This window comes from Aspergillus fijiensis, assembly GCF_003184825.1.
Source record: "Aspergillus fijiensis CBS 313.89 unplaced genomic scaffold BO72scaffold_50, whole genome shotgun sequence".
Classification (NCBI taxonomy): Eukaryota; Fungi; Ascomycota; class Eurotiomycetes; order Eurotiales; family Aspergillaceae; genus Aspergillus; species Aspergillus fijiensis.
The window spans coordinates 5671-134222 of NW_024469026.1; the positions used below are offsets into that span (position 1 = coordinate 5671).

Here is a 128552-nt window from a genome sequence, read left to right on the forward strand (position 1 = left end):
AGGTAAGTACAGCATGATGGCTGCAGAATTGATCCACAAGCCGGGAAATCATCTGGCCCTCTCCGCCAGTCACTGATTCAGGAACAGGGATCCCCCGGGTAAGATAGGTTCGGGGCTAACGAACGCCTGCAGATTGTGGCCAGGCCACACCACTAGGATTCTTTCCAAACCCACGCGAGCTCAATCCATTCTCCCAACCATTTCAAGGTTCCAAAGAACAGACGAGGAAATTGGGGGGAGGGAAAATAACGTCGGCGACTGACGCCCACCAATGACATCCTCGGTTTCATTCCCCACTCTCTATCCTGAAACGCCCACGGTTGAAATTATAGCTAGAGCCATGAGGAGAATCACAAAGCGTTGAGTGGGAAGGGCAGAACCCGATGACTCGTGAAGAATTGAAGATGAAGCTAGAAAGTGGCGGGTGTGGAGGCCAAACACGAGTCGTGCGCGCGCGAGCGCACACACGCACACACGCACACAGACACCTGGGAGAGGATGAACTTGTCCGCTCGGCTGCTGTAACACATTCCAGATTGACTTGCAGCACCCACAAACACAAAACATAAAACATCAAACAAAAAGTTTAGGAGGGAAGCATGGATAAACCCAATCGGGCTATTTCCCCCAATCAAGCCCGGCGATCTGCCAGTCTACTTCTGGGATCGTTACAAGGCATGTGTAGCCTCAGCTGTCATCGTGATCAAGCGCACTGCACACCTAAATTGGTTCCCAATTGGATTCCGACCAAAAAAAGTATGCTTTCGCCTAGATGACTGGTCAAAACTATGCATGCTGTCCCAGACTCTCGGTCGCGCGACGATTCCCAAAAGGGATATTCTGTAGAGGGGAAGCGAACGAGCGGCGGCGGAGGCCCAGAAAACAGAAACTGAGCGAAGAATGATTCCAGTTCTAGTGTAATCATTCTGCACCTGCTCCTTTCTGGTAGGACGGTCGACGCCAGCCACCGGGACGGGGAGAGGCCGAGGACCCCAGTCAGTATGGATTAATTCGATAGATAGAGTCTTTTGTGATAGAGAATCGAGTCTAGTCGCAGCGACTATGTCGGCGGTTCCATGGTTCAGAGGGTCTTTCCGGCTTTTACCCGCAACCTTGATGAGTTGTACAACCCCAGGCTTAACTTAGTTCGGCAACTCGGTGGATTGGCGAGGCGATTGCACATTTTCGCTTCTCCTTTTGGGATATGTTGACGCCTCCCATCAGGTTGGCTTGGTGATTCAGTGAGTTGATGCTAATGCGTAAGAGAAAAAAAAAGGAAGATCCGCGCGGATATGAAAGTGAAACCTCAACTGCATGCAAGAAGCTATGTATGAGTAAGTATACCATGGTTTACGGATTGGCACCTTGCCAATCTCATAGCCAGACGGGCTAGTTGGTAGATGCACTTGCTACCCCACAGGCTGGTCAATGCAGGATCGCCCGGACGAATCTGAATCCCTCCCAGCAGTAGTCCGTCCTTATGCTTCCATCCACCCCGGTCCTTGACTTCTCATTCGTGAGCAGCTAAGAAAGATCGGAGAATTGATTATCTAATGCTGACTTCTGACAGCGGTTGAACGGCCACAACCGTTTTATTCTTGATATAGATATTGTGTACAGCAGTGCTGTTGCACAGCATACGCGCTACCTCCTCCTCCTTGATATACCTAAATGACCTTAAGATGACATCGCAGCAGCCGAGAGATATCGAATATCATTATTCTCTCATCTAGCATCTCTCTCCCTTTCTCCCCCTACTACCTGCATAGAAGTTCTGCAGAGGCTCGGCCCGGTCGGGAGATAGCCCCCCCCCCTCCCCCTCGACTTTCGGCCGATCTATGAGAGGTATCTCAAAGAAGTGACATAGTTGGTGTCCTTTTCCTACATGTAAGAAGAGACCCAAAAGCCTGGAAGCGATGTCGCTTGCAGAAACATCAATGACGTCGCCAGGGCCGAACCGATCGGCATGGAGGTCAGAACGAGAACTTGCCTTACTTCTCTGCCTTCTTTCCGCATCTGCCTCGTTTGCCCTCGTGTGCTCAGGGGTTTTCTTGTGAATTGCCAAAATCCTGTTTTCTAGAAAGGCAAAATCCATCGCAGGTTTTCGGATGAAACGTCTCAAAGATGTCCGCTTGGGACTCGAGTAATGAAAACAAAAGGACTACACGACGCGCGCGTGACGACAGATAAGAAGATCCTTTCATCTCCAGCACATGACGGGCGGGAAGGGAGACAGAATTTGAAAGAGATTCGATTTCGAGAACGTAGACGACTCATCCTGCACCCAAAGTACTGTACAGTAGGTAGGTTTGTGTGATGGTCCGCGGCAAGAATAGTATAGTTAGACCTCGCAAAGCAAGAACTCGGTGTAGTGAATGGCGCACTGTTACCTACGCGGGCGGACGACGTCATCTGGGACGTTTGTTTCCCCGGAGCCCTCAATTTGGATATTTGGATTTTGTACACAGCGGAAAGATAATCAACGGTGGCTGCTGATGAGCATGAGATGCAGACCGACTCGATTGTCTAGACTACTTGGTCCAGATGGTCCAGAAGCCCAGGGATCTCACTCCAGGTAGTCTAGAGATGCAACGGTACAAATGTCGTTCCTGAACAAGATCTTTCCCTTCCGGGAACGGTTAACGCAGGGAAAGGGGGGGGAAGAACGGAACATAGAGAGGAGCGGGAAAAAGAAAGCGCAGAGTTGATGTTGATCGGTATCGAATGAAGTCTTCAGGGTAGCGGGCTGATATGGCTTCGTTGGTGGTTGTAGAGGTCTAGGATGGAAGCTGAGTGGCCTCGTACTTTTGTTGTCGAGATGGGTCGCTTAGGCATGCACAAAAGTGTTATATATATATAAACACGAACCCTCCTCGATCCCGGGAAAGCAGATCGGTTCTCGGCAAGCCACGAACGATCGAACACGATTCTCCAATGATCGAGCACGATCTCCTGAGCATACTGCATCTCGGGGTGGGGGGGGGTCTGGGCTTTTAGTGCTGCAGGTGAGGGAGAGAGGGGGAAGGTCTGGACTTCGTTTGGGCTGACACACTGACACACTGACACATTCCTAGACTAAACGACGATGCCTGTCATTTGGCTGACGGGATGATTAATTCGGTGCTAGTTATGATTAAGAGCGACTATCCAGGGAGCTCTGACCGGCGATCTATCATACTACTGGCATACCATCTGCTTGGTAAGTTGATTGCTTCCTGATGACAAGCGTTGGGACTGTCGGAAGCCTCTCCCCGGGCCGCTCTGCCCCCCCACCTCAAATCTATGGCCACTGAATGGTCGGTGCCACTGGAGCGAGCATTGAAGGACGGTCCTTTTGACAACCCTGAGAGCCTGTCTCCCTTCCCCCTTTCGGCCCGTTCCCGGACCCCGTGACCTTCCTTCCCCTAATTCGAATACTAATCCTACGTATACCAAATCTCCATGAGAACAAGATATCAGGGCGGGCGGAAGGGCGGTAGGCTCGGTGCGTGCTTAAAGAGATCGATTATGATATCCAGTCTCATAGTCTTTATCATCGAAGGACTGGATTGGTAGCTACTACCACTTCGATCATTCGGAAAGAGGGCCACAGTACTCCGTACTAAAGTATTGTACTTAGGTCTGACGCCCCGGGCGGGAATTAGCTTGACCCAAAACTCCAACTGATCGATGTTCGTCACGGTATCCTAAGTGGGGAGGATTTTTTTTTCTTCTAACGGAAATGTTCTTTGGGCTTCTCAGTGCTAGACTAGAGGAGTTGGTACTTCCTAGCAGCTGGACTGGTTGCCAGCTGGTCGGTTTTCGCTTGCCTGTAATTCTTGAAGAAGCATGACGTAGTAAGACTCCAATCAGCCTAGGAGCCCAGTGGACTTTCCAAGTATCGGCCACACATTGCAGATGGGTGCTGTCATAGGAGCACAAAGTACTGTACCATACTACCACAGCCCTGCACGGTGCACGCCTCTTCTGTATGATCAAAAGGGTATTGTTACCATTGTTACCATTATTACCATCCATGTCACGCGTGGCCCACAGATTAGTTCTCCGGAAGGGCCCTAAATTATGCTGGGAAGCGAGGGGGTACTTGATTCTACTTGACTTTTGTTATGTCTGAGCTAAACGACTTTGTGAATGGTTGTACTGTACCTACCCAGAACATTTGAGATATGCACTCGTTATCGCCTTCTACTCGGGTACGAAAGTTATTAGGATGATCTTCAACACCACATTCAGCCGACTGACGTTCTAGGACCTCACACTCAACGCTTCGGGGAAAGTTCTAGTCTCAAGGGTCAGTGAGACCCGAGACATCCCCGTAGCCTTCTCAAATGTCAGTCACTTGACTCCGCCGCCGCCGACCAAAGAGATCCAACATTTTGGTGAACATATTGACCAGGATGATTGAGTACTAAGGAGAGCTGCCGTCGTAGTCTAAGGACCTAAGCACATAGTGTGTTTCCAAACAACGAGGAGTTCAGGGTTCTTAGTGGTGGTGAAGACTGCGCTAAGGAAAATCCGAAGTCTGACAGGCGGGCTGTGCTCCAATCGCCGGGCCTCAATCGCGACTTTAATCTCCCATCCATGGCACCGGTCCGACAAGCGTCTTCGTTCCCCCTCCCACTCTTCTTCTTCTTACCCGGACCCCGGTTCACCCCCCAGTTCACAACCCCCCCCCCATCCCCCCTAACTTACGTGATACTCCTGGGCCCTACCCTGCTCTTCCCTCTCTGGGTAGTGAACTAGTCCGTTAGCTCACCAGTTAGCTGATTGCACATCTAGTTTGTCATAACCGACCTTCGTCAACTGACTACTAGACTAGGTACCTACCTAACTAAACAACACTCAAGATTAAGAAGTGGCGGATCGACCTTCATCAATTGAAAGTGTGCAGCTACTTAGCTACCTTAGAAGCCTTCCACTTGCTAGTCAATGCAGTCAGCTAGAAGGAGAACTGCCTTCTGAGACAGGAGAGCGCTAGCTAACTAGTTGCGATCGGTCAGTCGAAGTCTTGGGCAGCTGCTCGCTCGTGTCAAAAGTCTATGCTTCTATATATTTTGGCGTTTCTGACACATGACGCTAGTGGATGATAGTTAGACATGGTGCGCGCGACAAGACCACAGTAAGTACAGGATGTAGGAGTCGAGAACCGCGTTTTGTCAGGGTAGCTAGCATACACTCATTGAGGCTTCAAACAATCAGAAACCGACTAGACACCGCCATGTCTTGCTGAAATATCGCTTCTTCATCCAACATCGGGCAGCAAAGCTAACCAACTTCTCGATCACAGCATGACGAAGGAGGGAAGGAGGGAAGGCAGACCGAAGAGAGTAGTGGTGGAAAATAAGGTAGGTACGGAGTACCTAGTTATGGATGCCTTCATAGCGAACCATCATTGGGTACTCCGTAGTTAGCAGTTGGTCTTATTCTACAGTAACAGCATGAATTTCACTCAAAGAAACCTATGCACCTCGACATATTTCATGCACGGCCATGCCGCCCTCCACCGCCTTGGTTTGACATCGTGGCGGTGAGGTTATTTTGTGTCCCGCCTGCAAACTGTACTCCGTCCGTACAATAATAATAGACAGGCATCAGACGTTGTTTGATGCAGGTGTTGTTGTGCCCTCCCACGAGCTCGTGGGCCTCGATTACTTCGTTTTTGTTTTCTTTCCCCCTATCCTCCCCACTGCTGCTGCTGCTGCTGCTGCTGCCACGTTGCGGGACATACATGCTTTGTTTTTCTGTTTGTTTCTTATCACGCTTCATGCAATGTCGGTTCCTCGTTGCCAGAACGTGCGTTAAAACCCTGGTGCTGTCGTGGAGATAATAGGATGGAAGGTATACGGTGTGCTGGAAGAAGGCTGGGAACGGGTAGAAAAGTCCTGACGGTCTAGACTCGGATATGTCGGCCGGAGGTAAGATGAAAAGGGGTGGTGGTGGTCATCTGCGCATCTTCCCCCCCCCCCCCCCCCTCGATCTTCTCTTTCCCTTGGCGGTCACTTCCTGGGAGCACAGACCAGCAGGGATTGACAAACACCGCACATCTCTAGATGGGCAATGGTTGGATATTGGTGGAACGAGGGGGTTGTGTAGGAGATGAATGGATAGGCGGTCTGAATACTTTGTCTTGAATTAGATTAACCAAGCTTGATCAACTACAGTATCGATGATGTTGTCGTGGTTGTCGCTGCTGCCTTAAGAGACGGAATTGTGTCTGGTGCTTTTTTGCTGTTCTACAGAAAAGCAAGGAGCATAAAGTTATGTAATGGTGAATTGACAGCCGTAGCGTTCGGTTGACAGCGGACCAGTCGAGTATCTGGTGGCTCTGACGAAAATCATTCCTCATCATGACAGCGGGCGATGTGTTTTGGAGAATGATCGTCTCTTAGTCATGGCTCGGTTGGTACTAACTACCTTACTTGCCTACTCTGTAGGAGTAGCTGATTACTTTTACCAATGAACCATACAGAAAAAAGTAAATTAAATCAAATCAAATCAAATAAAGATAAGATATGGTTTCGCAGTCTCGTTTGTGTGCCTGGCATGTTTGCATGCCTTCGCCTAAGTTGACTTACCGCCGGAACTACTGGCGCCAAGTACTTGGTCGGATTGGGCTGGTTGGTGGTTACGCAGTACTACTTCCAGTGGCACTCTAGTCGAGTACTATTGTTCAACAGGGGACAAACAAGCATTCTTTTTGCAGTGATTTACTGGCCGGCTGGAAGTCCCTCTAAGATAGTGGAATTCATGGTCGGACAGCAACTGATTGCCAATGGCTTTTTGATGGCTATTGTGAACACAGGCTGAAGTGGCACGGTGCCGACGACCCCTCGAGGCTTTTCTGGTCCCGGCAAAAGTACAGACAGCATGGGCGAGGCTCCTTATCCCCTTCCCCCCCTCTTCTCACTTCCCCCACCCGCGGGCTCATTTTGAATTTGAGGCTGGAGTATATTGCGCCTTGGTCCCGTACTAAGAGGTTCCTTGGGACCCAGATCGGAGCCGTAGCCACCACGCTGGGACTTCTTATCTGGTCCGTTTCACACGGCTCAGGCACTTCAGAGTTCAGCTACGGGTTGGTCGATGCTCGAACCATGTTAGAGCATCGCCGTTTGCTTTTCTGGCTTTGCTTCATGAAGTTTTGAATATGCTTTTTTCTCCGAAGAAAGCCGTCCACTGCCGAGGTAGTCGGCGTCCATGACTCGGATTGATTGCTTTTCTTTGTCTCGGGGTTCATGGTAGCTTCAACTAGACAGCTAGGTCGATGGTCAAGATCAAAGAAACTCCAAATCGGGGGACTCCGACTAAAGACACTAACTAGTCACGATAGAGGGAGACTCAGAGTGATGGGGACTGGGGAACTGAACTTTTGGGTTTTAGGGATAATTTCAATTGCTACTTCGTTCTCTCGTCTCCATTGGCGAGAAAGCAAGCAGGCAGTGCTCTGGCTTGCAACAAAGAGTTCAAAGACATTTGCCGCACTGACACACGAGCGATTGAAACTAGTTGTTGTGGTTAGATTACTCCTTTGTCGCTGAGGGAGGGATTTGATTTCTCGACTGACAGCTATAGGTACATTGCTGAGGGTATCCATTTCGCGAAGTGAGCTCCTATGCCCTGTCAATCCCGATGAGCAGGAAAGGTACTGTTGTTCGCATCCTTTTGGTCGAAAGCGGGAGTACGGAGTACAGTCCACGGTCCTACTCTCAGCAATGTCATCATCCCGGCCTACACGTACTGGCGACCTAACCACTCTGGGTAGATGCACTACTCAACCTGAGTACTGGAATTCTGTCATTCCTCCTATGGTTGGCAGATCAATCCTTAGCTCTTCCCCTCCTTTCTCCCTCCCCCTCCACCCTCACCCTCTCGATTGGCACACTAGCGCCCCGGGGCAATTCTTCTTAGATCCGCGCTCGATCGGGGGACCAAGATCCCTCCTCCAGACCTCAGTCGTCAGTCGTCACTGTTTCTTCTTCGTCTATCGCAAACTCTTCTCGAAGTTTTGGTATTATGTGTTTGTGAATTCTGATTTCCCCTTTTGAGACGACCCCACCTCTTTTTTAGATCACTGCCATTGCATGCAGTTCGACAACGATTATCTTCAGTACTTTGTTTCATGAACCCTAGATGACATATTCCGCTTGTTACGAGTGTACTGTAACTACGTGATTCGAGACCCGGCTTACTCATGCATCGAGAGAGCGATGCAGGTGGCATGGCCTTTCTACATAGCGTCATACTGCGGTTCGCTGCCAGAGATGCTTGGTCGATATACCTCGAGAGAAATCACCCCAAGCCTAATCCCCCTGCCCCCCCTTCTCTTTTTATCCCGCTGCCCCTGCTTGAGTTCCTGCATTTGAACGATCACGGGAAATGGTCTCCGATTACCTTTTATCAGGCCATCTCGTTTCCGTGCATTGTTCGTTCGTCGACTGGAGGTTACAAACTGTGTACTGTACTGTACCCGACATAAGTCAATGGGGGAAGGTTCTTAGTAGCGTATATCGTATAAAGTTGGGTGACTGAGTCACCTGGGAATTATGTATGAGCTTCTTGATTCCACCTCGCTCTATCGGACGGCCAACGACATGGATGGCCGATGATAGGAGTCTTGATTCGTACGGGATAAGAGACATGTTACTAATGCTGTTCTTGAACAAAAAAAGCTCCATCTGCGTCGTGGGTCTGAAGAACGAACACGGTTGATCTGAAGAACCTCACAGAATCTCGATGTATCAGTATCGATTGTTCCCCCTGAGGTGGAAGTGGAATATGATGTCCACTCGATTGCGGAGTACAAAATTCCACAGCTTACCTACGAATTGGAGGGGAGGGGAGGGGAGGGGGAGGGGACAACCTCACTAGACTGTCCACGGAGCAATGACCACACAAACGAAAGCAAGACGAAAGTACGGTCGGTGGTGGTACTTCGTGCACTAGTCCTCCAGGCTGTGTGTGGCTACTCCCATTCTGGTAGAATTGGCCATTTCGGCCTAGGTCTAAGCGTGTGTGTGTGTCTGTGTAGATGTTTTTTTGTGTAGTGGTGATGGTGGTGGGACAGACATTTTGGGTTTTCTGACGATATGCGATGCGGGCGGCCTGTGCGTAACTCGGGGGAAACTCGAGGGCTGGCCGGCCGGCCGCCGCCGCTGATGGGTTTGGTTTGGTGGCCGCGCGCCGTTCCTTGGTTTGGTTTGATTTATTTTTTGTTCTGGTTTTTTTTTTCTCATGAGTTTTTCGTAGATATCTTGCCCCTTCGGTCTTGTTTATCGGGGTTGTACAAGCTACAAGCCATCTGTGAGGTTAATTAGGGGAGATTTATTCTTGTGTGTGCGGTTTTTTTGGACGGAGACTGGGCAGTCTGTATGTATGTATGTATGTACTGGCGCTGGGCGTTTGTGTTGTTGCTCTTGAGATGAAGCATTTGATACCTGGTCTCGAAGCTATGGAGCGCATCTCTGGAAGATGTTAGTAGATGGTTTAGAGAATGGTCTCTATTACATTGACTCGGAATACCCGACCATGCGACACAAGGTCTACACTCAGTGAGGGACTGACTGTACAGTACTGTACATACATCCGTATAGTACTGGTAGTTCTGACTTCCCTCTGTGGATAACTGAAGGGCGGGGTTTACGCGAGGGAGGGGGATGTCCACCACCACCACTACCATCATCAGTTTGTATCTATCTATCCATCTATCCATTCCATCTCATCTATCTATTCATCTATCTATCCAGAGAGCTACCCTAAAATAGTAGGCAGTTTTACCGGTGACGTTGAAGGATAATCTAGGTTTGCATGGGACAGTCCCTCTCTCCGACTCCGTTCCGTTACCCACGGAGTGATACCGGTAGGTGTACTCCGTAGCTCACTGGGGAGTTACTTGCTGTCAGGTAAACAGGATTTTCCTCCAACGGACTGGGAAGCTGGGGAGCTGAGGAGCTGAGGAGCTGTCGCCGAAACGTCAAGAAGGCGTGGCTGTACTCCTTACGTAGTAGGGGTTCTGGGGTTCAGCCTAAGAGACCTGCCGGTGGCTTGATAGTTTGCTTTACCGAGAAGAGTGGAAAGGAAGTTGCTGGGTGCAGTCATCTGTGTGTGTGTGTGTGTGTGTGTGTGTGTGTGTGTGTGTGTGCGTGGGTGAGAAAGAGGAAAAGACACAAACCGGTTCCATGTTGGCGGGCGAGAGCGCGATCTGCAGTAGCCAATGACGAAGGCGGGTTTGGTCTTGTCGTGCTGGGGAGATTTTAAGAAGCGAAATCAATTGAAATTAAAATAAAATCGAAAATAAAATGAAGCACCGAAAGAAAATAAAAAAAAAAAAAAAAAAAAAGTCCCGGCTGCGCAGGAAGCCGCGTCCCGGAAAGACCATCCCTGCTCAAACCGCTAGATAAGTGGCGGTTAGACTCGATTTTAGAAATACTACGGCGATGTCAGTATGTCAGTATGTCAGTATGTCAGTATGTCAGAAGTATGTCAAATAACTTAGCTACTACTAAACTTATGTCAATATCGCCTAGTGTTACTCTCCCCGCCCAAACAAACTAAATTATCCCTATCTCTTTTCCCTCTTCCCACTCACAGACAGTGCTTTTGTCCTGCGTAGGCTAGACTGACGGGGACCGCCGGATCAGACTGGAGAACCTGAGGTTCGGACCATAAGGGCTATCTGAATATTCCACCTGCTAAGGAGATCGAAAGTATCCATCATTCTTGGAGATCTTCTATTGCCTTTTTGCATCAATGGTCTGTATGTCTGCGGGATCGAGAACCAGTCCTCAGTATGAAACGCACATTCGCCTTTCGGCTGTCATCACCGTAACTAATCTCTCCCCATGCTATGCTCTCGGGATGGCGGAGTCCAGGCAATTATCGATGCGCCACCGGTCGGGTTCTTATGACAGTGGAAAGTGTATGAGGCCTGGGGAAGGAAAAAGGGAGGGGCTCCAACTGCTGCCATAGCCACTTAGCTGGACGATCTACAAATAGTAGTCTTACTTTAGTGCCTTAGCATCGAGATATATGTCCATCAGAATAATCTTAAATTAAAATCAAATGAGAAAAGAAAAATAAGAGTCAGATAAAAAGAATAAAACAAAATGACCCTTGCCAAAAGAAAATCATCTGGAAAATAAAATAAAGTAAAATAAAACAAAAGAAGTTAAACTAAACTAAAAATGAAAAGATCATGATTTAAAATAATTTCCCCAACGAGACCGTCTACCGCATGGCTTACCGAAAACATGCAGCCGCATTTTGTACCAATGCCTTTGCGTCGTCTGGGTGTTTCGGCTCTGATACACTCAAGGATCATCCATGCTCCATGCTGCTGGAACCACCTCCCCCAGGTCCATGCCAAATCGGGGTGGATTTCGAACTGACAGAAGAAAAAAAAAAGAGGAGAGCAATCAATCCATCATGGCCGGCATGGGTGGGTTCCTTGGGGTTCTTTTGTCCACAGACCACAGATGCACATCGAGATCCTTTCACTTCTATCTCGCAGACAGTCCAAAAGGTCCAGCTCCAGTCCCTTTCTTTGGCTCGCTTCTCTTCCCTTGATCTTTATAAGAACCTCATTGCACTCCTCACCGTGGCTTCCTTTCTGTTTATCTTTTCTTCACTCCTCTGCTCCATATCAGATTGGACTGATACTGCCATCATACGCTACTATATACAGTATTCTATAACTTGATCTTCTCTATCAACTTTACTCATTCCTCCTCATCTTCCTCTTCAGGCAAGACCCAATCCTCAATCCGTACTACATCGAGTCCCGTTTGTGTCACCAAGCTTCTTCGACCTCATTCTAGCGCAACGCAAGCAGCCTATACTTCACCGAATCATCTTCGACAGTTTGTGCTAGGATTGGTTGCCAACAGTTATCTTGCCACTATATCCCAGACTGCACTGAGGAACAGTGTTCTCTCTCGGGTGAGTAGCTGATTTCTGCTCTGTCCCTGTCCGGTCTTTCGGTTTGTTTGAGACAGGGGGTATGGGTTCATACTTCCGCGTGACTGCGATCCGGGGACGAGGCACTGTACATAGTGCCCATGCTATGTCACTACCAGGGATCAAGCACTGTTGCAGTGGCGATCTCACTCGAATGAGGAAGCTGACCTTCGTCTGCCGTTCGTGCGCCACAGCATATACACCAAGAACATTGCAGAGTGCGCAATATCTCTTCGTTTGAGCCGGACGACTCGACAAACCTCGGATTTGCACCTACAGATTCAGCAACCTTCCATCAGCGATAGCGATCAAGTTTCGCCAAACTTATGCACCAAATTTTCGTGAACATCAAGTGTTCGTTCTGACACCCGGTTTGACTTCTGTGAGATAAGGTTGTTCGACGCGATACAATCTCATACCAATCTACGACCGTTCCTAAGCCTTTCGCCTGATACACATTCACCATGGTTTACACACCTGCAACTCCGTCGGGGTCAGGACCTACTAAGAGGCCCGCCTCTAGCCTTCAAGATGGTGTTCTTGGATGGGAAACTGCTCCAGTGGGTGTTCATGACGTAGCTCCTGTCGTGTCTGCATTAACATGTTCGCCATAGGTCATGAACGCCTCTTTGCAAACAACCGTCAACATGCCCTTCAACCACTACTCTCTCATCTATTTGGACCACATGGGTCGGCTGCAGGTTCAAGAGTCGCCTTCGATCAGCGGCCAGAACATGACTATCTTCAGCCACGAGGTGCGAGAGAAATTCCTAGAGATCCTAGGCTCACAGATCGGCTATAGACAGCCTTTGATTCGCAGTATGTGTCTGCAAGCTCGGGTCCGGCGAGTGAAAACACCAGCTAACGTAGTCCAGGAACCTCCGGCGTCAGTCCCACTGCTCTGAACGGTGATCGCATGAATGAGAGATATCGGCGCCAGGGCAAGAAGCGCAGAACTCAGCCTAGCGCTTCCTCTTCCACTCTGCGATACTCGAACCCCTACACCAATACCGTGCAAGATTTGCCTCCCGTGGCTGCCGTTACCAGGGTTGCCATCCAAATTGGTGACGCGGACAAGTTAGCCCAGTATTATCGGGTTGCCCTGATCAACATTCAGCAGCAAAACTGCCGTGTCATCTCCAAAGCATTCATCAAGTACATCGAGCCGCGGAAGCAAGTGCGGCACCCATACAACGGTGGCCGACCCAGGCCGGGTGCGCCACCAGGAACCAAAGGAGATCCGGAGTTGACGAAGCCCGCATGGTGGCCGGCTGATGTGATCCACAGAGAGCCTGATCATCTCAGGAAGACCGGTATGCTTGTTGGCTATGACTTCGGCGCGAACACTGGGGCTGACTCTCTTGCGCATTAGAACGGATCAAGCTTCTTCTCCACATTATCCGAAATCTCGGCCAGCACGGCATCACTCCAGAAGACTTGCAGGAGGTTGCGCATGACTGCAGAAGACACATCCCCGTCGAAAAGATGGCTATCCTGGATGAAATGTTCAGGGTCCGCAAGATGGAGGTGCGGTATCAGATGGGCGAAGTTGGTAAGATCCAATCTCGTGGGCACTGTGAGTCAGAAGAATCTCGACTAACGAAGACTTCTCAGATGCGTCCACCATTGTGTACGTCGAGGCAAGAGATGATAAGGAGGAGAAGGAGGAGATCAATGAGAAGGAAATCGACGCTGTGGCTGAGCCGGAACAGAAGTTCGAGCCGGAAGAGACCGAGTGCAACGAGGTGATCACTTCAACAGCATCCTCGATTGAAGACTTGTCTGCTCCATTCACAACCATGGATCATCCAGTCGGTATGCCCTCCCACCGTGCCATCTCGATGGGAGCGGATCAGGGCCAGCTATTTCCTCTGCCAGAGTCGCTGAGCTACGGTGAATCGGATCGACTACAGGGGCAGTCTTTTTACTCGGCCTCCGAGGACTTCAAGGACGATTACACATCGCCCACGGTTATCAACACCCCGACCAGCAGCGAGTTGCCCAGTCCGCTCGAGCAGGCCTCGTCATTTGACTGTCTGACCCCTGCTCCTCTCACTACTGCCGCCGGCTCAGAACACCATCGCCCTACGACCATGTCCATGCAGCACTCTGTCGGGCCATACGATAGTTGGGCCGCGCCCGCCTACCGACAACAGCCCCTGTACAGCTCCTTTGATTACAACACGGTAGCAACTAGCCAACCGATGTCACAGCCAGCTATGCACTACCAGATGCCGATGCCAGAGATGCACGGCCTGCCTGAGCTGGCAAGCCCTTCCAGGATGTCCTTCCGGACTGGCTCCTTGAGTCACCCAAACCTCCACCAGTCTGCTGAGCAGCTGTGAATATAGACCGCACACGAAATGACCACGCCACGAACATATACGAACTTCCTTTTCTCCGTCTCCTTTTTGTGTTTCTTTTCGCACTGGGGTACTCTTTCTTACTGGGGTTTCTGTTGTCACTATGTTTTCTTCTTGTGTACTTGGATTAGAATTGTTGGGTGGTGAGGATTGCCTTTTGTGACTTTGTTGACGCCCTTGGGGTGGCTGGAATTGACATGAATAGATTTTGGGAAAGCAAAGGGCGCTCGTGTTTAAAACTCCTTTGCTCCTGTCATTTGCTTGAGACATGGAAGCAGGTGGTATCTCGTGTTTTATTGACTTCTGTTTATTCTCTGGTTTTCATTTCCTTGACTTTGGTGAGGGCTGGGTTGGTACTTGACAGCAGCGTTTTAGCGTCCTTTCTTTTTGTACCTAGTGGTACCCTTCAAAAAGAATTGCATGAGTTATACACGTTTCTCGATGGGTTCCGCGTCTGCACTTGCTGGATGGGCAGTAACTCAACACTTGACTGGTGCATGCATTATTTGGGTCAGGAGGCATCGATGAAGGGTCCGTCTGCGCGAGTGCGGACTTAGCAGCAGAGTACTGTGCTAAACTCCCCAGCAGCCACAGCAAGCAGCAAGAAGGGGAAGACCAGCAGAAAGGCAAGGCGAAAAGAACAAACTTCACAGCGGTAGAAATTTGCTGGTGGTTGCCCACCCACCTACTAGCCCAATTTCCAGGCACGGCGTAAAAAGCAGCATGTGCCGCGCTAACTAACTACTAGCTACGGTCTACTATCTGCAGCAGGACGGAGGGTTATTCAGTCATCTTTACCTTACAAATAATGCCACCTCGTGGATTAAGTGCCCGTCCATAGGTAGTATAGAAGATCCCTATCCTATAGATGAAGCTCTATGCTAAGGGTGGGGGCAGAGGGGTTATGCTATAGCAAAAGCACCACCACGCTTTTCGGCTGATCATGAAAAAGTATCCAAGTCCCATAAGTGGATTCATTCATAGTGTAGCAGTCAGAAGACACAGTCAATCGCATCTTTCCATCGTGAGCTGTAGGACTACGAGAGAATAGGCCTTCCGAACACTTTATCTCACGGGATGTGCTTCCCTGCTTTGGTGCTGTTCTTGAGCCCTCTCTCATGGTGCCCGCTCTACTGAAATTGATCTTAGCTCTGGACTGCAATCAGTGGTAGAGAGGTGACTAAGTTCTTTGGAAGTTAACTGGTAAATCCAGATGCGCAAGAACAAGAAGTATATACGCCTCTCCTCCTTCTCGCCCTCCTCCTCCTCCTTCAGCAGAAATGATAATAGCCTGCGATGACAACATAGAAAGCAGAAAGCCTAGTAAGTTAGTCGTCCGTACTGTTTTTCCGGGCGCAGTGGGCGTGAGATATAACATTACTGGCCAACAGGTCAACTAATGAGACTCTAGACGGGTTACTGCCCCATGAAGCGGAGACTCATACTCATGAAGAGAAGAATAAGTCACATAACTGTGGGAGAGTACAGAAAAAGAGGGGAGCTCTGCGGACTCAAGTCCAAGGAGGGAGATGGCAAAGACTACTGGTATCTTTACCATTGAAGAAAAGAAAGGGGAGAAGGAAAGAACCTCCGGGATTTATATGACTACCTAGCCCCCCTGTGGTTGTTCCGTTCTTTGTTCACTGATGTGTTAAGCGATTATTGGTTTAGGGAAGACAAAAGGAGGAGTGCGAGGCAGTAGACACAAAGATGCGAATCTGGTTTTTGAGGTTTTCCATATACTTGGTTCGGCCTCATGAAAGAACGAACGAAGCTAGCTGTGGCGCGGTGTGGTGCACTGCTGTTCTTGAAGGGATAGTAAATACCATGGCTGCTTACTGGCGATTAATTCAGAATATGACTTTGTGGGCTCGAGGCGTAATTGACCCGATCCCATCGTGGTGACCTTTTAATGTTCTAATGAAGGTGCTTTCGCAGAATGAAAACAAGCTCTAGACTCCTACAAAGGTCCCGTCTTTTCGCATTATCATGACGGTTTCTGGATGGCATCGACCGAGGCGCCGGGAGCGGTAGCGGAGGTGCCTGAGGTAGCTGTAGTGTTAGTCGAATAAGGTAGACTGGTCCATCATGATCGATTACTCATGGGGCCCGGTTGTTCTCTGCCTTAGCAAATTACACTCACTCAAATCTGTCTGTAACTCACTCACGAGACTAGGGAACATGGCTCTTGCCTGCTAGGGTGGCAGTGCGGATATGCTTGAAGTACGGCATGGTATGTCTTTCAAAGTCTCGTACCCAAGCTCGCGACTCCTGACTCTGATTCAGAGGGAGGCATGTTTTGCATCACTGATCGTGGCTGGGTAAGATGGTAAGCTTCGGAGTAGGCTCACACTTGCCGTGTGTGCCTGTACTTAAGAAGGCAAGTCCCCCTTTCCAAGAATCATTCCATCATCATCGTCACCATCCTACTTTCTTCCTGCTCACAGGCCTCATCCAGTCTCTAATACCCACCTCGTCCACGGGCAGTCTTTGTTCCAGACCATCATACTCATTTCAACCGGGCCAACCCTCCTCCCAAGGTCGAAGCCACTCAACTCTACCACAATACTCGACAAGAAAAGCGGCACCTACCAATTTGGCGCTCAAGGTAATCTTTGGAAAGGATCACTCGATATGTATGCTCGTGCTTCGCCAGGAAAAAGGCCAAAACGACTCCCGCCGCCGCCGCTATCACGACCTCCACTTCTATGACTTCTTCCTCCGCTTCCTCAACCACAATCTCCGGAGCCACCTCCCAACAGACTGGCAGGAAGTAAAACTTTCGAATGAAGGGTAGGCACTCATTCCTCAGCGGAAGATTGACTGACTGGCTGACTCGAATCATCTCACAAGGGAACTAGCATGGGCGAAGGAATGCTAGTTTATGACAAGTGCACCAACTCACGTCGCATACAAGTATCTGAAGCCCTATCCAGGCATATGGAGAACAGCCTCAATGCAACCACTACATTGCCATCAGACTAAGGCCGCCCGGCTCTGTTCGGAGCGCTCCAGACACACCCTTACCCGACTTCCTGTCGATGAATCGTAAGAAACGACTTGACCACTTGTCTTCCGCTCCAAACCAAGTGTCTTATGATTCTACCTATACCTTCCGACCTCGCTTCTTCTTACTCAATTCGGTCGTGATACTGAGACATTACCTGTACGTTCAGATGTCATTGCTCTCGCCAAGTTGAAGTGATGTACAAATGATTGGCCTGCCGATCATCCAGTGATGGACAAAAGAAAATACTAGGGAGGGAGCTTCTTTTTTGTCTTGATGTTTTCTTTTTTCCTTTCTGGAACAGGCTCTGCTCCTTCAAGTTACTAGTACCTACTACTGGGTCAGAACATCTGGGCAGGTGTTGATTTTGGCCAATCGCGTTCACAACTATTTCACCAATAACTGACTGGCCTTGTTGAGCTCTGAAGCCGCCAGCCTTGACAACTAAAATCATGCTTGTAAGTAAGTAGAAATGGTTCTAGCCAGGCTGGAATTCATGTTAGACATCCCTGCAGTCTGTGCCATGACAGAACTGACAAGCGAAGCTCAACGCCCATCCAATACGAGGATGAGCACCGTCCCCTCTTTCTTCTCCAGCAGAGAGCCTAATGACCTGTTAGTGTTTGAGGGTTTCCGGCGTCTAATAGAGACCAAAAAGCAGAGGCCATGGGGAAATGAGCGACCCGTCTAGATTGAGCATAGCATTCAAACGCCCTGTGTTTGACGCATTTATCGCGCGCGCAGTGAACTTGTGTTTCACAGAGTGCGAAGGGTAGACAGAGTTGGGGGTGGGAAGAGGAAGAGGCAAGCAAAGCCCCCTAGCCCAGGGGTGTCTTCCCAGAGAAGCAATTCAGCCTTGTTGACATTTACAAGTCTGTATGATTACGGAGTAGTTCGCTACCATATCATGACGGATGGAATGAGGAGGTGTCCGGCTAGCCGCGCGTCAGCAGCGCTTGCGTCTGATCGAGCTTGGCGCGCATTGACGCAGTCCCACCCGCCGCCGTCTGGAGCTCCCCTCGAGATGATTGCAAGTCCCCCCATCTCCTCTTTCTATCTCTCCTATAATCAAACCAACGATCAATCCTTTGGAAGGGCAGCAGCTCTTAGCCCGTCTATCAGCGCCTCACGCCGTCCTCGTCGCCTGCCGAGTCTCAAGAGCCTGCCGCTGCATCCGCCCCCTCGGTTCGTCTCAAGAATCTCAGCGCCCATCCTGTCCGAAGTTGCGGGAACACCACCACCTCATTTCCGCGCCACTTGCATTCGCTTGCAGCAACTCATCGTCGCAAAACCTGTGGACCTTTCCTCTTCACACTTTCCAGCTACTACCAATCGCTCCCTGGATCCCAATCTCGAAAGGTACCGCGCCTATCGTTCGTTCCGCTTGTATCTCACAGCTGCCCCGTTCACGAACATTCACTCGTCGTCCAATTGCTATTTCTCTCCTCCTTCTCCATCTTCGTCGCCTTGCAATCGCAGTGTTATATCGTACCTTCTCCCATTATGCTTGAGCCACAGCTGACTCTGCCGTCACACCCGTCTCCGCGGTTTTCCTCCAACATTCAGCACTTCTACAGTTCTCGCTCGTATTCCTTCCCGTTCAGTACCCGACCACGCTACTCATAACACAAGGAACGCGCCCGGAATCGCAACCAGAGCTTTAAACGACAGCATCGGGAAGTCTCTGCTCATCGTGCCCAGAGCGACACCAACCGAAATACCCCGTCCACGATCCCGCTGGCTTGCGGCAGAATGGCCGGCCCAGCGAATCCTTTCTCGAGCATCGGCCAGAGAGATGGTTCGGCTGGCTCCGCTGGTCGTGGACGTGGTGGACCATCTGGACGCTCGACTCCGTATCAACCCAATGCCAACACCGCGACACGCGACCCCAGGCTTCGTGGTCGGGGGCGCGGCGCTTCGGCGGTAAGAGGCACACGTGGTCAGGGGAGGGGAGCCGGGGCGGGGAATAACGTCTGGAGAAAACAGGCCGAACAACCGGCCGAGCCTGCCACTGGCGCCTCGTCGCCTTTCGGACAGCCGAAGAAGCTGGCTTCTTCCTCCGCCACCCCTCCTGCGCAGCCGTCTCCGAGCCCTTCCCCATTCGCGGGATTTGGAAAAGCATCACCCGTGTCGTTTGGGACTCCCTCGAGCTTCTCTGGGGCTCAAAATGGCGGCAATGTCGCTTCACCACGGCAACCATTCGCGCAGCCTACCAGTGGAGCGACCAGTGCGGCCGTCCCCGTGGAGGACGCCGCGCTTCTAAGTAGCTATACGGATCGCTACGAACAGGTTAGTTGGAATTGTACTTCGGGATTTGGACACTGGTGGTTATTTTGATTGATACTCACTTTCGAACAGCTCAAGCTTTATAGGACGAAGCAAAGAGAGAAGGCTATACGGGAAGGTCAGATGGCAGATCCGAACCAGCCAACGTCACTGCAGCAAGCCATTACGCCTGTGGGTACTTGTACAAGCATGTGTCCAGAATTCGAACGCGTGGAGCGCATTGTTCAGAAGATGGTCGACAAGAGCGAAAAGGTGATAGCATTTGTCCGAGTTCTGCGCGTCCGAAAGCTTATTCTTTGATCAGTACCTGCATCCTGCCACGAACACCTTACAAAATATGGAATTGAAGATGCTCAAGCGGTTTCGACGATCGGCCGCCGGTTACGACGCGCAACTTCCGTCTGATATCAGAACACCTCAAGCGCTCCTTCAGACGATGAATTATCTTATTCGGCATGTTCTCGACGGCCCTGAACCGCTTGGATTGATTCACAAATTCGTTTGGGACCGGACTCGTTCAATCCGCAATGATTTTTCCGTGCAACAGCTCACTCAAGAAGACGATGTCAAGATTGCCGTGACTTGTCTCGAGCGAATCGCTCGATTCCACATTGTATCCCTGCATCTTCTTTCTAGCCCGGCCAACGAGGAACCTTTCGACCGACACCAGGAACGGGAACAATTGAACAACACAATGCTTTCGCTAATGTACTACTACGACGACAACAGAGGCCGCATCCCGTTTCCCAACGAGGATGAGTTTCGAGCTTATTATATTCTTTTCTCGATCCATGATCAACGACCTGATTTGGAATCCCGCGTTCAGAAATGGCCGGTTGAGCTGAGGAGCTCCCCTCGCGTTCAGATGGCACTGGAGCTTTTCGCCGCAGCCAGCAATACCTGGGAATACCAGGGTACCCTCGATGCCAAACGCCCCAACGCTATCGCTCAGGGCTTCTATATGCGGTTCTTCAACCTGATAGACTCTCCGGGGGTCTCTTACCTAATGGCATGCGTCGCCGAAATCTACTTCAATCATATGCGTCAGACCGCCATCCGCTCGATATGGAAGGCCTACTGCCGCTATCCAGCTTCTCAACAACACAAAAACGAGGAATGGACAGTGGATGAGCTGACTACGGTTCTTCGCTTTGATGAATATGATCAGACAATCAAGTTCTGCGAAGAGCAGGACCTCCAGTTCGCCGAAAATGCAAACGGGGATCTTTATCTCAACTGGGGCACCCGTCCTGTGGATTCAGTCGGTACGTGTGCACTCTCGGCAGTTGTTTCGCCGTATATCTCCGTCCGTCGGGCTCAGTTCGCATCCTAAGGAGCTTGGATCTTAAGGCTACCAGCTCTGGTACTCAATTGATTTGACTCAACGACTAACTCGATTTGCGCTACAGCCTTTCAGCCATCCTCGGACCATGCATTTTCGGACACATACGTCGAATCGAAGCGCGCAGGTAGAACGCTTCCAGCAATCATCCTTGGGCTCAACATCAAGGAGGCAGCAAATCTGCAGATGATTGACAGTTCTCTCCTGCCGGAACGTCTCCCTGCTCTTCCCGCCCCTCAACCACATACTTGGACAAATGATGATTCACTTTTTGTGAGCGACGACGAGAACCCCTCTGCGTTCCGCTTCGCCTCTTCGCACGAAGGAAGCTCTCGAAATTCCCCGACGTCGACATCTAGCCTTCAGAACGCTTTTGTGAATGTCCCACCAGCAGCTACCAGCACTGAACCGAGTCGCCCCCCGACTTTCTCATTCGCGTCACCTTCACCTCAACCACAAGCGCCTGAAAAACAGGCGGCTCCTTTCTCGTCCCTTTTTCCTAATCCTTCCTCTAACACCTTTGGCGCGCCTTCGCCGTTACCGCCAACTCCTTTCACCACTAGCACCCCAACTTTACCCCAGTCAAGCCAGTCACCATTGAGTCTGTCAGCAACATCGAGCGGTCAGCCGTCGTCTTCGAGTCCAGTTTCGAATGGCGCTTCGACATTCTCGTTTTCTAAGCCCCCACAGCAGGATCAAAGTACGATCTCTTTCCCGTCGGCATCGGGCAATCAACAGGCTTCTTCGGGCGCGTTCGCTGTGACCACCTCTCCTTTCTCGTTCCCCAAACCTTCCCAGCAGGATGAAAGCAGTAAGCACGTGTCTAGTACGTCAAACGCACAAAAGGCCTCTTCGAATTCGTTCGCATCAACTGCTTCGCCTTTCAATTTCGGACAACCAGCTCAGCCAGCTCAGCCAACCACAGCGTTACCGACAGGAATCAGCCAACAGCCTATCTTCGCCAATGTTCAAAGCCCGAGTCAAGACAAGCAGCAACAGCCGCCACTCTCCTCGCTTTCATCTTCTACGCCATTCAAATTTCCAACATCTTCCACTCAGCCATCTTCAACTTCACCTTTCAGTACTTCCGTTCCTGCATCTGCGTCAAATCCCGTCTTTTCCACTACCGGGCAGTCCGCTCCTAGCATATTCAGCACTGGTGGTTCAAAGCCTACCTTCGACGGCTTCTCAGGCTCGGGCTTCAGTGCTTCTGTACCAAGCCTGACCTCTGATAATGCAGCTGCTAAACAGCCTCCGTCCTTGTTTCCCAAGCCTTCGGAAGAGACAGCCAAGCCGGCATCCCCTTTCCCCTTGTTTTCTCCTCCGAAACAGACCAGTATGTCAAACTCAGTCATCTGAAAGACCTCACATGCTAACTTATCCGAAGAACAACCTACTACATCCTTTGCTCAACCACCAAGTTCAAAGTCAGAGATTTCACCTGAAGAGAAGCAGAGCCTTTCTGGCGGCGTACAAACCAGTATCTCAGACAAGCAACTTGACACTTCGACGCAAGCTGAAGTGCCAGCTGTGTCCGTTTCAGAAAAGGAACCAGAACTACAACTTGATGACCTGGGTTCTCCGCAAAAGCCACTGCTCGCAGCCACCGAACCGAGCAAGAATCAAATTCCGGTGGTTCCTGCTCAGCCTCTACCCGAAGATGCTACGACTAACGACGAGGTGCCTGTGCAGCGTACTTCCTGGTTGTCGGCTCTCAGGGAAGCCGCTGACCGGCGTCGGGAGAGCAAACCAACCGCCAGTCGCAAACGAGTTCACGAGGGACCTGAAGAACCCTCGCCACCCCAAAGCGATAGCGGCACCAAGGTGGTCAAGGCGCAAAAGCAAGAAGCGCCTCGCGTGCCCAGCCGGAAGTCAATGGCACTTTCATCTCTGAAGCCTTTGCCCAAGCTTCCAATCCTGGAACAAATCGAGTCGATGACCACCCGGAAGTCAGCCGCGCCCTCAAAACCCCAGGAGCCAAGGTCTGTTCAAGTCGATGAGGACGAGCTCCTTCTCTCTGCTGCCCGCATTGCAGCCGAGTCCTTGAGAAGCGGTCCCCGGATCCTGGACGGGTGGTCTGCCGCTTCTTACGATGGGCGGGCGTCTTCCTTTAGCGGTAGAAGTAGCGCGTCGCCGTCTTGTGCCTTTTCGCGAAGCCAGTCACCCCAGTCGGGCCAAGTGAACGGGTACGAGGTTTCCCTGGCCCCCGATACCAACCTAGGGCTAGGCCGTACCATGTCTCGAACGGAGCAACGGATCCGCATGACCGGGGCTCACGGGCTCGCCTACAAACCTTTGGACTTTCCCCGTACCGATCGCAAACGGAAAACGCGTTGAGAATGGTGATGTCTGATACGATGGAGTCATGCTTGGCCCCGCTTCTCCTCTCATCATTCATTTATGCTCTCTTCTGCCCTGTAGGGTTTTCCACGAAAAGAAAACCCCCCTCAGTTATCATGCATGGCAGGAGGAAAGGACTATACTATACCATTGGTTGCATTCTTCATTTCTTTTTTTCTCGCCACGGCGTTGGTTGGGCGATATCACACACATGCCTTTTGTTGTCCCCTCATGTGCATGAAGCCTGAGTTATGTTTGGGGTTTTTCTTCACAGTGCATGGCGCTGGAATCGTTTATCTTTGGGCATACAGATTTATATGCATTGTACATAGCGCTTGCTGTATTGAATTGCAATCCTATGCATCTTACAGATATTTTCTTCAACCTATTGGTTTCCAGCATCTTGGTTTCCAGCATCTCAAGACATAGCTAATCAGCATCGTATGTAGCGCAATGTGCTGATCTGCGATAACAGCAATCCTGCTCCGGTGGGCATGTATGCCTTGCCAACCATCATCACTAGATACGGATAGAGGTGCCACTCCTCCCTGGGACGGGGGGGGGGCTTTCTTCTTGAGGTTTGTCAAGCATCCGCCTCCAGAAGTAATTATGTACTGTATTTGATAACTTAAGCTTTTGTGATACCCGGCTTAGGGTATGTGTCCGTGTTATGGAATCATCAGCTCGTTTGGTGGATGACTTATCTATGGTACGTTGTCAGGGTCCCGGGGGTTACCGTCGGCTGAAGACGTGGGTTGCGACCCCCAGGTCTCTCTTTCGATTAGGGAGCAAGCACTGCTATCAAAACCCCGTATTGTAGGAAGACTTGGGTGGAAAGGCGTCTGTCTCTGTCTGTCTCGTGGGCGGAGCGGCTCTTGTTTAGGAAGGGGGGGGCATAGGGATCGGACTCGGGGCTCACTCGGGATCGGAGGGAACTCGGTAGCGTCGCTGGAGCAGAGCAGAGCAGATGATGGATGGTCACTGGTATCTAGTGGCCGAATCTCGTCGGCCAGGTGTACGATTGAATCCTGTTCCGAGCTATATGATGCATCTCAACGTATGTATGTATGTATACTTGCTAGGTTTTCTCTGGATGGGGCTAAATCAGGTGTACTTGTACCTTACATATCCACTATCAAGACGGGTAGCGTAGAGTCAGTCCTAGGAGCCTTACCTTACGCCTAAGCTTTATCCTGTCCAAGCTAGTCGTCCTTGATGCTGTTGAACTCTTTTCTAGTATTCTCTATTCCGATAGCGATACGGAGTAGAGGCCACCAAGTCTCCGGGGGTTTTATCTCCCCGCCGCCGAGGCCTCTGTAAACCTTCCATCCTTCCTCGACGGTCTGATATGCAGGTATTACCACGAATCACCTCATAGCAAAAGTGTAACCCGTCTCGCTGACGCGCGCAAGCAACCCCCCCCCCCCCCCCCCGGTGTCGCGGTAGGATCCGACTGGGGATGTTCTCATGTATAAGTGGGTTAGTCTGAACTATTCTTAGACGTAAATTTATACACTACTTCTAGATTGGAAGTTGGATCAGAAGTGGCTACCTCAAGTAATTAGAGTATATGGGTTTATCCTCTAAAGAGGGCTAGGTCTAAACGTCTATACCAGTAGAAGATTGCCACTGTAATAGGAATCTATGAGGCATAGCCGATTACTAGCTATCTGATGGCCATGACCTCTTACCCGACCACAGCAAGGCCTATGTCCTATCCTGATATCATTGTTGGGTCTTATCTAGCTATATCTAACAAAGTAGAACGAAAGGGAAAGAAAGTGATGCACGCTTAAGACAATTCAGCTAAGCCGAATGCACGCCCTCATCCAAGTCCTTTTCCCACCCCTCCCCGAGTTTCCAGTCCTTATATACCTCGAGCTCATCTTTTGTAATGGGATTATGTGTCCCCCACTCATCTTCCTCTTCATCTTCCTCTTCTACGGCTACTTCATCTGAGCTGGTTCGATCTCTCATCGGCGGAAGCACCGGATCCGACAAGGTAGGCGACGCCTCAAGATGGCAGGTCCTATCCGGCACCGTGGAAGTCAATGATAGTTGGTCCTCCTTATCTGAGTCCGTGCCACTGTGGCTCGATCCCTCCCCGCTATAGCATTTGGTTGACTCGTTCGCCTCAAGCTCCTTCGTATAGCTAGACAGCTCCACGATGGGGTCACCGGGTGCCCGAGGTACCCAACCCCTGCATGCCCGGCTGTACAGGTCTTGGAATGAGGGCCCGTGACTGCGATTGCTGAACCATTCATGCTCCAGAGCCTCCTTAGCAGTCATGCGCTTGTCCTCCGCCATCTCAAGCAGATGGCAGATGAAATTTTGAGCGCGGACTCTGATCTTATGTGAATAAAAGAAACTCAGTAGGTGGAACACACCAGTTTCTCGAGCAAGAAAGTCCGCCCACGATTCAAACGAACTGTCGGGTAAAAGTTCTCCGGTGAGTAGGATGGTTGCCACACATCCCAGAGACCACATGTCGATAGCTCTGGTGTAACGTCTCTCGAGCATCTCACTACTGCAGTTAGCAAGCTGATTCCGCCCTGTCACATAGTGCCTGAAGAAGACCAAACATGACTTACGGAGCACGATACGCGATGGTACCCTTCGTTGCCGCCATTTTTTCCATGGGATGATTCAACCGCGTAGCGCAGCCAAAGTCAGTGAGAACAACCCTACCCCCCTCTTCCAAGGTTGTCATGAGGATGTTATCGAGTTTCAGATCGCAGTGGACAATATCTTGGTCATGAAGATACTCCAGTGCAAGGAGGATCTGCCGCACTACCGATGCGGCCTCCATGTTAGCAAGCTTTCCTCCTTTGTATTGCATATAAGAGAAGAGATCCCCTCCGGTGACGAGTTCCTGGAAGATGTAGCTGTTCACAACCGCGAACTTAGCTTTTATCTCAATGTTCCCGGGCTCACCGCGACTCACTAGGTATCAGGAGAGCAGACCACCTTCTCGAGGCTCACGATATTAGGCTGTGCACAGGAGTGGTCAGCAAGGCTTTGCACAAGTTACAACGTTTTATCCCACAAAACACCCACACACGGCCACCTGCCTTCTCCTCTTGAAAAGCACCATCAAACTCCTTCTTTCTCTTCTCCAAGGGGCCAGACTCACATGACTCAGATCCTTCAAGATCATAACCTCCTGCCGCAGAAGCTCGCGCTTCTCCGTCCACCTCTTCCACACCAGGTCATCGAACTGCGCCATGACCCCGGGGTCCCCAGCTTCCTCCGAAGGCTGTGACCCAGGGTTCTCAAAGAGGTTAGCTAGGTCTGCTCTCACGGATCTGATGGCCTGATCCCGAAGGGGCCGCAAATCCAGGACCTTGCACGCCAGTTGCCGTCCCTTGTCTCGCCGGTAAGCCATGTACACGGTTGCGAAGCCTCCCAGGCCGAGCTTGCGGTGCGTGAGGACGAACTCGTGGTTCAGGAGCTGCAGCTCCTCTTGCTGCAACTCATACGGCGTTGGTTTGTCGTACACCTGGTCCGCGCAATTGAACATGAGGAACTTCTCGCCCTTCAGGCAGAGGATGTCGCCGTGGGTCAGGAGGAAGCCGCCGGCCGAGCGGCCCATGGGGTGGCCGTTCCAGGTGGTGACGTTCATGGAAAGGTCCTGGGCGTAGACGAGCGGAGCGATCTCGCTGGGGTTGTCGCGGTCGAATACCACGGTGTGGATGCGGAGGTGCCTGCGCGAGATGTGTTTGCCCTTGATGACGTAGTCGCATTTCGTGGACCGGCCGATGGTGATCACCTTGTCGCTGTAGATGGCGAGAGGATTGGTGGACTCTCCGGTGTGGATATCGTGGGTTGAAATGGTGCCGACGAAGAGGCTTTGAGAGGGCTGGGTAGGATGCGTGGACATGCTGGTTGCTGACATCGATGGAATAATGCTGATAAATGAAGTGAAAGTGAGGTGTATACTCTAAGTGTAAGACAGCTGTAATGATATAGTTGAGAGTAAGTGAGAGCAAAGTGAGAGCAAAGTGAGAGAAAGAAGAGGTTTCGGTTTCTGTTTACAACCGGCTTCTGTATATTGCTGGCTGCCTCAGGATAGGAGTGGGACGGATTAGGACGGAGCGCATCACCGTGACCGCGCACCGGGACTCCTTCCCAATCGTTCTCGTTGACACAGGCAACATGGAAGACAGTTTGAGAGGGAAAGGTCGAGGGCAAGCTTGTATCTGGCGAATGTGTACCGGTCCCTTGTACATGCTTCGCAATAGTATATGTCACCATACGCACCGGTTATACTCATATCCTGTGTGCACAGCATGCACCTCTACCCTTCCGCCGTACTCCCTGGATAATGGAACTACCCTGGAATGCCTCACATCTAACGCAGCCATGATATCTTTAATACACAAGAGGGCAAAGCCCCTGAATTCGCAACATGTCTGACCCGGGATTCACCCAGACCTCCCCTACCAACAAGCCTACCTAGCAGCTTTTGCTATCAAGCTCTATCCAACTACCAGGGCCGACTACATCCGTTGATCAAAGCACAGCATGCAGGAGTATCGCTCTGCAAACCCCCGAGCCCATCGCAGAAAGAGATCTATCCACATGCCATCTACCTATAGGGAAATATACAGTAACATACATACACACACATTTAAAAAGTTAGGGAACGCCCCCCGAAGGTCCCTTACTGTCCACCCCAATTGTCTTCAAGAATGGCTCAATAACGCCCCGTTTGCGCTCCTCCAGCGCTCGTCGGTCTTTTTCCTTCGCGGGCACGGGTCCTTCCGTGGTGATCAGCACCGAGGCGAAAATCGTCGCCAGGGCAGTTTCAACCGCTTGGCGGCGCATGGCCATCTGGGAGATGACAGAAGGAGGCTCGGAGACGGAAGAGTTGAATGTGCGGGTTCGGCGCCGGAAGGCGTTGGCGGATATAAAGGATGATGGGGGTGGTGGTTGCTCTTGCTCTTGTTGTTGCTGCTCTTGAGGGTTTGCTAAGTCTTTTGGCGAATTCTCTTGTTTTATTGGACTCCGGTTCTCAAGCGGAGGGGTTAAGATCTTCAGAGGGCCGTGGGTGGGAATGGATGATGCCGGGGCAACTTCGTTGGCGATACGGGCTAGCATGAAAGTTACGAAAGTGAAAGAGACGCTGTGGGCGGGGGAATAGGCGAGGCTTTCCAGCACCCACGCTTGGGTTTCTTCCCACGATAAAGGTGGTGCGCGGGTTTTCTCGCGAGCGAGGATCTGTTGGTCTAGATTTTGCCACACAGTGCTGGTGACGACGCCGTCTTTCAATGACCGAAGGAAGACAAGTAGCGTTTCGCTGAGAATCTCGAGCCGGTGGAGACAAGATACTTCGGGCGCGAAGACGATGCTGAAATCTTTATTGATGTCCAAAGCCTCGCGAGCGGCGGCCAGAAGTGAAAGACGCTCGTCCTTGTCACGTAAGGTCCATGTCTCAGGCTCAAAAGGCCAGCCATAGCCATACGGCTCCTTGGTCCACGGAGGCATGTCATCCTCTGAGTGGCCTCTTGTCATACTCCATTCAGCAACGGCCCGTTCAGTCATTTCCGAAATAGCCTCAGTCAGTCTGAATAGCTCGCGAGGTGCCGATAGAGGCACGGCCGAACTCCGTCGTCGTTCGGAGTTGTTGAGACTCCGCGCTCCCGCCTCGGGCATCATTGTGAGCTCTTCGAGCGAGCGGCCAAAGCAGGTAGGCAGCCATTTGCCGTACGCAGAAATGAAATGGTCCCGCCCGTTCGTCACTCGGAGGACGAGGACTTCTTCCAGGCTAAATTGGTCCTGATTCAATAATCGGGCTAGCTCTACGTCTCTAACAAACGCCGTAACCTCAATGCTGGCAATCTCACCGGGGAGGAGGGTGCATTCGTTCGACGGTAGCTTCTTTTTCGAGTCTTCTTGTTCAGGATGGTGCACCCGGTACTCCAACCAAGGAGCCGACTTGTGGGTTTCATTCTGCTCCGGCTTCTCCAGAGAAAAGGTGGCGGATACACCGCTGGTATTGGCGACGGTCAAGGACCGAGTGACGGGAACATCGAAAGGCACGTCTCCAAAATTCACGGCGTTGGGATCTTCGCTGGTGGGCTGATTACCATGATGATCGACCACCACAGTAAGTCCAGGTCGAGACTCGTTTTCCACCTTGTCCAGTTCTCGAACCACTTCCTGATGGATCTTGGCCTTTTTTTGCGGGTCCACGGACTCGAATGTCAAGGTAAATCCAGCCGCGAGAGGCTTATGGTCCGAGGAGAGTATCCCTTGATGAGACAAGTAGTAGTCTAACTGAAGAGACTCATCAGCTTCGGCGGTAGAAATGAAAGAGTCGTCTTCATTGGAATCCTTGTCGGGATCATATTCATCCCCACTGTCGGCTCCGTCAACATCTGGGTCATAATCGAACAAGACGTTGTCATCAGCAGCCGCCTTATCCAGGCCCCTGGCCTTCATCTCCTCATCGCGCTTCCTAGCCTCCTCAGCTTCTTTCGCCAGTCGCTCAGACCTCAGTTTGTCTTTGTGTGATCGGAACAAAATCCGATCGCACCAGCTGGGACCGCGATTTTTCTCACTCGAATCGAACCTACCCACGCTGCCTACATCATACTTGTAAGTAGGCAGGAAGGTGATAGGACCCTCTCGCCAGCCGTCATGGAACGCCTTACGCTTGCTCTGCTGCGTCGTGAGCTGGTCATGAGGCAATAGAGACGATATCGTGGTCTGTAAGGAGGCGGGGTCTGTATGGGGATCGATGTCGTCGTCCGAAACAGGGGGACTAGAGCTGCCTCGCCTAGATGATCGCTGTTGATCTCCTCCTTCTTTGTCTATTACGAGCGGTGATTCAGTACGCCCATCAGCATTCACTCGTGTCTTGTGCCGGTTATCGTAGTCGTTCTCCGTATGTCGAGCCAGCACTCGACGCACATCATCCCCGGGAATGTCTTCCAGTCGGTAATTAAGATCTCCGAACCAGAAAGCAAAGTCCTCTTGCCCGATACTCTCGGCAGGGTCTTCACGAAGGGTAGCGATCGGATCAATGGGTTCAAAGCGAGTCCGTGTAACGATCTGGGAAGCGTCCCAATTGCGCCGCTCTAGACTGTTCTTATCGGACCCGGCAGCCAGGTGGCAGTCCACAAAGACAACGCATGTGGTTTCGCCGAGGACCAAGCGAGTCGCGACGGCGCCTTTGTTACCCATGTATCCTAGAAGCCCCGTACCCACACTAGTGCAGCTCACGGACGATACCTGGTTGGCCAGGGAGGGGGAAGCATAGACCAGCTGCAGCAATCCCACCAGCTGTGTCTCGGCAATAAGCTTATATCCCGGTGGCAAGGCCTTCTCAAGCGCCGCCTTCCATCTATTCGCCGGCGCTGGATCGACATACGGTCTCAGCGCCTCCGCGGGCGACGAGACATCCACAATCTCCTGCAAGCCCAGGACGTAGAGGTCAATCTGGTCCGGCGCAGTCTCGGACAGTGACTCTGTCTGTCCAGCCGAAGAGTCGTCCGTCTTGTTTCCTCCCTGCGAGTCCTTCACCCGCAACCCAGACAGTTGTTCGCATACCCCTTTCTGTTGCACGAACCAGTTCCCGATGTCGTTCTCGGTGCCTGGAATGGCAGCCACATTCCATGTGCCGACCTTGATTCGGATCGACTGCTGGTGGGTGTATTCGGCCTTTCGCGCTTTGACAGCCTGCGGGAGCGACGAGGGGTCGGTCTCCGGAGACGTTTCGTTATCGCCCGGGAATTCGCCGGAGATGTGTTGCTGTTGCTGGGCGACGGAAGCCATAGTGTATGATTGAGGGAATAGTATGCGCCCTCCCGATCCAGGGATATAGATCTATATATAGGGTGGCCTCCGAGCGATGCGGGCGAATACGAGGTCACCGCGGACTGACACGCGGCGCAAAAGGTTGCACGTTTAAACGAATAGAAGCTAGATGCGACAGTTTGGAACATTAGGACATGAACATCATGCGACCATCGAACGAGAGGTCAGGGGTTCGTTCTAAATCAAATCAAGACTGGAGTGTGGACCAGAGCGCTAGTGGCGAAGGTCGTAGCGAGCGAGAGCTGCGTGGAGTACGTACTGTACAAGCCCGCGGGAGCGGCGGCTCTGGATTGGTATAGATTGGGACGGGAAGCGCTCACAAGAGAGAGAACAGTCTTGGGGATTTAAGTCAAGGTCTGCGATCACTTCCACGAAGAATGATCGCAGAACCCAGTGAAAGAGAGAAAGGGTGGTGGTGGGAGGATGGTTTTGAGGTGGAAGGAGGAAGAAGGGGAAGAGGAAGAGGAAGAGGACGGATTGAATAATCAATGATGATGATGGAATGGGATTCCAGACTCGGCCGCGGGGTGCTTTCCGACCGCTTCTCGGCCTGAGCTTCCCCTTCCTTTCCCTTTCGCTTTCCCTTTCCCTTTCTCTCTCCGCCATAACTTCCTCAAATCGTCATCACTTCCACCTCACTCATCGCACTTCCTCTTCGTCTCTCTTTCTCTCTCTCTCTCTCTCTCTTACCTCACATTCCGTCTCTATACCAGTCATCCCACACAATGTCCGCTCGCAAACCCCGACGGGCACACTCCAACCAGGGCACCAACAACATCAACAACCCGCGACACCACCAACAACACCTGAGCCAAAGCGGCTTCGCCCAACCCTCCGACTACGACTCCGACTACCAAGCCTATCTCTCAGACACTCAACACCACCAACACCACCAACAACAACTCCCCATTCACCGTCACCACCCCCCACAAACAAACCAACAACTCCCCCCAATGACAGCCACCGCAACCACCACGACGACCACCACCACCACCACAGCCCCCGCGCCGCCGCCCCTCCGCACCAACGAAGACCTCAACCTGTCGGTCCTCCGCCGCCACAACCCAACCATCACCTCGATTCTCTCCCTCGCGCAATACGCCGTGGTCTACATCTTCAGCCCCAGCACGCGGCAATGGGAAAAGAGCGGCGTGGAGGGGACGCTCTTCGTGTGCCAGCGATCGCAGGGCGAGCTAGGCGAAGAGCGCTACAGCGTCTTTGTGCTGAACCGTCGCGGGCTCAACAACTTCGACCTCCCGCTCACCGACGGCGACAACGTCGAGATCACCGAGGAGTATATCATCCTGAAGTCCGATCTGGCGCCGGAGGTGGTGGAGAATGCTTCCATTCCGGGGATGGTGCCGCCAGCCAATTCTACCGCTGCTGCTGCTGCTGCTGCTAAGCCTTCGGGGAATAGTGGCGGTAATGGTGGGGATATTCGGATCTACGGGTTGTGGATCTACAGTGAACCGCCGCCGAATTCCACGGCCGAGACGCGCAGCATCAACGCGCAGATGATCCGGGAGTGTGCGGTGCATGCTGGGGAGAGCTTGAAGCTGGCCAGGGAGCGGGTCGAGGCGACGCGGCAGAATGGGATGCATGTTGCGGCGGCGACGGCGGCGGTGGCGGCTACGACGGGCGCGCCGTTGGAGGAGGTGAGCACTAGTGTGGCGATGGGAAGGCAGGTCTCGCTCAAGGATCTGTTCGGGCAGCAGCGCGCCCAGGATGATGGGTGGAGTGTGCGCGCGCATCAGATCGCGCCGGCCGATTGGCAGCATGCGCCTCCGCCTCCGTCGCAGCCGGGTCCGGGTCCAGGACCGGGGTCGGGTTCTGGAGCTGTGCCGGCGCTGCAGCAGGATGTTCTGGGCGATCTGTTTCGGAGAGCCGGGCTGGCGTATCAGGGGGGTCAGTGAGGTGTGTCTTTTGTGTGCGGAGGGATGCGAGAGGATACCCATGAATGATGGTGGTATGATTAGCGCATATAGAAGTTTTGGTGTGCATTCTTGGGAAACGGTCGTAGCCCTACCTCTATTTTACGATGTCTCTATACAGTCAATGCCTCCCGTACATACTCATTACCCTGTTCAACCCCAACCCCAACTCCCTAGGGAATTACCCATCCTCACCCCACAACCTCCCTAACCATCCCAGCAACCTTCTCCGCCATAACCTCGCTATGCCCTGCCCAGCATACAGTCAGCACACGCATCAGATCAACCCACAAGCCCACAATCCCACAATCCCCAAGCACACCCCCGGGCCCAAGACCCAATACACCAAGATTGGGGCAAGACTCACTCAAACAAAAAGCATGCGGCAAGCCCTCCTCACAAACCACCATCGTCGGGCCACGGCCCCCTTCCCCTTCCCCTTCGCCACCCTTCGCACTGCCACCCTCCGTAATCCCATTCCCATTCCCCCTCCCCCGCAAAGCAATAATCTCCTCCCTCGTCTCCTCAGGGACCCAATGATCCCCGCGTCCATAATAAAAGAACAACTTCGTCAAGCTCTTCGCTGCTTCAGGCGTCGACGCAATCCCCCACACCTCGTCGGCCCATTCATCCGAACTGATGGTGTACATCTCCGACGCGGCCATGTGTCTATCACCGTCAGTATCCCTGTACATACCCTGGAGAGGCGCTAGATAGCCCGGCGGGGCTGGGTTAGGTGTGATCCTGATATCGGATCTTGATCGCTGGACCTAACCCAGGAGAAGAGAGAGGGAATGTGGGGGAAGGGCGACGTACAAAGCCTGTCTGACGCCCCTCCTACTCGTCAGAAACCGGCAGGTCGTGTCCACGGCGGCGGACGGCGGGGATCCCATGACCAGACGCACTACGGTGCGGAGCATGGGGGCCGGGAGGAGGGTCGTTAGGACCCGTGCGACGAGGCTGGCGATCAGGGCTAGGTGGGGGAGGATGGCGAGGAGGGTCTTATCCGTGTGGGAGAGGGTGGGGTGGTTAGTGTTCGTTATTCCAGTGTGAAAGGGGGGGGTGGGTTGGAGAGAATGGATGGAGTATGGGATAGGGCTCTGCGAACTTACGGTCAGTTTCCTCCCGGAGGGGGATTTGGCGATGTCGACGACGGTGGGGAAGAGGAGGATTGCGCTGATGATGGGGAAGGAGGAGTGCTTGTTGTCGGCTGATGGTGATGATGATGATGATGATGATGAGGTTGCTGCTGAGGATCGTTCGCGGTGGCGCCGGATGAGCTCCATAGCGATGTAGGTTCCCACGGAGTGGCCGATCAATATGACTCGGGGTCTGACTGTATCACCGTCGACACGACGAAAAGCTGGGGTCTCCGAGGCGACAACACGGCTCACGCAATCGTCCAGCTTGCGCTGCACGAAGCGGATCTGGTCTTCCAAGTCGTGGTAGTGTTCTGTATTGCTGTCGGACGGTGACGATGCGACCTCAAAGCCGGCGAGGCTGTGGCCGTAGAGGTGGAATCTGGGGCTCGCATCGTCCTTGGAACTCCAAACCCTCAATTTCTCGATCAGATGCGTGAAGAATGGGTAGTAGTATGATATCAAGCCAGGATTGCCGGATATAAAGTAGATAATCACGGGGCTCCCAGACACACCCCCGGAGGATTTCTTGTCGCACAAGGTGTGGAAGAAACTATCCGGGGTCATGTGAGGGTCGATTTCCGGAGACATGGCGCCTGAGTCAGGATCTGAAGACACGCTCATGCATGTCCACTTCAAACTTCAAGTCTGGATCATGCATCCTGTCTTCGGCGTTGCTTCGCCGGCCGCGGGAGACAGCGGCGGATGTACTCTTTCCCCGCAAGCCGAGGATGTGATCGGCGCTCATATACAGTCTAAGTTACATCTCCCATAATCTACAGCCGCGCCTATCGACGCCAGGTTCATGTTCACTTGACATTGCCCATGCAAGGATATGTGCAATCGATGTCTTTTCGCAAATGCTATCCCTTCTTCAACCCCAGCCCATACCATACCGTCCAGTCCATCCAGCAAGCCTGACTCCGCCCCGGTCCAGAGCCCTCGAAATCCCGAATGATAAGTGAAGAGAAGAGAAAAAGTGCTATAAATGTACAATCATCTCGAACCGGACTGGTCAAATCGAGTCCTGCTTCTAAAAGGAAAGCCATCAAGGAACAAAAAGGGAATCGTACAGAAAGAATGCGTTCGGTCCATCGGTAAAAAATGCTAGAAAAAACGCATCACTTCATCTGGTATCTAGAAGGCTGTCGTAAAACAAACACGGAATGTTCCGCAACTCTGACAAATGACAACACAACAATGAATGCAGTTTGCTCGGCTACGGAGACTCGAGCATTCACAACAAAAAGATCAGACGATTCTGGAAATCATGAAATCATCCACCTTGACTGTCATGGTTATCATCTCGGTTCTCCTTTTCATTGCTCGTTTTGTCTACCGCAGTGTCAGTGGGCTTGACGGTTGCGGAGCTCAAATTGATCGCAATCCGCTTGGGTGCTGCGCTGGTAGTCGTATTGCCCAGAGTCGACCCTTTCTCGTTGGATGAAAGAGAGCCAATAGACACGCTTCGTTTCCGGCGCAGAAGCCCGGCACTCCCAGATCCTGCATTGACGGAGCTTCGTCGTTTGGGGCCGGCTGTAAGCTTCATCAGTTCGTCATCATCTTCCTCTTCGCGTCGGCGCTTCTCCGACAGTCTTTCCGGTGGGGTCTGTATCGTCAACGAGACGGGCGTGGACGGTGCCTCCTCAGATGACTCCATGGCAGTGTCTCGACCGGGGTCCTCCTGTGATGACGATTCTTGCTTTGGTTGCGTCTGGTCTTCAACCTTGGTATTCATCGCGTCGTCTTCGTCGTCGTCATCGGGATAATCAACTAGGGGCTTCACTACGGGCGATGCTGCGCCATTCTGCGGGTGTGCAGAAATGGCTGTGTTCTGTTGGGGATCCTGCTGCCACTATAGTACATGGTCAATACTTCAGACTGTCTGATTCCTGGCTGATGCGACTTACCTCTTCTTCATCATCCGAAGTGTTGAAGTATTCTTCCTCTGCAGCATCCATTTCCTTGACCCCTTGCCAGCGCGACCCATTGGCTTGCATCCGCTGACCTGGCAAATCTTCTTCCTGGGAGTATAGAGTAGAATCCGCCTCCTCTGCGCCGTAGCCCTGTAATTGCTCGTAGCGTAAGTACAGAGTTTGGAACGTGTCCACATAGGTGATGTTCTTGATCTGCTCGCCATATTTCTCCACCAGATGAAGAACGATGGGTTTGATGTTCTCGCGCTTGATGTACTCAAAGAGTTCAAGGCAGGCCGAGTTCAGAAGGTTGTCACGTGGCATGGACTGGTAGACGATATCGAGGATCAGACCGAACGTGTTGTTACGGGTCATCATAGCTTGGTAGAAGGTATCTTGGAGACTAATTAAAGTGCGAAAGAACTTCAGGGCAGCTGAGGAGAATGAGAGTTTAGTTTCCAGCAGACCAACATAATTATCGTGGCGACCTACTCAATTTGAGATGCTTCTGGGGCACAGTAAGTAATTGAGCGACCCGAGGGGCGAGCGACTCGTCATGGATAACATTGCGAGAACGGTATAAATGCTGGCGCACGAAAAATGTAAGAATATCGACAAGATGCGAATACAGCGTTACATCTTGGAATGTGAGGTCATTCACTGCGAATGGTGGTGGCGCCACGGTCAGCAACCATCAGGCGATGGCATCGAATAGCAAAACTCACGATTATCGCTATTTTCGAGTCGCTTCAGAGGCCAAAACAGCCTCCTGGCAGACTCATCGAAATGGTTCTGGACAAATGTATCCGAAAAGATGTTGGAACGTGGCTTGTTGAAGTGCTCGGGTCCAGCCCGAGCCATGGCGTCCGGCATTGGAATTTGTGGATCTAGCAGGACCTTGATCGCATCGGCAAGCTGATTCTTAACTCCGAGGTCGGTTTCCGTGTGCAGCAGGTCGATCAAAGTATCTGTAAGGGGCGTTTTCTTCTCGCTGACGGCCTTGAGCATATATCCGCGCATCATGATCTGATCGTGGTCGAGGAGAGACACCAGAAGATCAATGCCTGTCGTGCGCAATGGTGGCTTGGGGTGTTTGATAGCAAATGCGATCACAGCGAAAAGGCCATGGTTGATGAAATTGGCAAAGAGGTTCGCACGCGCCGGCGCTTGCAAGTTCTTTGCGATGACCGCGCATTGATGAAGGAATTGGACCGCATCCTCCTTGCGCTTGTTGTCGGCGTTTCGGGGGTCGAAGACTGTAAAGAGTTCCTTCAAGAATTGCGCGTTGGATTGTATATGATTAACGATTTCCACCTGGTTGAAGAAGATCAAGGAGTTTAGCACTGAAAATGTAGGATCATCTAGGATCCTAGCCAGAACCACGTCTTTGAGGTACTGTAAGCGCCAGGTGTATCGGATCTTGCGACGAATGAGAGGGTCCTTGATGGGGACTACTTCTTTGTAACGCGTCTGGTCTGCGAGGTACTGGCGATGGTTGGCCTTGTGGGTAGGGAACTCGGGGTCGTCTACAGCCCATTAGCAATTTCTCAGTGCAAGGCGCTGCCATCGGGATTCATACATTCCAATGCTCCAACGACCCCCAGGATGACGGGGTCTGTGACCACGGTTTCGATGATCGTGTTGTCGTTGAGTAGGATCAGTGACTTCATGATATTGCAAAGACGATGTAGATCCGGAAGGCTTTCGAGGTCTTCCGCCATTGAGACCAGAGGGATGAGTTTCGGAATATACTCATCACGAATGACTAATTTGGAAAGAGCATCGCGGCCGGCTTGAGTTATGCTCGAGGTCCTCATGATGTGGTCGATTTCGGGAAGATTGCCTAGGTCGGGCGCCGGCAGCATAATCGACTGGTAGCTCTCGATCTCGTCGGACAAGGCATCTTCTAGGCACAACGGAATGACCAGGTCAGCAAAAGATCCTATCATCAGCTATCGCGGCAGCGTAGCCTGGAGATGGGAGAAAATCTAACCTCCCGGCGCCAAACTGAGCAGATGTTGTTGCACGTTGTTGACGAAGTCCCTGCGGAGACTCAGTCAGTCTTCGGCTTGACTCATTTCTATCCCCGTTCCGAGCTGGGCTCGATGCGCCTTACCAGATGACCGCGCACCCTTCGGCTTCCTGAAAACTGAGTGCCATGTCCGTTCCATTGGGCTCTGTCCATACAATCAATGTCTCTGATGGGGTCGCGCGATGGTCAGTGATGGTTCTTGTACGACTTGTCGCGTGCGCAATGGACGGGAAGCGCGCAGGAGGGGTGGCACCTTGTTGCTTCTGGTATCCGTCATCCTTGGAGATCTTGGTCTCCAACAGCACCCGGTTGGGTTCATCTTCCGACTCGACGAAAATCCGCGGCTCATCCTAGCCATGGCGTGGACTGGTTAGCGATGGAATCTTCATGGAAGCGACCAAGCGCGCGCCCGACGGCGATGGTGCGTTTGCGCCCGACGAGCGGGCGACGCAGCAGTCGCGCGGCGGACAGCAGGTGGAAGGGACACGACTCACATCCAGGATCTGACCGGTGCAGAAGCCGGTGCCTCGATCGAACCAGTCATTATCTCTGAGTTCGTAGACCTTCACCCGCTTGCGATCGCTGGGTGGTTGCACCTCCAACGCCATGGTCCGGCAAAACGGAGAGGTGGCGTCTCGTCACTCCGGGACAACTCAGGAACGAGTGTTCCGGCGCGAGGAGAGCCCCAACGGAAGGGAAGGCGGAGAGAAAGATAAGAAAAGGCCGCGGCTTGGTCCAGATTGGACGGAGGATGTGCGGAAGGGAAGGGAAGGGAAAGAAGTGGGGAATGGGAGGAAAAAGCGGGAAAGGTTAAAAAAGGGAGAAAGAAGGGAGAGGAAAAAGAATGATGATGTGGATGTGTGGATGTGTGGATGTGTGGATGTGTGGTCGATGTGATATGATGTGATAATCAGGTCAGGTGGAGGGGGGAGAGGAGGAAGAGAAGAAAGGGAAGAGGAGACGGACGGAGAAAAGAGGGGACGGGAGGATGGAAACAAGCAAACGACGAGTACAGACAGAGAAGGAGGTTAAGGAGACGGAGGTGTTGTGTGTAGGTGGAAAGGATGAGAGTAATGTTAGAGGTCTGGGAGGAAGGAAAATGATGTAAAAGGGAAGAAAAGTGACAGGCAAAAAAAATAAAGATAGCAAGCAGTACTCCGTACAGGTAAGAAGATGGAGACGGGGAAAGGTTAGCTGCTGCTTGTTGCTTGTCTGCTTGCTTGCTTGCTTGCTGCTACTGCTGCTGCTGCTGCTGCTTCCCTCACAGCTTGTACAGTACAGTACTTGCGCCTATGTTTCTGCTTCTGCTTCTACTTCTGCTTCTGCTTGTTCTTCGATGATGAATGAGGATCCTTCTTGACTTTGGCGTCGGGACCACCTGACGGCCTCGGCAACTGTCTTGTCTGCCTGCCTGTGTGCCAGAGTCTGCCTGCCTACCTATCTGCCTATTTGTCTCGGAGAGGGAAAAGAAAATGAACCGGACGACAACAACAACACGCGACCGTACTGAACACTACCTAAGGGATTGGAATTGCTCAACAAATCGGGAGCTTATCAGAGCTAAGCTGAACAGGACAACGTCCGATATACGGCAACCCACCAGCTGCCAGCCAGCAGTAAGTCCAGGTGGAGTACTACAAAGGGCCAGCTCGGGGATCTGCAGCGAAAGCGGAGCGAGCAATTGAAGACCTGAAACTTTTCCGTCAATCCGTCTACACCTACGTGACTATACCGGTAGCTATAAACTTATCTGCGTGTTCATCAATAAAGAAGGGTCTTGCCGATGACGTGCGCGTCCCCGGAAAGGTTTCAGGCCAGCCCTGAGGATTCAGGATAAGAATGGCCCTCCAGCCGCTAGGGTGTCGGGGGGGGTTGGGGAGTCGGACCTTACAGCAGGATGCTTCTTCTTGTCCCATGTGGATGGATGCGATACTGAATAGGTCCCATTTGTGGTTATTGTGGTTAAGGTTGGGTCACCGGGTTGTCAGTCAGTCAGTCGGTCGGTCGGTCGGTCGGTCGGTCAAGGGGTGGAATGGCAAAATGGCACTGCAAGGAGGAGAGAAGACCAAAAAGGTTCTAGCCCCGTCACTTCTTATTGTTCCCCCCATTGTCAGATATTTGAATTGTTCTATAATTGTTCCATAAGGTACACTACTAACAAGAAGAGTGTGTGTCCGCAACTGTAATCATCATCCCGGGACCCCACGCATTCAATATCCATGGAACCTTTGAGTGGATATGTAATAAGCTACCACTTCAGCCTCAAAAACGGACGATCTCTAACGTAGCGGAGCGAAAGAATTGCATTGTTGTCTCCTGCCTCCGGGTCATTCCGCCTCTATCCACCGTTGATAGCGACGGAACAGGATGTCCATGACCGAAGTCGGGGCTCCTACTCAGTTGGGCAGCGACCAGTCCCCAAGCTTAACCCGAGACTGCCTGAAGACGGTGGTTGCACTACCGATACGGATCACTGCGCCTGTGTTCCCCCTCGGTCAATAGATGAACCAAGGGGAGGGGCGATGCGGATGGGTCATGTGGGGGATGCTGCGTCACCAAACATGCTCGATTCTTTGAATCATGCCGAAGCAAATCCGCCATTACCCTCCAGGAAGGACGGGAGCCTGAACTGTGCGGTTGTCAGTGAGCGGATCGGAACATCTTCCAGAAAAATGGCAAAATGGATGAATGAAGGCGATTGACGGAGGACAGGGCCAGGTTGGAGACCCGATGAGATCATTGCGCAAAGCCTAATCCTGGGTGCCTGGGGCAGTGAATGTGGCAAGATGCATGTGACTACAGCAGGATAACTTTTCTCTGTTGGCCAATGAAGCTTGTTGGTATTAGCTATACGCGAGCAAATATACAGTCTCTAACCATGATAAACAGGTAGTCAACTAGGAAACACAGTTGCTTGCTACCAAGCAACTTACATACTACCGGTACTCCGTACATGCCGGAATCCTGGGTATTTATATACTAACTCCCTTCCCCCTGTAAGGCGAGTAAGTGGATGTTCCGTGCAGGAACGCTAAGATCAGTGCATGGATGCGGAGGTGGCACCCAGACATCCACCTCAAACTGCTGCAGACTGTACGAGGGATCCCTCATTAGCATCAGATAGCTGTTCTTATCGCGGCCACTCCTTGGTAGTGGGTGTGTTCCAGACTGCTACCAGCTACCTGCTAAGCGTTAGATGATCCCTGATAGCCGACGCGGGTCAGCTCCCTTATCGGGCCCGGGCGGTAGGGATCATGGATCCACATGAGGGGTGCGACCCGTGATTGGCCGCGAAGCACATGACGGGAGGGCGGATCTGATTGACTTGGCGATTACATAAGTTATACTTAGTACTTAGTAGCAGTAGTAACTTAGAGTAGAAAGTCCTCTCCACTTCTGAGTTGGCTTCCTCGTGACTTTCTTCAGCCTTCTTATCTTCAATTCAGACAGCCGTTGGGTCTGATATACCAACTGCCATCCGCGAGCGACTTCGGGAGCTTTGCGCTCGTGCGGGTGGGAAAGCTCCCATCGGTGTGTCGTTACTCCAGTCGTTTTAGAAAAGTCTGTTGCAGCAGCCATGACACATTCTGCTGTGTCCCATGGCACAGACGATGCTGGGGCTGGCCCATCGTCCACGGGCACCGATCTCGGTCGTGCCCATATACCACTACCGTCCAAATCCGATGCCTCCGCTACCTCTAATGTATATACTACCGGCAACGGTAGCACCGACGCAGTGGACTCGGAACACGCAACAACAGCGGACCATCCCACCGACAAACAGCAAAGCCCGCTCGCCTACCTGACCACCCGAGAATTCTACATCACCCTCCTCCTGGGGTAAGACCATCTTCACACCCGTTACAAACAGTCCTTAGCATCTCACTAAGTCACCAACAGTCAAATCCTCGCCATCACCAACACAGCGTGCAGCACTTTCAGCACCCTCCTAGCCGACCGAGGCGTCTCCCTGCCGGCCACGCAGACCTTCTTCAACTACCTCCTGCTGACCGTGATCTTCACCTCCTACACAATCCACCGCCACGGGCTCCAGGGCTGGACCCAGAGCTTCTTGTCTCGCGGTTGGAAATGTACGATATGCCCCCATCCCCATCCCCCCTCCACAACCGACAAACTAACCCCGCCCCCCAAAAAAACAGACCTCCTCCTCTCCCTCTTCGACGTAGAAGGCAACTACTTCCTCGTCCTGGCCTACCGCAACACGACCCTCCTCAGCGCCCAACTCATCAATTTCTGGGCCATCGCCATCGTGGTCCTAATCTCCTCGACCGTCCTGGGCGTGCACTACCACCGACCCCAACTCCTCGGGATCTCCATCTGCATAACGGGGATGCTCCTCCTCCTCTTCTCCGACCGCACCCCACCCGCCTCCGCTCACAACAAACTGCTCGGCGACCTCTCCGCCCTAACCGGCGCAACCAGCTACGGCCTCGCCAATGTCCTCGAAGAAGTGCTGGTGACCACCGCCCCGATCGCTGAGGTGCTCGGCCAGATGGCGCTGTGCGGGGCGTGCATCACCGCGCTGCAGGCCCTGGCGCTGGGGGAGCTGTCCGCCCTCCTCCGCAGCAGCACTGTGTGGGATGCAAGGGTCCTGGGGTGGTGGGCCGCGTACACGCTCTGCCTCGCCGCGTTTTATTGTCTGGTGCCGCTGCTGCTGCGGCGCGCGTCCGCCGCGTTCTTCAACCTGTCCATGCTGACGATGAACTGCTGGGGGGTCGGGGTCGGCGTGCTGCTTTTCCGGTATCAGGTCGGCTGGGCGTATCCCGTGGCGTTCGCGTTGATTGTCGCCGGCCAGGGGGTGTATTTTCTCGGTGCTGCCCCGGTATCCGGCGGCGGTGCGGGCGGGGGCGAGAAGAAGCCTTGGGTGAGATCCTGTTCTGGGTCGGGGAGGGTGGATACGGGACGAAGGGGCCAGAGGTTTGGAGGATTGGAGGCTTCGGGGGAGGAGGAGCCGTTGCTGTTGCGCCGGGAAGAACAGGAGGAGGCTGGGGAAAGGGTTTCGGTGGTTTGATGGGTCGGGCTGGGAGCCACGGTCTTTGGCGCTGGGATGCGCTGGGCTGCTTGGGATACATATTTCAGGACGGGGGGGTTTTTCGCGTAAATGACTGAACGACTATGACGAGCTCTTTTATATAGATGACGATATGCGAGCGTGATAGACTAGATTTTGAGAGGGAGTCAAGATGTTGAGCTAAATGAGTTTGTCTGCTTCTAGAAATGTTATGTGATACAACTCTATTACTTAGAATTGTTGACCAGGTGCGCCGCCGAGCACTCTGCCGAGGTTGAAGACAACTGGATGACTGGGCAAACATCCAAGCAGTCAAGATGGATTCATGAGTGAAGCCACTGAGAGATTTACAGCAATCACCCCTGCCGCCAGCAACTTCAATGAAGATTGAAGTACCTCATCCACAACCTCACGTCAGCTCAATACGACAAACATCCTAGGCCCTAGACACCAGAACCATACATTACGACGAAAAAAATGTAACCCGTACCTTATGACAGAACACAAATAGAAACATGAACCATATAAACCTATCAACGCACAGAACCACAAACTTGAAACAGAAACACAAGACATTCCAGAAAACCTCGGCAGATCAACAGACTCCAAACAGCTCTTTTGATAATGTTTGCCTGCTCCCCAGTATTCCTTTTGCCTTTGCCAGAAAAAACAACCGAACTAGAAAAACCCTTTTCGTACCCAGATAATAAGAAAGAAAAACACCCCATGACAAAATGACCCAACATGCTTTCGGCCAGATTCACAATCACAACCAGACCCGAACAATCAAAGGGAAAAAAAAAAAAAAAAAAAAAAACAAACACCTGGAACCCCCCAGAGATGAGCGGGAAACAAGAGCCCGAGAGAACATACACCCCCCACAGCCAAACAAGGTTAATACAATCACCCCAAAATACCCCAACCCCTGGAGCAGTGGTGGATAGATAGATAGACTGGCGCCGAGTGAAACGACAACCCATGATCAACAGATGCGACACCAATAAAAACAAGAAACCCCCAACATGATGCCACATAACACAAAAGGGAATACCGACTCCAGAAACCAACAGGCCAATCCCAAAGGGCGCTAGTCAGTAGAACCACCATGTACCAAATTAAACCGACTGTCCACATGTGACGGAGCGCTAGACAAAAATATTAATCAAGACGTGTGCTTGCGACCCCACTTCTTTCAGATATGTACCATGCTCTTTCCCAATAGTCGAATCAAAGATATAACCCTCTCTTAGAACGCCACAGTACAAAAGCGAACACCCGTCCAAAGGAATAATGTTGTGAGAATCGAACCATGGCTGGTGGCCGTCGCTTAGCCCCAGACAGAGGCCTGCACGCCCAAGCCGTTCTTCGATCCCCACACGCCACTGCCGTTACCCCAACCCAGGGAAACACCACCGCCCGTGGTGTCCTTGACGCCGGCGGTCGCTGCGGCGGCGGTCGAGGCGTTGGAAACCGACGAAGCACGTTCGCCGGTAGTGGCATCACCCGAGGTGAAGCCGAATCCCAGGGGAGACGGAAGGGGAGTCGTGGAACGCTTGTTCAGGGCCGGGTTGGAAGCCTGGCCGGCACCGGTCTGTTGAAGAGGCCGGCTGCCAATGGGTCCCACAGAGCCTATGGGTCCAGTCGCCGGCTTGGTCGATGCCTGTCTCGAGGAGGGAGAATCGGCGCCACCGGGAGACGAGGTTGAAGTTCCGGGCTGATCGGGAGTCTCGTACTTGCCAAAGACAGGGTTAATGCCCGAGCTGGGAGAAGAGGCGCTGTTGGCACGCGAGGGCGACTGGAGGGAGGCGGCACCCGCGGCAGCCTGAGACACGCCATCAACACTCCCTTGGACGGGAGTTTGCGCTAGACCAAAGGGGTCGGCACCGCGGGGAGACGGACCACGAACTCCGGTGGCAGAAGTCGGGGTACCACCGGCCTGGCTGTCGGAGCGGGGGTTCTCATCGGTCAAGCTTCCAGGGGGGAAGAACGCGGGGCTGTCGTTGCCGTACAGGGCCCTATGCTGACGAGCCAGAAGCTCGCGGCGACTTTCCTCGCTCATGGCGGCTGGGCTGAGCGAGCGATCGGACTTGTTTCCAGACATTTCGGCAAGCAGGCCTTTGAGAGAAGCAGAAGAATTAAAACCATGTTCAAAAACTGGAACCATGTCCCAATGTAATATACAAGCCAGCGAATACACATATGGGCAGAGAAGATCATGGGGGGAATAGTGGAGGAAGATGCGGGCGAGGAAGAAAGAAAGAGGCTCCAAAGACAAATGCTACCACGTACTTCGGTTGTACTGTTGCTCCTGGTGATAGTTGCGGAGCTCCCTCTCACGCTGTGCTGCCATCCGACGCTTCGCTTGCATCATCTGCTCCACTTCGTTGGGACGACCCTGGAATCGTTGCGAGGCATAGAAGCCCTGGAGGGAGGGATTCGGGTGCATCCGAGAATCGAACTCGCTGATCGAGTGATGACGCTGTGACATCGCACCGGCCATGCGGGGATCTACCACAGTACTGTTCAGAATGGAATAACTTCTAGTAGGGGGCATTCATGGAATCATACCGTAGTCGGGGTACGGGCGACCCATCATCATGGGCATCGAGTCTCTCCGGGGCGCGGCCCAGAGCTTTCCGCTCTTGACGAGATTGTCAATCGCACGGTCGACCTCTGTTGGAAGTCAGCGCCACTCTTTCCACTCTTTCTCCCCTTTTCCGAACAACAGAGATTCAACTGTGTCTGCAGACCGCAAAAAAACACATCTGCAGTGCGTGATCTCTGATTCGCATCATACGGAAGATCCGCAAAAGGTATGACATCTGGGGAGTCGGGAAATATGCGTACCATCGAACTGAGAAGAGAAGGCCGGGATTTCATCGCGCTGAGAGACGGAGCTTGATCCTATGAGAGAGCACCGGTGTAAGCCTCGCTGTTTTCCTGCTAAAAAAGATCGTTGAACGTCCTGCCAACCATACCTGACCGCGACGGGGGAGCCGGCTGTTCCCAGGAGGCCTGGCGCGTAGGAGGGGCTTGCCAGCCCTGGGCCTCGTAGTAGGACGCCATTATTTAATTGATCTGGGGACCGCGACGGACGGAACGGACGGCGTGAAGCGGAACGAAAGATTGGCGCTTGGAGGCAATCAGGAGAGGCCTGTGGGAAGGATATGAATGAGCATGAAGTCCAGAACACCTAAGCAGCGCAGCCAGTGCATTGACAAGTGATTGCAGACGACGGAGAGATAGGCGGATGACGACGGGGCGAAAGTCCAAATAAACGGGCCAGGTGTCCGAGTCACCGCACCGGGCAGATAAAAATAAGAAAAAAAGGCGGGATGGCGACCAGCAATGACATCGACCGGAGTTATTCTTAGATTCCTCGGAATGACCCTTTCCCAAGTATCAAACTCTGCTTTCGAGTCTCTCCACCATGACATCCTCGGGGATTCAATTGATCTTTCGCATTGCGGAGATGACAAGCGGACATGGAGTGAAGGGGTCGACATATGAAATCTGGCCGATTTGGATGGAAGGCGTAGTTGATGAGGTGTTGTGGATTTTCCCATTGACCGTATTGTGGAAGGCGGACAAAAAAAGAAAAGACAAGACATTGTGCTTCGGGAGTGTCAGGCAAGGGGACTGACTGGATGGTTACTCACAAAAAAAGGAGTGAATGCACTCTCAATAGGATCTACCACGAGCAAACGAGGCAGAACGGCAAGCAGTGACCGACAACAACTTCTCACCCTTCAGGCACGACAGACAGATTAAGTCTGGCGTGAGAGAAATGAAGAGGGTTGGAGAAGGCGGGGGGGAGAGAGAGAGAGAGTGGGTGGATGAGGGAATTAAGGACGGAGGATAGGGTGGAGGGGGGAAGAAGGGAAAGGGAAAGGGTAAGGGAAGGAAAAGGTCGGGTAGCAGAGGAGAAATGCAATCGTCCCAAACCGAGAAGAGAGAGGGAGAAGAGGACCGGGGGGAAGAGGGAGGGGGGAGGCTTGAGGAGGGGACGGGGGAAAAAAAAATAGAGTCTCAAGACCGAGAAACGGAGAGCGAGAGGGAAAACAGGTAGAGAGAAGGAGGAAGAGGGGGGCAAGGGAAAGGAAGCGAGCAAAAGACGTGAAATTCTTCTTTTTTTTGTCTTGACCGGGGATAAGAAAATCAGACTGAGAGGAAGAGGACAAGCGGCAGCAACAGCAGCAGCAATAGCAGCAACAGCAGCAGCAACAAGCAGCAGGACTTTTCTCCGCTGTAGCCAAAATAATAATAAATTCCACTACTAATACTGGTAGGTAATGATTATACACCAAAGACGAGAGAGATTGAAAACATAACTCCAAGAAGTTGGTCACTGACGGAGTACTTTTTCCAGTAAGTACAGCACCGTCCGTCTGTTTGTCTGTCAATATCACATTTTCCTTTCCCAGGACAGGCGCACTGCATGACAAGAAGAAATATATCAGAAAACGAGATCTGATGAGAGCATACCCTCTGCACCATTCTCATCTTGTTTTGGATTTCGTTTCTCTTACTTGTTTGTGAAGACCGCCGGTGTCTCCGTGGAGTACGGAGTGAGAAAAAAAAATCAAAATAAAAAATAAAAAAAAGGGTGGACATCGGATGGATTTGAATGGATGTGGTTGGTAGAGGAGATTCGGGTTGTTGAATCGCTGGTTTCCCTCCCGATCCGAGAAATTTCTTCTCTCTCTGGCTCTCTCTCTTTCCCCTCTTCACAACTATTAAGTATAGGTTACTTCACTCGCAACTCGACTCTCCATATCCATGCCATCTAATCCTTAATTCATTCCTTACTCTATATCAAACAAACGAAAAGTTCCCATGATTCCCATGATATGGCAGGTTATCAGATCCCACCGTGTCAAGGTGTTTCATCGGTGACAGGCAAGTATCCGTACGATAATGACTTGATTAGGGGGTCCCACATGTAATCTCCAATACGATACGCACGCACACGCAGTAGGTTGAGACTATCCGACATGGGGCTTGTGTTCGACCGGTCAGCAGCCCATCCCATCATCACCTGGGTGGTCTTGGATGCAAATCAGCAATCGGTTTCTTGCACTTGATTACTGCCAGCCAGAGTTGCTCAACACAAAACACAAACCCCAGAATGCCAGCGAGTTGTTCATCGCTACAGTCTAAATTAAGCACCATGAACTGCTGCTGTCTCGAAAGTGAATGAAAATCATGGAAAATCATGGGGATTGGTTTGGAACAATCCATCTCCCCTGTCGCAACGCATCGCATCCGAACAGAAACCCTGATTTTCCGAGAATCAGTCCAATGCACAATGGCGTATGCACGGAGTTTGCCCTCTGACTGACTGACTGACTTGCTCCAAGTACAGACAGACTAGTAGAGTAGCCGGGAGCCGGGAAGAGATGAGGGGAGGAGGCAAGCAACTTTTGCCAGAATCAAAAAGCACTGGGCAGCGCGCCCTTGTAATCAATCCTGTGTCTCTCTCTCTTAGCGTCGGCCCGTCAACCTTTTTTTTCCGGCAGAGCTGTCCCACCCTCCCTCCTCCTCTTGCTCATTTGGACGGTGGGAGAACCCAGCATGTGCTGTTGACAACCTGAATATGGTGTCACCGAAGAGAGCAGGAAGCAGACTAATATCAATCGGAGATACAAAACCTTTCACCTTCCATGAGGAATCTACTGTCGTCCCAACTTCTCAAACCCATCTGGCCCCTACTGTAATCCAGATAGTCCCAACCCCGAATTACTACCCGTGCAGGCCCCCTTTCCCACCCCTGGGCAGGTCTAGATGGCAGCAGTAGTATCATCATCGTACCACACCTACGACTTCGAAGTCTGGGCACGGGCAGAGACCATGATCATGGTTCTGATCATGGACTGTACAATACCACCGGGGGATCTGGTTTGATTAGTACAGTACTACGTACGCTGGGCACTTGCTCGACAAATCGATGCTTGTCTTGCCCTTCGGCATTTCCCTGCTGATTCCGGCTGGATGATTCCGCCAAGCCGTCGTTGAACGGACCTCGAAATCATATCTTCCTCGTGGTGATTAAATTAGCCCTGGTCTGGATGACGGGTGATATGGATGCTGGCTGGCTGGCTGGCTGGCTAACCCTCTTTGGGCTGCTCCTCCTTGCGGGTAACTTTCTTCGCGGCAGCGGCAGGCAGTACGCAAGTAGTAGATGGTAGTCGAGTCATGACTGTTCCTCTGGGTCCTCACCTGGTGTACTCAGTCAGTACTCCGTATTTTGGGGTCTTATCCTCATTGTTTGTTGCAATGTGGCATTGGAAACTGATGCCATTCATATATCTTCCCGAATAGTGGTTTGTTGTCGCGTGTGGATCCTCTGCAAGACGCTTATTCCTGCTTCTTTTCGAGGGGCATCAACTCGAGTACGACAACCGTGGACAACTACAAGGCTAAACAACCTCCTGCGCGTGTCTCGACAACCACTAACTGCCTGCAACTGCCGGGAGATCCATGATTTACCTTACTTGTCCACACACCTTCCAGAATGTAGGCGGCGACACAGCTCGTGCTAATGTAGTCTGGGATAGATTGCCAGACTGCGTGGCTCCGGAGAATGGCCGGGGTGGGGGGAGGGGAGGGGAGCAACAACGCCGGACAAGGTGGAAGAGACCGTGATGACTAAACTAACACTCAGACCCTTCCCTGCAACCTTTCATGGTAAGAGGGCAGAAATATCCAAATTGAGGAAAAGGAGGGGTGGAGGGGGGGATGAGGGGAAGAAAAGAAGCGAAGGAGGGGAAAAGAAGTCCCGAATCACAAGATGGTGGGGGAACGGGCTTCTTATGCATCGTCATCGTGCTTCCAGTGGCTTGAAATGACCATGTATGCCCTTTCCGAAGGAGGCAGAAGTCAAGTTTGTGGAGGGATCAGATGGGCTATCACGCAGGCTGTCTGCCTGTCTGTCTGCAAGTGATAATCCCCGGAGGTGGGATGGGGATGGGGACGGGGATGGGGATGGGGATGGGGATGGGATTTCTGCGAACAGTCGACCAAGCCCATGCAGCCTTGTCTCTCTCCCACTCCCTCTCATCTGATTGATCTTCAGATCACACGCTCGACTTTTTCTTATTTTTGTTTCATTTAGCGGCAGGCCAACGGGCATTGGGTGTGAGAGCCCCGATTGTCTCAGGGTGTTGAATCCGCGAGCCAGCGGAGAGAAAGAGAGACATATGGTTCTACAGTATTCCGTACAGTACTGCACTTCGATGCATTGCTTAAAATGCAGCGACCCGGTCCACTGCTACACACTTTACCTTATACTTCACCTTGCCGCCGCCCTATCACGTTGACACCCCCCATCCGCAATACGTGACTTTTTCATCAGCCCACGGCCATGCTTACTTGCAGAAACAATGACCTCTGTGGCTGAGAATTCCTCGGGTTCGTGGGCGGGGCTGCCTGTATCTCTTACTAAGAATCCTGGTGTAACTACATACTTCGTATCCTTTTCAAGTATTCGAGTGGTAGTTATACTATCATAGTGAACTTTGAGGCCGGCGATGATTAAGTTACATATCAGCAACGGTCTCCGACAGTCTGGTTCTCAGCCTTTCGAAGGATCAATCGCGCAGAAACATTTCGCCGGGGGGTGGGGGGATATTTCATCTTCTTTGTACTCGACATACTTGTGCTAGAACCACACAACGCACCCTATACTTCGGATTCCCGGTTGGTCGATTAACCTCCTTTATAGAATCCCGCTCCTTTCATCACGCTGGATCGGGCTAAGGGCTACAGGGTCAACTCCCCTAAGCCCATGGTTCCGAACCATGTTCCGGCCATGTGCTCAGCAATATGACAGGTTGGAGCCGGTGGGAGAGAAACAATGTGCGACTAGGTAGACTCAGTGCTTGACTGCCTTTAAGGGGGGTTGGAAAGGTTGGGACCGGTTCCTCTTGACTGGATTGGGCCCTGAAACTCGACCATTGTTGGAACGCGGTTGGCAATACGGGGTTACCTTAGAACAGCGATCTTGGTTTTATTGTGCGGTTGACAATCACTGACCTCGAAGCTGGGGTGCTGGTTTAGTTCTGGGTCGACTGGTGGCGCGCTGTATGAGTTATCGGATGTAGTATAGATTATATGTCTCGGAGATGAGGAGTAGTTGTATGCCCCCTCCAGCGCTTCGGTAGTAACGACGATGAACACAATTTAAGCGTTACCAATAATAGTGAGTAGTCCGTTTCTCAGGCCGCCCGTCGTGAAGCACTGAGACTGCCAGTCAAGCCAGAGGGAAATAGGTGATAGGTGGGCCAAAGCTGGACCTGAAATACTTTATTAACCAGCCGGTCACGGCGCCCCGTCACACGTGCCGCATTGGTTCGGACCCAGGGCCGAGACAAGTCACTTTCCGGAAAACGCGGGGCAGGCAAGAGGGAGAAAAAAGGGGGGGGGGGGAGAAAAGGTTTCTCGCTTTCTCACAATAGAAGAGGGAAAAAAAGTTAAGTGAGCATTCAATGACTGGAATGAAAGCAGGGATCTAGAAAGGAGGAATGCAAAAACAACGGCGGCGGCGGAGGCGGCGTTGGCGGCGCTGAAGGTTTAGTTGGCTATGGGGACTCCGTACTCTTCTTCCAATAGCTGGCGGGTGGGGGGAAGGTGATTGTTCTTGATGCCTTTTACTGCTGCGGAACAGGAGTTCAATAGCACCCCCGATGATCGACACAAAGAGTCGCTGATTAAGCTGGCGAGAGGATCGTAGCTTCCATCTAGATCCCTCGATTCGACAGGTGTGTTGGGATAGGCGCGTTTGGATTCAATAAAGCTAATCCTTCCTCTCATCACTCCTATCTCAAAATGGGTTTTGTGGGAGCATCGCTGGGGCTGAAGGCATGGGGCAGGACATTTATCCATGCCAACCAATGTATGCAAGTTGCGGAGAAATGCATGTCTATTGAATGTGACAGGGTGGAGGGAGCTCCGCGCCAGTGATTCGCAGGACTTTGCCGCATTGATTGCGGCAGTTGAGGTTGGTTCAGGTTGGTTCTTGGAGCGATGAACAAATGCGCAATACAGAGAAATGAATCTGCGAGTGAGGGAGAATGCGATCGCCTTGAAGAGGTGCCAAATTGTGTGCCTGAGGAATGATGGTATATGCCGGGAGCACAAATATACTAGCATCATAATGAAAGGATTAAGAACATACCTCACTATGAATCAGAGTCCACCGGGTTTCCATTACCGGAGGATGCAGCAGCAGCAGCAGCCTCTGCCCCTGCTGCAGTTCAACGGGCGCTGCAGTAGAACAATGAGACCCTTTTAGTGCTAAGCCGGCCAAGAATAACTTAGTCCATAATACCAGACCTAGTGCCAAACTACCTGTCATCTATTCGGGACTGGCTGGGTTGGATGGAAGCCGTGAAGGAGTATGTCTCTTCCACCTGTAAGATGAGAGTAGAGTTGAGTGACTGCGCTGACTCGGAACGTGTTGGTGACCCTTCACTAAATGGTGCTGTCTGAGTTTCCCCCTTTCAAGTCTGATCCGCCCCTCCCTCCAAGCATTGGCCCTTTTTTTGTGTCTATATTGTCTTCAGTTTGATCACCCGTTTCAGCTGCTGAGTCCTTATTGATAGGAACGGTCTTTGTCCTCGGCTTTTGTTTCGAGATTCTGTTCAAAATAGCCCTGAGAGTGAGCCTGCTGAAAACATGTTTGTTCATTTGAGTTACCATTATTGCTGACGAGGTAATTCCTCAAGTTGTGATAGTCTTCAAGCTGCGGCGCAAGTTGTTAAGTTGTTGTTAGTAAACCGTCACGTAGTTAGCTCCTACCCCGGCGCAACACAGTGCATACTTTAGTCAAGTGCAGTCAGTGACTGCAGCGACTGCCGCTGTGCCGGCCGTGCCCGTTTCGACAGCAGTTACCGCCGTTGGCCGGCGGGACTACAGTAGCGGGAACACTCCCCCCCCTCTCTCCCCCCCCCTGGCTCTGGCTCAGGCTCTGCTGCTGCTGCTGCACTGCGGCTGCTCTCCAGCCGATCGCCCTCAATTAGATTCCCTCTTCCGCCGCCCGCTGCTCGATTAACCTTTCCCAGCAACCTACTGGCATTCCCGCTATATTTCCCACACCCTATTCAATCGATCACTACTCCGTACCAGGCTGGTCCTTCAATTCTGATAGAAAGAAAGGAACGAAACGAAAAGGACACAGTCTGAACGCACTCATTCACTGTGCTCTTTCTCTTTCTTATTCTCTTCTCCAGACTCGGATTTACCCGCCTCTACTTGTGTGGTTTTTTGGAGTGTGCCCTTACCCGCTAGAGTCTATTGCTCTCTCCCCTTAAAACACTGCAGTGTCTATCTGGTGGTCGATCGGCTGAACAATTCCACCCACGCAATTCCTCCTCCTCCTCCTCCTCTCTCCCCCGAAAAAAAACACCTCCTCCACTTTTCTGAACTTCAAGGGAAACAGCGCTCACTTTTGTCTCGCTTCCTTCCCCTTGATTTTTTCATTTTTGTTTCTCTTCAATTCCTTTCGTGGTGGTGGAAATCCCACCTCCGGGGTTGTGAACTCTTTCCTCCGTGGAAAGCAGCACAAAGACATTTTTGCTGCACCTCCCCCCCCCCTCCTACGTCGCCGGCCGATTGCTCTGTCGATTTCCCCTCGAAACCCGCTTGCCTTCTCCCTTCCTCCAGCACCTTTCGCCTTGCAGGCACGCCGTCGCCGTTTCCCTCGGTTACGCATTTCGGTGCATACGATCGTTGACGGGTTATCTATTCCCCGGTAGTTGAACGGTTTCTGGTCCGCAAAGTTGGAATTTCCTCGGTGGATCTGCGCACCCACGCCATTTGAGCACGACAACAGCGGGATTTCTTCCGATCGCACCTTCTTGGAGGCCAACGTTGGCGGCAACGTTGGAGTCACTATATGCTCTCAGACACCCATGGGAATGCTAATATCTCTTCCGTACAAGGTGGAAAGTCTCCGCTAGCCTCGGAAAAGGCCTCGATGATGCCGTGGAAGTTATCGACCAATACGTCTCCGGAGGCAAAGAACCGCCCCCCATTGTCTTCGCAGCAATCGAACTCCTTGCCCTCCACGCCGTACCAACATGCGCGGAAAATCTCCTTTCATTCCCGATCGCCCTCGCCTCCCCACGGGAGCACCTCCCCCCGCTCCACCCACTCAGAGTCCACCCACCTCCCCCCTTCGATGCGAAAACAGTATGGCGGCTGCAAGTACGAGACGGCAATGGCTTTCTTCCGGAGACGAATACCGTACTCCATAGGGGCCGACTTGTTGCCGGAGGAGAAGGAGGGCTTGAAGGAGCGCCTGGAGCCCGAGGAGGAACAAAGGCTTACGGCCGACATGCTGGAGGTCTACGACCGACTGTTACCATCAGCGGAGAGCGACGACCGACGGCGGCAACTCGTCCGCAAGCTGGAAAAACTGTTCAATGATCAGTGGCCGGGATGTAATATTAAGGTTCATGTTTTTGGGTCGTCGGGGAATAAACTCTGTTCGAGTGATTCGGATGGTATGTACTTGGCTGCCACCCGGGCAGGGGTGGAAGTTGATGACCCCCCACGTGAGGACTGGCCGCTGACTCGAGGTATAGTTGACATCTGTATAACCACCACCTATAAAGAGCTGGAGCACGTGTGTCTGCTGGCGGAGGTTCTCGCAAAACGTAAGGAGACTGTTTCGATCTTGATCTTGATCTGTGCCGCAACTCTAACGGTGATGCACTACAGATGGCATGGAGCGAGTCGTTTGCGTTTCGCACGCCAAAGTCCCCATCGTTAAGATCTGGGACCCGGAGCTGCAATTAGCATGTGACATGAACGTCAACAATACCATGGCCTTGGAGAACACGCGGATGGTCCGGACGTACGTAGAGTTGGACGAGCGCATTCGGCCCCTGGCCATGATCGTGAAACATTGGACAAAGCGGAGGATATTGAATGATGCCGGTACGTGTCAGAATCTGGATCCATGGCCTGCAGCGCACGCTCCGTTCGCCGCTCTTTTCTTGCCCCGCTGCAGTGGCCTCTCCTTGTTTGATGGCTGACACTGACCCGTTGGATTTCAGGACTTGGAGGCACCCTGAGTTCTTATACGTGGATCTGTCTGATTATCAATTTCTTGCAAACGCGGGATCCTCCCATTCTGCCGAGCCTCCAGGCTCGACCTCACAAGAAGAAAACAACCGCGGACGGCATTGTTTGCTCCTTCGATGATGATCTTGATTCCCTCGTCGGTTTTGGACGACAAAACAAGCAGTCCCTTGGAGAGTTGCTCTTCCAATTCTTTCGGTACTACGGCCATGAGCTGGACTACGAGAAAAACGTGATCTCCGTAAGGGAGGGAAAGCTCTTGTCAAAGGAGGCTAAGAGATGGCACTTGTTGCAAAACAATCGCCTGTGTGTTGAAGAACCTTTCAACACGTCTCGAAACCTGGGTAACACCGCAGACGATACGTCATTTCGGGGGGTTCACATGGAGCTCCGCCGGGCCTTCAAGGCCGTTTCCGAGGGCAACCTGGAGCTTTGCTGCGAACAGTACGAGTACCCGCCAGAAGAGGAGCGTTCATGGGAGAGACCTCCCCCGCAACCGCGGCCGGTCATCACTGCAGCACCACCACCCTCTCGAGGTGGTCGTGGGGGCGGTCGAGGTGGAAGACATTCAAATCAATTCGGCCGCGGCGGAAATTCTGGTGGCCGGAGGGCTTCCAACACCCCCAATAAGTCGAATAGCTTCCGACAACCCAACGGTATGAGTGCGTCCGAACTATCTTTGCAAGCTCAGCATGCCCAATATCTCCTACATGATCATCTCTACCAACAAATTCAGATTCTTCAAGCCCAGGAACAAGAACTGCGACTCCAACTGCAAAATCAGGCGCTCTTGACAGGACGTCCTCCGCCTGTCCTCATTCGGCAACCGTTCATCCAGTTCCCAATGCCCCAGCAGCAGGAAACCTCTACAGAGGACAACTCACGGTCAAGATCCGGAACAACGAATCATCAAACGCACGGTGCATCACTTCGTCAGCCGGTCTACTATAGCACCCCGTACCTCCCCGTCACTGTTCCAGGTGTGCAAGGGAGCAGCACCAATCCACCGTCGCCGTCAGCAACCACTGCAATGCCGGACCTGAGACGCAGTCCTCGCCGGTCATCAGTAGCGAACGGGTCACCAAGCGGGTCATTGCGGGCACATTCGCAACCGGCACGCCCTGTAAACTCCCTCCCAAGCTATGCTCCGCTCTACTCTATCTCTCAAGCAGCGGACGGCTCGCCGACGTCGAAGTCGCGCAACATGCCTGGTTCTCCAGACGGCACGCAGGAAGAGAACGAAAGCTCCTTCATGCCCAGCAGCCTACCCAACGTTTCTCGCTCGGGTTATTTTGACGAGAGCCGAACGAACGAATATATGGGTTATTTCCTGGCGACCTCTCCGCAATTGCAGGCGTATCACCAGAACACTCTGTTGTCCTCCCTCTCGTCTCCGGTGGGGCTTACAATGCAGAACGGTGGCATGATGCCCTTTGTCGGAAGTTCCCAGGAATACATGCAGTCTATGTCTTCCAACGAGGTAGCTGGCCAGGGCGTAGACGGTGCTAACTCCTTTCCTACCAAGTCTGCTTCGCAACAGCGTGCATCCTCTCGATCGGCACCCTCAGGGGATCGTGGCGGCCCATTGATCGTGGATGGCTCTGTGCCTCCCAGTGAACCGCGTCTCTCAGCCTCAGCAGAACACTATGACCCGTATGCTACCATGAGCCATTGTACATCCGCCTCGGATGAGATCAACACGGACACTCCTGCCAGTGTCTCCGACTCGTTTTCCCAAGACTATCCGGATAACAGCTCCGTCGAGATTGACCCGGCACCTTATTTCGCACGGCAAGGGATTGAGTCATATCCTACAGGCAAAGTCAGCGATCCCTTTGTCAATGGCCATGGAGGAAAGCATAGTCTGCTTTCCAGCCGTCTGCAAAGTCTGCATCTGTCAAATTCAGAGAAGATAGCCGAGCCTGTGGCTCGTGGTGGACCCGAGAAACCTAAGAATGTCCCGAGTCAACAAGAACATGTGGACAAAGAGGCTTCCCGACCGAGACAGGTCCATGGACCAGAGAAAGGAAAGTCGACCTCGGGTACTTCTTCAGTGACTGAACAGCAACCTGCAACGTCTACTGGGAAGCGCCGTGTCAACGGCGTTGAGTCATCGGAAAGAGCCAATGGAGGTACCCACAAGGCCAAATCCAAGAACCACAATTCTTCGTCTGGGTCCGGCGACAACGAGAGACGAAATGCAGGTTCGCAGCCACGAAAGTCAAACGGGGTTAGTTCCACACAGGATTCCGCAGTGAACCATGCCAGCAGCGGCTGGCAGATGCCCAAGAGCAGAAAGCCAAAAAGGAATGCCAAGCACTCTACGGAGCACCGACATGGCTTGCAGAGTGGCGCTGAGCCACTTCCTGCGGATGAATCTCTGAGAAAAGGCGGCTGAAGACGTGACTGAAGTCGGTCTATGCTTCGCATTGCGACTGTTGCGCGTTGCAGTGCAGAACGTGCCCCGTGCTGTCCGCCTTCCCGTGGTCGAGCTGAGTCGCCGACATGTTTGGTTCGAGAATTGATCTCAATACATACATCAAAAAGCCTGTGCGATGTGACACAGCTTTTGTGCACCTTCTATCGCAGCGCGATCTTTTCGTTTATTGCGAAACTCAATCTTTCTGCCAACTATCCTCCCCCTTGCGAGGGAAGGTGTTTTGGTAGTGTATAAACGAGGCGACGTCCTCATGCAGATGATATGATTTCGGTTGCACTTGCTTCGCTACCTCTTCATGGTGGTATATGACACTTTGCTTTTCATTCTCTTCTTTTTTTCGTGTTGAATATTGGCGTTTTGCAAGGTTAAATAACGGAAATTGGCAAACAGGGGGTATGGCTGGCTACCACGGGTTATTCGCATGAATTGCATACGGTATATGTGCCCCGTTCTTCATCTTCTTCGTTCGACTTTTTTCTTCTTCTTTTTTTCGTCGACTGCACTGCCCGGATTTGGCAGGCTATCAACATCTTTTCGCAACGTCTCTTTGTGCACTAAACGGGAAACGGAATACACAAAAACATCCACCAAATATGGTGCGCGGGGACCCTCGATATACAAAAATGGAGCGCAGGCATTGTCTCTTATACATACAGGCCCCTTTCTCTTGCTTTTCTCTTGATTGTTGTTCTATTTTGCTCTTGTGTGCTGTGACTGGCAACGCATCTTTGAATATTATATCCGACCGGCATGATCATCACCATCATCAGTTATCATTGTCAATATACCAACATAGCAGGGTGCCAGGCGAGTGGGTTCATTGCTTTTGCTGTCTGCTCATCCTTACTTGCATACCTCGATTGTTTTATGTCATGTGTGTTTGTGTTTCTACTACTGAGAAAACACCCTTTTTTTTTCTGCCCTGCTATTCTATTCCTCGGTTTCACAATTTCTACAAGAGGGAGAATGCAGATGGGGAGATGTTTAGACATTGGAAAATTTCACATAAGGCAGAAATATCTGAAAGAAATGAAAAAAAAAATTGACAAATACACATATGAACCATCGCTATTCTGTTGATGTTGGTAGATGGATAAATCCGTACTGGATGTGGCTTCACCCGGAAATCGGCCGGAAGTGCGGTAGTTTGGACTAGGGCGGACGGGAGCGACCAAAATGGTGCCTCCACCCAACTTCGCTTTGCAAACCTTCCCGCAAAATAATTGTCCGCCCTCATCTCGACTTTGGATTCAATTGGCATCCCCCCCTCTATTCCTCCCCCACTTGTCTTCCCCGTGGGCTCCTCTTAGGTCTTACCATTGACCCTTCTCGGTCACCTCGACCTCATAGACCTGCCTGTGCTCATGGTATAGGTGCTGCAGTCTTCCACGGGTCTGCGATGCCTTGAAATCAGACCATCATGACCCCCGAATCAGCAGCAGCCGCCCGCGGCACCACAACACCGGCCGTCCCCTCGCGCAACGCCCTTCGAGTCCTACGACGGCTGGCTCTCGCCGGATCTACGGTGGGCGGGTTCTGTACCATTGCAGCCGTGACATACGATGTGCACCGCCGGGTCACCATTGCCGAACGCATCGTCGAGAATAAGCGCGCTCTCCATGCCTCCGCCCCCAACTACGACGCCACGGCCGCCGCGAGAAGGCTCGCTCGCATGATGGAGGCCGCCGAGGCCGGTGAGTTTATGGGGCTGGAGTCCCTGAAGGACCAGGATCGTTGTGCTGCATCACAGCCAACACCAACGATAACGCCAACGCCAGAAGTGAACAATCATTCGTCCGACCGCACAATAACAACAACAACAACGACAAATTCCTTTCAGGACATGTATATCCCCTTACCGGGTGGTGGTGGTGACAGTAGTGCGTCGTCGTCCGCTGTGGTGGAGAAGTTGCTGAAAGATACGAGACCGGGACCGATGAACCCGCAGGTGCAGACTCCTGGGCTCGCTGATGGCCTGGGCTCCCTTGGCAGTAGCGGCAGTAGCGCGAGCGAGTTTCAAAAGGTCGCGCCTGGCACATTTGGGGATAGTCTTACGGATGAGAAGGCGCTGATGGATACTCTGGAAGACCAGCCGGTTACGTGGCAGATGCAATGGTTGCTGACCAATGACCGCCCCGTGTACGCGGCGCAGTTGTTTCTCGACACGCACCCCGAGACACACCAGCACCTGGCTCCGGAACGACGGCAGCTGGCGGAACAAGCGTTCTTCGCCAATTGCAAGGCCGGGAATGTGCATCTGGCGCGGAATGTCTTCGAGCGGGTGGAAGCGGTGGACCAGGTCTCGTTTGAGATGTGGAGGACCATGATTCTGACGCTGGCGAAGAAAGGTGCCATCGAGTCTGCGGCTGCGATCTACACGCGCTACATGCACAGATTTAAGGCCTCGCCGGAGATGATCGACATTGTGCTCCGCTGTCTGGTCGAGTCGCACCGACTGACCACGGCGAAGTGGTTTCTTCTCCGGAATCTACAGTATGATCGCGGCTGTGGCCTGTGCGGAGCGTACCTGACGGGACTCTGGAGGAAGACGAGAAGCATAGAGCTGCTCAACGGTCAACTGAGCAAGCTGTTGCGGGTCCTCATGCGCCTCGGGAAGCAGCCTACCGATAAACTGTTCAACCCGGTCATCAAGGCATACGTTGAGTTCGGCCGCCTCGCCGATGCCGAAGCCCTGGCGAACGAAATGACGCGGAACCATGGAATCCCGCCTCGCTGCCGGACCAAAGGGCTCCTGTTGCTTGGCAAGGCCCTGGAGTGCGATTGGGAGGGCGTTCGTGCCGGCTTCGAAGAAATGCACCAACTCCGCCTGGTCTACAGATCGGCCGACTTCATCCCGGTCTTTGACCGCATCTTCCTCGAATACTGGCCGACGCACACTGCGGAGGAGATCCGGACATGGCTGTATGGCTACTTAACCGAATTCGAGATCGTCCCCGATCGGGTCCTGTACAAGCACATTCTGGAGGCCTTGGTGCACAAGGGCGATCGGGAGATGGTCTATGAGTTTCTGCGCTTCGCCAAGGAACGCCAATGGCCGAAACTCATGGATGAATTTGCATTCCTGGAAATGCTGCGATCCCGGCGCCACGCGCTCGAGCATTCACCGATCGGTTTCTGGCAGATGCTGCAAGCCGCGCGCATGAAGTACGGCCAAGCTGCCGCTTCACAGCGGATCCTGGGGTATGATCAACACTCCTTCCCGAGTCCGGAGGTCAACAAGATGCCGTTCACCGAGGACTCATTGCCCTTCTTCCAACGGATGCAGCAAGAAACACAGACGTCGAGGCCGGTGGATCAATATCAGAAAGTCCACCGGGTGATGGCGCATTACATGCATAACGGCAAGTTCGTCGAGGCGTTGAAGCGGTACGAGGCTGCGAAAGCTGCCAGGTTTCACTTCAAGCAGGTGCACGTGGAGCTGGCCGTCATCGCTACTATCATCGAGAAGGGTATCCAGGCAGCCCGAGAGCTGATTGATTCCGACTGGAGGAGCATTCGCAACGTGACCCGGTTTCTCCCCCAGTACTTCCGCCAGGTGACGGAGATTGACACGCAGGCTACGAACGAACACATCAAACTCGCAGTCTTCCGCTTCTATGACATCTGCTCGTCCGGGAAGGACATGGTCGTCAAGCACCACATGCTGGTCGCGCTCTGCCGGCGTCTGATCCATGAAGACAAGCCCGATCTGGCCATCGAGCTTCTGTCCGCGATCTATATGTCCCGCCACCGGAAAACCCTGGCCTTCGATGGGCCCTGTCTGAAGATGTTTCTGCGGGCGTTTACCTTGGCCGACAACCCGCTAGGTGTCCGGTGGTGCCTCATGACGGCGTTGACCTGGCCGAACATCGGCACTGACTTCACCATCGAAGTGCGGCGGATCATCGGGCGGTTGCGCCACCGCACGGAAAGTAACCTGACCAACATGCACTACATGATCGAACGGGAGGAATATCTCACCCACGTGGCCGACATGGTTGTCCGGAAGGTCGAAGGCAAGGATGACTCAATGTCGGATCTGATACACAACCCCCGACTCAAGAATCTCCGGCGCAACATCATCAAGCGTCCCCCTACGGCGATCAAAGCCTACCGACTGGATGAAGTAGACAGAGCGGTCACCGAGTGGGACGAGGAATATGAATTGCACGCCGCGCTGGGAGAGATTCAAAATGTTCGCGTGCGGGCTATTGCCAACCTTACCGAGGAGCAGTACCTGGATCTCGAGTGGACAGAGGGCGACCTAGAGAGAGAAGAGCACGAGCAGGGGCAGGAGCGAGAGAAAGAACAATGATTTGACAGATGGTAGATGCCATTGAAGGGGTTGATTATGAGTGCCCTTTTCTAGGCTATGTCCTACTACAGCTGGGAGGGGAAAGATTCACAATCTTCATCATATTGTGTTTATGTATATAGGTGGGTAGGTTTACGGGGGGACCAATCAGTTTGGGGATTATTGTATTGTACGATAGCGGTGTCAGAGTCAATGACGGTTCTGAGGGGAAGATACCAATTTGAATTGATTATGGGCTCTATAGTAGGAGAATGAGTCGATGTTTACTGCGATGAATCCGAGGAAAGTAAGAGAGGTAAGAGAGGTAAGAAAGGATCGTACGGTGCCTGAAATTACTGAGTTGGGAATAGCCGCCGTTCCTACTATTCTTTTTCACATGTCAGGGTGTCACGCCACTCACTCATTGTTGGCCAGCCAGTCTCTCTCTCCGCCCGCACTTTTTCTTTCTCCAAACAACCCCCCCCCCCTTTCTCATCTCACTCGAAACCAGCCACCTCTCCCTTTTGACTACTCTTCTCCCGTGTTGAAGACGAAATATGCCCTGCCCTCTCTTTCGAACTGCCTCGTCTCGTCGAATTTGACCCCTTTCGCCTTCTTTCATCGCACAATGGCCACCGCGGTCGCCAATGGCCACGCCACCCCCTCCGCCGATGCGGCCAAACAACGGAGACAGATCCACCACCACGGCGACGTCGTCATCGTCGGCGCCGGGATTCTCGGATGCGCCCTCGCCGTGACACTGGGGAGACAAGGCCGGAGTGTGCTGCTGCTGGAGAACTCGTTAAAGGAGCCCGATCGCATCGTGGGCGAACTGCTGCAACCCGGTGGTGTCCAGGCCCTGGAGCAGCTGGGTCTCGCCGACTGTTTGGAGGAGATCGACGCGATCCCCGTGGAGGGGTACTACATCACATACCACGGCCAGCCGGTGGAGATCCCGTACTCGCAGGCCTCGCCGACGACGCCGCCGCCCCGGGGCCGCTCCTTCCACCACGGCCGGTTCGTGATGAAGCTGCGCGGCGCGGCGCTGGCGTGCCCCAATGTCACGGTGGTCGAGACCAAGGCCACGGAGCTGGTCACTTGCTCGCACACCAAGCAGGTTCTGGGTGTCGAGTGCGTGACCAAGGACGGCCAGGCGGACTGCTACTTCGGCCACCTCACCGTCGTGGCGGACGGCTACGCCTCCAAGTTCCGCAAGCAACACCACGCCCGCACCCCCGAGGTGCGCTCGCGCTTCTGGGGGCTGGAGCTGATCGACCCCGTCATGCCCAAACCCTACTACGGCCATGTGCTGCTCAGCAACGATGCCCCGATCCTCATCTACCAGATCGGCACCCACGAGACCCGCATCCTGATCGATATCCCGGAGAATCTGCCCTCGGCCTCCGTCAAGAACGGCGGCGTCAAAGCCCACATGCGCAACGTCGTCCTCCCTTCGTTGCCGGAATCCGTCCGCCCTTCCTTCGAGGCTGCCCTCGAAAAGGGCCCGCTGCGCTCCATGCCCAACTCCTATCTGCCCAGTGCGCGCAACCAGACCCCCGGGCTGGTCATCCTGGGCGATGCCCTCAACATGCGTCACCCGCTGACCGGCGGTGGCATGACCGTCGCGTTCAACGATGTTGTCGTGCTGCGCGACCTGCTGAGCCCCGAGAAGGTGCCCAGCTTCAGCGACACCGAGAAGGTCATCCGGCAGCTGTCCTCGTTCCACTGGCAGCGCAAGAACGGATCCTCGGTCATCAATATCCTTGCCATGGCGTTGTACAGTCTTTTTGCTGCTGACGGTTAGTGCCCGTGCCCTGCCCCTTTCCCTGTTGCCCCCCTCCTTTCGCATGTCAAACATATAATCGCATGGAACTGACACACCGCGTGCAGATGAACACCTCCGCGCCCTCCAACGCGGCTGCTTCCGCTACTTCCAACTGGGCATGACGTCCGGCCCCGTGGGCCTGCTGGCGGGCATGACCAAGAAACCGGCTGTGCTGTTCGGCCACTTCTTCTCCGTGGCCTTCCTGTCGCTGTGGCTGCTGATAGCCGAGTCACCGCTGTACAAACTGCCGCTGGTGCTGTGGCAATGTGTCATGGTGTTCTGGACGGCGTGCGTGGTGATCTTCCCATACATGCTGATCGAAGCTTTTTGCTGATGCTGATGCCGATGCCGATGCTGATGTGGATATCCCCCTTTGCCTTTTTTGCCTCTTGTATAATATTGACTTCGGTGTCATTGAGTTAACTATATTAATAACTTCTTTTTTTCGTGTCGTGGGTTGGTTGGTTGGGTGTCTAGTATATATGCGTGCTACGCTTTTCTGTTTTGTGTGTGATAGAATAATAAGGATAGCGTGTATTTAATGATAGCATTGAACCACAGGCTTATATTGGGTTCAGACTTTGGGTAATAGAGGTGTATAGCATAGTCCAGCCTCTAGGAGTATATATAGAAACGTGGCTTGTGGTTTAGGGGGTATAGCTTACCTGAGCTACATGAAACCCTAAGATTGTGGTCAAGGTAGAACCGGCTCGTCCGCCAACCGCACCCCCTCCGCTGCTTCACTTTCTGGAGGTTCCTCCGACTCCCCCCTGTTTGGGTGGACTCCTTCCTCATTGTACTGGGGCGCCGAGGACCGTAACGACTCATCATCCAGACCCACTACCCAGACACATATCAATTGTTAGCATACCCCTGAGAAGAACTACCTGCACAAGAAGCCATCTGCACAAAACCCCAGTAAGGAACAAGGGAAGAACTAACCGAACGGCCGAATCCACCAGCTCGCCGCCGACGCGGCCCCAAACACCGCCGCCAGCACCACAAAGATGGCCGGGGTGAACCGGCCGACGGTGACGCTGTAGATGAGCGAACACACGGTCGGGGCGAAGATGCGCGCGAGCGCGTGCAGCAGCCCCTTCGCGCCGAGGATCTGGCCCAGCCCCTCGCGGGGGACGTGCTTGGTCAGCGAGGACTGCAGCGTGGGGACGCCCATGCCGCCCAGCGCCAGGATCACGCCCGAGAAGGTCATGAGGGCGCCGTTGAAGGCGAGGGCGTAGCCGATATTGCCCAGCGTGTCGAGGAGGATGGAGATGCGGATGAGGCTGATCTCGTAGGGGGAGGAGCCGGGGATTTTCTTTTGCGCGGCGGGGTGGTGGGTGGATGGGCCCTGGGCGGGTTGGATGATGGCGGTGATGATGGGGTAGATTACGAAGAGGTTCAGGACGCGGATGATGCTGATGCTGGAGATGAAGAGGCTGGATTCCACGTTGCCCCATCCGAACTTGTACTCGGCGTACATGATGATGACCTGCGCCGAGCCGAGGGCCACGCCGAAGGCGAGGGTGTCTAGGGTCGTGAGGAGGATGATGTTCCGACGGAGGGCCGGGGTGGCGCCCCCCGCGTTGGGGAAGAGGGGGCTCGGTCGCCCGACGGGCGGGAGGAGCACGGCGAGTGGGGTAAGGAGGTGTTTTGGGTTCAGAGTGTCCCAGATGGGTTTCGGGGGTTGGTCGTGCAGGTGCTTGCGGTGGCGGTCCCGGAAGGCGGCCTGGCGGCCGGGGGAGAGGGATTCCGGGACCAGGAGCAGGATGGTCACCAGGAAGAGGATGTGGAGGACGAGCGAGGCCGTGAAGACGTCCAGGACCTGGCCGGTGCGTTTGATCAGGACGGCGGCCAGCAGCGGGCCCGCCGCCAGCCCCGAGAACAGCGCCCCGTACAGGTAGCTGAAGGCGACGCTGCGGTGGGCGGGCAGCGTGCAGTCCGAGGCGTACGAGGCCGTCAGCGCCATGATGGTCGTGAACGAGCCGCCCAGCCCGTCCACGAACGCCGCGCCCAGCAGCACGTTCACCGAGACCAGGTCCGGCTGCGCCGCCACGAACAGCGTGATCGCCTCCCCGACCACCGTCGCCAGCGTGCTCAGCGCGATCACCCGCGTCCGCCCGTGCCGGTCCGACAGGTGGCCCAGCCGCGGGCACACCAGCGCCGACAGGATCCCCGCCACCAGGTTGTAGTACAGCTGGAACCGCGCCACCTGCGACTGCACCTCCGGGATCTGGCACTGCGCGTTGTCGCTCCCGATGATCACCGGCAGGTACGTGAACCCGGGGTTCTGGCTGGCTTTCTTTGCCATGTAGTCCTTGCACACCAGCGTCACCATTAGGTTGATCTTGGGGACCGCCGTGCCCCCGAACCCCAGCATGTAAAGGATCAAAAAGGGGAAGAGCCAGAAGACCTGTTCGATGACGGTTAGCAAGGGAAGGCTTGGCAGGATTTAGCGGGGGCTATAGCGTATCAATCACTTACGCTCGCCTTCCACCATTTGTGTTGCGGGCTTTCGTCCTCATGGTCGTAGTCATGGCCCGAGGGCGAGAGGCTCGTCTCGTCGGAGTCGTGCGATGGTCTAGAGTCGCCTAGTAGAGGCGTCTGTTCGTGCGTATGAAGGTCTGTCGCATCGTGGTGCTCGCAATGAGCCGAGGCTGCATTCGAACGAGCACGCAGACTCGAGCTCGAGTTGTAGTCGACCTCTGCTGGAGGGGGGTCTCCCCTGGTTTGTGGTGTAATGCCCGTCATGTTTAATCGGGCGATTTATGAGGATGATAGTCGCACGAGAGTAATCATATAGAGTGTATATGTATATATTTGAAAGTTGCTGCCTGTAATTCCTGGAGAAGGGGGGGGGTTGTTGTTGTTGTTGCTGAGAAGGGCGATAGCCACAAATTGCTTATCAATCAAGCTCAAGCTCAACAGACGTGGTCAGGATTGAGCCAGAGATAGATAGATAGATAAAAAGGATCAGTCTTCAAATGAGGAGTCGACTCGTTACCAAGTAGTGACGTGATTGACGGGACAATGGCATGCATTGGAGCCAGCCAACTGGTTTATTGGTTTCAAGGTTCGGGGGGATTTCAGCCACTGGATGTTGTTGAAGCAAGGAAGTTGATAAGAAGCGGGCAGGGAACCTGGAACGTTGAAGGCGATTCGAAGCCCGATTAGAACTCAACCGTCGGTCTCGGAGCTCCGACTTTCCGACTTTCCTGGTAATAATACTAATGTACACTCAATTATCCTCTTGTAATCGACAATACAGCAACCAGAAACCTTTTCCAAATCACCGAGGTAATCCGAAAATCCAGAAAAGAATGAAAGAACTGTTAAACGCCTGCCTGCCTGCCTGCCTGCCATCTAAAGCACTATGCATTTTTCTAAAGAACGAGGGAGGAAGCACGCTCGCCTGCAAAGAACTTCTTCTGTTCCAAGCATCGCTCACTCTTGCAGCCCTGACAACGCAGAGTCATCTGCAGCGAGCAGGGCTCCCCCTTGCGCAGATGCTCCTGGGCAACGTCCGCCAGAGCTTGGATGAAGATGGGGCTACCATTCAAGCTCTCCGCACGCTTCACTCCCGGGTGATTGGCCTCCTCCATCACTTCGAGATCCAGCTCGTAGAGGGTTTCAATGTGGTCGCTGGTGAAAGCAATAGGGACTAGAACAATGTCGGTCTGGCCCCGCTTCACATATTCCTGCACCGTATCACTCGTCTGTGCTCCCAGCCAAGCCTTCGGTCCGACCTGAGACTGCCAGCACAGTCGGTAAGGGTTACTGAACTTGAGTCGCTGCATGACTGCATGCACAGTCGCAGCAACTTCTGCCGGGTAGGGGTCACCTGAAAAAGCACAGTTAGCTACGGAATGTAATAGGCCGGTGAGGCTGTCGGCCTACCTCGGTTCACAACACTCATGGGGAGACTGTGGGCTGAGAACAGGAGAACAACGCTGTCTCGCTTGTCTGCGGGATAGGTCTTCAACTGATCTTCAATGTTCTTCGCGAAAGCCTCAACCAGTCCCGGGTGCGTGGGCCACCGGTCGATCACGCTCCACTGGATGGCACCAGCCGGCTGCGCATCGCCATTCGCCCGCGGTCCCTCCAGGCGGTTCCTCCACTTCCACAGCTCGTTCAGGGAGCTGCCCGTGGTCGAGCAGGAGTATTGCGGATACTGCGAGAAGGCCACGGCCCGTCCACCTTTACCGTTGCCGAATCCATCCTGTAGCAATTGCGCATACATCGTCTCGGTCAAAGGCGCGGCGTAGCGGAAAGCGACGTATGGCTTGTGGGGGGCAGTCTCCGGGTTGATCTTATCCAGCAGCTTGCACATCTCCTCACACTGATACTCCGACCACTTCCGGATCGGCGAGCCTCCGCCAATCTCCGCGTACTGCTTCTGGATCTTAGGCGTTCTTCGCTTTGCGATCAGCGGTCCGAGATATGACTGTAGTCGACCCAGGGGGATCAAGTCGCCGTCGGCCTGTGATATAGATGTTGATTAGTTAGGGGACGAGCGGTGAGAAGCCAAAGCGAACCCTTCCTCCCCGAAGACGTACAAATAATCTGCTGAGGAAGTCTTCGACTTCGCCGGTTGTTGAGGGTCCTCCCATGTTGAGGAAGACCATGGCCGTGGGGCCCTTAGAGCCGGTCGCATCTTGAGTGACTGGAGGAACTGCTGTTGCAAGGCCGTGTCTCTGTTCGTGGAAGTAATTGAACGAGGCGCGAGTTGCCGGTCGCAACAATTGCCGGGGAAGAGTGAACGGGCGGCGAAGAGCCATGGTGGTCATTTGGCGACTGCCTGAGAGGCAGTACTGCGATCGGATATGTAAGACTGGGGAGAGTTGAGCGAATTGAAGGCACACCGAACGCGATTGAGAGATTCAGGACAGGAACGGAGGGTGCCAGGTGGCAAGCAGAAGGCCAGATGTTGAGACTGAGTGAGTGAGTGAGTGAGTGGCAGCTGAGAAAGCCGGCCTGGTTGGGAAAAGCCCAGAACTGGGCGGATGACGGAGACGGAGCTTGACTCTCGTAACTCCGATGCACCAATCACCACCACCTGAGGGTCATCATTAGTATTATCGAATCTTCTTCTCATCGATGATCGAAGATCACATGATGTTCGTGTTTTCCCCGCGTCGGTCTTTCGCTCGCCAAACCGCGCGTCATCGCGACCGCCATCTTATGTACATAACCTAGTACGGTCAGTCTAAAGCTTCCCTGAATCGCCCAGGCAGCAAAACCACCACTCCAGGCAGATACACAACTCTCACTGGCCACACTTAGTCATGGAATAATTCCCTTTTAACCTCTTTTGCTCCTGGTAAATTAATCGAAATTGAAATTATTGAAGCCTCTTTTAAACACCTCAGTCATGGCCGACAGTAACCCACCGCGAGACGATGAAGTAGGCGAAGAGGAAGAAGAGGAGATCGATGAATCCGTACATACTTCCCTTTCGCTCGATTTTTTCCAAATGAAAAGCACAGCTAGGCTGATCCCCTATAGAACTACAAATCGGTGAAAGATGCGGTTCTCTTTGCGATCGAAGTTAGCGACTCCATGCTCGAGCCTCGCCCATCTGCCGACCCCAAGAAATCCGTGGAAGAATCGCCGGTCACCGCAGCCTTGAAATGCGCATACCACTTGATGCAACAGCGAATCATTTCTAACCCACAAGATATGATGGGAGTTCTCTTGTACGGGACGCAGGCGTCCAAGTTCTACGATGAAGACGAGGGCAGCCGAGGCGACTTGTCCTATCCCAACTGCTACCTCTTCACAGACCTCGACATCCCGTCTGCGCAAGAGGTCAAGGACCTTCGAGCGCTGGTAGAAGACGAGGGGAAAGGCAGAGAGATTCTCGTGCCGGCAGAGAAGCAAGTGTCCATGGCAAACGTCCTATTCTGTGCCAACCAGATTTTCACCTCCAAAGCGCCCAACTTCCTTTCGCGGCGGTTGTTCATAGTCACCGACAACGACAGTCCTCACACCCAAGACAAAGCCCTGCGGTCTGCCGCGACAGTGCGAGCTAAGGATCTATACGATCTCGGAGTCACTATTGAGCTCTTCCCTATCTCCCAGCCCGAACATGAGTTCGACAGCTCCAAGTTCTATGACGTAAGACCTTGTCTCAGGCGGAATCGGTACTGTACTGACTGGCTGTGAAGGATATCATCTATAAAACCTCTCCGAATGACCCTGATGCCCCTGTGTATCTACAACCGGACTCCAAAGCTTCAACGGCTACAGGGGATGGGATCTCCCTCCTCAATACCCTATTGTCTAGTGTCAACTCAAGATCCGTGCCTCGGCGCACTCATTTCTCGAATATGCCGCTGGAGCTTGGACCCAACCTCAAAATCTCAGTGTCAGGCTATATCCTCTTTCGGGGGCAAGCGCCCGCCCGGAACTGCTATGTCTGGCTTGGAGGCGAGAAGCCCGAGATTGTCAAAGGAGTCACGACTCAAATAGCCGACGACACGGCGCGCACGGTGGAGAAATGGGAGATCAGAAAGGCCTACAAGTTCGGCGGGGACCAAGTTGTCTTTACCCCCGAGGAGCAGAAGGAGTTGAAAAACTTCGGTGATCCGGTCATCCGCATTATAGGCTTCAAGCCCGCTTCTGCCCTTCCCTACTGGGCGAACATGAAACATCCTTATTTCATATATCCGTCAGAGGAGGACTACGTGGGTTCAACCCGCGTGTTCTCCGCCTTGCATCAGACGCTTCTGCGGCAGAAGAAGATAGCTCTCGTCTGGTTCATTCCACGGAGGGCTGCCAACCCGGTCCTTGGTGCTATGATCGCCGGAGAGGAGAAGGTCGATGAGAACGGCGTGCAGAAGTACCCCCCTGGCATGTGGATTGTGCCACTTCCGTACGCCGATGATGTTCGCCAGAACCCCGAGACCACCCTGAATGTGGCTCCAGAACCGTTGATCGACCAGATGCGTTTTATTGTCCAGCAGCTGCAACTCCCCAAGGCCTGCTACGAGCCTCTGAAATACCCAAATCCATGTAAGTGTTTGAATTGCCCTTTGATCCGCGCGTCATTGGTCATTGACTAACTTGTTTTAGCATTACAATGGCACTATCGCATCTTACAGGCGCTGGCTCTGGACGAGGATCTTCCTGAGAGACCGGAAGACAAGACCGTCCCGAAGTACAGACAGATTGACAAGGTACGATACTTCGCTTTTGATACTATGACTGTCACTAAATTTCAATGCCAGCGCGCCGGGGACTATGTGCTGTCATGGGCCGACGAGCTCGAGAAGCAGTACGCCACGATCGCCGTTGAGAAACCAGCATCCAGCACTCTTGTCAAGCGAGGCGCGAAGAATCGTGCCCCGGAAGACGACGCAGAGTCCAGCAAGCCAGCTAAGAAGGTCAAAGTGGAAGCCGACAATAACATTGAGGAGGAAGTGCGGCGACATTACCAGAAGAACAACCTGTCCAGGGTAACTATTATCTTGCCATGCGGTGTGTGACCACGCTAATATGTTGTGCAGCTTACGGTGAATATCCTGAAGGATTTCCTCACGTCTCATGGACGCTCTGGGGTGGGGAAGAAGGCAGATCTGATCGATCGCGTGGAGCAATTCTTGGAGTCTGGATAAGGGACCTCGGAAAGAAGGCATGATTCGAGGCGTTACGACTGTACAGTACTCGCGACCGGATAAGACATAGGGATCTATTGCATCGTCATTAGGAAACAAGTATGAACGTCCTGTCAAATCATAGCTGGCCAATCCGGACCATCTGGAGGGGTACACATGAATCGTATAATTTTTGTTATTGTAGTTGCGTCGAGCAATCTCGCTACCCCTGGTCAGGCCGGCCCCTGCTTGAAGCGTGGTTGGACGATCGACCATTGCTCAGATCGATAGGGTGGCCCATCCAACTTCTCCAGGTAAATGAGATGAGCAGCTACTTGGAAGGTCTTTAATAGTGACATCATTGTTTCGTTGCAGTACGGTGGGTAGTTATAGGTTTTGAGCCGAATCCCGCCGAGGAGGTGGAGGAGGTGGAGGTGGAGGAGAGGACGGGATGCTTTAGACCAGGGGCACTCCCACGGTTCGCCCCTGGATAAGAAGCTTGGCACCCGCCTACCGCTCTAGCGGCGTACAGTGTACAGTACGATTGCTCTAACTATGTGTGTCTCTGGCAATGGTCCTGGTTGTAGGTCTCGAACTTGCCTAAGCAATTCAAAGATTGTTGGGCGACTATAATTACGGCGAGGCGGAAGTTGATATGAAAACCTACACGAACCCCAAGCCTTCCACCGACCGCAAGGTGAGTCGGTGTCACTTCCTACAAACCTTAAGATGTGTGTGTATGAGCTGCGGCCATGCAGCATGTCATTCTACATAGCGAGTGGCATATACGGTCAACTCGGTGAGGTGTTCCTGTCGAGTAGGTGACGTACGCTCGATTCCCGATCTGGCGACTGCAGCTCAGTTTCCCAGTCAGGTGGGATCACGTGCAGCAATGAGCCGAGTTCACCGAGTGTAGCAAATCAGACAAACCAGACAAACCATGCAAATCAGGAGGGCCAACCTGTCACTGCAGTTGGTCCCATCAGTCCAGGATTGAATGCGTCAATCTTGTTCCAATTAAGTTCCAATTCATCCATGCCGATTGTTGACATCAAAATAACCTACTGTAGGCTTGCGCTGGTTCCAAGGTTGCTCCTGACAGCCCGTAGATACTGACTTACACATTTGTATAATCGCCGGGTTGATCCCTTTCCTCCCCTCTTTTCCTGTCTTTCATTTCCATTCAATTCTCCTCATTTATGGACCATTGAGTATTACGTATCAGATCAATGGTTTGGGCGTCGTTAGTATGCCTGTATTGTCTCCATTGCACTGCAATAATTAGACTGGTGTGTGTATTCCTGAGGCCAGCCAAACACTACTACCCCTGCCGTCCTTCCTTTCCTTCTCTCTCCCTTCTCTCTCTCTCTCTCTCTCTCCTACTAGACTAGACTAGACTTACTCCTCGTCTCCTCTCCTTCTCCTCCTCCTCCTCTTCTCCTCTTCTTCCCTTCCTTTCCGTGTGTGTGTCTCCCCGCCCAACGAGTCGTCTACCGTCTCGTTGTTCCACCCCCCCCCCTCCTCCCCTCTCCGGCACTGCCTTTGAAATCACTCACTCCCTCACTCACTCCCTCATTCTTCATTTCTCAACTCACATCCCCTTCTTCATCTCCTCTTCTTCTTTCTTTCTTTCTTTTGCAATTACAATACTCACCACTCTTGTCCTTCCTTATTATTTCCTTTCTTTCCTTTAATTCCTCAATTGATCCTAATCTTATCGCCCGAACGGCAACGTTAGGTGGCCGTTCATCATCGCACCCGCCCGCTCCCCGTGGCTCATTAGCGCACTGCCTTCGTTTGTCGCGCCTGTCGGGCCTTGCTTGTTGCGCCGCAAGGACCCCCCCCCAAAAAGCATCGCCCGCTGCCTGGTCCCGAAGGCTGAGCGATTGGACTTGACTATCGGGTTGGCCCGCATCCTGATTCGACGCACAACGAGGTCACCCTGCGTCGGCAACGCGTTTGTTGTCTGGCCGCCTTGTTGTGGTGACGCTGTTTCGGTCGCACCTCGATTCTCCTCTCGGGACGACATCTAGCTGCATTCTCAACCCTTCGGCTCCATCAGCAACCTCGATCTCCTTCAATCCGTCTTCCATTCGCCTATAGACGCGTCACTGCGTGGGCTTGCCGACCCGACCGCGCGCATCCCTTGTGTCGCTCCACTGCCACGCTCCGTCCGAAGCCACGGTATTTGCGGAGCCAAGTTCGCTGGTCGGCTCAGTAAACGGAACTCATAGCCCAAGGACTCGACCTGAATAAATCGTCAGAACATCGAGCGCAAGCCGGAGGATGATTCAGAATTGATACGACGATACGAATACCGAGGCGACGAGTTACGCGGGATACCTACGGCACCTGAGTCTTGTCTTCAAGACATCAGACCGCAACTGCGGCGATTCTCATCCGACGGTTCACCACAACCTCCTCGCACTGGAACACGATACTGCCCCACCGGATGATAGATAACGAAGTCCCGCCAATATGTCTACGGTCGAAGATCCTTTCGTCTCCCATGCCAGGGAGGGAATCGCTTCTCGCGATTCGCACAAGTACTCCTCCTTTGACACCCAATTGTTCAGCCTGAATGCGTCCTCCCCCGCCCAAGCCAAACGGGCGCTCGAGGCTCATCTGGCGGAAACCGAGCGCCGACTCGAAGAGGCCAGCAAGCTGGGAACGGCACTGATCGAACAGCAGAAACAGCTCGAGGAAAAGCTGCGGGAAGTGGAGCAACAGCAGGAGGAGGGCCAAATCGGCCCGGACCTACGTCGCAAGCTCGTGGATCTGGAGAAGGAGTACAATGAAATTGGCCGCGAAACGGCGCGCGCATTCCTGGCCCCGAAGCGTCTCGCCAGCGGTGAAGATGGCCACTTCGGAACTCCGCATGAGCAAAAGGTAGGGCGCATTCATTTTGATGCTTCTTGCACACGGCTAATGACAATCGTTGTTAGTCACCCATTAGCTCCGCGCTCTTCGCCGGCCAGGCCACCAACTCGCCCAGTAAAGTCAGCGTTCCGTCACGAAAGCAGCGCAATCAGCCCTCCAACCGCGTCCATGACATCGAGTTCGCCACCGAGATTTCTACCTCTCTCCTCGCACAAGTGCGTCAACTGCAAGCTCTCCTTGCAGAGCGTGAGGACGCCCTCAAAAATGTGAATCTCGAGAAGTCGCGACTCGAACTCGAGGCCGAGGGCTATGCTCAACGAATCAGAGTACTCGACGAGAGCGAAGAGCGCTATAAGGACGAAAACTGGACACTGGAGACTCGAACCCGCGAGCTGATGACAGCTGCCAAGGAAGCAGCCGACCGAGAAAGCAGACTCAATAGCAGCCTGGGTGCTTTGACCACAGAGAAAAGCGCCATGGAGCGGGAGCTCGAGGATCTGAGACAGGCCAATGCGAAGCTGATCGAAGATCACACTGCTGCTCAGAAAGCCAACGATGCCGAGATTCACGTTTTGCGTCGCCATGTGCATGCTGGTGATACCGAGAAGCTCGCGTTACAGCAGAAACTCGAAGAATTGAACTCCCAGAATGAGGAACTCGCCAGGGCAGTGGCCATGCGCCTTCGCCAGCAAGAACAAGAGCTCTCCCGGGAAGTCCATCGGGATCAAGACTCAGACGACCAGGACCATTCGACGCCCGAGAACTCCCCGCCGCCGTCTCCCAACAAATTCACGCCGCGACACAACCATCTCGAAACGGAGACCTTGAAGAGTTCGCTCGGTCATGCCCACCGCATGATCCAGAATCTCAAGAGCACTATCCATCGCGAAAAGACCGAGAAGATTGACCTGAAGCGCATGCTGCAGGACGCCCGCGATGAACTTGAGACGAAGCGCCGAGAGTCCGCTGCGCCAACCGGTCCGTCCAGCAAACGCCAGAAGACCAAGCCTGACCCTGCACGCAAGGCCGCACGGCCCGATCTGCTGGGTGCTGGTCGAAAGCGAGCGGAGATTGAAATCCATGAATCGGACTGGGAAGACAACGCTACCGACGCCAGTCCCTCTCATAAAGCCGCTCTCAAGGCGTCCCGAGCCCGTATGGGAGGACGGTCATCTGAAGAACCGAGCGATGCGTACCAGACCGCTACCGAAGCCGACGACAACTTTGAAACGGCCACCGAACGAGGAACAGCCACGGAAAGCGAAGCCTTCCAGACTGGCCTAGAAAGCATGGCTGATGATAGCTCGGATAGCGGCGAGCTCACGGAGACAGACGACCGGCTGCAGAGAACCCCACGCGGGCGCGTGTCCTCTTTCACTATGACCAAGACCCGCGACAGGAAGGCTTACGAGAGCACTGCCTCCAACTCAAGTGACGAGGACGTGATCGATGAGGAAGGCTTCCCATCGCCTAGCCAAATTAGTCCTAGGTACAGGGTGAGGAACAAGAGGAGTATCGTGAGGAGGATCCGTCCTTCTGGCGAGGCTCCCATGGCTTCCAATAGCAGGCCCTCCACCGCTCGCGAATCTCCAGCCACAAGCTTCATGCAAAGCTCAGCAAGCCCAGAGGGACAGAGCCTCTTCATGGAGCTTGCTGAGTTGGATGGTGATGATGACCAAGAGGGTGACTTTGGACCTCCGATGCGCTTCGACACGGCATCACAGGCCTCGACTCCGCGCATTCTCGCCGCTTACGATTCCAGACGGCCATCAGAAGCTGTTCTTGATACCATCTCGAAGCCCCTTATGGTTGACTCTGGTATGATGACGGATCCATGGGAGCCCGCTGTGCCTGCTGCAGTCACTACTGTGCCTGTTACCGAGGAAACGGTCAACAACGCACCAGTGTCTTCCTCGAAACCAGCCACATCTGATGCCGGCACTGCGATGGAGCAAGAGCAAGCGCCTGAACTGGTGCACGCTTCAACCCAGTGGATCGTTCCTGAATCTGAGGCAGTTATCGCTTCAACCCAGAGAGAAGTAGAGCAACCATCTGCTCAGTTGCAGTTGGAAGTCTCATCTGTCTCTTCTGAGGAGACTGTTCCATCTCCGCCGAGGCGCCCTCATCTGGACACTGCGTATGCTATTGGAGTCACGACAGAACCAGCTGCATTCGTCATTCCTAACCCGCCAAAGGTGGCATTGTCTTTGATCACCTCCGCTTCTACTGAGCCAATCCTTGCGCGTGTCCCTCAACCCGAACCCGTCTATGTCCCCAATGTGGCGATGTCGACACTTTCATCTCAACATACCCTGCCTGTTGGGGCAGCCCTCCCTGAACCTGCGCCAGTGGTCGTCTTTGCTGAACATGGCACCAACACCGAGAGTGTGGAGCTCGCCGTCTCACCACTCTACTCTCTTGACACCGAGCCTGTCGCGGCCATTCCCAAACCTACTCCGGTGGTCGAGCCTGTGATTGTTGAGAAGCGCGTCGAAGTCAAACGGGAGCTTCCACCGCTGACTCTATCGTCGATAGTCGCTCAGCAGACGGAGCCTGTCCTGGCAGTAATTGAGCGGAGCGTAGACCCAGAGCCCGAGAATATCGTGGAGAAAGCTCAGGAAGTCGAGCTGCCAGAGCTGGGTGTATCGTCAATCTTCTCGCAACAGACCGAGCCCGTTGTGGCTACTCTGGACGCACCGGCTGAGCCGGAATTGGCAGTTGCGGGTGAGCGAGAGATTGCCGAGCCCAAGCTTCCAGATTTGAATCTTTCTGTCATTGCATCGGAAAGCACGGAACCAGCTACACCACAGTTGCACGAGGCACCAGTGGTTCAAGCTCCTGAAATCTCACTGTCTGGGGTGCGCGCGGTGGAAACGATCCCCGTCAAACATGTCCCGACGGCTCTTGTTGTGCCCCCGGTTCAGCTGACCGATGAAAATGCGCCACCGGAGCACAGCATGCAAATGGTCAAGGGTCTCCCTGCTTCCGAATTGCCATTGCTTCTTGTCAATGATGATAATCCAAGCAACAATGCGGCTAGTGGTACAAACGGAACGCCAGACTCCACTCTGCCTCTAAGCACCATTTCTGGCAATGCTGTCCCACGCCACACACGACAGCAATCATCGAGTCGGGTGGAACGGGCTGACCAGGGTGCCCAAACAATCCTGTCGTCGAAGCAGATTGACCAGATTCTCATGGATCGTGTCACCACCCGGCCACTATCTCCTCCGGACAGTGACAAGGCCAAGGAGCAGAACACCTCACCGTTTGCCACACCCCGAGCACGCACTCGTCCCACTCATCAGTCCTCTCAATCCTCTCTCCCATCCCATCAGCTCAGGCCGGGCAGTTCGCTTAGCCATACCTCAAGCATCCAGAGCCATCCGCCTTTGCCCACCGACCACAAGGAGGCTATCATGGCGGCCGAGAAACGATCATTGGACCAACGGCCATCTTCTCCGAACTTGATGGGCCCGCCCCTTGCCCCGGCCTCCGCTCACCGAACCAATGTGAGCCAGCGGCCGCGAACTCCCAACGAGTCGGGACTCCAAGTCAACTCGATGTCTACCACGACCTCCCGCGTCAAACTCAGAAGCGAGAGTCACAGTCACATCTCACGGAGGTCATCGGTGTCATCCTTTGCTTCTGAGATCGATGAGCGATTTGCTGCGCAGCCCATCGGCCCTCAGGGTTATGCCGCTGGTACGGACCCGAGGATGATCCAGGCTATCACGCAAACGATGATTGGCGAATTCCTTTGGAAGTACACTCGCAAGACTGTCACTGGGGAGGTCTCCAGCACTCGACACCGACGCTACTTCTGGGTTCACCCCTATACACGTACGCTGTATTGGAGTGCGCAAGATCCCCAGACCGCTGGCACACGTGAATTGAAGACCAAGAGTGTTCCTATCGAGGCTGTCAGGGTCGTTCCTGATGACAATCCTTATCCTCCTGGTCTGCACTGCAGGAGTCTGGAGGTGGTTAGCCCAGGCCGCCGGGTTCGGTTCACAGCAACCACCAGCCAGCGGCACGAGACGTGGTTCAATGCACTGTCGTACCTCCTGTTGCGCAATTCGGCAGAGAATGGCGAAGAGCATCAAAGCAACGCTTCTTTGGAAGACATCGATGAGTTCAATCCCGAGTTCCGCTCACGCTCTCGCCAGACCTCGAGACTCTCCTTCTCCTCTTCGCGCAGTCGAAATGCACGGAACTGGCCGAAGGAGCGGGCCGGCTCCACCATCTCATCGCGCCGCACATTGACGCCGGGTCGAGGCTCTCCTTCGCTTGCTTCGCCCTCGTCCTTTACCGAGCAGAGGAACGGGTCTAGCTCCCGCCTCAGCACGATCCTGAACACGACGATCAAGGGGTCGTTTGGCCGCAAGGGTCCTCGTTATGCCAGCTCGAGTGTCCATGAGGGAAGCATTCACACCCGTGACAGCCAAGATGACTTTCGGCACACGATGGAGAGGCAAGAAAGCCAGGGTGACCGACTCGAGAATGTGCGAGCTTGTTGTGATGGTATGTATACCCCTTGACTTGTCATGACTGTTCACCAGCTAACTTGACCAGGCAAACACGATGTCAGTGCCTTGTCTAGGACAAGCAAATATAGCCCGCGGGTGAACCGGATTCATTCCCATCATTGAACCTCCACCTTTTGGAGTTGAGTTGCGTCGCGCGTCGATTGGCCGGGCTATCCATTGGCCTGAATTTTCGTTCTGCACGAATCTCTTTCATTGCATCGCCATTGTCATCGTACTTTGAACCCCACGGGAGTACCTTTATAATGTCTGGAGTTTGAATAAGTGCACACTGAGCGTCTGGAACTTGCAAAATTTGGTCGTCAGGGGCGAACTTGTCTCGTCTTGTTTTTTCCCCTCCCCGGGCTCCCCTCTTTGTCTCTCTATATTTACTCTATTTTAATCCCCACGCGGGCGGCACTGCAGCCCCGTTCATCCCTCCTTCACCTCCTCCACTCTCGGTGCCCGGACGGCTTCTTGATATTCTTGTCATTCTTTTTTACCGTGTTTTTCCTTTTGGTTTATTCATTGCGCTGCGCTTTCTTCCGTCGCATGAAAACTACCCACCACCTTACTTTTAACCAAACCAACTTACAAACTTAACCTAACCACCTACATTTACCACATCGCACTATTGACAGTGACATTTTTTTTTTCTTTTGTGGATTAATCCGTTGCTTGACTGGCTTGAGGCAATTGACACTGACACTCCTTGAAAGAAAGCATTCTACTGCTTGTATTTCCCTGCTGGGCTGACTGATTGACTGTATACTCGGAAATACTTCCTGCTACTAAATGAATTGCCACATGCGCACAGACACGAATAGATCGTGGTTGACTGAAGTTGTGTTCTTGTAGGTTTGTAATGTGTGATTGATGTGTGTGTACTTCGAGTGGGTGAGGTATGTATATCTAGCGGAATGGCTTACATTCGGCCCCGAGCTGCAGTGCACAGGCATATAACAGGGAGAATTGTCTCTCCCACTCAGGTAACGGATAAGCTATGGTCCAGGTAAGTAATGCAGCTATGGTATGTTCGTGTTTCAAGGTATTGTGGTATGGCTGGTTGGATGTATACACAGATATAATCTATCATCGTAATCAATGCAAAAGGGTATCATAGGTCATCAAACCATCGAAAAAAACAAAAAAAGAAATTTAAAAATAGTATAAGAGTAAACAACGCCCTCCTGCAGAAGAAGAGAATGTCTTCATCCACCAACTATATCCATCCACTCCCATCCTGCAGAGGACAGGACAGGGCAGGGCATGCGGCATATATAGCCGTACAGCTCCGCTTCTATTACCCACCCAGCCCCCATCTCATCCTCTCCCATCAACCCCCCAACAACTTAATGAATTGGATGGGGGTCAACTAAACAGGCTTCGCCCGCCCCGCTGGCCAGAAATCAAAGAGATCCAGGGCCTCGCGGGTCCAGGGCCCTTGGTCAAAGGGGTCATCGCCGGCGGGGTCTGGGAGGGTTGGATGGTTGGGTCTGTGGACGGTGGTGGTGGTTAGGGCGGTGGGGTCGGAGTAGGACTTGCGGAGGCTGGTGTGCGTTGGGATGTTCGATCTTGGGTTGGGCTTGGGGTTGAGCGGGTTTATGTTTGGTTTTGTGGTTGTGGGAGTGTGGTTTCTTGGGTTGGGCGGGACGCGTGGTGGTGCGGTGATTAGGTCGTTGAGGATGGTTTGGGTTGAGGTCGAGGGGGTGAAGTCGTGGGGTTTTGGTGGAGTGGCGGCGGTGGTTGTGGGTGGTTGTGCGGGGGGTGGAGGGTTGTTGTTGTTTTTGGCTGGTGCTGGTGCTGGTGCGGATGAAGCTGGTTTGGCGACTTTTCCACCGCCACCGGGGAGTAGGGCCGAGTACATGAGTTTCTTGCGGGGTTTGCTGGTCGAGAGTCGGAGAAGGACGGGTGGCTCTTCTGGCGCTGAGTTGCTCTCTTCGCGTGACGACGGTAGCTGTGGAGGATTGCTGTTCTGATTGCGCAATGCTTGTCGTTGAGGAGGAATGGTACTCCCCTCTTCGCGAGACATGCTCCTCGTAGTAGCAGCTTGTACACTTGTCCTCTGGTCGGCTCTTTGTCGTCCAAGATCGTGGCTCTGCAGCCTTGTGGATGTAGCAGTCGCGGTAGCAGTAGCACCTGGATTCGTCACCAGCGCAGTCGACGAACCCGTCAGGTCAACGACCGCCGGCCGCGGTCGAGGCTGAACCGGCTGAGCCAGTACACGACGAGAGGGGATCTGCTGCTGCGCGAACAATCCTCCTTCCACAGCACCCGAACCCGAACCCAAACCACCATCAACCCTCTGCCGTTTCGCAGCACGCGCAGCCGACAGCTCTCCGCCCCCGCGATCCGGACCTTGCATAACTCGCGTCGCAGCTGTCCCCGAAGTCCCCGAGCCCGTTCCCCCCAAAGCCGGCGTTGTCTTCTTTATCCCCAGCAAATCATTCAAAGACCGCATAGACTGCTGCTGCTGCTGTTGTGACCCCGCCAACGAGCCCTGCGTACTCGCAGCACCAAACCCTCTCTTCCCATTCCCTCCACCCCCCACCCCATTCGAATGCGAAGTCGGATGTGAATGCGACAGCACAGCCCCCAGATCCGTCTCCGAGCGCCCCACCGCCTCACAGACCTGCACCAAGACGCCGCGATCTAGCTCGAGCTCGTCGCCGTCCTGCACGGCCGCGTCCTGGCGCCAGTGCAGATCTCCGATGAAGTTGCCGCTCGTGTCGTAGGCCATGATGCGTTTGTTGAAGGTGTGGTAGCGCAGGTACCCGTCCTGCCAGCGTTTGGCCTTGCGACGCGTGTCGTGCGTGAAGAGGCAGCGGTGTTTGATGACCGGGGCGGTGTTTTGGGTGAGTGGGGTTGTGAATGGGGAGGTGGTGGAGGATAGGCCGGAGGAGGAGGGGGGGAACCCCGAGGGGGTCGGGGTGGAGGGGTAGGTCATTTTGTATGCTGAGGAAATAGGTAGGTGGGTTGGTTGGTTGATTGTGAGCTTGGTGTGCGTGGTGCTGCTGTGTTGCTGCTCTCAAGGTGGTGGTGGGGGAGGGGGAAGGGTCTGTCCAGGGTTGGGGACCCTGTTCTGGGGGACCATCGGATTTGTTGTTCTCGAGGTGAGGTGGAGGTTGCGGGTTGAGGGAGATGCTGTATATGCCGTATATGCTGTAGAACGGTTGGTGATGGATGCGAGTGAAGGAACTGGATAAGGTGGTGGTGGTTGGAGGAAAGTTGGAGAAGCGGACGCGGAGAAAAGATAAGTTTAAGCGGGAAGATCGCGGCCGAGACGCGCCTGAGGCTGTCAGTGCCGTGCCCGAGCTGAGTATGAACTCCTGTTTACTGTCCGTCTCTCACTGCGTGTTCAACCCACTTCAGCGCCAAATAGCGTTAGAGCATCTTGACTGTTACATATGATGATCAAAGCAATATCCAAGAAATAAGAGCATCACGAATCAAGCGACTCCTACAATGCATGTGATTACTACTACTTTTAACTTATACTCTCCTCGACCACTGCCCAATCACTCCACATAATTAGCCGGGAAACTCCCCTTTACTCCCCTCAGCTCCCCCTCCCACCAGTCGTCCGTGCTCTCCGTCTTCTTCAGAACACGAATCCGATCGCCCTCCCGGAACGACAAATCCCCCGCCCCCTGGCCCCCAAAATCATACAGCGCCGTCACGAAGAGCGCATTCTGGGAATTCAGGCGTGGCGGCGGAGGTGGAGGCGGCTTCTTTTTGCCCGCTACGGAAGACACTGCCGCACGGGATGGCGAGGGAGATGGCTGGCGGTTGCTGCTGTTCGGGCGGTTGAACTGATTCGCCCTGGACGCAACGGAGGATAAGCCAGGAGAGATACCTGCCGCCGCCGCAGGCGACAGGGAAGATGTCGATGCAACTGGGGTTGAGGACGGAAGTTGGATGTTACTGCCGGACCGACTGAAGTAGTCCGCACGGGCCGCAACGGAAGATAGCCCGGGAGACCCCGCTGCCGCAGCCGATGCTGGAGAGGGTGACGTATGCTGATTGTTGCTGCTATTTCGACTGAAGTAGTCTGCTCGTGAAGCGACGGAAGACACGCCCGGCGAAGGGGAACGGATATACTCGGCCGCAGAGACGTACGATTCAGCTGCGGGAGACGAGGCAGAGGTCTGGGCCACTGATGCTTGCGGGGAGAGATGGTGACTCGAGCTCGAGGGTAGATTGAGGGATGACGTTGAGGCGGCCGGCATGCTCGACAGCTGCGGTTTCGGTCGAGGTATGGGTTTCGGCTTTGTTTCGAGATTCGGTCGGGGCTTGGTATCGTAGGCGGGCGGTGGTGGCATGGGAGGAAGCTTTGTCTGAGCAGCCGGAGGCGCTGGAGGCGGGAGTTTGCGCTGCACCGCGGCGGGATTTGGGGAAACGGGCCGTGGGGGTTTTGGGGGCGGCGTTTCTTCGTGGGCGCCAGGTGAGCGGCAGTAACTAGATATGAGGTTCGCAGGGCGACTGAGATAATTATGACCGTTGCGTTGATGTTCGTCCACCGGGGACAGGCGAACGGTCTTGCCGTTGGCGATGCTAGCGAAACTTTCGACTTCCTGCTGGACGGGCAGGTGGGCGCGCTCCCAGTCCTCGACGATATGCTCCATTGGCGGCGCGGGGACCGGGAATTGTTCATCCTGGCTGTACTCCAGCACCACGGTGTAGTAATGCGCCAACATATTGTTTTGGAGCTCAATCTGAGTGGCCAGCAAACGGGGGAGCAGGGAGAAGGCAGCGGCGATCAGCGGCGGGAGACTGTGCCGGAGGTGCTCATCCGCAGCGTTATAGTCCTGCTCCTGTCAGACCACGTCAATGCGAGGCGAGGAATGGTGGAGACCTACCTCTGTTGCTTTAGCAAGGTCACCCTCAGCCTTGACGAGGGCTGCATTGTCGCGATCCGACCGTTTCGTTTTTTTGGTGTAATTATCCACGCGACTCTGGTAGCGTTCATAGTCGAGCTGGAACAACCCCAATCAGCATGACCCAGTTGAGTGAAAAGTGGCTGAGAAACACACCTTACGATCATCCCGCTTCTTGATCGTCTTCTTCATCGGAATCAGGTATTCCCTGGCTTGGGTTGCTGGCTTGATCATCCGCTCGTCCACGGCGGTGATATCGGCCAGCAGCTCTCTCCGGAGCTCCTCGTATTGTTCCCGAAGCTTATTTGTCCGAGCCAGGGTTTCCCGTGGCGTCGGGGCCGCTTTTGGACCGGTGGAGGAGTCGGAGGAACCGAGGATCGGGGCATAGAGGGCGTTGAATTCAGCGAGCATGCGATTTTGGTGGATGAGAAGCGAGGACCAGGCATCGCGCCATGCGCTGGTGAATTCGATGATCTGAGGGGAGCGAGTGACGGCGGGTGGCCGAAAGTTAGTTCCTGTGCTGCTGCGGGGGAGAGAGCTTGCGTGTTTACATACTCGGCCCAGAAGCTTGTCAGCTTCCTCGAAGTCTTTGAGCAGAATCGCGACCTGGCTTTCGTCGGCGGACCGCTTCATGAAGCGGCCAAATTGCCTTTGCATGGACTGCATCGTGCCGCGTGGCCCTTCGGGGGGAAAAGAGGGGAGCGAAACGAGGGGAACGGGGAACGGGGAACGGGGAACGGGGAACGAAGGGGAGGTTCACTGGAGGGCCATCTAGAAAGGGAACAACAGTCTTAAGGAAATAATAGAATGCAGTAAAAAGAAATCTTTCCCTCCTATGTCATCAAAAGAAGCAAAGGAGAGGGAGAAAGAAAAGAAAAAGAAAAAGAAAAAGAAAAAAGGATGCCAGTTAGACGCAAGAAAGAGGGAGGAGGGAGTAAGAAGATGACGCAGCCACAAGTGGAGGAGGAAGTGGTGGTAAGTTTACTTCCTACCTAGTAGTAGTTAAGTTACTCCTTTAGTTAATGTTTCAGCCTGGCTGGGCTGGCCGCCATTGTTGTCCCTTTCAGTCCCTCTCAGTCCCTTTCAGCCTGCTTGGCCCGCCGCTAAGCAACTACTAAACACCAACACCTCCCCTGACTCTTCCAATTGACATTGACTCCTGTTTCTTCCTGAACACAGAGAAAAACAGATATAGCAGATAAGGATATTCTGAACCCATGGCACCAACATATACGGCGTGTTTAATTATCCATCGCTCATAGCACTAACTATCCATAGCCACCCTGAAGAGCATGCATACATACATCTATGGAGGAACAAAAGCCACGGCTCGTAAACAATTCATCAGCACAAGGTATAAGTGTCTTTTGCAGAACAATATCTCCAGGACCAAAACCTCTAGATGAAGGCACTCACAGCACCCCCATCAGTCGCTTCCACCTCAGGCTGGCGTCGTCGGCTCTCCAAAAACATCTCCACCATACGCTTGCTCGATATTGGCGAGCATGAATTCGGTGATGGAGTATCCTGAACCTTGATGTCATGATAGTCGCTCTCGAGTTTCATGTTCTCATTGGTCAGCTGTCGGTGGTCGCGATATCCTCGACCCGTCCGATTATGCAGGGACTTGGAATCTCGCGCTGCAGGGGGACACCTGGCCGGATGTCTGCCGTACGTGGTACTCGCCACCTTCTGAGATGATACCCCGGATTTGTCTCTTCGCGGTGTGGGTGACTCAGGCATCCGGAAGCGGTTGGTTGGAATTGTCTGCATGGGCGACAATGCAGTACTTTCCCTGCGAGAATCGATTTGACTCTGGAAGGGGCCATACCTACCCGCATGGTAGGTAGAGCTTGGAGATATCGGTCTGGAGGGCAGTGGCGGGGGTACCAGTCCGTCGTTCTGATCTTTCTTTGTGGTTACTACTGTTTGAACACTTGACGACCGGCTGAAGGGACGCGAAAAGTTGCTAGTCGAAGTGACCTTGCGATCCGACCACATATCATCGTCGATGAAAACAGCTCCTTGAGCTCTCTCGATCCAGCGAGTAGAAGCTTGACCGAACATATCGTCCTCATCGCTTTGTATTTGTGCATTCTCGCGATAGTGAGATTGGATGGGGTTGAGATTCTCAATCTTCGCAATCTCCGTGTGCATCCAGTGCTTCCAGTCCGCACTTGGCCGGGCCGATGCTCGACGTGTTTGAATTCTCGGATAGAACTTCGGGGAGCAGTAGGTGGCTCGGTGAGTGTCGTAGATCGTAGCCGTTCCTGGCTCGTCGGGGAATTGGGAGGAAACCTCGCCGTTGCTTGGATCGAGCGACTTGCCGCCGGTGGAGCGAGAATATACACTGGGAGAGTCGGAAGCTGCGTCCGGACTTTGTTGGTCGAGGGTGCCCAGGTGTCCAGTGGCTACCTCTATAGGCGGCTTGCTAGCCCTTGAGAGTGCAATGCCCTTGTTACCAGAGATCAAGGAGGTGCTCAAACGATTCTTGTCAGGACAGGAGGACTCTGGGAGGCATTGAGTAGGATACTGTGACCGCCGCGGCGGAGTCACCGTACCGGCATCTGCAGTGATGAAGGACTTGGATGATGGGATGGATTCATCACTCGGAATCATCCGAACGGTCTGCCCATTATGACGCACAGCTACTGAGGCAGCAGGCGTCGGGACGATGCGATGCTCTTTGACATGACCAAAGGCAATGCTTTCGCTTGCATCCGGTGCCATGCCCTCGCCGATCCTTCTCATCAAAGCGGAATACAATTGTTGGCTGTCAATCTTGCTGGATGGCCTGACAGGGCTACTGTGGGAGATGGGGCTGTTTTCATAGGACGGAGCCCCTGCAAGGGTCTGTTCCGAATGGACTTTCTCTTCAATTACCGACAAATGGCTTCGACCACCAATGTTGCCGGTCACGATAGTATTGGCAACGGTCGAGTCTGCCCAGCTTGTTACGCGAGAGCGGCTTGTAGCCAAGCTTTCCGAGCTTTCAGCAACCTCGGCTGCTGGATACTGCTTCGTGTGTACATCGGTTTCAATATAAGTCGTGAGTGGGGTGTGGGGGCTGTGCGTTAAACAGCTAGTGCTCAGTTCGTTGGCACTCGTCTGTGTTTTGTCCTGGCGGGATGGAGTAACCCCCTGCGCCTCGACCTCGCCCGCAGATGGTCTTGCAAGACCCAAGACCTTCTTGATTCTTTTCTTGATGGACGAAGAGAGAGATCTCGCTTTTCCATAAGAGTGAGCGCTTCTGGGCTGAGGAGCCGAAGGCGTGCCGGCAGCAGCCGCGGCTGATGTGGTCGGACGAAGCGTTTTCCTGAATGCTCTATGCTCCCGACGAGTCTTAGGAACAGACAGCCGCAGCTGTTCCGTCTGAGGGGAGTCGTCGGCCGACTGCTGCTGAAACTGACTGCGCGCCAGGTCAATTGCCGTGTCATGACTCTGCACATGGCGCAGCGGACCAGCCGACGGCTTTTCTCCGCGGAGAAAAGACATTGAACGCCGCAAGGTGCCATAAGTGCGTGTCATTCGCGAGGTTTGATCGCCCTCACAAGTCGTAGTATCGTTGAAGGGGGAGCAAAGTCCGTGAGACATGCGTGAGCAACGTTGTCCAGTGGCAAACATGGACCGCGACTTGCGCAGACGTCTATAAGACGAGGGCAGAAAATAGTCTTGGCTATCAAACCCTTGGAACTCGCTGATGGAAGGCAGCGTCGCAGACGTGTAGTCCTCATCGTGTGTGCTGGAGTCCGTGGTGACTGAGGGGCGAGAAGATGCGCTGTCCACGGGGACATTGCTTGCGTTTTGCCGTGATCTAGTATATCGGTGTCTTCTCGAGGGTACTGCCATGCTTTCAGGGCCGCCCAGAGCGTCATAAGAGCACTTGGAGCGCAACACCGCAAGAGAGGCAGCTGTCGTGGCGTGTTGTCGCGCTACAACAGGATCGGAGGTGTCGCTGGAGACGGAGCTGCGGTGGCTTCGCCGGACGGAGCGCGCAGATTTGGATCTTCGCAAGCGATCCATTGTTCTCACGACGGAGGATTGCTGATTCCAACTGGAAAAACTGCGAAAGTACCTATATCAAGGACTTGTGATACTCGCTAATCGATATGTGGCTTGGAAGAGTGACGCTCACGGCGGGTGGAGACTGTATGCGCGTGGGTGCCATCTCGCTAAGGAAGGGACGTTTGAGCGATTGCATTTTGGAGATGAGGCGCGTTAATTGCGCCTTCCTTAAACCTTCCACGACCTTCCTGAAGCTCTTGCGAAGCACACATGGTCTAGAGGCGTGAATCGTGGTGCTGTCCATATGGTTGCGATATGAAGAAGTTGTGAAGTCAGACTCGGGAGCTTGCGATGTACCGTACCCTCATACTCTGTGGCCCATTGTTTTGCTTCTAACTTATATCTGATAGTCTGATAGACAATGGTTGCAGCAATTGAGCTATGGGCTAAGATGCACTACCGACGACTCAAGAAGGTGTTTCCTCAGAGACCAGTAACCACATAATCACCAAGAGACCTCTATTTACTGCCGAGCATCAATTGACCGGCCACAACGACATGAAAGCTTATCTGATCACCGCATATAGAGCAAAAAGCGCAAGTCATCCAAGTCATTATACCAATTCTCAACCCGCCAAGCCAGACAACGACCGCAAACACCAGTATCAACCCTCGCGCCCATCCTAATCAAGAAAAGTCTAGAACGACAGGGATGAACCCCACCGCCGCCTCGACCGGTCTCGACCCTGTCCTCCACTCAGCTCTCACATGATAACGACCCAGTAACCCACTGGACCTATAAGTTTACCAATATTCCATACAATTATACCCCATCAATCAATCCACCCCCCTCAGCTGTCAAATCCCACCGTCCAAGCTCCAAGCTCGAACATCATAGCACCGCTCTTGATCCTTGCCCCGTGTAGCCCACATATACCCCCAAACAACCAAACCCCGCCAACAAGCCGGGCCCGGAAAGACTCGAACCAGTAAACCCGGCAGTGCCCACTTACTTAGACCCAGAAACCCGCGAGCTGGACTTCAGAGCTTAGGTAGTTACAATGAGTATTATCTCCCCGCCCAATTTCCCGCATCTCAAAAGATGTACCGTACTCCCCAAAGCAACACCCATCACCACACCACACCACACCCTACAGTAAGCATCTCTAAAACCAACCCAACACCCCCAATCTAGACCCCTCCAATCCAGCCACAACCCCGAAGCGCCGCGCAGCGCAGCGCCGCGCATTGCGTCGCCCCCGAGGCGAACGCAGAGCAGATCATCTGCAGCCAGCCATCCAGCCATCCAGCCATCCAGCCAACACAGACCTGTCTGTCAGGTCACCAGTCAACCAGTCAACCAGCCAGTCCACCCGCAAAGCGGGAAGACCAAGGCAGGCAGGTCTAGACGCCGATCGTGGCTGCATAAGCGACACACCAGCCTTTTGCCGGAAGATAGCACATACCATGTACATACAGCAATAAGACGTAAGGATAAGGATGATCTGAGCGCCACCGGCCACCACAAGTCGATGTCAATGTCAATGACGAGTGGGGGAGGGGGGTTGCGATGTTTCTTCTCGTGTTATGCTTACTTTGCTGCAAGGGCTGTCATCTACTCATAATACTGGTCGTTCTGCTGCGTCTCGCGGGTGGAAGATGACATGCACTGGACTGGATGTTTAAGTTACAGTACAGTAGGTGGGTCATGCACAGTACATGTAGTTCTCTGAGGGTACCTGGTAGTGAGCTGCGTGCATGTCTGCCGCTCTGACTCTGTGCAGCGGTGAGGGAGGGTGCTTTGGTGGTTGCCAGGTATGAGCCGAGGCTTTCTTTTCTCATCCCAGCCGGCATGGAAGTGCATCCATCACTTCGTCCGGTCCGTCCAACCCACCTGCATCAGCTTGATCGTGTTCCAAAAGGGCCGTGGCCCTTTACCCCGCATGAGTTGACGTCAAGGGGACCACGAAGCAGGAAAATTGACAGCGACGTAGACATCCACATTGCCAGTAGGTCTAATGGAGTATTCGCCGTTTGATTGAATGATGACGATCAGAAGAGGAGGAACGAAGGACGACAGGCTTGTCACACCACTTACCAGCATACTCATCGAATGTGCCAGACCACCGGGAGGGAGCGGGTACGGTCCCAAGTGAGGGGGTGGGAAGACGGGGGAGGGCAGTTAGTGGGGACCGGGTAGCAGATGGTGGATCAATGCCGTTGACTTACTTGACCGGGTGAGTAGGGACTTCGAAGATATTTCCTGACGTTTAGCGGCAGGCTGGGTAACCCGGCTGTAGTGTACTGTACACATCCAGAAAATGAATCAGTCGGTCAGTAAGTAGTACTAGTCATCTATACCGTGTCGGGAGACTGAGGCGATGCTGTACTGTTGGTTGGGTCATCCGTGTTGATGTTGTTATTAAAATAACTGTTAGTAGTATATATAACAGGCTGACACGAAGGCAGTGCAGGCTACCTACAGATAGGAATCCCAAGCCAGTGAGTACGGAGTACGGAAATCCTGATTCGATTAATTCCGTGCTGACACGAATTTTCTCTCTTGTACGGCTAGTCTCTTGCACGGGTGATCGGAAGACCAAGACCAGGCAAGGTAAGGCAAAGCAGAAGACAAGCTGCAACGGTCCGGGCAATGCCGAGCGGGGCGGGGTCACAAGAAGGGAGCTGAGGGGAGGAGGAGCCCGGGAATTCGTGCGTTGCGCGCGCACGCCCACTCACCCAAAAACGAATGACAGCTGACGGTGACGGATAATAAGTTACGGCGCACGGATGGTCCTCGGGACTGGTCCTTACTAATGGTTGATTCATGATGACTTCGACTCCCAGGCTACGACGACGACAATACCACCGTATTACTCTGCAGGGTTCCTGGCTCGAAGGACCGGTCACATGGACAGTCCAAAGGTACAGTACTTCCAAGCAAGTGGTGAGATGCTGCTGCTGCTGCTGCTGCAGGCATCACGGGCTCCAAGACGGAAGGGATCAGCTGCTCACAACAGACCAGCGTAGAAACATGCAGAAGCAAAAGTAAGAGAGGGGGAAAACAGGGTTCAAAGCAGATCCCGAGAGGGTCATCGATCTACCGAGGAATGGTGTCACCATACATCACCCATCACCCAACCCGTCCGTCTGCTCACTCGGTGTCCGTTTCAGGCAGCTAGTAGGGACCAGCTAATAGGTGCGAATTTCGGGCTTTCTTTGTTAAAGACGGCTACCTACTTTCGAGACACGAATCATGATCATAGCTAAGAGAAAAAAAAAAAAGAAATAGGGTATATTCAAGTATGACAAGTAGAAAAAAGGAAGTACCTTGGATCGTACAGGTAGCCGAATTGGGTATGGGTAAATCGGCCAACGCATATTACAACAAAGAAAGCAGCAGAGACATGACAAAGAGAAGAATTACAAGACGATGTCAGGATGAACTGATGAAGTCGTGATGATGACCACGCACAAAAGAAGGACCTGGGGATGAAGGGGGGAGTCAAGGATAGTGAGAAGGAAGAAGAGAGAAGAAAAAGTAAAAGAAAAAAAAAAAAATTCCACCTGCGCCCACTGCCCGCCCGCAGCAGAGATTTCCAGTTGCGTGCGCGCCAAGTTGACTTCTCTTCTTTGGCGCCATCCAGAAGATCGACTGATCATCGTGAAGACCGAGAGGTACTCAGATCCCTGTCGTGTCTTTGCTGTAGACCAGCGATAGACCATTCCGGGACTCCCAAATCACAGTCAACCCGCATAAACCACCCAGTAAAACAACCCAAAGGAACCCCTGTAGACCCAATGCTGTGACTCCGGTTTGCCGATGCGAAACACGATGACAAGAATCGCGTCGCAGATGTCCATGCGCATTCCAACTTTCGGAAGGGTCCGTCGGGAATGGCGATACCACGTTGGCGAGTGATGGCGGGCGATGGCGGGCGATGGCGAGCGCGTAGCCAAGCAAAGAAAAAAGAGGCGTCCGACCGTTGCGATCGGTCGAGATGCGACAAAGCCGCTCTCACGCCGCTCTCAGCCCGAAGATGATCGATCCAAACTCCCAGAAATGCATTTCAGTCCGAGCACATGATTAAGATGCAAAAGAAAAGCGAAGCAAAAGTGGACGAGGGCACAAGGGCCTCCGGGGATCGGTCCCAGCCGGCAGGACCCCCGCCATTCAATCGATAGAGATCCGGGAGATAATCCGTTGCGCCCCTGCCCGTCGCAATGTTGCCATCAGGTCATTCATCATGCGCAGCGGTCGATCATCTCCTTGTATGGTGAGTCGCTCAGGATCTCCGACGGCAGGGCTCGACGGTAATCTCTGGGTTGGGCGAAGGGAGAAGTTGACCGAGGGTGACGGAGCTTCAATTGCTGTAGGTCCATGAGTCAGTATAAGGTGGGAGTAGAAGGTGGGAGTCGGAGGTGGGAGTAGGAGGTGGGAGTAGGAGGTGGGCAGTGGGCAAAGTAAGCTTCCGGCGGGGACGAACATACCACACAGTCGGGGCATTTGCCGCCATTAATGTTCACACGGCCACGGCAGCCACGAGGATAGTTGGCACAGGAGAACATGGTGAATATCGGACGTCGAGTCGAGTGAGTGTTGTATGAAAGCAGGTGTTAGAAGTTGCGGGATGAGAGTACTAGTCACGGTTGACTGGAAGGCCGGAGCTGAATGAATCCCGTCAAGGGAGCTTTTTCTAGGGCTGGGGATTTGGCGACAACTTCGAAGCGGAACCAGGCCAAGTTAAAAGGAAACCCCAGAAAAAAAAATTCCAGAAGATCCGAAAAAAAAAATAGTCCAGAAAAGTAAGGGCAGTTATAGATAATAATAATCTTAGGACCTTAGGACCCAAAAGGAAATTAGACCCAATTCCACGCCACGGGGCAATTACGTCAAGATCGCAAGGCCGTTGTCCTGCAGCGACACCAGCAAGGGGGGTGTTCGATTGTGAGTGGTTTGGTGGAAAAAGGAATCGCAAGCGCCGCGCCGGGGGTCCGTTGAGGTTCTAGCGCTGAGGTTGGGCTGCGCCACTAAAGTGGGTGGTGGTGGTGGGATGGGGCGAAAGAGAGACAAAATAATAAAAATAATAATAAACCCAAAGAAAAAATAAGCAAAATTCAAAATGGACGTGAAGACCACTGAAAATGCAACCGTAAAGGAATGAAGGAAGGGATGAAAGAAGGAGACCAAAATTGAACGATCAACGATCAATAATTATCAGTGTGAAGAAACTGAATCGACTTGGAGGGCAGAAAGAAGAAACGGAAAATAAAGGTAGTTAATTGCAGAGATAGGGATCTCAATGATTTATATCCGTTGTTTGATGGAGCACGGGAGATCTAGTGTCAAGATGCGAAACAAGCCAGCGAGTGTTTGGGACTAGGAGAACTTGGACTGTAGGCGAGAGAGACTGAGTACGAGAGTGGTGAGGAACGGGGAAAAAGGGCAGTCCCGGCGTCGTATGGTTAGTTAGGCATTAATGACAATCAAATCACCGCAATTGCAAGAACAATATAAAGCATGCTCTGCGAATGGTCCTCGCAGTCCCGGCCAGGGAGATTAAAATTTGGGTTCCATGCCATCTAACGGGCCACGGGACGGGGAGAGGGGGCTCAGATGGAGCCCGGATTGTATAGAACGATGATTCTGATGCAGTCAGTCGTCGAATGAGAGGCACCAGTTGCACTGCTGTACGAATCGACCTTCAATGACTTCTTGGTACCTGAAATGGTCCCGGTGACAAGTGTGTGTGGCAATGACGGGGCAGGCCAGGTGCAGGTGCAGTCAGGCGAATCAGCATTGTTGACCCAAGGCAGTCGTAACAATCCTTCGCTTGAGATCCTGGGCATCACTGATGGCATCGTTATTGGTAGTTTGGTGGCAGCCAAAGTCTCAACAGTGGATTCCGTGTTTCTCGGCTGGATGTTCGAAAATGATCCAGAAGGGAAGACAAGAGAGGAGAGACGGGAGAGAATCCCAAGAGCCCCAAGAAAATTAAAAAAAAAAAAAAAAAAGGGAAAAAGAAACCAAACAAAAACTCCCCCATTCAGTAAATTATCATCTGTTTCCCCTCCCATAAAAGTTCCAAGACGTGCCTCACATTCTGCCCCCATGTAACAGCTTTGACTTAACGTCTCCGCACTGCTGGCAAAATCAATGACTCGCAGGTGATTTTTGCTTTTGGCCCCTGACTGACATTCCCTCAACTGCCTGGTCTACTAGCCGGGAAAAGGGACAAGCAAGCAGAGACATGATTGCAGGGCGGCGTGGGCCCTGCCCTGTCAGAATAATTAATTTTCTCTCCTCAAGTTAACCTGCAGCGATGATGTTAATAATGCTTTGTGGGTGTGGTCAATACTCGATAGACTCCCAAATTCTACTGCTAGGCTAAAGTACTGTATAGTATGTAGTAATTGGATGACGGGGACATCGACCAGCCGTCATGCATCATCGGTCAAGGAGTTTCGGATTGATGAGGGTTATGAGAAGCGTAGCTTCAGAGTCTGGATCTTGGGCCGAACCGTCGCACCAAGGTCGAAGTTTCCACAGTTTCTGGAACGTCGACTAAGCTTCCCTTCTCCTTTTTCTTTTCTTTTCTTTCCCCCCCCCTCTTTTTACCCTTTTTCCATTTGCCAGCCTTTGCTTTCCCACCGTCCACACTTTTTTCCCTTTCCCGTTTTGTCTCTCTCATTTTTGCCCCCTTGGGTCTAGTCCCTTTGAGACGGGGGGGTTTGCAAGTCTGGGCAGCACCAAGTCGGCTTTCGGAAAACACGGGATATGTCAATCCATTGACGAAAGGCCTGCCTGTCTTGTCCTTCTGGTCGAAGATCCCTGCATGACATTAATGACGGGTTACTTTGGCTGAGCGAGTCAGAAGGCAGGGTGGATTGACAGAGATGGTACCGAGCTTTGTCCTTTTCGTCTTTTCATCATCTCATCACTAAATTTCCATTGAGCATTGAATCGGACACTCACGTCGGCAGATCATCTGTTCCACCCGCTCACACACAACAAGGATTCTCGTCCTTTCCCTTTCGGCCTTTCCGTTTGGCTAGAGCCCAGCTGGAGCCCAGGCCAAGAAGAAGGTAGAGGTAGGCAACCAAGCAAAGAAGAATTGTACACTAAATACGGAGTGGTAATGCTGATGCTGACTGCATACAGTCCATCTTCTTTGACCACGGGTAAGCAAGACTAGGCCGTAAGTAACCGCGGTCCCAGTCGGTCGGTCAGCGACTGGTGATGATGGTTGGCTGAAGGTGGAACAGTCAGCATCCGCCGCCGCCGTCATTTCCAGCAAAACCCTCAGCTTGTAAGCCGTAAATCCGTCTAATCCTGGTCGATTGGCATGAATGACTGCATGGCTGCATGAATGCATGAGGCTAATAGTCCATAAGGTACTCCAAGCCTCCAAGCCTCCCAAGCCTCTCAAGCCTCGAAGGAAACTGTTCAACGAGAGTGCAGGGATCAGTCTGCAACTGATTGGTTAGTTCATCTCTGAGCCTCATCTTTTTTTTTTTCCGAGGCAGAGCACATCCTACGGTAAGTAAGATGGATGACACCTGGAAAGGTCAAATCCTTAATCCTAATCCTAAGGTAAGGCATTCCGGCGAGAAGGTCCAGAACTTTCGGCGAGCAACAATCCACGGGCGATCAAAGGTGATTACACATATGAGTCTTAGCTGGCAAGGTCACTTGACCCAGCGTGGTGATCATGTGCAACCACCTCTTTGAGGGACAATTCTCCGTAGCAGTGTTCCATGGGCTGGATGCTTGTGCAGTGCTACAGTACCTGGACGGTGATGGTAGTCCATGCTTCGGCTGGATGTCACAATCGCAATCCCTCATTCCCGACCAGTTCCAGAACAATCAATTTCTGGACCTCGGAGGGCCTCCACCCTCCCGATTTGAATTTTGACAAACAAGATATCATATCTACATACCTTGCCACATCATCCCGGCATTCCGCATCTCTCCCTTTTTCTTTCCTCTATGTGAGCGAGTGATCTTAAGCTCTCACGCAATTCGGCAAGCCTAACCGTTCGAGATCAGGGTCGCTCAGGGCACAGGGTAAGTGACAGGGTACAGGGTACAGGGTACATGGTACATAGCTGCATTGTTATCAGGAACATAACATCCTTTGTCCATGTCACCTCACTCTCCACCACCCGACTCTTCGAGTTTTGACAAGATCGCCGTCGTCGTACGATGTAAATCGATTAATATCAAATGAAATCAGTTAATCAATCAACCGATCCCCCCCCCCCCCAGCGCAATCGCTTCGCGAAGGGGAAATGAACAAGGAAAAAAAAATCATGGCTAATTAATCTCGACTCCCAACGGCCCAGCTCATTAAGATTTCCGTTTCAGGATAATGCAGATAGGGTCAATTTCCGCATCCCGACTTCCGTCCTCCGTCTAAATTGTTGCTGTTCACAGTTACTATGAGTGGCTACTACGGAGGACATAGATTGTAGTCGAGTCGAGTCAACTTAAGCGACCGGGATGACTCTTGAGCCTTCAGGTTGGGCCCCGTCAGTTCCCCTTCCTGGCTTGCTGCTGGCCCGAATCGGTTTCACCAGTGGAGGGCAAAAGAGCGGGGACCCAGATAGACAAGACAAGACAGACAGACAGGGCAGACAGACCCTTGTTGTCAATTCGGGCTCCATTCCTTTTTGTTCTGGTCTTTTTTTCCGCCCTTCGACGGGCGCTGAGCATGTCTTTTTTTTTCCCCGTTGACTACTATCACGGGTGGTAATGTCTCTATGTACATTGCCGCGTGTTTGGCCTTGCTGTCCTCATATGAGTATAACCCCTCCCATAGTACTACGGAGTACGGAGGACCCGACCCAGAAGACAAGGCGAAAGCAAGCGCATGCTTTCGACCCCTCGCAACATCTAGTTTGCTTCTCCATAACTCGATACACTAGCGAAGAGCGAGAGCTCGAGCTTATCGAGGATTTTAAGTCTCTCGAACTCTTTACATGTGGCAGGCAGTCTTTTCTACCGCGCGCGGGTATATCCACAATCAAAACTCCATCTTCGAGACTAAAGATTCAGGCCCCATCAGAGGAGAAAAAAAAACTATCTCCCGAGTTCCTAAAACCCCGGCCGAACTTTTTTTTGGTAGTTCTGTCCCTGTCTTGAATGCCCCCTCTCACCCTCTCCCTCCCTGTCTCGCTTTTTCTTACTCCTTTCCGTCTTGGTGGGTGGTCATGTGATATACATTGTAGATGTCGGAGGGAGCTTGGGGATAGATAGATGACTAGTAAGTTAAGTGGCATCTCTGGTCGGTGAACGGACTACAGGTAACAATGAGTGAGGCTGGTCCAACACGGAAAACCGTTTTTTCTCGACTCTCTTACTCAGATCTTAGGGACCTACTAACTAGCGGCAGTCTATTCATTGCACCGATCCTTCCTGGTCGTTTGAGCCGTTATCCATGACATCCAATCCTTGTAGCAGCAGCAGTTGTCGCTGCTTCCCTTTGTATGAAGGAAAACTAACGGGTTGGGCGGAATCCGCCCGGTCTAGATCACCCGTGCAAATCATTCTGTTCACCTGACCTTCCCGGAACTTATACTTCTGGTCTAGAAGCTATTGCGCTTCTAGTCCCGATGCAGGCTGCTGGTGAACGGTGCATCAGGATCTTCATGGGTGCGTGACCTTCGGCGATCTTGTCCGGTTGCACTACTGCTCGGTCGGGAGGAAGAGGAGGGAGGAACTAGACTAGACTGATTGTGTTTTACTTGTCTGTCTGTCTCGTGTTGGGGCGGGCAGAGTTGAACTAGCTGAGACTCTTGTGCCAAAAAAGAAAAAAATAGGTCGCCGAATTCGCCGGACGCGGAGTCCACTGTTTGAGCGTGAAACCCGTAACGAACGGTCGCAGGGGGGGGTGTTTATTTTGAGGTGAACGACTCAGATTCAAATCACGTTTTCCACCGTTCAAACCCGTTCGTGTCGGCAATTATTCATCTCGCTGGATCGAAGATCAATCTCCCCCCCCCCCCTTCTCTCCCCTCCGATCGACATGGGGCAGGGCTCCGCGTTGGAGGGGAAAAATAAGGGGAGGTTTCGAGTCGCAGATTTTCTCTTCTGACACTAAGGCTGCAACGCGACGCCTCGTCAGGCGTTCAACAGGGAGCGAAGCACGAGCCATGCACCCAGAAGCCCAACCACCGTGGCCACCAACACCCCGTTGCCCTCCCAGGTCAGCCCGAGATACGCGACACAGCCCACCACCAGCTCCTTCCGCCGCGCCGCATCTCGTCTACGCGCCCAGTCTGGGTCGATCGGGAACGGGGCCGCCGGCCGTTGGGCCAGCGCATCTGCTGGTCGCATTGGCCGGGTCGGGACGGAGACCGCGAGCGCGACGGCACGATGGTCAGAGGTTGGAAACAACGGCAGCGCATCGTAGCGCAACGGCCGGACGGGCTGTCCAGCCTGGTCCAGGTACAGCACACGGTCACACCAGCTGGGCCAGCGGGTCCCCGTCCACTGCCAATCCTGCGACAATGCGTGATCACCGCCCACCGCTTTACTCACGGCGTGGCGTGCCGCCAGGCTGTACTTGTACGTCGGAGGAAAGCTGATCGGCGCCTCCGACAGTCCCTGAAAGCACCGCGACTGGGCCCTCTCCCGACTCAGCTGATCCTCCTGGAGCAGATGCGAGTAATGGCGCGGGTCCGACGTCTCTACATCCACCCGGGGGAATCTGCTCGTCCGATCGCCCGGTTTCGGCGGTCGGTCGGCCGTCCGGTAATTGAGGTCTCCTGCCAGAAAGAGGTAACTCGTAGGGACGTAGATGCCCCGGCGATCGTGCTGCTGCTGCTGCTGTTGTTGCCCGACCGGCGAAGCCACTTCTGCAGAGCGCTCTTGGAGCAGGGGTGCGCTTTCCGATGCGTTTTCTTCGGTCTCGACAGGTTCCCGACCCGCGACGGCGGCACGACTATCCTGACGTTCAAAGACCAGCCGTTCGACCAGACTGCGCCAATCCGCATTCCTGCGCTCAACCGCCCATTCCATTGGCGCGAGATGCGCTGCCACGAATGTCAGCTCTACGGGTTGTTGTGTTTCTTCAGCTCCTCCTTCCCCGTCCCGCCGGGATGATGATGATGATGATGGTGGTGGCAGGTATCCGAGTCGCGCCCCCACGGCACCCTTGTTGCCCATCTCCTGGAACCCAAAGCCTATCCGGGCCGTCTCGAGCCAGGCTATTTGCTCTGCTACGTCGGACCGGGCAAACACCATCAATCCCGTCATCCCGGAGTTGTCCGTCACGATATTGACGTAATGCACATCATCCCAGCGCTGCGCGACCGCGCGATTCACAACCTGGCTCAGCGTGTCGAAGTACGGTGTCAGGAATGAACCCCCGAGGAAGGCGTACGCGATCGGCGCGATCTCTTGTAGCGAGAGTACGATAAGGTCGGGGGGAGGGACAGATGAGGAGGAGGCGTTGAGATTGTCGGTGAGCGGAAGGGAGTCGAAGAAGTGGTGGGAGAATCGATCGACGTCCACGAGATTTCGAGCGCAGTTGAAGGTGAGAATGTAGAGGTTAAGTGCGTCCATGGCTGGTCCGAAATGTGGAATGTTAGTGTTGGTGTTGGTGTTGACTTAACGTTGTCGTGATGGAGGTTGCGTATGATTGACAGACACCATGAGAGGGAAGTAGAGGGTGAATGTGGGGAGTTGCTGCTACGTAGTTGACTGTTGCACCGCACAGCTGCATGTGACGATCGGGGGAGGAATTGGGAGTGGAGCCGACGGCGGCAGATGAGGTCATCCCTCTTTGTTCAGCTTCACCCTTTCCACAAACTCACTCTACTCCCCCCTCCCTCCCGGTCAGGATCTCAAGACCCAGCACAATTTAGATTAGGTGCTGACGAAGATGGCTTCATTCTTTTGCCAAACAGTCCCTCCACCCAAGACATTTTTGTTCCTGGATCACACTTCCCGTATGAAAGGAACGCAGATCGCGCTATATTTATCGCACTGTCCCACAATCTACATAATGCAAGGGAACCATGGAAATATGTGAACAAGGTACGTGGCAGTCTGCAAGGTCACGCTCTAGAACGCTTCTAGACTCTTCCGACTCGATGGCATGCAGAATGTCAGTGTCCTGGGTCTGGAATGCGGGCTCCCCTTTTTATAGAACCTGCATGTTGTGGGTGTCATCTACCGCACGCGCTGCGATACCCAGCAGCAAAGGAAGTCACAATTTCCCTTTCACCGCGCTACCCTCCAGTTCGACCAATAACATACCTTCTGCTACCTCGTCCTCGTCGTCTTCCATCTCATAAACCCAGTGCGCACGGCCCGCGCGGGGGCTGCGAATCTCCACCTCCATTTTCATTAGCTTGACAAAGGCCACGACCTGGTCTTTGGCTATCTGATCGCCGGTCGCCACTAAGATCTCGATCAGCCTGCCGGAAAGCGGGAGGACAATGTGTCGTGGGTTGCGGGTGTCCCCGCGTCGCTGGGTAGACGAGACCAAGGCGGACGCTGCAGTTGTGGTGGCTGCGAGCTGGAGGCGATATGCTGCTGACGAGGTGGCGGTGGTGTACTCGACTTCGGCGGCCAAGGAGGAGGGGAAGTCGTTCTGGAGTACGCGCGTCAACCGGAGATGATGACGCAGGGCGTCCGTGTCCTGGGGTTGCTTCTGGGGAGAGTGGAGAGGCTCGAGGACGACAGACCATGCGTCTCCCCCGCGAAGGAGTGGATTCGACGCTGAGTTTCCGACAAGCGACGAGAAATTGGCATTTGAATCGGCTTTTTCGCGGTGACCTGTTCCCGCATGGCTCCCCATGTGGAGGACTTCCGTTAGGCGCGACTCCAGCCATTGATTGTCGATTCTGCGCGACAGAAAGTCGTCGTGGCCGGTCACCCCGCACAGCAGATCTAGATTGGTGCGGATGCCGCTGATCCTTGTGTCTGCTAGCACTCGTCGAGCTTTCAGCACCGTAGCATCCCAGCTGGTTGCGGTCACGATGATCTTGGCGAGTAGATTATCGAACTGGGTGCCAACTGTCACTGGTCCCCCACTAGTTGGGTTCACGTGGGTATCGACTCTGACCCCGTTGCCACCAGGACACATGAACTCCGTCACTTTGCCGGAGCTGAGTGAGAAGCGGTCATGGGGATCTTCGGCACATAGCCGTAGCTGCATGGAATACAGACGAGGAGCTACCAGTGATGTGGGCTCTAGACCAGTCTGTGCAAGTGTGTTCCCTTGCGCCAGTCGCAGCTGTATCTGGACGAGGTCGATCCCGTGAATCGCTTCTGTAATGGTATGCTCGACTTGTAGACGTGGATTGATTTCAAGAAAGTAGAATTGCCCTTGTTTCTCATTGACCAGAAACTCCACAGTTCCTAGCGAACGGTAACGAATGGCCTTCGCCATCCTCAGTGCCGCATCCAGCACTTGCTGCACCAGAGTTCGGTCAAGAATTAGAGACGGGGCCATCTCGATTATCTTCTGGAACCGTCGCTGCACGCTGCAATCGCGCTCCCCGAGCTGACAGACGTCGAGTCCGTCACCTACTACTTGCACCTCGATATGGCGATATCCGTCCACTGCGGCCTTCTCTGCGAAAACCGTCCGCGAAGGTGACTCTGCCATCGCTGCGTCGACGGCACGCTCCAGCTCACCATCGTCACGGACCAGACGGATCCCTCGCCCCCCACCACCGTCGACGGCTTTGATCATCACGGGATATTGGACCTCTCGTGCGAAATCCCGGATCAGGGCGATGTCAGCTGCTGGGGTCGGCGTGGCTGGCAAGACAGGCACACCGCACTTGACAGCAAGTTCCTTTGCTTGGAGCTTGTCGCCAGTCCGCGCCAGCGTCTCCCAGCCTGGCCCGACAACTGTGACTCCAACATCGTGCATGCGGCGGGCGAAGTCAGCGCTCTCGCTCAGGAACCCGTAGCCTGGGTGCACGGCTTCGACGGCATGCTCTTTCGCGAGACGGATCAGCAGCGGAATGTCCAGATATGCTGTGGGCGATTCCACCAAAACCTCCTGATCGGGACGACCCAGGTCGCAGTGAGAGCGATCCTGTTCTGTGTAAAGAGCAAGCACTTGGATTGGCGGTGACAGCTCACGGGCTGCGTGGATGATGTGCACCGCGATTTCGCCCCTGTTCGGTTGAGTAATCTGGTTTTCTGAGTTGAGATGAATCCATACCTGTTGGCAACAAGCAGTCGTGTGAACGGTCGGGGTCGTGACATTTTGGATGATCAATTGTGCTTCTGCAGTTGGTCTGGCTTAAGTGGTTGTTTATGTTGATGCGGTTTATCCTCGGACCTCGGGGCTGGGGCTGACTTAATCTTACCCCTCATAGCTGGCGGGTGATTATCTCCGCAGCGATATACCAGCCACAAACTCAGAACCCTTCCCGATCAATCCATCAAAATGCCGGATGACAGTAACGATAGCGACACGAGGGACACCCAACCATCCTCGGCGACGGCTTCAAAGCGTTTGCGCCAGGTCGCGTCGCATTTACCGGCCGACTACTCGGATGTGCTCGCTCAGATTAACGCCCTTCGCAGTATCGCTGCCACGCCCGATGCCTCGCGACGAGGCTACATCCGCCAGAAGCAGGCCGGCAAATTATGGGTGCGCGAGCGACTGGACGCTCTGCTCGATCCGGGCAGCTTCCAGGAGATAGGCTCTCTGTCCGGCACCGTGACGTGGAAGCAAACCGGCCCCATGCGCGAGAAGCCCGTGGCATTCGTACCGAGTAACAATGTCCAAGGGATGGGGCGGTTGCGCGGCCGCCGTGTGCTGCTCACGGCCGACGACTTCACCCTTCGCAGCGGACATGCGGATGGTGCCTCGCACGAGAAGACCATTTACATCGAGAAGCTCGCGCTTGCATTGAGGCTACCGATAGTCAAGCTGGTCGACGGGAGCTCCGGGGGCGGCAGTGTCACGCTCATTCGGTCCGCAGGGTACAGCTATCTGCCCTATGTCTCGATGTACAAATACGTCGTAGAGCAGTTGAACCAGGGGATCCCGAATCTCGGGGCGGTTGTCGGTCCAGCCGTAAGCCACTCTCCGGAAAGTGACCGCAAGTTGAGCCAACGACACTGACCTCCTCGCAGATTGGCCTTGGAGCCGCGCGTGTCGTATCGTGCCATTTCTCCGCCATGGCCGCAGACGTAGGCTCGCTGTTCAACGCCGGCCCGGAGGTAGTCAAAGGCGCCACCTTCGAAGAGGGCCTGGATTTCCAGACGCTGGGCGGCCCCACAGTGCATTGCACCAACGGAACCATCGACAACGTCGCTGCCAACGAAGCCGAATGCTACGAGCAGCTGCGCACGGTGCTGAGCTACCTGCCCAACTCCGGCCGCGAGGCGCCCCCCGTGATCGAATCCGAGGACCCGGCCGATCGGGAAGACAAGGCCCTGCGCCGGATCATCCCCCGCCGCCAGACCAGGATGTACAACCCCTGGACGATCATACGCAGTGTGGTCGACCGCGGGTCGTGGTTTGAGATCGGGCCCCTGTGGGGCCGCACAGCGATCGGGGGGCTGGCAAGGCTGGACGGGCGTCCCGTGGGGGTGATCTCGCTGAATTGCGAGGTGAACGGGGGTGCTCTGGACGCGGCGGGGAGTCAGAAGCTGACCCGTTTGCTGAAGTTGTGCGATGTGATGAATCTGCCGGTTTTGCAGTTCATCGATGTTCGTGAGTTCCCCTTGTGCATCTACAGACCTTTGGTTTTGTGAAGTCGACTTTGGTCCTTGCTAATACATTTCCATGGACAAAAGCCGGCTACGCCATCGGCACCATCGCCGAACGTACCGCCACGATGCGCTGGGGCGTGGAGCTGGGCAAGACCTACTTCACCACCACGACGCCGCTGTTCAACGTCATCGTCCGCCGCGCCTACGGGGTGGCCGGGGGTCTGATGCTCGGGGCCCGCGACCCCGTCATGCAGGTGGCCTGGCCCTCCGGGCAGTGGGGGTCCTTGCCGCTGGAAGGGGGCATCGAGGTGGCCCACCGCCAGGAACTGCGCGAGGCGGACCAGCGCGGCGAGAAAGCGGCGCATTACCGAAAGTTGGAGGAGGAGTACCGCCGGCTGATGAATCCGGTGCGCACGGCCAATGCGTTCGGGGTGGAGGAGATCATCGATCCCAAGGATACGCGCAAGGTGTGCTGCGCGTGGGCGCGGCAGGTGTATGGGACGCTGATGGCGGAGCGGTTGGCTGATCGGGCGACGGGCAAGGTTCGGCCGGTGTTTGCTTGATGTGATGTGCTTGTATTTTACCAGCGCTACAATCTGCAGCATTAATTCCCAATTCTACAGCCCTTGCGCTCGCTAGTCTCACTCTGGTTTATACACAATCGCCAAGCCATTCATGGATGACTCCACGGGAGCCTATCCTCCCCTCAGAAGTACCAGATGCGACATCCTTCACCTCCTGTCCCTGCTCATGCTCATCGTCCGAACTCGCCAGATCCACCCACTCGTGCTGATAATTGGCCCTCTCGCTCGCCGAATAACCCCTCGAGCGCAGCCAACCGAAGATCCCACGCGTAGCCACCTCCGACAGCGCCTCTGAACCCAGCGCCTCAGGATCAAGCAGCACGAATCGACGCTGGTCTAGTACATCACACCCCCCAGACTCAACCCTACAAATCCCAACAAGCCCTACACCAGCATCCTCAATCTCCCTGCCGTCGACAAGCCCCCACCTCCACCCCCGATACTCCAAACGGTGACACCCACAGGAAGCATGCATCCGCACCTGCAACTCAGCCTCACCCAGCACCGTCACCCCCAAAGGTTTCCACGGATGAACCGGCGCTCTACTCCACCCCCCTCCCTCCCCCTCTCCCTTGTGACTCGTCAAAAACAGCAACCGACACTCATCCTCCCGCCGTATGGCAACTCCATCGCTCACCTCTGTCCTCGCCGTGAGAAACTAGACATCCCGCCCAGTCCACGCAACAGCATCCAAATCCAGCGCCGCCATCCCATTCCGCACATCCCGGAGAATGGATCCAGCAACGTTTACAATAAATGCACCGAGCCATAAGCCCCCAAGTTGGGGCGCTCCATGCCCGAGGACGCGCAGCAGCGCGGGCATGTTACTCGCGTGAAGGAGCGGATCGATGATCGCGAAGGCGGGGTTGAGCCACGCGCTCACGAGATTGCATTCGATGTCGCGATTGAAGAATGTGCTGTGCAGGAGGGAGCGGATGCCACATGGGTTTGTGCTGAGGGTCATGTCATATGGGAGGAGGGCGTGGGGCGTGATGGGGTCGGGGTTTTCGTTGGCTTGGGTTTGTGTGGGAGTGGGTAGTGGCGGTGGGGAAAGGGGAAGGAGTTGGCGGGGGATTGGGAGGGAGGAATGGGATGTAGAGGGCTGCTGCTAGGGCTGCTGAGGATTGGGCGTGGAGGCGGTGGTGGGTGATGAAGTGGGTGAGGTATTCTAGGGCTGAGTGGGTTTAGGTACGCGGGGTTGGTGGTCTGTGATAGCTATGCGGGATGGTTTTGCGAGGTTGACGGACCAGGGGGAGAGGTAGGGCCGGTGGTTGTACTCTGCTGTTCTTGGGCTGGTGCCACTGGTTCCGGAGAGGATGGATCTCCACCAGTTTGTTTCGTCGGTGTCGGTATCGTAGCCAAGCTCGATTGCAGCGGTATAGTGATCGTTGGGTTGCCCGTCGGATGGATGCTCGTCAGAAGGAGAGAATGGAACTGTACACCCGGGCACCCCCTCCATGATCTCCGCCCACCGCGCAGACAGGATATACGCCCAGGCCAGGAACAAGACGGCTATGTAGTTGCCTTCGTCCTGGCCCAGAGCACCTTGTATGCCCGGCCACTGTGTCAAAGGTGCAGAGTCGGACAGATGCACAGCGAGTGAGCTCTGCACGCCCACTACAAGCTGGGCGGACATGGCTTTAGGGGACAGGGGACATTGTTCGGGGTTGGTGGAAGTCCGCCAGATTGAGCGACAGCTCGTGACTAGACCGTACCGGCCTTCTCGAGATTCATTTTCTATTAGATTAAGAGGAATCTGAGTATCTTCAGGGCAAAGGCCGCATCCGAGGAAGGAAGGCGTTCGCTGCAGAAGGCCCTTTAAATTGAGACATTCCTGCGGGAGGAGGGAGGGGAGATTTGGGGGGCTGATATAGGAGGACCATTGCTGATAGCTTTCGCGGAGGATTCAGTTGAAGTCTGCTTTGTTGGGACGGAGGGGTTCTTCCATGATAGAGGGAGCGGGTTGTGTAAGAGATTGGTGGTGAGAAGTAACGTTATGGGAAGCATGCGGAGTATGCGGAGTATGCGAAGTATGCGTATACAGGGATCAAACCGAGCCTTCGGCTAGTTAGCCCTTGTGAGTCACCTGATTAATAGATAAACATGACCTTGATGTATAGTTATTACTCTTCTCTTCTGAGTATCAACCCACTTTGAGTCTGAGATAGTGGAGCGTTGTGATCTTACCTATTGTTGTTCTCTCTTTTCGTGCGTTGTAAGTTATAAGTTATAACTTAGGGAGTAAACAACCAAGGGTGGGTCAGGTGATGTCACATGATGCTTAGTCAGATCACGCTAAGTTAATAAGTTGTTCCTGTTCCTGTTCATGGCTCCACTGCTCGAGCTATTTTGCGGGCCAACGGTAACCGGGAACAACTTCTGCGATTCTATTTCTGGCCTCGAAATAACCGTACTAGGTACAGACCAGTGAATGTTCCTTAGATAATTAGTCACTACCGTCATACCCTTATAGCAATCTTCCTATTTCTGTCTCTACCTATGAAGACCAGAAGCTTCCTTCTTCGTACGAGTAACTTGAGAATCGCATCTGACTGACAGTTGACTTTCAATCCATCATTCCCCACCTCTGCTCTTATCGGCCTCAAATCTCCTCTAAGGACGGCCATTCCAGGCTAGCCAAGCTCTTCAGAGCAGCAGCACTAAATACCGCGATGGAGACTGACGCGTCACCGAGCAAAGATGAGCTTCGCGCCCTACTGCAACAGGCAAGGGAGGCTGCAACAAAGGAGAAAGAGCGCGCAGAACAGGAGAAAGAGCGTGCAGAAAAAGTGGAAAAGCAAAATCAGAATACTACGTTTGCAGAATACCTCCACGCTTGCCATGACTTCATTACGGTGCCCATGACCATCCAGACCAACCGATCGCTCACTACCAAAGGTTCTATCACCGACCCGACCGGCCGTATATGCCCGACCTTTCTTCGACCGTTTGATTTTCGCAAAGCACAACAAGATGTCTTCGACGAGCTCTACAAAAGCTTTCATTCTCCATCTGATTTACGACTGTTTCCTTCGAGGCCTATTATTGAATACACAGGGAAGCAGGCATGCAGATATCCATTAGCAAGTGAAGCAGACCTGGCGCAATATAAAAAGGCAGAACTTGAAAATCCTGTTATGGAGATCTTTGATAAGCTGCTTCAGCTTCCAGAAGACCGACGTCCATTTCTCCTTGATGAAGGGATCATATTCGAAAACCATTCCAACACGGTCACAGAGAATCCAGATCAGATGACTCCCGCGCGACCTCCAACGAGTAAGGAGCAAATGAAACCTGCGCGACCTCCAGCGGATCGACACTGTGTGTATCAGAAATCCGGCGATACGCGAAGCTTGGCTTATATTATTGAATATAAAGCTGCGCACAAGCTTACTGATGCCTTCCTCCGAGCTGGCCTTCGACCGATGAACCTGGTGGAGGAAGTTGTTCAGCGGGTTACAATACCAACAGATCTTGATGAGAAACTTTGTTACGACGCTGCTTTCTTGTCATGTGCCGCCGTTACACAAACCTATGAGTATATGATGAAATCAGGCCTCGAATATGGCCTACTAACAAACGGTCATATGAAAGTTATCCTTCGGATCCCCGAGAACAATCCCGATGCACTAGAGTATGACCTCCTTGAACCGAGCCGGGATGCTGAGGCGAAGCCCACTGATGGCTGTGGTTTCCGTTTCCCTTATACGGCTATTGGCTACCAGTTAAGCTTGACTCTCATGGCAATTCGATCACCACAACGAAGCCAAGCATGGCGGAATGAAATCATTGCCGCATCAAGCAGATGCGAAATCGATTTCGAACGTGCGCTTCGTTCGATTCCAGAATCAGAACGCAAGACAAGTCCACCAGGCTCAGAATACCGGGAGCCAATTTATCCCATCAACAATCGGTCACCATATCTCTTACGCCTACGTGTTCGAGGTGATTCTCGTCCAGTGCAGCCCTATAGGAGCCCATCACCAGATTCTTCAGGTGAATCGGATTCAGGCCAGAAACACCCCCTATCCTCTCCGACTCAGGACCGTGGTAAACGCCAGCGGACATCGAACGCTTCACACCAAAGCCATCGAGTGCCTGGTCAGACATCAAAGTATAATTTCTGCACACAGTTATGTCTGCGGGGACTTGTACATCAGTCAGAACTTGATGATAAATGCCCCAATGTGGATCTTCACCGGAGAAAATCAGATGACCGGCGACACACTATATCCCGTGATACCTTGATCAAGCTTGTTGAACAGCAACTAAATGCGGACTTGGACTCCTGCACTCCTCTCGGAAAAGAGGGCGTACACGGCTCTATCTTTGCCATCCAATTACAATCACATGGTTATGCCATGATTGGGAAAGGTACCGACCATCACTCAGATCGTGAAAGTATCATGTACAGAAAACTTGAATCCCTACAAAGATTTGCTGTCCCCATCTACCTCGGCGATGTCTACTTGCAAAGTACCTATTATACTGACTCCGGACGAGAGATTATCCACCTTTCACTCATGGCGTGGGGCGGCCGCGCACTACAAGAGTCAGATCGCCCACGTTTACAGCACTACATGAATGATACAGAAGCTGAGGTCCGCGAAGCTGGTGTTCTGCACCTTGACTTGCACATGTCCAACTTTCTATGGAACGAAGAGGCAGCGCGAGTCATGCTCATTGATTTCAGCAGAGCAGAAATTTCTCGAAAACGCAAAGGATCGGTTGACCTCTCTGCAAAGCAACACCGCAAGCAACGTCTATTCACCGACCATGTACACACTGTCCCCCGCTATGCATGCTAGTAGGGTTTGAATGGTGATGTTTTGCCATTAGTGTACGACTTTGCCGTAGTGGTTTGGGACCTGATTTCGTGGTACAGGTATACACCTGCTCGTTCCCAAGTCGCGACATTGAAACAAGCGTTGTTGTAGCTGTGTATAAAAGACTTCGACTCGAGATAGTCTACTGTCTATTACGCGAGCTATTTCGGCGCCTTGGACTCAGTTTCTTGCATGTTGAACGCTTGTGATAATCATGTTCCTTCGTAGGTGTTGTAGTAGTACCCTTTATCTAGCGATCAGCAACCTCACTACTAGGTACCTACCACAGGCCTACTACCTAAAAGGAAAGAGTAAGGTGAGGCCCCACCCCTAGTGAGAAGTCCATGGTTCTACGAAGGCCATGGAAATCCTAATATAAGCTATATCTAAGCAGCAACGGTTGTAATCTGGATAGGAGACAATCTAAGCCTTGTCCCCTATACCAATCATCCAGCCCCATAACAATGTCAATTCAATATTAGCCAACCATTGATCAAAATTTGCGGAGAAATTGGCCGCCAATCCGCTAGACTGCGTGTGCTACTCTGGAATTAATCTCTTGACTCAAGTACGGCTGCCGACTGTGCAGACGGGAAGCCCTGTTGTCCACACCCGATCTACACGCCAATTCAAGCAAGACCCACACAGCAAGACGAAGCGAAGGATATGTCTTCTTCTTCTTCTTCTTCTTCTTCTTCTTCTTCTTCTTCTACTAATCAGCTACTACTAAGCATGCGCTCCGAAACAACGACCTTATCAAGCATGTCCGAGGTGCTTATCAAGCACCGCCTGTGAAGTAGGCTTCGGCCTTAATCTCGAGCCCGCGTCGGGACTGAAATCTATCCCGAAGGTTGACCGGTTGCCCTCGTCGGAGGCTAGACCATTGGATGAGTGCCGGGATAGCCCTAGATATACTTCGCAGCTATCTATATAGATGGTCAGGACGCCTGCCCTAGTTTGTGTCTCTGTTCCAAGACAAAGTGACTACAGTTTATCTGAGTACTGTCACTCACCCCATTGTTCTATACCTAACCTGTTACCTTAGAACCTTAGAAAAATGGCCACCGTCGGAAAAGTCGCTATTATCGGAGTACGCTATCCCCACACCAACCGGGTTCATCCCCTCTACCCTCATCTTGCCCCTAACCGTATCTCCCAGGCCACCGGCACCCTGGGCTCGCGCATCGCCAGCGCTCTAGCAGCCGCAGGCCACGAAGTCACCGCGCTGCAGCGCCCAGAATCCAACAAAGCGGCCCCCGAAGGGTTGAGGGCCATCAAGGTCGACTACCACAACCAAGCCGAATTGATCGCCACCTTTACCGGCCAGGATGTCGTTATCAGGTCCGTTCATATCAAATCTCCGGTTCCCTTTAAATCTGCACCAACTAAAACCTCTCAGCGCCGTCCCCTTCCCCCAACTCACCACCGAGAAACCCATCATCGACGCCTGCATCGCCGCCGGCATCAAACGTTTCATCCCCTCCGAGTTCACCACCATGCTCGAGTCCCCACTCGCCATCACTCTCCCCATCGCGAGGGAGAAGGTCCTCATCCGGCAGTACCTCACCTCCGCCCTGCCCGACCCCGCAGGAACCACCACGTGGACCTCCGTCAACAACGGCGCCTTCTTCGACATGGCCCTGAAGTACGGGGTGCTGGGTCCCAACCCGATCACCGGGAAAGCCGTCTTCCACGACGGCGGCGACAAGCCGATTGCCGTCTCGCTGCTCGCGGATATTGCAGCCGCGCTGGTCCGGCTCCTCGAGGACGGCACGTTCGAGGCCGCGGCCAACCAGCCGGTGTATATCTGCTCCGCCGCGGTGACGGAGCGGCAGCTGACGCAGCTGGTTGCGGAGGTGCTGGGGACGGATTTCGGGGCGCCGGAGGAGGTGTCCGTCAAGGAGCTGATCGCGGAGTCAGACAAGAAGTTGATGCAGGGGGATCAGTCGGTGGTGGTTAATTATTATTTTCAGATGATGTATGGGGAGGGGTATCGGGGTGGGGATTTCATGGAGTTCAATTGGAATGAACGGTTGGGGTTGAGGGTTATGGGGGAGGAGGAGTTGAAGGAGGCTATCCGGGGGATTTTGAGGGAGTAGGCAGGTGGATGATGTACAGTACAGGAGTTGCATGGTGGTGGCGTTGGGTCTGGTGTTGCGGTGGTAGCTTGCAAATGTGATGCAGTGCATATACGGTGCGTAATTCTAGATTCTATAAATACTGGGTTTATTCCTCGGATGCCGGCATACTCTCGTCCGAATAGCGAGCAGTGAGAGTTCAAGTTAACAAAAGCTGACCCCCCCGTCTAGCGAGAACCTCCTCCCAATCTCCCCCGCCACTTGGTAGTGAACTTATCCCTGCATCCCTCAGACGATGCGCCCACACCTCCTCCAGGGTAGCCTGTGCTAGCGCAATATTCTCGAACCGCCGACGCGCGAACATCAGCTCAAGGCGCTGGCGGATCACCGGCATCGCGGCAGGCGCCGTCACCTCTCCGCCGGCCAGGAAGAGCGGGAACAACAGCGCGGATTCAACTTGCTCGGCCCAGGGGATTTCCTGGATGTGGGCCAGGGTCTCGGCCACGGCGGCTGCCATCTTGACATCTAGCGTGTTGTCTTGATATTCACTCTGAAGAGCATCACCGCGTGAGAAGCTGTTGCTGTGGCAGCGGAGAAAGCTCCGCATCCGCCGGTACAGATAGATCCGTGCGGCGCCGCGGTAGGCGTATGCCAACGCGACCAGCGACGGGGAGGCGGTGCTGGGGCACCGCCAGGCCAGCAGTTTTTGCTCGATCTCAGTGCATGACACATACACTTCCTGGTCATGGTTATGATTGGACAACGCCGCCAGTGTGCCACTATCCCCACCCGGAGGAGGAGGATCTAGAAAACTAATCTCCGCGATCAGCGCCAGGATTCCTGCCGCCACGCCCAGATACGTATCCACCACCCCGTCCGTGATGCCGTGGAGGTAATCAGCGCGCAGTAGCGGCTTCGTGCCCAGCGTAACACTGCCTAGGATATCGTGGTAGGCGAAATTGCGGAGGATCCACTGGCCTTCCGGGGTGGATTTGAGGGCGTCGGGGCCGGCGACTCCGCTGCAGGTTGTGGCGGCGGCGGAGAGGATGATGCTCTTTGCGCCGAGAAGGTGGGCATACCATCCGGTCTGGTTGCCGAGACATACTTCCGAGGTCAGGAGGACAAGGCAGGTGGCTACTTGAGTGCAGGCGTCATCGTTGTGCGGTGAGGGATCGGATAGAGCTGATGCCAAATGGCCGAGGGCGGTGGATCGCGCTTCTAGCGCGGTGATGCGGTAGCGCTCGTCTGCTGCGGCGGCTAGATGGCCTGACGCCCAGGAGATTAACGCACCCGACAGAGCGGGCGAGTCGACGGACATCGGTACGAATTCTGTGCGGTAGGCTTTGGTCAGTGGCGGTGTGGTTGATAAAGTCTGGCGAGGGAGCAGCTCGCACCGGAGAGAAAGGAGTTGTACTGCTGGGTGACTGCTAACACCTGGGCGATAACGTCGATGTAGTATTTCATTGCGTACTGCCTCATGGAGGATCGATTCGACTCTTGGATGGCGAAGGGGTGGTGGTTGTGGAAGAAATCCACTGTTCGGACGGAGGGCGCGGTGCTCGATTCACCGGTCTGAGCCCGCGGGTCAGGGGCAACTTGACGTTTGGGCTCTCTCACACATTTGAGGTTGAGGCGGATGCATGCTCCGCACTCCGGGAAAGTGTTCTCGGTGCATTTCTTGTGTCTATGCGAGGATGAGTATCGATGGTGAGTTAGAATGAGGGGAGGGGGAGTCCTGCGTGCATACCTGTAACGGCATGTCAGACAACCCGTTCGGTCGTGCTTGGAACCATTGCGTCGTCTTATTCTAGAGGTAACTGTGTCATACATGGTTGCTTGATACTGAGTATCAGAGTCTAGGTAGAGTAAGGAGGAGTGTTGTGTTGGTGCCGGATGGAGGGATTGATAGGAGGCGGGGTTACTACAATGATGGCTATTCCTAACTCGGAAGTGGGTCGGATAGCCGGATACTGTAATTGTATACATACGCAGCCCTAGACCCGAATGCATTATGCAATACTCCCTACAGTAAGGTCCGACGATCTATGTCACGGCACACGAATCACCACTTTCCCCGTATGGCTTGAATTCCACAGATACTCATAGGCCACCCTGGCCTGCTCGAACCCAAACACCCGGTCAATGACCGGCCGGATCGCATGCGCCTCGAAGCACGCGAGCATCTCCTGCAGCTGTTCGCGCGATCCCACCACCACGCCCCGCACGATGCAGACCCGATCCAGCGCCAGGAACGCTGCATCCGGACCGCGGAGCTCCTTGCCCTTGCCCAGGGGATCGGGGTTGGTAATGTGTCCGATGCAGTGAATCAGCCCGTGGAGCGCGATCGCGTCGAATGACTGCTGCAGGGTTAGGGTGCCGCCGACCTCAATAAGATGGTCGACCCCGTTCCCACGCGTGAGCCGCATGACCTCAGCCGCCCAGTCGGGGTGCGTCCGGTAGTTGATGAGATGCGTCGCGCCGAGGGCCCGGGCCTTGGCCAGTTTCTCCTCCGACGAAGAGGTGACGATCGTGGTGGCGCCCGCTGCATGCGCGATCTGCAGGCCGAAGGTGGCCACCCCTCCTGTGCCTTGTAGAAGGACAGTCTGGCCTGCGCGGAGGGGCACCAGCCCGTACAGCGCGTTCCAGGCCGTCAGCGCGGCGCAGGGCAGGCACGACGCCTCCTCGAAGCTCAGGTAGTCCGGGATCCGGACCACCCCTAGCGCAGGGAAGATGAAGTACTCGCCGAGCAGGCCTTGGATCTCACCCCCGAGCTGCGAGAGGAGGCCTGCCTTGGTCAGTCGCCCGGCGTGGTGGTCCTGCGTGAAGTTGGCCAGGACGCGGTCGCCCACGTTCCATTGTGTGACGCCTTCGCCAATTGCCTCGATGATACCTATTTACGCAGATGTTAGGGCCGCACTGTGCAAGGAAGACAAAAGAAGAGGATCTATCACACCTGCGCCGTCGCTTCCAGGCACAAGAGCATCGGGTCCGGGAAAGGGATAGGTCCCCATGGCAATAATTGCATCGCGCCAATTCAGGGATACGGCCTTGATGCGGACGAGAATCTGACCGAACTTTGGGAATGTTTTAGGCACTTCACGCACCACGAAGCTAGCGAAGCCCTTCTTCTCGGGAAGATAGTATTGTTTGAAGGTGGGATTGGTAGCCATGCTGGGTTATAAGTGATAAGACGTGAGTGTTCTTCTTTCTTCTGCGAGATAAGACCACGAATTTATAGACTTTGAGATTCCCTCCTCTTGGCATATCGAAGTTAAATACCTTACTAGTGGGGTGAAAACGCCAAGTTCAGAGACGCTGAACACGCCGGATACGCCAAGCACGCCAGCCAATCAATATTCTGTTCTTGTAGATACCTGCGTCAATTGGCCATTCGCGGAGCAGTGGGTACCTACTACTAGTATTTACCTCCAAGGTCTTTTGCTTACCAACCAGGGACATTTTACTTCTTCAAGAGTCTTCAAACTGACGACTGCGACTGTCCAGCACGACTTGCAGAAGTTTACTAGTGGACTGAAGATTATCATTAGTCAAGCATGTTTGAATTCATCACTGATTAGTGGCATAGAACAACTCCTCTCAAATTCTTTCTCCTTGATTCCTCCCTAGTGCATTCGGGATATCCACTTCGCTCCAACATGGAAGACCGTTTCTTTTCCCGGTGATGACGGGCGGGTTAGACTGGCCCTACTTAAGGCCGACAATTAGAGACCATATATTTTTCCCCACCATGGCAGCTCAAAAGGTTACTCGTACCGGGAAGCAAGACAGGTCGGCCAGACGGTCTGCATGCTTTAGACGCTCAAAGGATTAGGGCCAAGATCACGGCAGCGCAGGCGGACTGACAAGTCCCAAAGGCGCTGTTGCAGGCGAGAATTGTCGCTGGGACCGTGGCTCCGAGCGAGACCCCCCATGTGTATCCTGTATCCTGCCGCTGAGTAGCATGCCATCACGACGGCGGCGCAACCGGCCTGACAAACCCCGTAGGCCGCTGGTCCCGCGGAGGCATAGCTGGCTGCAAGAGCGAGGACGCCCAGAGCTGGATAGGAGATGTTCATCGTAGTGGCTGTTCGTACCGTGCGCGTGGTGTGATGGTGGTCGGGGCCGGGAATCAGTCCTTCAGTTGGTTTGGATTCAGAAAGAATTGGAGGTTGAGTTTTCAGGAGAGACACTGCGAGCAATGGAGTTGTATTTATACCAGAGGTCAACCACATGCCAGCTTTGAGAATGACACTGCAGTGTTCCTTCATTGAATCATGTTATGCGTTGGTCTTTCAGATCCATTCATCACGGTGTTGGGCCCTTTCTTCGTACATTTCCGGCAACATCACAGATCTCTTCTTGAAAGGAAAAGCCAGTATAAACACATAAAACAGGAGTTGGCGCTCACGGCAGTCAGCTGTGACAATACCATGCACAATACGAACAATGGTTGGGTGCACTTCCGACGCACGACTATCGATTTGCGTTCTATAGTTCGGGAGGCTGAAAGATCCTTTTATGCCAGCTTGACATCCCATAACTATGCAGTAAGCCACGTGATTGGTCAATTGATGAAACACAGATCCTAGTTTCAGGATACTTAATTTTGTACCACATGACTGGCTACATAGTAGGCTCTGGCTTAGGGCAGCCTTCCGCATGACCGACAAAGAGGTTCGAGCAGACGGTGTGAGAATGTCTCACTCGCGTCATCTTCATTCTCCAAGGCCATGCGCTCTCCTCATTGTTCCATGTTAACTATGCCATCTTCTTCCAATCTAGCCATGTTCACCATCGAACCATGACGACGGGTGCTTGCCAGTAGCTCGATGAGGCCAATACCGATCGCAATATCAGTCATCCAGAACAAACCTCAAAGAAATGAAAACAGCCACGGCTGTTCTTTCTAGCCATGTCGCCATAATAAGGCTCCACAGGAATGGTTGCAGACCCTTCTTCAAGACCTTTCCGAGTCATTCTGTACGAATTCTCATTGTCATCATGCCGCCGTCATCCCCCCATCAACCATGTGCACACCTCCGGTCGTGAACCCCGAGCTCTCATCCAGCAAATAAGTCACCAACCCTACCACCTCCTTTGTCGACCCTACCTTTTTCATAGGAATAGCGTTGACCAGCGTCTTCATCAGACTCTCCGAGACCGCATTCCGCAACATAGGTGTATCAATCGGACCCCTGCAACCACCATCAGCGATCCCGCTTTACCTCCCCCCCAGCCAAACCCCAGGAAGAAAAGAAAAACTCACGGGCAAACCGCATTAACCCGCACCCCATACGGCGCCGCATCCATCGCGGCGGAGCGCATGATCCCCAGCACCGCATGCTTACTCGTCGTGTATGCCGACAGGTTCGGCGCCCCCGTGACCGACGCATTACTACCGAAGACCACGACGGACCCTGTGGAAATCTCCTGTCGACCGACCGCATCTACCAGGTACTTCAGCGCCGCGCGGACGAGATTCAGCGTACCCTGCACGTTGACCCGCTGGGCGAAATCCCAATCCTCGTCTGTCACGTTCCAGATGGGTTGCTGGCCGGATTCGCGCGGGTGCGCGCCCGCTGTGTTGATTGCGCCGTCCAGGCGGCCGAAGTGGGTGACGGTGGCGGCGAGCCAGGACTCAACGGCGGAGCGGTCGCAGATGTCAGCGGGGCGGGCCAGGATGTTTGTCTTGCCGATGAGGGGCTCTAGTTCAGTGACGAGGGCGTCGAGACCCGATTGGGAGAGGTCGGTTATCGCAAGGCGGGCGCCGAGGTGGGCGAGGTGGATGGCGATGGCGTGGCCGATGCCGGAGGCGGCGCCGGTGATGGCGTAGACTTTGCCCTGATGGGTGGACATGCTCGCTGCCATGTTGTGTTAATTCTTGTGGTTGGGGATAGGGTTGAGGAAGAGCGATCTTAACTTGCTCTCTGGTAACAAGCAAGAGACGAAGATTTAAGGTGCATGGTGGGTAATGTATGTACTGTACGTGCATGTCTGCGGAACGATGACGCGGGAGGCGGCTGGGACATGCTGACCTTAACTCCGAATGCAGGGTCGAAATGTGTGGATCAGTGGGGAGTGGTGCATGTGTAGCGCCTATCAAAAACAGGCGTGGGTGCTTGGCTCCGCATTGAACTAGAACCTCTTACCTATCAATACGTACTGGTACAGTAAAGCCAGCAGGAATCAACCAATCAGAAACCATTGTCTTAGAAATGGCACAAAGTGCATAGGAGGGCTCTCATTGAGCACAACAGGGCGACGAAACTCAAGTAGCACAACTAGGCCATAGTTCTCTACATCAAGTAGAATCTGTCTCACAGCATCACGAAGTCTATACATCAATTGTTCTCTTCGGATGAACTCTCATATACTACTCTTGCTTGGGTTCACGTCAGAAAGATAAATGCTTTCCCCCATGATACCCTGTGTGAACTTTTGACCTCTCGAGTTTACCATATCTATAATAACGGATCACGCTACAAAATTCAATCTAAGAAAAGTCTTTTTGATACTGTTCAACATGAACTATACCTACCGCAACGACGATCCACAAGTCGAAACCTCTACTTCAAAAAAAAAAGACACTTTCACAGCCTCACTGGGTATAATCCGTACTATGCGCAATCGCTTCCATGTTATCCATATTCTCCTTCAGCCCATCAACCTTACCCCGCAACACCGCATAACAATCCGACCCCAGCGGCATGCGGAGATACGAAGCTGCCCGGGCGCAGAGACCCTGCTGCTCGACGGCGTCGAGGATCCGCGCGGCCGCCTCCTCCGGATCACCCCGCTGCGTCCCGTCGACCGTGTCGTAACGCTGCATCGCTCCGCCCAGCGCTGTGCCCTCATACGCCGAGTTCAATCCCGCCGCGGGTTTCACGTACGCGGAGAGAAACCCGGTGCGGAAGCCGCCAGGCTGCACGATGAGCACCCGAATGCCGAATTCGGCCAGCTCGGCTGCCAAGCTCTCCGAAAGACCTGTGAAGAGATTGATTAGTTTAGTCCGAGAAGCCCCTCTGGGATCATGGCTAACCTTCAAGACCGAACTTGCTGGCGGAATATAACGCTGTAGCGGGACGACCGATCAGGCCCGCGACGCTGGAGATGTTGACGATGCACCCGGTCTTCTTCTCGCGCATGGAGGGGAGGCAGCCCTGGATGACGCGGATCGGGCCGTAGAGGTTTGTGTCGATCTGCTGGTGGATTTCGGTCTCGCTGCAGGTAGTACCCTGATTCAGCACACTCCATCCCGAAAGACAAGCATTCACCCAGGGCTCATGTGTGTTTCAGACTTACTTCATATCTTCAATACTGCCCAGGATGGAGTACCCGGCGTTGTTCACCACGACGTCAAAACCTCCATGCTCGCGGGAGAGGCGCGCAATATGCTCTTTTGTTTGGGGGTCCGTCACGTCGAGTTGTGCCCATACGCCTCCTAGTTCCTCAAAATGAGGGTAGCTTTGTTGCGCCTTGGATATAGTCCGCACCGCACCGACGACCTTGTGGCCTGCTCGGAGGACATGGTGAGCTAGCGCGGCTCCAAGACCGGACGATGCGCCGGTGATTAACCAAGCTTTGCTCATGATGCTATGTCTGAGATTCTGCAAGCTCTTTTAGTTCCCAAGGAGACCTATGATCAACTCCGTAGCGGATGGCACGCTTTTAAACATGCTCTCGGTTGTACAGGTAAGCTCCGGCAGGTAAACCACTCATGATCTCATGCGCCCGGGAAATGAAACCGAGGCCCCACTCTCGGCAAGCCGGAACCATCCTTGTAGTGCGTGCCCCACTAATTTGCTAGGCCAAGGCGGAGATATCCATGGACTTAGCGACAGGGTCCTCATCAGTCGGCGTTAAGCTGTCATCATCACCGACCCACTGTGCGTCGGCTGAATCTCGCTCTTACTCGGTATGTCACGGCTAGTAGGAAATGCTAGGCAGACTCTGTGCCGCAACTCCTATATAGACCAGCCACAGCACAATCGACTATCCACAGATCCTCCAATCTCATACCACCCTCCCCTACCTAGGAAATAGAAGAAACTTCCACCACCATCAACAGCAAACCAACCCCTATCAAGCCCTCGAAAATGTCCTCACCACCCCCCAATACCCGCCGCATCATCACAACCCACACCCCCTCCCGCACCGCCACCATCGCCATCAACGCCCCCAAAGCACCCACCGCCCTCGACGACGGCACCTACCTCAACCCCCTCTGGTCCTCCACCGAGATCCCCGCCACGATCGACCAGGACCCAACCAAGATCGAACCCAACTCAACCGCCGCAACAACCGGCGGCTCCGTCTTCTGCACCTACGATCTGCCCCCGCGGTACGAGGGCCCGATGCACCGCTCCATCACCCTCGATTATGTCACCGTCACCCGCGGCGTGGTCACGCTGAGCACGGATGACGGGTCCACGGTGACGCTGCAGGCGGGCGATACGGTCGTGCAGAGGGGGACCATGCACAAGTGGGGGAATCCGTCGGATGAGTGGGCGAGGTTGACTTCCGTGATGGTGCAGGCGAGACCGGTGGTGGTGGAGGGGGAGGCGATGGGGGCGGTCTGGCCGTTTTAGGTCCTTCGATTTTCTGGTGGATGGGATGGGGTGGTCAACTTGATGAGGAATTCGGGTTGTGGTGGGTTTATGTGGAAGGTGTACTGGGATCCATTTTGTCTGCATCCGGGGTCGTTGGTCGGGATTAGGGCGTTGTTGTTATTGTTTCTTTTTGTTTCTTTTTTTTTTTTTCTTTCATCAAAGAACCCAGCTCCAGGAACTCACGAATATGGCCAAATCTTGGCGAGTATCTCCCTCTGCTCCGCATCCTCCCCCAATGCGATAAACTCGTCCCTGAAATGCTGGCTCAATCTCTGAGCGACTTCATACCGCTCGCGCGGAACCATGCCGCCCAGAGGGAGGAGCCCTTGTTCTTGAATCTGGCGCAAGACCAATGAAACACCCTCGATAAGCTCCATCTCCTCGTCATGTTGTTGGAGCTCTTGAATAGTGAAATCGATCGGACATTTAATTGAACTGGTGCATATATCGTCCCAGCGAGCGACTACTGCGATCAGTGAGTGGCGGAGGGAGAACAGGTCATCTCGCTGCCAGCAAGCCGGCACCAGCCGGGTAGGTTTCATTCTGAGTGTGTGACACGGTTCAGTAAGTGCCTCCCATCGCCTGGGATTCAGACTCTTGAGCTTGGCGAAGTAAAACTGTCGGAGTGAGTCGTCGCCTTCGCCTGTCCCCGCTGTCGTTGGCTCCAGCATCTGCGGAATCAGCGGGTGTAGATCAACTGGCGAAGCGGCCGCATGCTGCCAGTCGATCACGGCTGTGATGTTGTTGGTTGCTGGGTCCACGAAGATGTTGTCCAGGTGTAGATCAGGATGCGACAGCTGGTCTGGGGATTCGTGACCATGAGGTTCCTGGAGCAGGTAGGGCACGAGCTTTGTATACCGCTCCAGCAAAGCGACGTACTCATCTGCTGTCTCTAGCTGCTCCTCTGATCGCCGGACGTTCATTCTTGGTTTGGCGGGCGTCTGCGCCCATCGGATCTCGTTCTGCGCGATGGCGCTGGCATACTCCGCCATATTTTTGACTATGGCTTTGAGTGTCAGAAGACTGAAAATGCGACATAGTTACATAAGAGGAACCTACACGGCCCCCTGTGGAGGTTCATTGGTACTCTTCCCATGTGGCCGTGCCAGTACCGTGGATGGGTCAACGGACCGAGGGCAAATGCGGGCCTACTTCCACCGTCTGGGCTCTGTATTGGAACGAAACTGGGATGTTCTGGTCGTGACTCGAGGTCTGACTGGAAGTATATGCACCCATGCCGCGGGAAAGTAAGAGACAAAAGCCTCCGCTCGATGTCGACGACTTGGTCGATGATGTGCGCACGAGCCAAGGATGGCAGATTGCTCCACAGCAACCCTAACGGTTGCCCAGTCGCTTTCTCCTCCAGAATGTACTCGGCCCCAACTGGATTTGTCTCATCTACAGACCACGCGTAGATTCGAGGGACGGGGAGAGCGAGATGGTCTCGGAGCTGAATGAAAATTCGACATTAGCAATCAAATCTGTAGATAGGGCAAATAGACACCCACAAACTGACGCGTGGCCACCTCCGATGCGGTAGTGTAGAATCTCGGTCCGGCGTTGGGATTGGGTAGCCGGGCCACCACGTCCTGGCCATTGTCCATCGACAGGATCAAGGCCTTATTGTATTGCCCTTCGATGCATTTGAGGACCTTGGTACCTGTCATGCGGTATCAGTCATACCGTGGGCCCATTGTAGCAGATGGCTTACAGTTGGAAGCATCACTACCGGCTACTTCGCTGGCGGCATCGATCAGTGCCGGCAGCCGGAACTTGCGATACCGTGCCGCCAGTTGCTCGGCATCTTTGGTGCTGTGGGGTCGTTAATAGAAAGTTTATTTCCTGGGAGAAGGAAAAATGGACAGCCAGCGATAGCGTTGGTACTGATGTAGCTCGGCCTCTTCGATACGAACCTCTGCTCAAAGAAATTTGATTAATAATACATTGTGCTCGGATAGCTGCGCGGAAATTACCTTCGCCTTTCTCGAGTGCTCTCCACAGTGGTGGCGTCGTATAGGGACGGATGAATTGACTCTTCCCGGTAAGAGAGGGGGCTCTGATCAATTTCCAGCGCATGAGAAAAGACGGGTGGTGAAAAGCATAGTTGGGTAGCGGGGTGTGCATAGCGGGTGGAACGTCCTACATATAAATAGCTGTCATTCTTTGCGTGGGGCAGACACTGCAGGGGTCAAGTGTAAGGAAGGAATGTGGGGCAGGATCTGCATCCGGGACGGGAAAGCTTTCTCCAGCTATCTGATATGTCATGTATGTAGAATACGCATATTTGATCCTGGCCATGGCAGACGTGACCTGGTTCAATCTGGAACGATATTTGGCCGTATTTGTCAGAGAGACAATATGAGCGCAGTGCTGTGCGTACCACGGGAGCATTTGCTAACGGTATGAGGGCAACCAGCGAGACACCGAAGTCGCACTTCTTGGCTAGACCTCTGCAGTCGCCTGGCTGACATTTGCCATCCCAGAAAAACTTCGCAGGAGGACTATCCGAGTAGAAATCAGGCTCGATACATGAAGTGACTCATTGTCTGAACAAGGCTAGACTGCGCATGTAATGTTAGCCCTAATTCACATAGCCGCCTGCCCCTCCTCTCAAGGCTGCCTCCAAACTGACTTTCCTTCTTCCTCTACTATTGCGTTGAATATGTCTCTCCCCCAAAACGCTTTCGATGCGACGGTCCTACACGACTTTTGCCATATAGAGGAGTTACCTCACATCCCCACTTCCAACCAATGTCAAGCGACGATCGCTCTGCTCCAGCCCCTTAGAAACACCGACATCCTCGAATCATGTCGGCGAGCCCGGGCGATCTGCGGCTCCAACTCCGCACCAAATAGCTGCCGTGACGCTAAACACGAATTCCTCAATTTTGATTCCCCCAGCAAAGCATGGAGACAGGAAATGATGAAGCGTCCCACTTACACGCGGCTGGTCTTCGATCGGACGCTCCCGCCACGGGGCATCGATAAGTCGCCGGAACTTTACTAGAACCACAGAATGCCAGAGAAGGTCAGTCTTGCTATTAGGGACAGTGACGTTATTACTCTGGCCAGAACTATCGCTTTAACTACAGTGATGCGGGCCAAAGTTGAAATAGTATCATTTGATGCACTGTTCGACCCGAAGGAAGGGGTGAGTGTTCGGAGTGTGAAGGTATTGAAGAGCCAGCTTGTTGCTCTCGGTCAGGCTAGAGAGACTGTCGAGGTGAATAGGCTCAAGAATAGCAAGGCAGGGGCTGCGATCGAGAGATAGGACAAAGGCCAGGGGCAAATATGATTCGCTTATCTTGTCCAGTTCGACTATGATTATAAATACTGTGATGGGATGGGAAATGCATACAGAAGGGCTATGGAGGTGTGAAGTGAGATGCCGGTTGGTGTTAGTCGATCTCACTTGTGCCCTCATTCACTATTTTATCCCTAAGAAGACCAGATCATTTGCAAACCACAACCATTATTTGCTGTCGTAATAGCCGTTAACCTGCGTCCAGGCTACTATTGTTATCCCCGAGCTTCATGCTCATAATACCTCAGTGTCTTGGTCGTGTATCATCAGCACCGGTAAAGCGAATTCCTCTCTTCGCCTGCTCAACTGGGCACGGGTCACATCCTAGCAAGTCTGAAAACACATTGAATCTTTAGTGGGGTGCCCAGAGCTGGAGCACCTTTCTTAAACTACAAATATCTCTATAACAACCACAGTACCTGGACTCGCATTTCCATTCTGGGTATACGCCCTTTCAGCGGCCGAAAGCACGGCATGTCAAGTGATGTTCGACCGGTCAGGCCAACAGGAACCAATTACTGATTCCCTACTCCAGCCTCTATTCGAGCGAAATGCAAATAAGCATGCGAGAATTGCAAGAAACCATGCAGGTAGCGTGATATAACATACCAGATCTTCGCGGGTGCGGTCGCTTGTAGAGCAGATAAGACGTGATCAGCTCCATGCCCAGACCGAGAATCTCCCCTACAAACTCCATGGACTCTGATTCGGACGACCACCCATCGCGCGAGTTCTCAAAGTAATCGGGAATCAGGGACAGCGAGAGGTGCAAAGCGACGATAGCACCTAGCTCGATTAAAATGATCGCCCGCACGCCGTAGAGATAGACTTGACTCCATATCACGAGGGATGCTCTGACTCCGTGATACAGACCCTTGAACAAGGGGTCCCAGGTTGAGGACGGGGAGAGGGAAAGGAAATATGGCTTGATGAAAGAGGTCATTGGTATTGTCAATAAAAGAAAGCTTCTGTGGCGATGGTCAGGGGAGAGAGGTCGGTTCCAGGCGCCAACTGACGAACTGCATGTATGGTAGGGTAGAGGATTTTCAATTCAGCCGATCGGACCCCTGAACAGGATTGTAGAACTTTTGATTTCTGTCGAGAGCTTAGCTCGTGTAAGTTTGATCAATTGGGCGAGGGTGTGGGGGTCTCAAAACATTCAGGGAGAAACCTAACAAATGGGCAGTTCGACTCCGAACAAAACGGGGCGACCACTCCGCCCCACTCCTTGCGGGGGTCGCTCGGCTCGGCTCAGGTGTGATCATGTATTGTTATGATCACTTTCAACCATCAGTGTCCAATTACTATAAACTGTATAGTTATACACCAAGCAGGTACACGTTCGTCTTCATGTGCCTCGCGAACGCCAAACACTCGACGTCATGGCGGGAGAGACCGAATACTCAGATGTGATATATTCCTACCTGAGATCACCTTTCAGGTCCAGTAAAGGCACCAAAAATTAGCTCTTGTCACTTCTACTAAGGATAGAGGAAGGAAGACAATGCAATTGTTTCGGGGAAGCGGGGCGGGTGAAATACAGACACAAAGGCACAATGGGTCCTAGGCAAAACTTAGAAGTATAAAGTAAACTTTATATCAGATGTGCTTTAGGCGTGGCTTTGTTGATTGAATTCGCAATAGTTCTGCAAGAGCTAGAAGCAATGTAGCGCCTGCTTCTAGCCTTATTTTGTTTGTCATTCCCGCATGCTCTTTTGATCTTTGGCATAAAATCAAAGGGGCACGTTGGCTTGTTTGTCGGGCGTTCATTTGTCCTTACTCGGTTTGTAGAGATGGTTGTGCGGCTTCAACACCAAGAATCGATCGGCGTTTCTTTGATGGCTAGCTGCCTTAGTCCTTGCGTACACTTCAAACAGTCGAGAATTTCGATAGTATCAATATCACCGTCAATCCCCAAGAGTCGGAGTATCCATCAGCTCCATCACAGGTGCAAAAACCAAGTGGAAGCAAAATCTATCTTCCAGCAACCAAGCACATCGCTCAGAACAGTCATTCTCTCACCCTTACCACCTTCAATTGTTCCGAGCCCGCACGACAGACTGTCTACGGAAGTTTGCAAAAAGGAGTGTGGAAGCCCCCTGCTCTGCGGGCTCTGCTCGCACCCCCCCCCCCCCCCCCCCCCCCCCTTCCAGAAGAAGGCAAAGAAACAGCTCTTGGACAAATTCGGCCACGACCACGAGGAGTTCTCAATCGGCTGGGACGGCCACCACCCGTGCCAGTTCATCCGGTACGAGGAGGACTAGAAGCCGAGCATCTCGGAGCGCGCGCACGAGCTCTACCACAAGATCCGCGGCAATTATCAGGGCATGCCCCCGCTGCAGCCGGGCCACATCCGGGTGCGCTTCCAGTGCGGCGAGCGGGTCGCCATGGTGGACTGGCCCGCCCCCCAGGCCGAGGCCTACTACGCGCGCTTCGGCCAGTTGCCAGCTTACCGGTGGGCTTCCTCGTTGCCCTGCGAGCAGTTGGTCGTCAAGAAGTCGGACCGGAACAAGGACACCATGGAACTCCGCACGCGCGAGGGCATAGTGCGTGAGACGGCCAAAAAGTTCTGGCGGAAGGCGCCCTGTACCCACCCGGCTGGGTACTGTGATCGCAAGCGCCTCCGACAGATCTAACTAGACTGAAGCTCTCCCACAAGGTTTCTGAGGGGAGCCAAGGCAATCTACGGCTTGGTTCCTCAGTTCCTCGTGCTTTCCTCTAGGTGGCCTACTATACAGGCCGAGAATGGTTGGAAATGAAGATCAAGTATATCTAAAACTTTTTTTTGACTAGAAAGTAGACGTAAATCAAAGAACATACCAAGAAGAATCAACATTAAAGGGAGCAGGCTAAATAAATCATGTCGGGTCTTTCTTCGCGCGAAGAAAACAGTAGCAGTTGTTGAGTGGCAAGTAGAAGACTCGGTTGCTTTTCTGTAATAGAGCTGAGGGAAAATGGAAATCCCGATTACATAGGCCGACAAAAAACAACAAAACTAACGAAAAGTGGAAACAGATTTCACATACAAAAAGCACGACCATGACAGGGAGGAACATGACTAATCAATCACAGATCGTACCCAGGTACAGCCGGCCAAGTAACATCATACAAAGCGTCTATTATGGAAGATTCTAGTACTGGGATCGAGACGTTATACTGCGAACAACATCAACCCACCACACTGCATGTTGAATGCCAACGTCTATTCCCTCGCGGCCGCGAGACATAAGTATCTCTTCAAGATGCAGCCATCGTAGCGATGTCAGACTGCCCATGTACTTCCAAAAGCTCCTTCGCATGCTGCGTAAAGGACAGCAGCCGCTGGCGGCGGTGATACAGGTCGTCTAGATCTCCATGGACGCTGGCTTCGGCATCATTCTGACCATTGATGAGGATCAACATGAAGAAGGTCTCGATGATGCTGGGCGGTACGTTCGAGATCAACTGTCCGGTTAGACTCCATTTCATCGCGCTAGACGTGACCACACAGCCAATGGTGAGGAGAAAGCCTGCCATAACCATGAGAACATGGGAGGTAACCGCATCCATCCGGCGGGATACTCTCTGGCTCAGGGACGGGCGCTGGGCGCTGCTGCCTGCGCGGTTATCGGTAGCAAGGGAGAGTTCCGTAAGCAGAGCGGCATCTGCACTCAAAACCATCGTCATCTGGCGCTTGATGTATCGATTCGCTTTGCTTTGGACGTTGCGAAGAACGAAGCTGTCAAAGAGACCCACTAGTCCGGCGTACGTCCCAATCAGGAGCCACCAGTTACTGTCATAGTGGAGGACAGGGCCGACCGCAGCCCAGGCGATGACCACCAGCACGAGAAAGACGAGGCCGACCAAGGTTCCAACGATGTCCGCGTAGTAGAAGATCACCACCTGCAAGATATTCTCCTTGGGTGGGGGGTCAGCCACCATAGGGTTTGGTAGATCATCCTTGGTCAAGCAGCGAAGCTTCATCTCGAGGGTCGAGTCGAGTCGGAAGATGGCATCCAGAGAGGTGCTGCTATAATCCGCGTAGCGTTCTCGGAGGCAGGCGAGGAACGCAAATACCAGGATCATCAGCGCGGATGTCGCGTCGTTGATGTAGAGTTGCCACCGGTCGGACCAGCTGCAATGCGGACCGAAGCCCAGCCAAATCACGACACAGACCCAAAAGAGAAGAGAGCTGAGTACGTGCCCAAAGGCCTGGGCGGAGTGCATGATACCCCGAGCCAAAGGCCCCTGAGAGTGCAAGCTGTAATCCTTTGGCTCGAAAGTCTCCACGTTGCACTTCTCGGCGACTTGATGGATCCCGTCCTGTCCTAGCTTCCTCTTGATGTTGGCGAGCATGCGTTGATGACTGTGACTGCGGGACCGGAGCTCGACAATGGCGTCGCGCTGCTCGGAATACTGGCGCAGGAGCTGACGCATAATGAAAGAGTCAAAGACATAACAGAGAATAGCCTGAACATCAGAGATGGAAGCAATCCAGATGCTCAGGTTTCCAAATCGAATGCCCAACAGAGCCCACGTCAACAGACCGGCTAGAATCACGAAGAAGACCGGTACAGATCCGGAAATCCGGACCATGACATTGAGGCAGCGATCAACAAGCCTTGGGCTCCGTCTGACCCGGAATCCAGTGACCTCGTTGGACGGATTGTCGCTCATGTCCATCTTTGCGTCCATACCACTTCCCAGCCACTGAGTCTCAGCGATCCCCTCCACCTCGCATCGAAGGACCGGTGTAAAGTAGTTCATTCTGTCTTCGTTGGGTAATTACGGCGGGTAACTGAGGTTTGCCGATTCGCAGAAGAATTGCAGTAGAGCCAGCACGCATGGGATAGAGGAGACGATAGACACGAGCGAGTTCATAGAGCGAGGATCAGCCATTCGGAGTTGATAGAAGAAATAGCGGGTATTATGATTGCAGGATTGCAGCGAGTAGGTGTTTGAAAGCATGAGAGAAAATTATAGACCAGGTATGGAAGAGATGATAGCAGGACAGGAAAGAAGTATATAGATCATTGGGAGAGAGAAAGAAGGGGAAGAGGAAAAGAGGAAAACTTGAGGGTCGGAAGAGATACCGCTTTGGGTCGGCCTCAAGTACACTTCCGTCCCGGTCGGAGGGTTTATTTTCCCTCCGCAGCTGAAATCAAGCTTCCTTGGCAGGGCTGGAAGTGATCCGAGTCCGAATCCCTGGGTCGGGTCCGAGTCTTTGGATGCGCCAATTTCTTGATTGGATGGAATCAATGTAGTTGCCTGGACAAGTCCCACAAAGGATCTTTCCCATAAAAACACTTATAAGATCAGTGCTGTTCATCCAAGCACCCCTTCTGACCTAGATAAAATGTTTGGAACAAGTCAGGCATTCTTTGCTCCGTCTTGTAATCCATATTGAGAGCCAAACTACTCCCAGAGAGCCTTAGCGCATGCTGAAGAGCTCGTCGCGTCCACTGGGCAGACTCGACGCCCACCTGCGCCAGGACCCTCGGGTTGCCCTGGAGGGCGGAGGCAGCAACATTTAGCGGCCACACTATCGCCCGCCCGCGCATCGAGAGTCCTTCTTCCACGGCTTTGCTGCCATCACCGCTACCACTGATTACTGCGTGAGTGCTGCGGCAGATGTGTCGAATCATATCCACAATGGTCTGCTCCGCATCTTCCGCGTAGCCGTTGCACAGTAGGATATTTTGGCAGAGCATGATGCGCGTGGCAAAACAGAAAGTGCGGGGCACGGCATTCCAGCTGTTCTCATAGACGTAGACCCGGGATGGGGCGCCGGGCCATT

The 128552-nt window shown here is 53.4% G+C and overlaps 39 protein-coding genes across 39 annotated transcripts; 16 read left to right on the top strand and 23 right to left on the bottom strand.

The window, feature by feature from the left end:
• The first annotated feature begins 12159 nt into the window (after positions 1–12159).
• BO72DRAFT_210416 (uncharacterized protein) lies at positions 12160–14402 on the top strand. Its single transcript, XM_040939663.1, has 5 exons — positions 12160–12509; positions 12564–12768; positions 12825–13262; positions 13322–13501; positions 13564–14402. The coding sequence occupies exons 1-5, from the start codon at positions 12414–12416 to the stop codon at positions 14292–14294; spliced, it is 1650 nt and encodes a 549-aa protein (XP_040798270.1). The 5' UTR covers positions 12160–12413; the 3' UTR covers positions 14295–14402.
• BO72DRAFT_210441 (uncharacterized protein) lies at positions 14402–14995 on the top strand. Its single transcript, XM_040939664.1, has one exon. The coding sequence runs from the start codon at positions 14510–14512 to the stop codon at positions 14867–14869; it is 360 nt and encodes a 119-aa protein (XP_040798271.1). The 5' UTR covers positions 14402–14509; the 3' UTR covers positions 14870–14995.
• Positions 14996–19071: 4076 nt separating this feature from the next.
• BO72DRAFT_499174 (putative leucine permease transcriptional regulator (SAC3)) lies at positions 19072–23284 on the top strand (the record flags this gene model as incomplete). Its single annotated transcript, XM_040948826.1, has 6 exons — positions 19072–19242; positions 19306–19608; positions 19678–19857; positions 19910–20870; positions 21015–22283; positions 22335–23284. 6 exons carry the CDS (start codon positions 19072–19074, stop codon positions 23282–23284), a joined length of 3834 nt encoding a protein of 1277 aa, XP_040798272.1.
• Positions 23285–25060: 1776 nt separating this feature from the next.
• BO72DRAFT_530242 (FHA domain-containing serine/threonine-protein kinase) lies at positions 25061–27167 on the bottom strand (the record flags this gene model as incomplete). The annotated part of the gene is made up of 4 exons (XM_040950289.1): positions 25061–25811; positions 25879–26172; positions 26232–26278; positions 26421–27167. 4 exons carry the CDS (start codon positions 27165–27167, stop codon positions 25094–25096), a joined length of 1806 nt encoding a protein of 601 aa, XP_040798273.1. The 3' UTR covers positions 25061–25093.
• Positions 27168–27814: 647 nt separating this feature from the next.
• On the bottom strand, positions 27815–31449 carry BO72DRAFT_210600 (phosphatase family protein). Its single transcript, XM_040939665.1, has one exon. It carries the CDS (start codon positions 31064–31066, stop codon positions 27926–27928), a length of 3141 nt encoding a protein of 1046 aa, XP_040798274.1. The 5' UTR covers positions 31067–31449; the 3' UTR covers positions 27815–27925.
• Positions 31450–31465: 16 nt separating this feature from the next.
• On the top strand, positions 31466–33116 carry BO72DRAFT_450802 (Dcp1 family protein). The gene has a single exon (XM_040945337.1). It carries the CDS (start codon positions 31834–31836, stop codon positions 33019–33021), a length of 1188 nt encoding a protein of 395 aa, XP_040798275.1. The 5' UTR covers positions 31466–31833; the 3' UTR covers positions 33022–33116.
• Positions 33092–34829, bottom strand: BO72DRAFT_488284 (bifunctional triacylglycerol lipase/ester hydrolase). Its single transcript, XM_040948036.1, has 4 exons — positions 34152–34829; positions 33856–34040; positions 33407–33783; positions 33092–33289 (listed from the first exon to the last, which is right to left on the bottom strand). The coding sequence occupies exons 1-4, from the start codon at positions 34800–34802 to the stop codon at positions 33231–33233; spliced, it is 1272 nt and encodes a 423-aa protein (XP_040798276.1). The 5' UTR covers positions 34803–34829; the 3' UTR covers positions 33092–33230.
• A 625-nt stretch (positions 34830–35454) lies between these two features.
• BO72DRAFT_499179 (SMEK family protein) lies at positions 35455–38734 on the bottom strand (the record flags this gene model as incomplete). Its single annotated transcript, XM_040948827.1, has 8 exons — positions 35455–36033; positions 36089–36528; positions 36587–36754; positions 36820–37620; positions 37674–38000; positions 38088–38137; positions 38211–38476; positions 38621–38734. 8 exons carry the CDS (start codon positions 38732–38734, stop codon positions 35455–35457), a joined length of 2745 nt encoding a protein of 914 aa, XP_040798277.1.
• Positions 38735–41901: 3167 nt separating this feature from the next.
• BO72DRAFT_352116 (DUF914 domain membrane protein) lies at positions 41902–43014 on the top strand (the record flags this gene model as incomplete). Its single annotated transcript, XM_040940699.1, has 3 exons — positions 41902–41966; positions 42027–42217; positions 42287–43014. Coding segments are annotated over 3 exons (984 nt in total), but the record flags the coding sequence as incomplete, so codon positions are not given.
• A 1324-nt stretch (positions 43015–44338) lies between these two features.
• On the bottom strand, positions 44339–46406 carry BO72DRAFT_210718 (uncharacterized protein). Its single transcript, XM_040939667.1, has 5 exons — positions 46137–46406; positions 46006–46062; positions 45727–45831; positions 45448–45666; positions 44339–45273 (listed from the first exon to the last, which is right to left on the bottom strand). The coding sequence occupies exons 1-5, from the start codon at positions 46222–46224 to the stop codon at positions 44486–44488; spliced, it is 1257 nt and encodes a 418-aa protein (XP_040798279.1). The 5' UTR covers positions 46225–46406; the 3' UTR covers positions 44339–44485.
• Positions 46407–53961: 7555 nt separating this feature from the next.
• On the top strand, positions 53962–57958 carry BO72DRAFT_210835 (PAP/25A associated domain family). The gene is made up of 4 exons (XM_040939668.1): positions 53962–54662; positions 54744–54815; positions 54880–55098; positions 55218–57958. The coding sequence occupies exons 1-4, from the start codon at positions 54053–54055 to the stop codon at positions 57638–57640; spliced, it is 3324 nt and encodes a 1107-aa protein (XP_040798280.1). The 5' UTR covers positions 53962–54052; the 3' UTR covers positions 57641–57958.
• BO72DRAFT_210836 (uncharacterized protein) lies at positions 57959–58768 on the top strand. The gene has a single exon (XM_040939669.1). The coding sequence runs from the start codon at positions 58276–58278 to the stop codon at positions 58726–58728; it is 453 nt and encodes a 150-aa protein (XP_040798281.1). The 5' UTR covers positions 57959–58275; the 3' UTR covers positions 58729–58768.
• Positions 58769–58914: 146 nt separating this feature from the next.
• On the top strand, positions 58915–62306 carry BO72DRAFT_450810 (pentatricopeptide repeat protein). The gene has a single exon (XM_040945338.1). The coding sequence runs from the start codon at positions 59103–59105 to the stop codon at positions 61995–61997; it is 2895 nt and encodes a 964-aa protein (XP_040798282.1). The 5' UTR covers positions 58915–59102; the 3' UTR covers positions 61998–62306.
• Positions 62307–62491: 185 nt separating this feature from the next.
• On the top strand, positions 62492–64412 carry erg1 (squalene monooxygenase erg1). The gene is made up of 2 exons (XM_040945339.1): positions 62492–63775; positions 63867–64412. Exons 1-2 carry the CDS (start codon positions 62605–62607, stop codon positions 64133–64135), a joined length of 1440 nt encoding a protein of 479 aa, XP_040798283.1. The 5' UTR covers positions 62492–62604; the 3' UTR covers positions 64136–64412.
• BO72DRAFT_210893 (putative tetracycline-efflux transporter) lies at positions 64305–66252 on the bottom strand. Its single transcript, XM_040939670.1, has 2 exons — positions 64744–66252; positions 64305–64641 (listed from the first exon to the last, which is right to left on the bottom strand). Exons 1-2 carry the CDS (start codon positions 66176–66178, stop codon positions 64496–64498), a joined length of 1581 nt encoding a protein of 526 aa, XP_040798284.1. The 5' UTR covers positions 66179–66252; the 3' UTR covers positions 64305–64495.
• Positions 66253–66930: 678 nt separating this feature from the next.
• Positions 66931–68798, bottom strand: BO72DRAFT_450812 (ferrochelatase HEM15). Its single transcript, XM_040945340.1, has 3 exons — positions 68355–68798; positions 67696–68278; positions 66931–67639 (listed from the first exon to the last, which is right to left on the bottom strand). Exons 1-3 carry the CDS (start codon positions 68574–68576, stop codon positions 67182–67184), a joined length of 1263 nt encoding a protein of 420 aa, XP_040798285.1. The 5' UTR covers positions 68577–68798; the 3' UTR covers positions 66931–67181.
• Positions 68799–68981: 183 nt separating this feature from the next.
• On the top strand, positions 68982–71542 carry akuA (putative DSB repair complex subunit Ku70). The gene is made up of 6 exons (XM_040943282.1): positions 68982–69238; positions 69304–69915; positions 69966–70812; positions 70873–70976; positions 71028–71255; positions 71307–71542. Exons 1-6 carry the CDS (start codon positions 69170–69172, stop codon positions 71412–71414), a joined length of 1968 nt encoding a protein of 655 aa, XP_040798286.1. The 5' UTR covers positions 68982–69169; the 3' UTR covers positions 71415–71542.
• Positions 71543–73679: 2137 nt separating this feature from the next.
• Positions 73680–79195, top strand: BO72DRAFT_210930 (putative nuclear migration protein (ApsA)). Its single transcript, XM_040939671.1, has 3 exons — positions 73680–74282; positions 74339–78797; positions 78849–79195. Exons 1-3 carry the CDS (start codon positions 73872–73874, stop codon positions 78923–78925), a joined length of 4947 nt encoding a protein of 1648 aa, XP_040798287.1. The 5' UTR covers positions 73680–73871; the 3' UTR covers positions 78926–79195.
• Positions 79196–80025: 830 nt separating this feature from the next.
• Positions 80026–81991, bottom strand: BO72DRAFT_450815 (DNA helicase ZGRF1-like domain-containing protein). Its single transcript, XM_040945341.1, has one exon. The coding sequence runs from the start codon at positions 81744–81746 to the stop codon at positions 80175–80177; it is 1572 nt and encodes a 523-aa protein (XP_040798288.1). The 5' UTR covers positions 81747–81991; the 3' UTR covers positions 80026–80174.
• A 170-nt stretch (positions 81992–82161) lies between these two features.
• On the bottom strand, positions 82162–84623 carry BO72DRAFT_450816 (uncharacterized protein). Its single transcript, XM_040945342.1, has 4 exons — positions 84232–84623; positions 83833–84150; positions 83659–83775; positions 82162–83607 (listed from the first exon to the last, which is right to left on the bottom strand). Exons 1-4 carry the CDS (start codon positions 84340–84342, stop codon positions 82318–82320), a joined length of 1836 nt encoding a protein of 611 aa, XP_040798289.1. The 5' UTR covers positions 84343–84623; the 3' UTR covers positions 82162–82317.
• Positions 84624–84732: 109 nt separating this feature from the next.
• On the bottom strand, positions 84733–88042 carry BO72DRAFT_450817 (uncharacterized protein). The gene has a single exon (XM_040945343.1). It carries the CDS (start codon positions 87697–87699, stop codon positions 85075–85077), a length of 2625 nt encoding a protein of 874 aa, XP_040798290.1. The 5' UTR covers positions 87700–88042; the 3' UTR covers positions 84733–85074.
• A 2140-nt stretch (positions 88043–90182) lies between these two features.
• Positions 90183–90622, bottom strand: BO72DRAFT_450821 (uncharacterized protein). The gene has a single exon (XM_040945344.1). The coding sequence runs from the start codon at positions 90508–90510 to the stop codon at positions 90253–90255; it is 258 nt and encodes an 85-aa protein (XP_040798291.1). The 5' UTR covers positions 90511–90622; the 3' UTR covers positions 90183–90252.
• A 1304-nt stretch (positions 90623–91926) lies between these two features.
• BO72DRAFT_499193 (uncharacterized protein) lies at positions 91927–92250 on the bottom strand (the record flags this gene model as incomplete). The annotated part of the gene is made up of 2 exons (XM_040948828.1): positions 91927–92052; positions 92173–92250. The coding sequence occupies 2 exons, from the start codon at positions 92248–92250 to the stop codon at positions 91927–91929; spliced, it is 204 nt and encodes a 67-aa protein (XP_040798292.1).
• A 1476-nt stretch (positions 92251–93726) lies between these two features.
• Positions 93727–94685, bottom strand: BO72DRAFT_450824 (uncharacterized protein). Its single transcript, XM_040945345.1, has 2 exons — positions 94658–94685; positions 93727–94604 (listed from the first exon to the last, which is right to left on the bottom strand). The coding sequence occupies exon 2, from the start codon at positions 94371–94373 to the stop codon at positions 94179–94181; it is 195 nt and encodes a 64-aa protein (XP_040798293.1). The 5' UTR covers positions 94374–94604; positions 94658–94685; the 3' UTR covers positions 93727–94178.
• A 2698-nt stretch (positions 94686–97383) lies between these two features.
• Positions 97384–99352, bottom strand: BO72DRAFT_211244 (putative inositol 5-phosphatase). The gene has a single exon (XM_040939674.1). It carries the CDS (start codon positions 99248–99250, stop codon positions 97805–97807), a length of 1446 nt encoding a protein of 481 aa, XP_040798294.1. The 5' UTR covers positions 99251–99352; the 3' UTR covers positions 97384–97804.
• Positions 99353–99831: 479 nt separating this feature from the next.
• BO72DRAFT_211242 (putative pyruvate carboxylase) lies at positions 99832–102092 on the bottom strand. Its single transcript, XM_040939673.1, has 2 exons — positions 101871–102092; positions 99832–101823 (listed from the first exon to the last, which is right to left on the bottom strand). Exons 1-2 carry the CDS (start codon positions 101912–101914, stop codon positions 99897–99899), a joined length of 1971 nt encoding a protein of 656 aa, XP_040798295.1. The 5' UTR covers positions 101915–102092; the 3' UTR covers positions 99832–99896.
• Positions 101837–103982, top strand: BO72DRAFT_211198 (acyl-CoA carboxylase subunit beta). Its single transcript, XM_040939672.1, has 3 exons — positions 101837–102734; positions 102794–103376; positions 103460–103982. Exons 1-3 carry the CDS (start codon positions 102099–102101, stop codon positions 103936–103938), a joined length of 1698 nt encoding a protein of 565 aa, XP_040798296.1. The 5' UTR covers positions 101837–102098; the 3' UTR covers positions 103939–103982.
• Positions 103967–105595, bottom strand: BO72DRAFT_530262 (uncharacterized protein; the record flags this gene model as incomplete). Its single annotated transcript, XM_040950290.1, has 3 exons — positions 103967–104617; positions 104681–105067; positions 105152–105595. The coding sequence occupies 3 exons, from the start codon at positions 105593–105595 to the stop codon at positions 104027–104029; spliced, it is 1422 nt and encodes a 473-aa protein (XP_040798297.1). The 3' UTR covers positions 103967–104026.
• Positions 105596–106631: 1036 nt separating this feature from the next.
• Positions 106632–108870, top strand: BO72DRAFT_410546 (uncharacterized protein; the record flags this gene model as incomplete). Its single annotated transcript, XM_040942433.1, has 1 exon — positions 106632–108870. One exon carries the CDS (start codon positions 106632–106634, stop codon positions 108765–108767), a length of 2136 nt encoding a protein of 711 aa, XP_040798298.1. The 3' UTR covers positions 108768–108870.
• A 972-nt stretch (positions 108871–109842) lies between these two features.
• BO72DRAFT_516816 (aromatic alcohol reductase) lies at positions 109843–110967 on the top strand (the record flags this gene model as incomplete). Its single annotated transcript, XM_040949603.1, has 3 exons — positions 109843–109875; positions 109945–110126; positions 110185–110967. The coding sequence occupies 3 exons, from the start codon at positions 109843–109845 to the stop codon at positions 110882–110884; spliced, it is 915 nt and encodes a 304-aa protein (XP_040798299.1). The 3' UTR covers positions 110885–110967.
• A 95-nt stretch (positions 110968–111062) lies between these two features.
• Positions 111063–112734, bottom strand: BO72DRAFT_516821 (Zn(II)2Cys6 transcription factor; the record flags this gene model as incomplete). Its single annotated transcript, XM_040949604.1, has 3 exons — positions 112611–112734; positions 112258–112547; positions 111063–112192 (listed from the first exon to the last, which is right to left on the bottom strand). The coding sequence occupies exons 1-3, from the start codon at positions 112691–112693 to the stop codon at positions 111063–111065; spliced, it is 1503 nt and encodes a 500-aa protein (XP_040798300.1). The 5' UTR covers positions 112694–112734.
• Positions 112735–112911: 177 nt separating this feature from the next.
• On the bottom strand, positions 112912–114033 carry BO72DRAFT_516824 (zinc-dependent alcohol dehydrogenase family protein; the record flags this gene model as incomplete). The annotated part of the gene is made up of 2 exons (XM_040949605.1): positions 112912–113753; positions 113817–114033. 2 exons carry the CDS (start codon positions 114031–114033, stop codon positions 112912–112914), a joined length of 1059 nt encoding a protein of 352 aa, XP_040798301.1.
• Positions 114034–115486: 1453 nt separating this feature from the next.
• On the bottom strand, positions 115487–116783 carry BO72DRAFT_435454 (SDR family NAD(P)-dependent oxidoreductase). The gene is made up of 2 exons (XM_040943283.1): positions 116130–116783; positions 115487–116058 (listed from the first exon to the last, which is right to left on the bottom strand). The coding sequence occupies exons 1-2, from the start codon at positions 116729–116731 to the stop codon at positions 115863–115865; spliced, it is 798 nt and encodes a 265-aa protein (XP_040798302.1). The 5' UTR covers positions 116732–116783; the 3' UTR covers positions 115487–115862.
• Positions 116784–117458: 675 nt separating this feature from the next.
• BO72DRAFT_410553 (SDR family oxidoreductase) lies at positions 117459–118918 on the bottom strand (the record flags this gene model as incomplete). Its single annotated transcript, XM_040942434.1, has 3 exons — positions 118166–118918; positions 117903–118084; positions 117459–117847 (listed from the first exon to the last, which is right to left on the bottom strand). Exons 1-3 carry the CDS (start codon positions 118450–118452, stop codon positions 117462–117464), a joined length of 855 nt encoding a protein of 284 aa, XP_040798303.1. The 5' UTR covers positions 118453–118918.
• On the top strand, positions 118879–119608 carry BO72DRAFT_479583 (cupin domain-containing protein). The gene has a single exon (XM_040947587.1). It carries the CDS (start codon positions 118960–118962, stop codon positions 119449–119451), a length of 492 nt encoding a protein of 163 aa, XP_040798304.1. The 5' UTR covers positions 118879–118959; the 3' UTR covers positions 119452–119608.
• On the bottom strand, positions 119605–121544 carry BO72DRAFT_410560 (aminoglycoside phosphotransferase family protein). Its single transcript, XM_040942435.1, has 5 exons — positions 121446–121544; positions 121184–121387; positions 120981–121132; positions 120532–120922; positions 119605–120472 (listed from the first exon to the last, which is right to left on the bottom strand). The coding sequence occupies exons 3-5, from the start codon at positions 121074–121076 to the stop codon at positions 119652–119654; spliced, it is 1308 nt and encodes a 435-aa protein (XP_040798305.1). The 5' UTR covers positions 121077–121132; positions 121184–121387; positions 121446–121544; the 3' UTR covers positions 119605–119651.
• A 568-nt stretch (positions 121545–122112) lies between these two features.
• On the top strand, positions 122113–122671 carry BO72DRAFT_516825 (uncharacterized protein). The gene has a single exon (XM_040949606.1). It carries the CDS (start codon positions 122135–122137, stop codon positions 122477–122479), a length of 345 nt encoding a protein of 114 aa, XP_040798306.1. The 5' UTR covers positions 122113–122134; the 3' UTR covers positions 122480–122671.
• A 620-nt stretch (positions 122672–123291) lies between these two features.
• Positions 123292–123800, bottom strand: BO72DRAFT_488305 (uncharacterized protein; the record flags this gene model as incomplete). The annotated part of the gene is made up of 2 exons (XM_040948037.1): positions 123386–123800; positions 123292–123314 (listed from the first exon to the last, which is right to left on the bottom strand). Exons 1-2 carry the CDS (start codon positions 123717–123719, stop codon positions 123292–123294), a joined length of 357 nt encoding a protein of 118 aa, XP_040798307.1. The 5' UTR covers positions 123720–123800.
• A 2213-nt stretch (positions 123801–126013) lies between these two features.
• Positions 126014–127774, bottom strand: BO72DRAFT_516828 (Low affinity iron permease; the record flags this gene model as incomplete). Its single annotated transcript, XM_040949607.1, has 1 exon — positions 126014–127774. The coding sequence occupies exon 1, from the start codon at positions 127520–127522 to the stop codon at positions 126014–126016; it is 1509 nt and encodes a 502-aa protein (XP_040798308.1). The 5' UTR covers positions 127523–127774.
• Positions 127775–128552: the final 778 nt, after the last annotated feature.

What these genes read in the sequence shown, in the direction of transcription:
- BO72DRAFT_210416 (XM_040939663.1), top strand. Translation starts at nt 12,414, where the DNA reads ATGGTTTACACACCTGCAACTCCGTCGGGGTCAGGACCTACTAAGAGG. An exon ending in TGATCATCTCAGGAAGACCG is followed by an intron (nt 13,263 to 13,321) that starts GTATGCTTGTTG and finishes CTTGCGCATTAG; the next exon opens with AACGGATCAAGCTTCTTCTC. An exon ending in GTATCAGATGGGCGAAGTTG is followed by an intron (nt 13,502 to 13,563) that starts GTAAGATCCAAT and finishes AAGACTTCTCAG; the next exon opens with ATGCGTCCACCATTGTGTAC.
- BO72DRAFT_210441 (XM_040939664.1), top strand. Translation starts at nt 14,510, where the DNA reads ATGAATAGATTTTGGGAAAGCAAAGGGCGCTCGTGTTTAAAACTCCTT.
- BO72DRAFT_210600 (XM_040939665.1), bottom strand. Translation starts at nt 31,066, where the DNA reads ATGGCTTCCGTCGCCCAGCAACAGCAACACATCTCCGGCGAATTCCCG.
- BO72DRAFT_450802 (XM_040945337.1), top strand. Translation starts at nt 31,834, where the DNA reads ATGTCCGCTCGCAAACCCCGACGGGCACACTCCAACCAGGGCACCAAC.
- BO72DRAFT_488284 (XM_040948036.1), bottom strand. Translation starts at nt 34,802, where the DNA reads ATGAGCGTGTCTTCAGATCCTGACTCAGGCGCCATGTCTCCGGAAATC. An exon ending in AGGGGCGTCAGACAGGCTTT is followed by an intron (nt 33,784 to 33,855) that starts GTACGTCGCCCT and finishes ATCCGATATCAG; the next exon opens with GATCACACCTAACCCAGCCC. An exon ending in GCCGCATGCTTTTTGTTTGA is followed by an intron (nt 33,290 to 33,406) that starts GTGAGTCTTGCC and finishes TATGCTGGGCAG; the next exon opens with GGCATAGCGAGGTTATGGCG.
- BO72DRAFT_210718 (XM_040939667.1), bottom strand. Translation starts at nt 46,224, where the DNA reads ATGGCGTCCTACTACGAGGCCCAGGGCTGGCAAGCCCCTCCTACGCGC. An exon ending in CTTCTCTTCTCAGTTCGATG is followed by an intron (nt 45,832 to 46,005) that starts GTACGCATATTT and finishes GACTTCCAACAG; the next exon opens with AGGTCGACCGTGCGATTGAC. An exon ending in GGAGCAACAGTACAACCGAA is followed by an intron (nt 45,274 to 45,447) that starts GTACGTGGTAGC and finishes CTTCTCTCAAAG; the next exon opens with GCCTGCTTGCCGAAATGTCT.
- BO72DRAFT_210835 (XM_040939668.1), top strand. Translation starts at nt 54,053, where the DNA reads ATGCTCTCAGACACCCATGGGAATGCTAATATCTCTTCCGTACAAGGT. An exon ending in CTGTTCGAGTGATTCGGATG is followed by an intron (nt 54,663 to 54,743) that starts GTATGTACTTGG and finishes CTCGAGGTATAG; the next exon opens with TTGACATCTGTATAACCACC. An exon ending in GGCGGAGGTTCTCGCAAAAC is followed by an intron (nt 54,816 to 54,879) that starts GTAAGGAGACTG and finishes GATGCACTACAG; the next exon opens with ATGGCATGGAGCGAGTCGTT.
- BO72DRAFT_210836 (XM_040939669.1), top strand. Translation starts at nt 58,276, where the DNA reads ATGGTGCGCGGGGACCCTCGATATACAAAAATGGAGCGCAGGCATTGT.
- BO72DRAFT_450810 (XM_040945338.1), top strand. Translation starts at nt 59,103, where the DNA reads ATGACCCCCGAATCAGCAGCAGCCGCCCGCGGCACCACAACACCGGCC.
- erg1 (XM_040945339.1), top strand. Translation starts at nt 62,605, where the DNA reads ATGGCCACCGCGGTCGCCAATGGCCACGCCACCCCCTCCGCCGATGCG. An exon ending in CAGTCTTTTTGCTGCTGACG is followed by an intron (nt 63,776 to 63,866) that starts GTTAGTGCCCGT and finishes CACCGCGTGCAG; the next exon opens with ATGAACACCTCCGCGCCCTC.
- BO72DRAFT_210893 (XM_040939670.1), bottom strand. Translation starts at nt 66,178, where the DNA reads ATGCTGGGGTTCGGGGGCACGGCGGTCCCCAAGATCAACCTAATGGTG. An exon ending in CTGGTGGATTCGGCCGTTCG is followed by an intron (nt 64,642 to 64,743) that starts GTTAGTTCTTCC and finishes GTGTCTGGGTAG; the next exon opens with TGGGTCTGGATGATGAGTCG.
- BO72DRAFT_450812 (XM_040945340.1), bottom strand. Translation starts at nt 68,576, where the DNA reads ATGGCTCTTCGCCGCCCGTTCACTCTTCCCCGGCAATTGTTGCGACCG. An exon ending in ACTTCCTCAGCAGATTATTT is followed by an intron (nt 68,279 to 68,354) that starts GTACGTCTTCGG and finishes TCTATATCACAG; the next exon opens with GCCGACGGCGACTTGATCCC. An exon ending in CATGAGTGTTGTGAACCGAG is followed by an intron (nt 67,640 to 67,695) that starts GTAGGCCGACAG and finishes GTGCTTTTTCAG; the next exon opens with GTGACCCCTACCCGGCAGAA.
- akuA (XM_040943282.1), top strand. Translation starts at nt 69,170, where the DNA reads ATGGCCGACAGTAACCCACCGCGAGACGATGAAGTAGGCGAAGAGGAA. An exon ending in AAGAGGAGATCGATGAATCC is followed by an intron (nt 69,239 to 69,303) that starts GTACATACTTCC and finishes GATCCCCTATAG; the next exon opens with AACTACAAATCGGTGAAAGA. An exon ending in ACAGCTCCAAGTTCTATGAC is followed by an intron (nt 69,916 to 69,965) that starts GTAAGACCTTGT and finishes CTGGCTGTGAAG; the next exon opens with GATATCATCTATAAAACCTC.
- BO72DRAFT_210930 (XM_040939671.1), top strand. Translation starts at nt 73,872, where the DNA reads ATGTCTACGGTCGAAGATCCTTTCGTCTCCCATGCCAGGGAGGGAATC. An exon ending in GAACTCCGCATGAGCAAAAG is followed by an intron (nt 74,283 to 74,338) that starts GTAGGGCGCATT and finishes AATCGTTGTTAG; the next exon opens with TCACCCATTAGCTCCGCGCT. An exon ending in TGTGCGAGCTTGTTGTGATG is followed by an intron (nt 78,798 to 78,848) that starts GTATGTATACCC and finishes TAACTTGACCAG; the next exon opens with GCAAACACGATGTCAGTGCC.
- BO72DRAFT_450815 (XM_040945341.1), bottom strand. Translation starts at nt 81,746, where the DNA reads ATGACCTACCCCTCCACCCCGACCCCCTCGGGGTTCCCCCCCTCCTCC.
- BO72DRAFT_450816 (XM_040945342.1), bottom strand. Translation starts at nt 84,342, where the DNA reads ATGCAGTCCATGCAAAGGCAATTTGGCCGCTTCATGAAGCGGTCCGCC. An exon ending in AGAAGCGGGATGATCGTAAG is followed by an intron (nt 83,776 to 83,832) that starts GTGTGTTTCTCA and finishes GGGTTGTTCCAG; the next exon opens with CTCGACTATGAACGCTACCA. An exon ending in ACCTTGCTAAAGCAACAGAG is followed by an intron (nt 83,608 to 83,658) that starts GTAGGTCTCCAC and finishes TGACAGGAGCAG; the next exon opens with GACTATAACGCTGCGGATGA.
- BO72DRAFT_450817 (XM_040945343.1), bottom strand. Translation starts at nt 87,699, where the DNA reads ATGGATCGCTTGCGAAGATCCAAATCTGCGCGCTCCGTCCGGCGAAGC.
- BO72DRAFT_450821 (XM_040945344.1), bottom strand. Translation starts at nt 90,510, where the DNA reads ATGAATCAACCATTAGTAAGGACCAGTCCCGAGGACCATCCGTGCGCC.
- BO72DRAFT_450824 (XM_040945345.1), bottom strand. Translation starts at nt 94,373, where the DNA reads ATGAGAGAGACAAAACGGGAAAGGGAAAAAAGTGTGGACGGTGGGAAA.
- BO72DRAFT_211244 (XM_040939674.1), bottom strand. Translation starts at nt 99,250, where the DNA reads ATGGACGCACTTAACCTCTACATTCTCACCTTCAACTGCGCTCGAAAT.
- BO72DRAFT_211242 (XM_040939673.1), bottom strand. Translation starts at nt 101,914, where the DNA reads ATGTCACGACCCCGACCGTTCACACGACTGCTTGTTGCCAACAG. An exon ending in CGACTGCTTGTTGCCAACAG is followed by an intron (nt 101,824 to 101,870) that starts GTATGGATTCAT and finishes TCAACCGAACAG; the next exon opens with GGGCGAAATCGCGGTGCACA.
- BO72DRAFT_211198 (XM_040939672.1), top strand. Translation starts at nt 102,099, where the DNA reads ATGCCGGATGACAGTAACGATAGCGACACGAGGGACACCCAACCATCC. An exon ending in GGGCGGTTGTCGGTCCAGCC is followed by an intron (nt 102,735 to 102,793) that starts GTAAGCCACTCT and finishes ACCTCCTCGCAG; the next exon opens with ATTGGCCTTGGAGCCGCGCG. An exon ending in TTTGCAGTTCATCGATGTTC is followed by an intron (nt 103,377 to 103,459) that starts GTGAGTTCCCCT and finishes CATGGACAAAAG; the next exon opens with CCGGCTACGCCATCGGCACC.
- BO72DRAFT_435454 (XM_040943283.1), bottom strand. Translation starts at nt 116,731, where the DNA reads ATGGCAGCGAGCATGTCCACCCATCAGGGCAAAGTCTACGCCATCACC. An exon ending in CGGGTTAATGCGGTTTGCCC is followed by an intron (nt 116,059 to 116,129) that starts GTGAGTTTTTCT and finishes TGGTGGTTGCAG; the next exon opens with GGGTCCGATTGATACACCTA.
- BO72DRAFT_479583 (XM_040947587.1), top strand. Translation starts at nt 118,960, where the DNA reads ATGTCCTCACCACCCCCCAATACCCGCCGCATCATCACAACCCACACC.
- BO72DRAFT_410560 (XM_040942435.1), bottom strand. Translation starts at nt 121,076, where the DNA reads ATGGACAATGGCCAGGACGTGGTGGCCCGGCTACCCAATCCCAACGCC. An exon ending in AGGTGGCCACGCGTCAGTTT is followed by an intron (nt 120,923 to 120,980) that starts GTGGGTGTCTAT and finishes ATTTTCATTCAG; the next exon opens with CTCCGAGACCATCTCGCTCT. An exon ending in GAACCTCCACAGGGGGCCGT is followed by an intron (nt 120,473 to 120,531) that starts GTAGGTTCCTCT and finishes TCAAAGCCATAG; the next exon opens with TCAAAAATATGGCGGAGTAT.
- BO72DRAFT_516825 (XM_040949606.1), top strand. Translation starts at nt 122,135, where the DNA reads ATGTCTCTCCCCCAAAACGCTTTCGATGCGACGGTCCTACACGACTTT.